We start from the raw sequence: 121,896 nt of genomic DNA, 5'->3' as shown, positions 1-121,896 counted from the left end.
CTGCCTGTACTGCATGGACATTATACATGCCATAGCAAAGAGTAGGAGTTTGCCATTTTTACAGGTTAAAGTGGAGGGGACATCAACCAGGTCAGAAGTGGGGAAGCATGTGTCCCCTTGTTCTTGCCTATGGGCCATGGTTGGAATTTCACGTTGGAATTTCACATCCATCCTCCACTGCAGGATGCTGATTGCCACATGTGCAGTGCGCTGGTGCCTAGGCCTAAGCAGTGATTGCCCTGCCTGGTGGGAAGGTGGGGGATGTTTCCAATTTATCCTCCTGCCCATGGTAGTAGGGTAGGAATAGGGAAGAGGCACCACCCAGGGAGCTGATGGGGAGGCACAGGAGAAGCTGGAAAGAGGGGGCATTTCTGGGGGGTGGAGGAGGAGGAGAGATGGGAGTGGAGTTTATTGGGGGGTAGGAGCTGGCACTAAGGGACTTTGTATGAGGGTCTGTGGGAACTAGGAGATTGGGCTCCCATTACCAGGGAGAACCTTGTGGGAGATTCTCTGCCTCCAAATTCCCCCCTCCCCAGTCGCTCTCGCAATGAGACAGGAAGAGAACCACTCTCCTAACGTCTGTTAATTACGGGTTGATGGGTCAGCTGGTTGTCGTGCACGCCCGCCCGCCCCTTTTTCCCCCTCTCCCCATTGGGTAAGCGAAACAACTCGGCACAGGGACTCTATAGAAACCGCGGCTTAGGGGCCCCTTGAGGAGCCAATCGGAACCCTTGCACAGGGAGCCAATCAGAGAGGCTGTGACATCCAGTGCAGGATGAGGCGAGAGCGTCCCTAATTGGGAAGCTGCCCCAGGAGGTTACTGCTTCTGTGGTGCGTCCCGCTCCTTCAGCTCTAGCGCCTCTCCTGCTGCGGCAGGGGTCCCTGCAGGACATGGAGCCGGCCCAGGTTGTGGTGATTGGCAGGTAAACTCCAATGGTCTTGATTGCCGGCAGGGGGGCCCGACTCCAGACTTCCTGCTTAGCGGTGCTGAGCCACCAGGGGCTCTAGCCACAAACGCCTCGGGGAAGTGCAAAGGGGTTGGGCGTTTCACTTCAGCCCTGGACTTCGAGCTGTTGGAATTGATTCCTGATGGAGCCAGTGCGCTGCCAATGAGGGCAGGCACAAAATGTTGCATTAGTTTTTGCTGATTTAACAGCAGCCAGATACCACAGCAAGATGTTAACTGAGTGTATATTATATAATCACACAGAGTAACATACTGTGTATATATATATATTATATAGCAGTGAAAATTACAATTAGTACAGGTGGCGTCAACTTTGTAATGATTTTCCTGTGCTTTGATGCGTTTGGTTTACTCTTCATTCATGTGTCATTCTGTTGCTGATAAATTTGAATCCTTCTGAAAACTTCGTTCTGCAGCTAGAGTCCCTTTTGCTATGTCTTTTTATAGCTTTGTGAGCATGTGCACATTTTCTCCATAGTCATTTATTGTTGAAGCTCAACCCTCCATGTACTGTCTGCATTATGTGTGGGTGAATAGAGTTGCGTTCAGGTTTATGTAAGGGTCATAAAGTGTGTACAGAAATTAGATATACGATACAATGATACTTATTTGCAGCAAGACATGATGTATAACATTGTGGGACTAAAGCATTAATACAAGTCACATTTCAATTTGTTTTTCAGGTAAAACTGAATAGCTTTTTAGTTTAAAAATAGCTTTTTCCAGCTATTTCAGATTTATCCATGGCTCTGAGTAAGAACTGTAACTGGGCACCTTCTACTGACTGGCTGTGTACTCTGCCACATTTTAGGCCTGAGTTTTATTTTCAGGCACATGACTTTATGGTGTCACATGACAGCGACCAGACTAATAGTAGTCACACTTAGTTACTAACATTTGCCATAGTTGTGCTGAAGATCAGAAGGCTTGTCCTGTCTGTATGTAACTTATAGCACAACCATACAATTCAGCTGAACCAAGACAAAGTGTGGGAATGTTGTGAGAGATGGCACACCATGCCTACTGGAATCTAAGGGCATCCTGTACCTGTGTTGTGTTGACATTTAACAAGAGCCATGCTCTCTGAGTGTGTTAGTCAAAGAATGGAATGAAGATTTTAAAAAGTTTTCCAAAACTTGGCCCTTACTTGGGATCAGGACTTCACAATATATGAATTTCTCTTTTACACTAAAACTGCAAAATAGTAAGAAGTTTATAACAGTTTAAAAAGCACTTGACAAATACCTAATTTGAAAATAAAATAATAACCATGATTTGAGGTGGCCACAGTGGCTAACAAGTTTTAGTGCCATATCTGCATAGATAAACCACTTAAAAATTGATGAAAGTGGGTTTATTTAACTTTTTTTTAATGGAATCATGTTCCCTTTTTCAGGGAAAGAGGAGAGAACAGTTTTGTACCAGTTAACCAACATTTAACATGAAGTTAAAATCTGGTTTTGCTCCAATTATTTCAGTTGAGTCCTTTTGTTTCCTTGAAAAATTTCCTGTTTTGTTTTTAACTGAAGTCTGGAGCAATGCTTTCCTGGTTTTCTTTTATCTTCATCCTCTCCTTTGCCCTTGGATTATTGCTGGTTCTATTGTTCATGTCCTTCTTCATTGTTGGTCATGTGGTATTATAGAATGAAACTTTCTAAGTCTGTGGCATTCATGCAGTACAAAGGAAAATACAAGAGCAATTTCTGTCTTAGCAACAAATGAGGAAGTATGGTGAAATAGTTAACAAAAATAAAAAGACCTGAAATAAGGAGATCTGGTTTCTATTCGTGGCTTTGTTACAGATTTGCTGTGTGACATTGGTCAAATCATTTAACCACTCTGTATATTAGTGTCCCTATTTGTAAAAGAGGGATAATGGGTATTGTGAAGCTTAATTTATTTATACAGTACTTGTGAATCACTTTGTGATCCTGGGAGGGTAGATACTATGGAAATATGAATTCTCATTGTGCTCTTCTCCATTCATCTTTACTATGCATGCTGCAAACAATGACATGATGTGTGCAAAGGCTGATGACTTGAGTTTTTTGGCATAAATGCCACCTTGTTGTTGCATCTCAGTGTGACATTCAGTCTGTAGACACTCCTAATTCAAGTTTAGGGGTGTATCAGGAATTTACAGAATGCAAAGATACCTTAAAGCCACATTTATCCCTTTTTCATACTCTGTTGTACCTCCTGAACTGCCCTGTCCAGGAAGTGTAGCTCAGAACAGAGTAGAGATGTAAAAATCCATTTAATTGGTTAACTGGTTAAACATATTGGTTAACTAACTAAAGATGGGGTTGGTGAGGGGGCCACTCTAGCCAGGTTAGAGTAACTGACCAAGCACTGGCAGGGGCTGCACCAGCTAACCTCACCTGTTTGGAGTGAGACTTAATGGTTAACCAGTTAAACATTCACATCCCTAGAACAGAGTGCAGTAAAACCTGTGTTATCCGGCATGCTCAGGGATTAAGGTGTTCTGGTTATCTGAGGCTCCCATCATCCTAGGAAAAACCAATGGACAATAATAGTAAAACTCAAGTTTTTAATATTGATAGTTTTGTAGTGTGAGGGAGTTAGTCCCACATTTCTATTTTGAGTTAAAGATGATTAGTACTTCTTAAATAAAAAAATGTTAAGCCAAGCATGGTAAACCAAGCCAGGCCTGTGTGCCTGAAGATGTGACAGTATTCTGGCTGGGGGCAATGCCAGTTAATAAAGTTTTCTGGTTAACAGAGTGCTGGATAACAAAGGTTTCACTGTACTAGGTTTTCAGTGATTTGTTTATCATTGAGCGCTTATTTTAACAGTTTAAATAAAAAATATTAGTAATAATTATTTGTGCTCCCTCTTTGTCCTCCCCTCTTTTATTTTTCTTTCTTCTTTTCTAGTCCCACCTCTACATTTGCCCCCCAGAAATCCTATGCTGGCTGTGCAGCAGCAGTTGGTTATTTGTATACTTATAATGGTGTTCAGACAAATCAAAGCTATGTTGTAGTGTACTTCATTCAGTACACATTTTCCCCAGATAGCAAAAGTCAATACTCATTTAATGCAATCCTTTCAGTGGTGCAGAAGTGAACTATGTAGTTATATACATAAACATTTATTTATGTTCTCTTTAGCGGAATCATTGGTCGCAGCTGGGCTATGGTGTTTGCTGGTGGCGGCCTCAGAGTGAAACTTTATGATGTTGTACAACCACAGATAACAAGCGCTCTGGAGTACATTAGGTAGGTCACCTGATTTCTTCTGCTGAGACAAATGTGCTTTGCAACATAAAATCTCTATTCCACTCTAATATTTACAATTTTGAAAATATTCTGACCACAATCCTTAACCAAAACCAAAAAATCCCCACAGTAGCTAAAGTTAGCTTGTTGGGTGGTAATTTCCAAGTGCCTAAGTGACCTAGGAACACGAGTACCATTGAATTCAGTGGAGTTCTGCTCTAAAAACACCTAGGCTATGTCTACACTCGCGGCTTCTTGCACGAGTAATATGCAAATGAGGCTAAACGTGGAATATTGCTGTCTCATTTGCATACCTAATGAGCCACCATTTTTTTCAGAAGAGGCTCTTGCGCAAGAAGGAGCGTCTACACTGCCCCTTCTTGCGCAAGAAAAACCCTCTTGCGCAATGCCGTTACACCTATTACTTTTCAGGAAGAACGGCATTGCGCAAGAGGATTTTTCTTGCGCAAGAAGGGGCGGTATAGATGCTCCTTCTTGTGCAAGAGCCTCTTCTGAAAAAAATGGTGGCTCATTAGGTATGCAAATGAGGCTCAGCGATATTCCACGCTTAGCCTCATTTGCATATTGCGCTAGAAGCCGTGAGTGTAGACATAGCTCTAGGGCTATGCCGGCAGAGGGACACAGATTAGGCTGGGCGAAATTGCTAATGAAGTGGGGATTTAAATATCCTGTATACCTTGTTTTACGAGGCATAAGGGATCTATTGGAAAAGGCTTTCTTTAGCGATAGATCAGCCTCCAGACTGCCACTTTTCTCCGACAAAGCTCCGTGCTGGAAAAAAGTGGCAGCCATTTTTATGCTAATGAAACAGAGGGATATTTAAATCCCTGCTTCATTAGCAATTTCGCCCAGCCTAATCTGCATCCCTCTGCCGGCATAGGGGTGCAGTCTAGACATACCCTTAGGGGCTTTGAAAATTCTTGCCTAAAATGGATATGGATTTTAACTTCCTATTTTTGAAAATGTTGTCCTACAGGATCTTGGTGTTTAGTCACTCACCAGTTGTAAACTTGATTTCATAATTAAGAAATGTTGAGAAGATCTGGTATCATTCTATAATAGTAATCTGAAAACCTACACACAGAGACTTTTGAATGAAAAGAAAGCAGAGTCTAAATACAGTTCCAGTTTTCATCATGTAAAGTTGTCAATAGTTGTGTTCCTAAGTGATTGCTACTGGCTTCAGTATTCTATATCTACAGCATCCTGTCAGTGACCAGTGAGTTAGCAAGTTTTACACATGACTCAGTTATTAATTAAAATGAGGGAATGCTCTAAAAAACTATTAGCCACCTTAGGGCTAAGTCTATACTGTAGGCTTTTTGCGCAAGAACGGCCATTCTTGCGCAAAAACTTGCACAGCGTCTACACTGCACACGCGTTCTTGTGCAAGTAAATTTACAGTACAGTGTCAGAACAGAGGGCTTGTGCAAGAGCTCTGACGCTCCGTATGAGGAAGAAGCCTTCTTGCACATGTGGGCAGTGTGGACAGGCAGCAGGGAGTTTTTGCACAAAAACTGACCTCCCAGGAAAAAATGCAGATGGCTGTTTGGACGCTCTGTAACCGGATTCACAGCTCACTACTTCCTGCTTGTCGGACCCCACCCCTCCCTTAAAGGCACAGGCACCGTGCAGATACTGCATAGCAGCAGCAGCAGCAGCATAGCTGGCAGCTCTCCACCTCATGGCTCTGCCTGCTGCACCCAGGAGGCCCAGATGTCCACTCCAGAGCCATCCCGTGAGCCACCCCGTGAGCCTGCACCCTCCTCCCAGCAGCCACCCCAGGGCTTCCAGCAGGCTTGGAGGGGCAGCAATTGGTGAGCCCCATGATGGTCTGGGACTGAGGTGGAGACCCTTCTGGACCTTTGGGCGCAGGAGGAAGCTCTCCATGACCCCTGGTCCCGGCGACGCAACGCCAGCATCTTCGGCCGCATGGCCCAGGTGCTTACGGACCAGGGACATCCGGCCCAGACCTTTGAAAGGTCCGGGACAAGGTCAAGGAGTTGCGCCTGGGCTATGTCAGGGCTATTGAGGGCGGGGGGGGGAGGAGCCGACACCTGCCCCCACTATGACCAATTGCATGCCATTGTTGGGGAGACGGCAGTCCAAGGACCCTTGCCAGTGGTTGACACCGGACTGCGCATCTCGGTGGTCAGGCTGCCTGACCTGGAGGCGGAGGGTGACCTGACAATTGCATCGGAGGACAAGGGAGAAGACCGCACCATCACCCTCCACCTCGAGTCAGTGCCCAGCAGCCGGGACGTCTCCCGGGCCTCGTCCGAGGCTGGTGACGGATCCTTTGGTGAGTGTTGTGGTTCTCACTTGCAAGGGCGGGGGAGCCAGGTGCCCCGGGGTGGGAAGGAAGCATCACGCAGGCAGTTTGAGCTGCACACTGTGCAGCAGTACGCAGCACGTGCAGCCTGACTGTGTGGCACTTGGATGCGGTAGGCAGCTCTAGGGCATGCATTGGACCCTGCTGCTCACACACGTCCTGCCCGGGGGAGGGAGGGAAGATGGTGGCTGGAAGCAGCCACACTCCAATGGCGCAGGCCACACTCCATACATCCTGAAGGATGCTGCACAAAGACAGCACTTAGCCATGCCTGCTTGTGTGACACACAGCTGCTCCTGGGAAAAGTGCAGCGAGCCAGCCCTATGACTGTGGCCCCCATGGAGACCCTAGGCTGCTCCCGACCCCTCTGCTGCCCCCGTGGGAATCACCCCCGCTGTAGCCACACACTTCCCTGGGCTAGTTGTCCGAGGGCTGAGGGAGAGGGAGCGGGAGTGCGGGCAGCCCGGGCTTGTGGCCCACTGAGACTTGCTGCAGGGACGGTACACTCCCAGTAGCCCTGGCTCCATCTCCGAGGAAATCAGTGACAGTAGTATGAGAACCCAGACCTTATCTGCCACACTTGCTCCCATGCATTGTGGGGATGTGCATGCAAACATGACTACAGCATCAATGGTGTATGCTCTCAGATAGTGACAAGAGTAGAAGCCATGTGCTCTACTGTGGGGAGGGAATGTAGACAGTGCTATGCAGACAGACAGACACAGCATGCCAACTGGCTACGACACAGACAAGGGGTCTTCATTCATAGTGATGTCTCCCAAGTGTTATAATCCATGGAGGATCACTTCGCTCCCAGGATTTTGAGCTAGTCCTTTATGTGAACACACACACACAGGGGATCGATTGGGCCCAAGCCACAGTTGTGTGGTGTCACGTGAGGCTCAGGGAAGAGGGCTCAGGGACACTATGGGCAGGGCTGAGTGACCGCCTTGCCTTTTTCTGTGTTCTCTGCAGCAGGACCACCTGGGAGCGAGGGACCCTGCAGCAGCGGCACCTACCACCCAGGCACCAGTCCGATGGGCCAGGCAGCATGAACAGCTCCTTCAGCATCACGTTCAGGCCGTGGAGGGGATGGAGGAGGCGATCAGCACCAAACTGCGGACTGACCGGGAGTGGTGGCAGCAGGTGTGGGGCCAGTTCCTCCACTGCTGCGACGGCGTGTGCGACAGCATTGCTGTGCTGATGTCGCACATTGGCCATGCCGTGCACTATGGCATGGCGTGCCCCACTCTGCTACCCTCCCTGCCGTGGCCATGGCCCCTCCTGCTGCCCCTCCTGCCATGCCCAGGCCCCCTCCTGCTGCACCCCGTCCTGCCCACCTTTCCGTGCTGCCTGCCCCAACCAGGGCTGAAGGGCGCAGAGGCCTCCGCATCCGCGAATGCTCTGGGAGGAGCCACACCTCCCAGCAATAACTTCCCCCTCCCAGTTCAGAGCCCCTTCCTCCTCCCCCTCCCACTGCCCACTCTTTGTCCCTATGTAAATAATGAAGTTTCTTGTTTGTTAACCAAAACCAGTTGTGTTTATTGTGAGGTGAGGGAAGGCTGGAGGGAAGAGTTGGGGATGGGAGGGAGATGTGGACGCCAGACGGAAGTGACCCTAGTGTGGGGCCTGGGAGAACATCTCCTTGACGGCCTCTCGGATGCGCACCCCATCATAGTGCTCCTGCCGGATGGCGGCTATACAGGGCTCCTTGAATGCCCGGCCCTTGCCTACCATCCACCCCGGGAGGTAGGCCTCCCCCTCTGGTCCATCACGCATCACGCAACATGCTGTGACAATCATTTCGAGACTGGTGAGCAGACAACGGAATCTTGCTTTCAGCCATCTAAAGGCGCACTCCACCTAGTTGTGGGCCCAGTTCAGGCTCTGGTTCAATGTTTCCCTTCTGGGGTCCATGTGTCTAATGTACGGCTGCATCAGCCAGGGCATGAGGGGGTAGGCTGCGTCCCCCATGATGCACAGGGGCATGCGAACATCCCCAACTGTCAATTCCTGCTGGGGGAAGGAAGTGCCTGCCTTCATCCTGAAAAACAGGCTGTAGTTTCGGAGGATGTGGGCATCATGTGCCTTTCCTGGCCACCCCATCTATATGTCCAGGAAGCAGCCTCAGTGGTCCACAAGAGCCAGGAGCACTATCGAAGTACTTCTTCCGATTTATGAAGTGGGCCGCTTGATGCTCTGGTGCCTGGATGGGGATGTGGGTCCCATCCATGGCTCCCCTGCAGTTAAGGAATTCCAGGGCGGCAAAGCCAGCCATGGTTGCGTCCATGTCCTGCAGGCAGATGACTCTCTTCTGCAGGTTGTCCAAGCCATCCACTACATCCTGCTCAAGGGCACACAGGGAACACACAGAATGAGACCGGGCAGGTACATGAGCCCTTGGAGGGTGCCTGGCCCCCTGTGAGGCCTTCCTCCCCCCCCCCAACACACTTGGGCCTCCTCACCCCAGACCCCTCCTCCCCCACCAGCAGGGCCATGTGTGGGAGGGAAAGCACCAACCCCAGGTGACAGGGCTTCTCCCACCCCACCCCCCTCCTCCCTCAGCCTGGAGTTTTCCCTTCCCCCTGGACAGGGACTGCAGCCCCCCCGCCCAGAGTTTTACCTGCATCAAGACAGCACCCACTGTGGACCTGCCCACCCTGAACTGGTGTGCCACTGAGCAGTAGCTGTCCGGGGTGGCCACCAGGTGATGGTGACCCTCTTGTTGACAGGGATGGCAAGCTGCAGGTGGGTGTTGTGTCTGAGGAGTGCAGGGACAAGCCAGCCATACAGCTCCAGGAACGTCTGTGTCTGCATCTGAAAGTTCGGGAGCCACTGCTGGTCGTCCCATTGCTCCAGGACCAGCCAGTCCCACCAGTCAGAACTAGTATCCAGTCTCCAGTATCACCTCTCCACGGAGGGGTAGGGATGCCACAGCGAAGCTGCTGCATCCAGGGAGAGGGACTCCAGATTGAGCTTGGCATCAAGCTCATGCAGGAGTAGCGAGGCAATGTAGAGCAGCAGCTGCACGTACTCCAAAATGGCCATGTGGGACCAGAGCAGGTATGGAGCCATCCCTGGCTCCATGGCACAGCAAGCAGAAGTTACAAGTCCCCAAAGGCACTAGGGCACAAGCTATGGTGTCCAAAGAGGCTCAGGGCAACCACAACAGGCACTGCTACAGCTTTCAGTCCCTACCAGAGGTCCCAAAGCATGCAGCAGCAGAGAAATGGCTGTCCAGGGAGAATCCTTTAAGCATGTCTCAAAGGGGCTCCAGCCCCTTTCCCCAGAAGGTACGGGTACCCTTTTGCCCTGTCCAAAGTGGTTCCAGGGGGGAGGTCTTTGCACAAGAGCGTCCTGCCAGTGTGGATGCGCTCTTGCGCAAGAAGCCTAGTCACACACTAGCTGTTATGTCATCATAACAGTAAGAGTTATGTTATGTAAGCTGTTATGTCATCATACCATCATAACAGTTATTCCTACTGCATTTTGTCTGCAAAGTTAAACCTATGTTGAAATTACCTCCAAGTGCTGTGGGAAGACAGAGGCTAAGAACCAGATACAGTGAAACCTTTGTTATCCAGTACTCTGTCAACCAGAAAACTTTAACTGGCATTGCCCTCAGCCACAATACTGTCACATCTTCAGGCGCACAGGCCTGGCTTGGTTTACCATGATTGACTTAACATTTTTTTAAGAAGTACTAATCATCTTTAACTCAAAATAGAAATGTGAGCCCAACAGCCTCACAGAGGGGAAGGATAGTTCAGTGGTTTGAGTGTTGGCTTGCTAAGCTCAGGCTTGAGAGTTCATTTCTTGAGGTGACCATTTAGGGATCTGGGGCAAATCTGTCAGGGTTGGTCCTACTGTGAAGGCAGGGGACTGAACTCAATGACCTTTCAAGGTCTCTTCCAGTTCTATGAGATTATTATATTTACACTACAAAACTACTAATATTAAAAACTTGAGTTTTTCTATTTTTGTCCATTGGTTTTTCCTAAGTTGATAGGACCCTCAGATGACTGGAATTTTTAGATAACCGGAATGCCCTAATCCCCAAGCATGCCGGATCACATAGGTTTTATTGTACTATATTCCATCTTGCAGAATGGTGATGTGTAGGTTGAGCCATGATTCTGGTGGGTGGAACTGGGGCTGGCTGGCTGGAAAGAGTAATATAAACCAAAAAGGGTTGTTGCAGATTACAAGCCTGTGAGCCTCTACAGGGTGTGCAGGATAGGACAACATCTTGTGTGGCTGCTAGGGATGCAATGCAGCTAAACATTGTCTTACTCAGAGTTGTGCTAAAATGCACTGTGTAGCCCTAAACTATATGAATCCACTTACTGTAGGCATGCTATTTTGTTGTTGCTTTGTTATATTTGTTGTTACATTAACTTCTTTATATTGTGGTGACACTATAACTCAATGTAAATTCCTTTATGCCACAATTATTTTGTGACTCCCTGCAACTCTATTTGATGCTTTGCATGGGAGTGGGGCAATTTCTCTGTTCCCTTTCATCTCTGCCTCATTCTTTGTTACCCCTCTAACTACCTCCTCTGTTTCTTTGCCTCTCCATTGGCTTCCTGGAGGCCTTAGGAGCCTTCAAGCCTTATACCTGATGTTTTCTGTGCTGCCATGTTATCTGCTATCTCTTTAATTCAAGCTCCTCCTCTCTACATGGTGATTGTGCATAATAAGTGGTATGTTCACAAATTACTCTCTGTGGTCTGAGGATTACAGATTGAATCTTTCTGAATTAGAGACATACATGGTGGCTGTGAGGGATTTAGAGTATCTACAGGAAAGTAAAGGCTGGACTAACCTGATTGCGTCAAGTGGTATAGCTACCTCTCTTTGAAAAATTCATACACTTTAAGATGTATCTCTACTGACCTAACCCCCAGTATAGATAGTGCTGAAAGGGGACGACAGAAGAATTATTGTCAATTTAGCTAAAGCCTCTTGGAGAGAGGAATTAATTGCAGAAGTTGGAGAACCCCTCCCATTGCTATAGCATGTGTCTATACTACATTTAACTGCTAGAGTGGCGCAGCTGCATTATTTTTGAATGTAGATGTATCCTTAGAAAAGATTAGATGTGAAAAGCTGGCAAAACTCCCATTGACTTTAGTGAAGTCAGTATTTCACTATTAGCTCAGAAGAGAGAAGCATAAAAGGAGATAGACTAGTTAGATGCTCCAAATAGTCTCTTCCTTCATGCATAATTCACAAGGCACTCTGAAGTAAAAACCAATACCTATTTGCCTTCTATGACAAGGTAACTGGCTCTACGGATATGGGAATGTGGGGGATGTGATATAGCTTGACTTTAGCAAAGCTTTTGATACGGTCTCCCACAGTGTTCTTGCCAGCAAGTTAAAGAAGCATGGATTGGGTAAATTAGATAGACAGCAGCTAGATTGTCGGGCTCAATGTTTGGTTCACAGTCAGTACCAAGTGGAATGCCCAAACGATTGGTTCTGGGGTTCGTTTTGTTTAACATCTTTATTAATGACCTGAATGAGGGGATGGATTGCACCTTCATCAAATTCGCAGATGACACTAAACGAGGGGGAGAGATAGATATGCTGGAGGGTAGGGATAAGGTCCAGAGTGACCTCCTAGACAAATTGGAGGTTTGAGCCAAAAGAAATCTGATGAGGTTCAACAAGGACAAGTGAAGAGACCTGCACTTGGGACAGAAGAATCCCAAGCACTGCTACAGGCTAGAGACAACCTGGCTAAGCATCAGTTCTGCAGTAAAGGAATTTGGGATTACAGTGAATGAGAAGCTGGATATCAGTCAAGAGTGTACTCATGGAGCCAAGAACACTAACGATATATTGGGGTGCATCATTAGGAGCATTGCCAGCAGATCTAGGGAAGCGATTATTCCCCTTGGCTCAGTTCTGGTTAGGCAACATCTAGATTGTTGCATCTAATATGGGGCCTCCCATGACAGAAAGAATATGGATGCACTGGAGAGAATCCAGCAAATGGCAACCAAAAATTATTAGGGGGCTGAAGCACATGACTTATGAGGAGAGGCCGAAGGATTTGGGCTTATTTAGTCTACAGAAGAGAAGAATGCTCCTATCGAATCCCTCCTCAACCAACTACCTAAATGGGAGTTAAAAAGATGATGGAGCAAGGCTATTCTCAGTGGTGACGGGTGACAGAATGAGGCGTGATGGTCTTAAGTTGAAATGAGAGAGGTCTAGGTTGGATATTAAGACAAACTATTTCACTGGGAGGGTGGTGAAGCACTGGAATGGGTTAGCTTAGGAAGTGGTGGAATCTAGCCAGGTTTTTAAGTCCTGGCTTGACAAAGTTCTGTCTGGGATGATTTAGTTGGCATTGGTACTTCTTTTAGCAGGAGGTTGGACTCGATGACTTCTGGAGGTTTCTTCCAATCCTGTGATTCTATTATTCTGATACATGTCAAGACAACTGTATTGTGTGAAAGCAGACTTAATCTGTGAAACTCACTGACATAGCATCTTTTAATAAAGTAGATTGCTTAATGATTTTCTGAAACTCATTCAATATTTGAATAAAAACAGATTGTGCAGTTATATTAGCTGATGTATTGATGATAAAATTATATAGATAGTTAAAACTCACATTAGCATGAAAACTCTTAACATGCTGATTTTATAGCAAACTGCTATAATTCATTCTGAACTACTACTATGATACTGGGTTCTGCTACAGTAGCTGAAATATTTAATTACAGTGGAAGCTAAGTAAAAACAATTATTTTACATGGTGTTCTTGAAGGCAAGTACTACTGTGTCTTCTACTAAACAAGTTAAGAGCTACTCCTTTGCGAATTTGGTATTATTGGTTTTCCTTAATTTTGACTCCTTTAAAAGAAAATTGGCAAGAGGTCAGTATATCTAGCACATTACATATACACTTTTGGAACTGACGAAATTTTGTTCCACTATAATTAGCGTTTATATCAAATATCTACTGTTTTATGGTTCATAGACCCTGGATTTATTGTATGCAACTATTTAAAACCATAAGAAATTTGAGGATGCCAAAAAAAATTCAGATCACCCATTTTAGAAAGAGACAAAGTGTTTTAAAAATAATGACTGCAGATGCTAAATTACTTGTGCAAAGAAATGGAATAAAACTTGGGTATTATATATTTTAGGACGTAAACCTTGTTTATAAAAGGAAAACCCCGGGAAATTGGTTGCAAACCATATTTTAAGCAAGTGTTTCAGGTTTCTTGCAAATCTTACACAATAGATATTAATTATCCTGTATGCATCTGTAAAACAGATTGAATTGTTTCCATCATACATAGCTCTGTGACTGGAGGGGCAATTCAAGTGGAACTAGAATATAAATAATTCTACCTGCATAATAGTGTCAGTTCAGAAAATGTAAAGCATGCTCTGTGGCAGGTGTGTTGAATAATAAATTAGTTATATGCTAGGAAATAATAAATGAAGTAATGACATTTGGGAGCATTGTGGCAAGACTGGAAATATGGAGGTATATGAATAGGAAGCACAACTATGATACACCAGCATAAGGTAAAGAATCAGGAATGTATAAGGCATAAATGAGACAGATTTCCTGCTTAGTTTATTGTTATCAGACACACAGCAGTTAGAGCCCTGACAGAGGAAATGGGAGGAAAAAGGGAAGGTCATGCTCTAAAAGTGACATGCGTCCAGCTAGAACTAACAGTAGTAACATTCTTAACAAGAATTCACTGTATTAGGGCAGCTTATTCTTGCTTAGTCGAATGGGCAAGTTAATGAAGAATTTCACACCACACTGATAGCTAAACTCCCATGATCACTGTTCAGTAACAGTGCAGCTTGTTGAGTAAAGTGTGCCTTTTTACCAGTCATCAAACTCCTTTCCCTGCAAGTAGCAGTCCCTTCTGTTTGAGTACAGTGTTCTTTGAGGGCAGTGTGCTAAAGTTGAAAGGTAGTGTGTTAGAAGAATAAGTAAGTTTCTGTTTCTGAGACTAAACACAGAACTCACAAATATTTTATTTGCTTATGAAAAAGCACAAAGGCTGCTGTATACCAGATGGCCAAACTTATTTGCCCATGAAACTGCATATGACAATCTTCAGCATTGCACCTGCTGAAATCCTGAGCCGTGGCAGGTGAGCATTGCAGGACTGAAGTCCCAACCATCCTCCACACTGGACAGAAGCTCCTACCCCAGCACCCCACAGCTAGGCAGAGGTCCCAAACTCCCCAACCCCCATCTGGTAAGCAGAGAATAGGGGGAAGAAGGCTGTGTGGGCCACACTTTCACAGTAAAAGAGATAGATGTGACTCGCAAGTCACAGTTTGGCTACCCCGTCTATCTACCATAATGGGAAGTTATTATGAGACTTAAAGAGGAAATGTACCACTAAATTATAAGTATTTTTCTTAAGGTCACTGATTCATGCTTTATGGAGCAATTTTTCTTCCACGTCAACATTAAACTTATGAGGTTTTGGAACAAATTGATAAACTAACAGTAACAAGTCTTCAGGACCAGATATCAGAGGGGTAGCCGTGTTAGTCTGGATCTGCAAAATTGACAAGGAGTCCTGTGGCACCTTATAGACTAACAGATGTATTGGAACATAAGCTTTCGTGGGCAAAGACCCACTTCATCAGATGCATGTAGTGGAAATTTCAGGAGGCAGGTATAAATATGCAGGCCGGAATAAGGCTAGAGATAATGAGGTTAATTCAGTCAGGGAGGGTGAGGCACACTTCTAGCAGCTGATCTGGAGGAATGAACACCAATAGAGGAGAAACTGCTTTTGTAGTTGGCTAGCCATTCACAGTCTTTGTTTAATCCTAAACTGATGGAGTGAAACGAGGAGTAACGGTAGTTCGGAATAGGAAGCCTAGTCCGAATACCTAGTCCATGCCGCGTGTAGCCACGTGGCACGGAGTCCGCACTAGCGGACATTTAAAAATGGCGGCGCCCGGCGAGATGCAAATGAAGCCCGGGAAATTCAAATCCCGGGCTTCATTTGCAACTCTGGTTGCCTACATTACCACCCTAGTTCGAACTAGGGTGGTAGTGTAGACATACCCTTAGTCTGTAAGGTGCCACAGGACTCCTTGTCACTTTTGCAGGACCAGATGGCATTCACCCATCTGTGCAATCATGGAACTACTAGCTGTGGTTTGTAATCTAGCCTTTAAAACATTTTCTGTACTGTATGACTGGAAGATAGCTAATATGATGCCAATCTTTAAAAAGGGCTCTAGAGGTGATTCTGGAAATTACAGATCAGAAAGGCTATCATTAGTACTGGGAAAATTAGTTGAAACTATAGGAAAGAATAGAATTGTCAGACACTTAGGCTGTGTCCAGACTCCATGCCTCCGTCGACGGAGGCATGTAGATTAGCCAGCTCGGAAGAGGGAAATGAAGCCGCGATTAAAATAATCGCGGCTTCATTTAAATTTAAATGGCTGCCCCGATCTGCCGATCAGCTGTTTGTCGGCAGATCGGGAGAGTCTGGACGCGATGCCCCGACAAAGAAGCCTTTCTTCATCGACACAGGTAAACCTGGTTTCACGAGGCTTACCTGTGTCGATGAAGAAAGGCTTCTTTGTCGGGGCATCGCGTCCAGACTCTCCCGATCTGCCGACAAACAGCTGATCGGCAGATCGGGGCAGCCATTTAAATTTAAATGAAGCCGCGATTATTTTAATCGCGGCTTCATTTCCCTCTTCCGAGCTGGCTAATCTACATGCCTCCGTCGACGGAGGCATGGAGTCTGGACACAGCCATAGATGAACATAATTTGTTGGGGTAAAAGTCAACATAGTTTCTGTAAAGGGAAATCATGCCTTACTAATATGCTTGAGTTCTTTGAGGACGTTAACAACCATTTGGACAAGGGGGAATCCAGTGGGTATAGAGTATTTAGATTTCCAGAAAGCCTTTGACAAGGTCCTCCACCAAAGGCTCTTAAGTAAAGTAAGTTATCATGGGATAAGAGGGAAGGTCCTCTCATGGATTGATAAGTGGTTCAAACAAAGGGTAAGAATGGATGATCAATTTTCAGAGTGGAGAGAGGTAACTAGTGGTGTTCTGCAGGGATCCATCCTGGGACCAGTCCTATTCAACATATTTATAAATGATCTGGAAAATGGTGTAAACAGTAAGCTGGCAAAATATGCAGATGAAGCTAAACTGTTCAAGATAGTTAAGACCAAAGCAGACTGTGAAGAGCTTCAAAAGGACCTCACTAAGCTAGGAGACATGGCAAATGATAATATTTGATTTAATATTGATAAATACAAAGTAATGCATGTTGGAAAACATAATCCCAACTATATGTACAGAATGATGGGGACTACATTAGCTATTACTACTCAGAGAGATCTTTGAGTCATTATGGCTAGTTCTCTGAAAACATCCACTCAATGTGTAGCAGCTGTCAAAAAGCAAACAGAATGTTAGGGATAGAGAATCAGACAGAATATTTTATTGCCACTGTATAAATCCATGGTACATCCACATCTTGAAGTGACCACATCTGTATGCAGTATTCATCTCAAAAAAATCTTAGCATTGAATAAAGTTCAGAAAAGGGTAACAAAAATTATTACGGGTTTGTAATGGCTGCTATATGAAGAGAGATTAAAAGACTTGGGCTTTTCAGCTTAGAAAAGAGACTAAGGGGGCACAGTTCCCTTTAGGGTGTGCACCTCCGTGAGAGTGCAGAAAGAATTTGTCCCACCCACCTTATTAGCAGAGCTGCACAGCAGTGGGTAAACTGGTGGTGGTGGGCTTGGTGGAGGAGTGGGGACTGCGTAAAAAAAAGCCTCAGTAAAGCTGGGCAGCTCTCTGCTCTCCCCAGAGCTAGAGCTGAGGCCAGGGCTGTGTGGTGCCCAGGACTGGCTCTAGGTTTTGCCACCCCAAGCAAAAAAATGTGTGGTCGCTCCCCCCTCCCCTTTTTTTGTCCAGGGAGGGTGCACGTGCAAATGCAGCTTGCACGGCTTCCTGGGGTGTGGGATGTGTGCTTCAGGGGGAGCCCAAACCCTGGGGCATTTTCATCTCCTAGGAGAGCACCAGGGACTCCCCACGTTAGAACAATGGGAGGGCAGGTTCATCCACAGCAAGTCAGTTAAAGACTTCCAAAGCATGCAGCTGTTCACATCACCTAGTGTGGGAGTCCCGGTCCTACTCCTCACTCTGCAAAGGGATTTTTTTATTAGAAGCCTTATAATCACTCAGACACCAACCCCAACACATGAGCTGTCCAACTCTTGGTGTCCATGGACAAGAATCAGCCTCACTATACAATGAAACAGTTCAAAGGGGTTAAGAGAACTTTTGTTTCAACTCCCCAGTTCAAGTGTCCAGAACAAGACAGGCACCAGACAACAAAACCCTGCTAGCCTAGGACCTATTCCATGAGCGCAGCCCTGTGCTTTCTTCTTCAGGGACGGACCAAACAGCCTCTGAAGCAGGGTGGATTGATTTAAATAGCTTTGATTTAAATCTCTAATTTTAATCATGATTTAAACCGGCAAGCAGAAAACCTAGGTTTAAATGAGCAATTAATCATTTAAATTATACTTTTAAAAATTTTCCTAATGGATAGTTGCATCTTATTGACTAGCAACCTTTAAAACATGTCGATTTACAACTAAATATAACCTTTATGCCAAATTTGGTGCTTCTATTTACTAACCAGGAGAATATACTTAGTACAGCTACCAACTAAATAAATGCCCAAATAATTGTGTAACTTACATGTAATCAGATTCTTAATTTTTACATTTTTATTCTATTACAAAATGGTGTGTAAGAGGAACACTTCAGAGACAGGTTTTACCCTATTTATTATTTGCTAAGTAGTGGCTACTTTTTTTAAAACATATGGTTTGCATCTACTTCTGTCTGGATGGAAATTCTATTTAAAATAAACAAAACCAGCTTAATTTTTGTATGAAATAAAGCTACCTTAAATGTGAAGGACACATAACAAAAAAAATCCAAACACATCTTGCATCTAAAATTCATTTATTAAACAAAGGAAATATCCATAGTGAATTTAACAGATCGAATCTAGTCATCATGGTCTTCAAATATTAGAATGTTCTCATAACCAGTTTTTTACTGAGAGAAGAGGAAAACAAGTTTTTCTGGTTTGTCAACTCTTGGTTTTGCAATGGTGAATGAACTAATCATTGAATTGAACTAGCTGAAAAATAAACCAAAGTGATAAAAACATTCTCTCTTCACCTGCAGAAGAAGCTACTGCTAATGTAAACATTGGTTCTGGGTACTTATACTAGTGAACTGGTAGAATTTCTTTAAAAGTTGACAGGAGACATGTTCTATTTAATTTTTAAATTTAATTCATAAGTTATTTAAATAGGATGATAAATTTAGGCCATGACAATTTTTAATTTAATTTTAAAGGTATATTATTTAAAACAAAGCCTATTTAAATGGGATCACAGTTCCATTTTTAATAAAGCTCTCCTGCCCCAAACAGGAAGGGACTTGGGGACACTGGTACCGCGAACACCAGAGTTCCCCTTCCTCAGACAGAGGGAGAGGGAGAATCACCTGGGTCGCAGGCAGGGGTGCGGTTGTCAGGACACAGCGCCAGGGGGCTGGGTTCCTGGGCAGGTGTGTGTGTGGGGTGAAGTGGGGGGAGGGCACAGAGAGTAGGGGGAGGGTGGATTGTTTAGAGAGCCAGAAAGGAGACGGGGATCCAGGCGGGAGGCGGGATCCCAGCAGGGTTGCAGTGGGCCAGGAGGTAGGGTTTCTGGGCAGAGGCCGAGCCGGGGTAGGAGAAGAGAGGGGGCAGATAGCGGGGGGCGGGGGAAGGGTTCACGGGACAATGGGCAGGGGCACACAGGCCAGGGAGGGACAGCTGGGCAAGGGGGGTTCACAGGCAGGGGAGTTGCGGGGAAGAGAACACAGAGAGCGGGGGAGGGGGAGTTGCAGGGAGGCACGGGGCTCCCAGCTTGGGGCGGCCTCCGCAGGGATCTCCGCCACCCTGCTCCTCCTGCAAGCTGGAATGCCGCCCCTGGTGATATGCCACCTCAAGCACCTGCTTGTTTTGCTGGTGCCTAGAGCTGGCCCTGTGGTGGCTGCCTGGCTGCTCCTGGGGCAGGGCTGCATGGCAGGCAGCTGTTCCATGTGCTGGAACTGCAGTGAGTCTGATCCTGGAGCAGGTTTTGTATTCGCTGTCCTTTTAAAATCCTTATTATTTTTTTTACCACCAGTAGATGTCTCCCTTTCCTGTAAGAACCTACAGACCCACTCTGTTTCTTACTGTGTGTAACATCTCAGCAATCTAGTAGCCATGGTGTGGAGTCCAATTTAGGATGGAAAAAGTCCACACCCAAAGTAGCATTTAATTGCCTACTTTTGATTTTGCTGCAACCTAATTGTCCAAGAGCTTCTGGGTAGCCTACTTAATACATTTCATGGTTCCTCCTACATGCATATGGCCATAATTTCTTTACTGTGAGGTATGTGGCAATCTGGGGCAAATGAGTATTTCTGGTTTATTTTCTGCCTACTATAGTAAGCAGTGTGGATGGTATGGTATTAGTCATATTTAACAGACATTTTGGATACTTTTTAAAAACGAGTTGCCTGCTCTCTAGCAGCAGTTAGAAGTGCAAGTGCACATTCCCTAGAAAATCCTGTATTTCTGTGTTTGCTTATCACTAACTTAAATCATGCTTGATGCTTTTCAGTTACAAATCAGACTCAATAAAAAAATCCAATCCACAAATGCAGTAACAGGAAGGGGTTTTTTAAAAAAAACCCTGGATGGGTGTATGAAGTTGATTGAGCATGACATTCTCTGTTTAATAATCATATAGGAATTGTTTTTTAGCTTTAGGGTATCATTTCAGCTGTTAAACACAACTTTACCAGGCTATATTCTAGTCAGGGAGCTCAAAGTCCACATTTACAATTGGCCTATGGCACTGATTACCAGAAATCAGTGGGAGCAATTAAAAAGAAAATGCATCTATTTTACAGAGATGCACTGGGGGTTTCAAATCTCTTTCTTCATGGAATTTGATGAAATGGCATTTTAGTACTGAAAACAAACAATTAATTTTTGAATTGTAAAAACTCCTTTTTCTCAGAATGGACTGAATTTGGTTCTGAATTTAGTTAACCATTCCCCAAACAGAAATCTATCTGGTGAATGAGTTCCACAGATGTGATCACCTCTTAACCCATGCAATGGTGCAGAAGTTTCAAAAAGAAATAGTAATCAGACAGCCAACACTGGATAAGGGATCCTCTGAAGGTAGGGTATTGGGGTTGGTTCTGGAATGGCCTTGGGGCTAGGGTACTCACCTGGGCAGTATAGGGTGGAGAGTTCAAGTCTTGTCTGCTATGGGAGTAGCAGGACAGCCAATACAGGCATTCACCTGAGGAGCACAGGGTGGTGGGTTCATGTCCTGCCCCATCCCACCCTAGGAGTGGCTGGACAGTGAACACAGGTTGCCCCAGGGGTAGAGCTTGCTTCTGCATTTGGAAGGTAGGATAAGGGACCCTCTGGTGGTGGGGTGGGTTCTGAAGCAGAATAGAGATCCTTTCCAAAAGAGAGCCAGAAACCAATTAAACTAAGGTGAGGTCTACTCAGGTAAATTGGAATTAAGATATGCAACACCAGCAACATTAAATATGTCGCTGGAGCTGACATACCTTAATTTGAACTTTGGCACTGTCCTCTTACTCTTCAAGAAGAGTAGGCGCACCAGCATTGTGCCTATTCTATTTAGCAGGTCCTTATTGGAGTCACTAAATCAAACACCAGAAGATTGACCTCTAGAGCTTTGATTGGTGGGTAAGTATAGATGGGGTCTAAGCAAATAATGGATTTTTGGTTTGGGGTGCACTGGTCTCTTAAATAAAGAAAATAAAACATTTCCCAAGTCACAACAACAAAAGAGACTATCAATACACTTTTGCATATAGAAAGGTGCTAACTTTTTTTTCATGTGTCAAGCCAAGAGACATAATTATTCATTTCAAGCATAAACTGTAACAACTATTTCTTTTCATGTGTTAATACTAATTGTTGGGATATGTAAAAAAATTAATAAGGGTCTGAAATTGCTCTATATTAGTGGTTCAGGAGTCAGCCGCAGCATTGCCCTTTAAATATGCTTTTTCCTTCTGAATTTTTGTAGTTTGGGAAGCTAGATTAAGAGTCTTGTCAAAACCATGATTATTCTTTCTGATGTATAAACATGTTCTTTCTCTTCATTCTTGTAGCCTAAGAAACCAGATAAGTGTGGAGTTGCTTTATTTTGTTATGTCTTTTGCTTATCCTCATTGGCGCTGTATAAAATATCTTCAGGGTTAACTTTCTTGCAATCTCTATAACCTGCTGATTTAGAAAGTTTATAGTGTACAAAGTGATTTAATTAGAAATTCTGTAAATAGTAATTAGGGGCAGGTATAATTGTATTAATCACCTATTTATTAATATTCATTTTATGAGAGTTAACATTACTAAATAAGGTTGTAGGAAAAGTAGTGATAGACATGTGAATTAACATACTAAAGTAGATAAAAGGGTTGTTGCCACTTGGACGTTGTGTTGAATGAATGTCCGAGGTAAACGTGCCTGGGCAATACAGTGGTTCCATTTACTCCATCTGCTTCTGGATTGCCTGTTTCTTCTCTAGCACTACTGATAAAATATTTTGTTTGCCTTGTCAAGAAAATGAACAATTTTGTTTTATGCCTCAAAGGAACAGATACATGTAAGATATCAACTAGCTATTGAACATTTTGAAGTATTAATTTTCTTTTTATTTGATTTCATATTTAATAAATATTTAAAGTCATGCACTTTGTTAATTATCCATTGTTTTAGTATTCTTTCTTCAATCACATTTTAAATATATGTGATATTTGTTAGTAATTGGTGCATGCCAAAGTAGCACACATCCGAGCAAGCACACATTACCTCAAAATTGGGGCACAAGACAAAACTTACTCCATTCATGGATGGAAAATCTTAGTGGGAACACTGAAGGGGGGATATGATAGAAGTATATAAAATCACATCTGATGTGGAGAAAGTGAATAAGGAAAAGTTATGTACTTTTCCCCATAACATAAGAACTAGGGGGTCACCAAATGAAATTAAAAGTTACTCTAGCAGGTTTTAAAACAAACAAAAGGAAGTACTTCATGCAATGCACAGTCAATTCTTTACCTCCTCTCCCTCCCCTCTGTTTTGGATCCCATCTCAGGAACTGGAAAGGTGTCGATCTTCATTGCCCTTGGTTCGGAGCATGAGTAGTACAACTGCTCATGCACGGACCAACAGACATTACTTTCGCAAATTTTCAGTCTCAGCTGTGTGGAGCACATACTGCTTGTGGAATATAGAAAGGAACAACAAATCTTGAAAAATCTCCAATTACAGGTTAGTAATTTCTGCTCTCTGTCATACTTACACTGAACTCTGAATATTGTAGATGCATTTGTAATCAAAACAGGCAAGAATTTATGAAGAGAATAAAAGTCTCAGCAGAAGGTTTAAAATGTGCATATACTAATTAAGGATGTAAAATCCTGTTTAATTGGTTAACCAGTTCAACATAGTGTTAAACACAACCGGTTAAACATAAATCAATTAAAGGAGGAGCCGGGGGCAGGAGCGGCCCTCCCGCAGCTGGCAGGTGCTGCTCCAGCCCAGCCAAAGCAGCCCCTAGCTGTGGTGGGGGGCTTCTCCAGCCCGGGTGGGGTAAGGTGGGGGGCTCTACTGGCTCTGCGCAGGGCTGCTGACTGCTGGCCCCATGTGGGAGCCTGGTGAGGGACTCGTCCCACGTACCAGTTAACTGTTACTTGGTAAGCATCTCCCATTAAGGGTGATGCTTACTGGGTAAGTGATTAACCGGTTACCAGTTGAGATCTGTACTACTAATATGTAAATTCTAATGCTGATTATGGATTTAAGCAACTGCAAGGCATTGCAAGCCAAATTAAGCCCAGACCTTTTGTTTTCATTTCAGACTTCTGATTTCATTTCCCTAACAAAGACTAAACTATGGGATTTTTTTTTTCAGTACAGATGCTCAAGAGAGAATAGGAATGCAATATCACTGGTTGTTCACCAGGCTTGCACTTCTAAAACTGGAAGTTAAAGATCATTGTCGCTGATCCATTTTCTTTTTGTTTCTGTTGGCATTGTCAATTTCACAGTACAATAAACTTACTCAGTGTTAGTTTAAAATATTATTTAAAGTTAAAGAAAAGGAGCATAGGAAAAAAATTATTTTAAAAATGATGAGCAGCATACATGCAGACATTGTGCATGTTTCAAACATTGACTAGCTTTAACCTTCCACCTTCTTTATAATCTATTGATATGTTGAGTTAAAGACCACAACTAGTGTTTCTTTGGGGTTTATTAACTTCATTTTTCCAATATTTATTTTTAGCAATTTGTGTTCTTGGTAGATGAACAAAAATCAGGCATTTTGAGAGATTTCTCTTTGATATTGTAATGGGAAGACTTTCTCTTTTTAGCTCGTTCTAATGGTTAATCACCCTTACTGTTAAAAATGTAACTTTCTGTTTGAATTTGTCTGATTTCAGCTTCCAGTCATTGGCTCTTTCTTCACCAGAATAAGGAACCTTATAAAACCCTGACTCTGTCCAAGGATCACATTAGCCCTACTTCCCACTTTGGCATGCTGGCATTTCATGTTTTGTTGTTTGTCCACTATGACCCTTAAAATCTTTTTTGTGTCATTGTCTTCCAGAACAGAGCCCCCAGATGTATTAATTTGCAGTTTACCACAACATTATAATCATGGCTCAACAATCTATGTAATCTACTCACCGTGGCAAGTAGATTACATCCCGGAAGAGCTGGGTTTGGGTGATCTGCCGCATGCGCAGAACGATTTGCACATGCGCAGAACGCCGGACAGCGCGGCTGGCGAGTGGGGCTCGACGTGGCTTGGCAAGCCCTGATTATAATAGCAATTAATCATAGGATTGGAAGTGATCTCAGGAGGTCATTGAGTCCAACCCTCTGCCCAAAGCAGGACTAATCCCAACTAATCATCTCAGCCAGAGCTTTGTCAAGTCAACACTGAAAAACCTCTATGGATGGAGATTCTACCACCTCCCTAGGTAACCCATTCCAGTGCTTCACCACCCTCCTAATAAAATAGTTTTTGCTAATATCCAACCTAAACTTCCTCCAAATCTTTTCAACCTTTAAAAGAGATTTGAAGGAAGACAGAATAATTGATTTAGAGAAAGTACGTAAGGGACAACACAGAAAAGTATCCCACAAAATAGTACTTTAAAAATAAAATATTTATAAGTTATACTAGTGTAGAAGATTTCTCTAACAATAGTATTTTCCCTATTGAAAAAAAAGGAAAAATAGAAAATGCCCTATTTTCAGGTTATGACCGTGTTCTTAGTCCTAAAATAAACCATAGCTAGCTTCATGTTACAAAAACATGAAATAGCAGGTATAATACAGAGTAGACTTCCATTTTCATAAAATAGCGCTTAATACTCTTGTTGCATTAATGAACTATTGACTATGTTCCCTCTTTCTATAGAAATTGATCTGTCCTAAAATACAGACACTTTGTGTATTGTCATCTAGCATTCCTGCACAGAACTTGATGATAATAGGCCCATTCAGGATGGATCATTTATTGAGTCTCTCTTTTACCACCAGCGCAACTACAGTAAAGGCATAATTATCTTTACTTCATTGGAAATAGCAAAACTCTCATTGATTTCAGTGGTGCAGGATCACAATGTTTGCTTATTAAAAAGTTTGAGGGACCCAAGCATGACCTTAAAGCCACATTGAGGAGGACATAAGTAGGATACTAAAGAGCCGTGTCTAGAGATCACGTACTTTTCACCACTTCCTCCCCAGTGATTTTGCTTCTTTTCTCCTTATCTCTTTTCTCTCCTTCATCTGGGAAGCATTAACTGTTAAGTGTGTGACTTACGCTTATGAAATATTGTAAAATAACAAAAATATGGTTAGAATTTTGAAGAAATGTCTTCAATTTTCAAAGTATGGCTAAAAGTGGCTGCCAACTGATAAAAAGAGCATGTGATGTAATAGATTTATAGGTGTATTCTGTGTGCTTTCACTAGCAAAGAAATGAAGGAGCTGGAAAAGTCTGGAATGCTGAAAGGAACTCTCAGTGCAGAGAAGCAATTGTCTCTTATTAGTGGCTGTATGGACCTAAAGACAGCAATAGAGGGGGCAGTTTTCATTCAGGTGAGTTGAGACTTTCCTGTTTCTAGGAAAGATTATGTACCTGCAATATTTTGTGGTTCTCATTTGGGAGAAAACTGTTGAATGCATACTGAGGCAGTAAACCATATATATATATATATATATTTCTTCATTTATCTTCTTAACTCCATTTTATTTGAAGAAAAAATTGTCATGCGGGTAATACGAGACTTAAAATCCTCACTCTTTGTCATCCGGCCTCATATTAATATTTGCTGGCTATGCTCTGGTATAACCCATTAGCAAAGTTTGATCTTTTAGAATCAAATGTTACCTCATAGTATTGGCTAAACATGAAAAACTATTTGAATTCATCTTATTCACTTTCTGCTTGAATGTAAGAATCTCTGCACCATTTTATTCCTGTTGTCTTGTTTGTGAGGCTGCACCCTTCACTGCACACAACTTTGTAAAAAGTGGCCAAACTAAGTTCTTTGTGTCTCATTCACCACACTTCAGTTATTGGAATTTAAAAACAGGAATAAGGGGCAAACCACTATAATTGCATATTCAGAGGGTCTTCACTAAGAATGAGTAATTTTTTTATGTAGAGTGCAGTGTAAGAGGCTGCAGTGCAGGAAAAGCTGTCTCTAGGAGGCTGCAATGTAAAAACAAGTTATATACCCCAATATATTTTAACATCTGGAAAGGCAGTCAGTGGACACAACTGCGTCTCTGATGTGGTGGTTAAGAAGCTCATGAAAGTGTTCTCTCCATCTACTCAGACGTTCTGCCCTGGGGTTCAGTATGTTACTGCGTCTGTCTTTGACAAGCAAGGCTTTGTTTCGTGGACTGGCTTTTAAGTTTTGCAGTTCTTTATAGACAGTGTCGTAGTTGTTTCCTGCAGATGCAGCTTCAATCAGATGAGCCTTCTTTGCCTAAAATGTCTTACTGTCCTGTTTTAAAGCTGTAGTCTGCAAGGTATTGAAGAGCTGTTCTTGGTTGGTCCTCCTTAAGCAAGTTGTACCTCATTATTTATATTTATCCAGGATCTGTTGACTGAGCCATTGATGTTGGGGGCTGTGATGGCTTTTCTCCAGCATTTTGTTGGTGACATCCATAACCAAAGACGGAAAACAGTTCTACAAATTGTTCATTTGCTTGTGTTCAATGCTTTCGTCTGGAAGGGCTAGGTCATCAAACTGTTTTGCAGGTTTGAGCCTGGTATTACATTGTAACAGCGGCCTCGGCATTTTAGGAGCTTTGAGTTGTGGAACTGCATCATTCTCCTCTCTTCTAGGGTTTCCAAAGTAAATAAATATAACATAAAATTCTCTAAAGGATTTCCTTGCATAAGATCATGATGGATATCTGTCCATTATATAATTTAGTGATGTTGTAACTGTGTTAGTCCCAGGAGACTAGAGGCTTGAAAGCCCAGAAGTTGTTCCAATAAAAGATATTGCTTAACCCACCTTGTTTCTGTTATCTCTCTCTATATATAAAAAAAACTTTTCCTGCAGGATGACAGAGTTATGTCATGTGGCATTCTGCATCCCACAGCCCCTCCCTCTACCTTCAGTTGTGTGGCCTCCCCTTTCTCCTGTGCTCTGGGGAGCCATGAGCTATGCGGCCTCCACACTCAACCCTCCCCTGTGCTTGAGATGGTGGGGGCGGAAGGAGCCGCACGGCCTTGGGCCAAGATCCTGGGAAGAGCTGAGCCTGGCACAGCTTGGACCTAGCCCTGGGGAAAGCCACGCCTCGTGCATCTTTGCCCCTCTCCCCCACCAGCGGCTGCGGGGGGGGGGGGGGGAATGCAAAGAGCCGGGGCTGGAGTGGGGCCCAAGAGCCAGGGTGGCCTTGGAGCTGGGCCCTCCCCAGCGATTGAGGGAGGGGAAAAGGGCCAGGGCAGCCTCAGACCTTCCCTGGCAGCAGGGGAGGGGAGGAGAAAAACCTCAGCCTGACCCCTCCTGGTGGCTGGGGGGAAAGTCAGGCCTGGTGTGGCTTTGGCCCAGCCTCTCCTGGTGACTGGAAGGGGGCAAATTTGGGGCTTGTGGGGGACCCAGGAGCTGGGGCTGGCTGGGGTGGCCTCAGAGATGGGCACTCCCCGGCGGCCAGAGGCAGCGGGGAAGAGAACTGGGCCAGGGCAGCCTTGTACCCTCTCCAGCGGTGGGGGAGGTGAGAGAAGAGCCAGGGTCGGGTGGCGTTGGCCCAGGGCCCTCCCTGGCCAAGAAGGGGTTAGCGAGCAGGGAGTGCAGCCCCCTCGTACACGTATAAAATACTTTAGCTAATTAATACACTACATTAACGGATACAATTCTGTAGTGGAAGAGGGGAGAAAGTAGTTAAGTAATGTAGTTCTGAAAATTAGAGTCCATGCGCCCTATCTTACATTTCATATTGAGTAAAGTTGAACAGACACACTTGCAAGGCTGATACTTGTGCTGAACAACATGCAGTATATATTACAAGTACCATAATCTAAAATTGAAGGAACGAGAACACTGAAACCTTATTTTGTTTTCTGAACTGTAGAAAAGCTCAGAATGTGTCTTTCATGATTCTGGATGTCACCTTCCTGAATTAGTGATTATCTGTGCAATATCATATGGGCAGAGATTTTTCCTGTTATTTTAAGAGCTCACGTATTTAGCAAGCATCAAATTTCGGCTAGTATGAGCTAAAGCATTTGGGATATCTGAGTAGTTGTTTTTTTGCTTCTTTAGTTTTGAGCAGAATTGCAGCAGCTGAATTAGGAGTTAGTCATTATATTAAAAATCAGCTAGATTGACCAACACTCTAATGGATGCTTTATAATACCTATATAATAAAAGTAACCAAATAGATGGGTCTGTGGCAGTGAGCTAAGATCATATCACTGCTTCCCTTCTGAACATCATTTTCATCAGTCTTTTCAAAATATCATCATATAGGCTGATTATAGGCGTTTCTTCCAGGGCTATAATTAGCCAAAGATTTAGAGCCTTGTTCAGGATGGTTAAAGAGTTAGCAGTTTCATAGAGGTAGCCGTGTTAGTCTGCGACTTTAAAAAAACCAAGTAGTTCTGTGATACCTTAGAGACTAATAAATATATAGTATCATGAGCTTTTGAGAGCAAAACCTACTTCCCATGATTCTGCTCATCTGAGGAAGTGAGTTTTGCCCACGAAAGCTCATGATTATATATTTATAATATATAATTTGTTAGTCTGTAAGGGTACATCTACACGGCAACATTATTTGGAAATAACTTAGTCCGTGTCTATTTTGAAGTAACTGCCTGCTGTGTAATGTGGAAGTACTGTCAAGCTGGTGGACTTCTTACTCTGACTCCTGTAACCCTCATTGAATGAGGAGTAAGGGAAGTTGGACGGAGAGAGCTCTATTTCAAAATGAGTGCTGTGTAAATGCTTCCAATTTGGAAATAAGCTATTGACATATCTCATTTTGTGTAGCTTATTTCGAGTTGAGCCCTGCTGTGTAGTCACACCCTAAGGTGCTACAGAACTACTCGGGTTTTTTTAAAAGTTAGCAGTTGTCTTTCCTGGGCTTCTGTTATTTCACTTATGTAAGAACACCCAGAAAGTATCTTGGTTTCAGACTTAATTCTGTTTTTTTTCCTGGGTGCTCAGTGCCTGGGAGTGTTGTAGCTCCAGCTCATCAGCTTGTTTCAAAGATGTGGCATAAGTACCTCATGTTGCTTTTTTATTTGCAGCAGATGACTTGGGAATGGCATCAGTGAGCCCCATCTAATCTATCTCAACTTACTGTGCAATTGGTAAAAAACCCTTGCCTTTCCCATGCATTCAGATGCTGAACTACATTTTCTGCATCTTCACCTACTTTAGATGGAGATGGGAGCTTCCTTTCTTATTAATTGTTCTTTAGTCATTCTGCCTCTTTTATGCAGCTCTAGCTCATTTTTCATCCTTGATTGTTGTTTTTGCATGTGCATCCCTGATGTCAGATACACACTATGGGAAAGACCTGTCTAGTCCTTTGCCTTGAATGGAGAGCCCTTTTGGATTTAGATACCAGGATCCTCTGTTTTTGTTTTCTTTTTTGCTTTTCTCTCTTAGGATATATCTGCATGGATATGCCCCAAACAGTGAAAGACTGTGATGATCTTCTAAGCAGTAATTTTATTAGGGTACGTCTACACTAGCCCCCTAGATCGATCTAGGGAGGCTAATGAGGGCGACCAGAATTGCAAATCAAGCCCAGGATTTAAATATCCCGCGCTTGATTTGCATGTTCCTGGCCGGTCGCCATTTTAGAAATTGACTAGCCCGAAGTAACTACACTCGGCAGTGAAACGGGATTCCGGAATAAAGCCCCTAAATAGAATTAGGTGGTAAACCTCATTCCACGAGGAATACCAGCTAATTTGAGTTAAAGATTTAAATTGGAATCCTGTTTCACTGCCGCGTGTAGACGCGGGCAGTTACTTTGGGCTAGTCAATTTCTAAATAGCGACTGGCCTGGAACATGCAAATCAAGCATGGGATATTTAAATCCCGGGCTTGATTTGCAATTCCGGTTGCCCTCATTAGCCTCCCTAGATCGATCTAGAGGGCTAGTGTAGATGTACCCTTAGAGAAGAAGAAGAAATAACTTTTTAGCATAAAATAGCATGCACAGACACCTCAGTCTCAAGTTACCTAGCTTTCCCCATATAGGCCCCAAATTATTGGCGTTACAAAGCATAGCTCACAAATTGTCAGTGATCTTAGTCCTTTCTCTAGGTTATTTATTGTGAGTCTCTGCTGACAAACCCAGTTCCTAAGGTAACGTTCTTGCTCAAGAGAGCTGGCTGCTGATTATAGTAGTTCCATCTTGTTGAATATGCAAGTATGTATTAATACGTTTTCTATTGCGTTCCCTATTTCTCTCTGCATAGGGAAAAACAAATATTTGCATGAGGGTCTTGTCTTCACACTGTTCCTTCAATACAACACACTTTGTACATTTTACTTGTATTCAATATTTTATTGATCTTGTCATTTGGCTCCTGTCCTTTCAGGTGTTTGAATTTAAGGAGATGTGACTTAATCATGTCTTTCCTTTCTTACCCCTGCCTGAGTCAGACTGATTTGTGTAGCAGTCCTGCCCCACAATTGTAATACCCATCCTTTCCTCCCCCACAGTCTGGGATGAAATTCTTTTTAGCTGTATTAGATTTCCGTTAGCCTGGTTCATGGAGTTAACCAAATTATACTCATGCACTCTCGAGCATCAAATATTGGAGAACCTTATTCATCATTTCTAATCTATCACTAGATACAAGTGATAAATTTGTGGACAAATTCAGGGTGCAAGCTCTGGGAAGGAGTTTGGGTGCAGGGGGACTCATATCTGGGGCAGGAGGTTGGGGGTAGGAGGAGATTCAGGGCAGGGACGGGTTCAGGAAGCAGGCTTTGGCTGGGCATCACATAACTGAGACTGCGGCTGGGTGGTGGAGCAGTGGGGTTAAGGCAGGCTTACTCCTGCCCTGGCCTTGCACAACTCCTGAAAGCAGTTGGCATGTACAGCAGTGGCTCCATGGTGTCATGTGCTGCCCCTCAACTAAAGGCACTGACCCACAGCTTCTGTTGAGTACGGTTCCCCATTACTGATCAACGGAAGCTGCAGGAGTGGGTTTTGCAGGCAAGGACAGCATGTGAAAACCCCCTGCTCAGCCTTTCTCAGGGGCTGCAGGGTCATGCCAGCCACTTCTAGGAGCAGCAATTACTATAGGGATAATTACTCCAGCCACGACAGGTTAGGCATTTTAGAACTCACTGCTCAAAGAATTAAATGTAAACATAAAAGAGAAATGAAACTTATGAAATGCTCAGACCAGTAAAAACCAAAAATAACACACTTTGCAAACACTTTTTTGTTGTTAAAAGAGGTAACAACAACAGCAACCCATGTATGTGTTGGGTCAGGAGATGAGAGTGAAGGATAGTGTGTGTTTGTGAGAATGACAGACACACACAGTGTGTGTGAGTGAGAGATTTGCATTGCCAGGCTCCCTCCAACCCCTTCTCTCTGTGTGGAGATGGGGTATGGGAGTGGGGGAGGAGGGACATTCTGATATTAGCGCCCCTACCTCTTCTCCCTCCCACACACTGCACAGCAAGCAGGAGGCTCCCAGGGGAGCAGCACCAAGACAGAGAGCAGCAGCTGCATGACAGTGGATGAAGGCGGCAACTGTAGTGCCAGCATTTGATAGCTTCCCAGCCAGACTGGTCAGGATCACTTGTCAGAGGCTCCAAGATCTACTGGTAGATCCCGATCTATTGGTTGGTGACCACTGCCTTAGACTTAGGACGTAAAGTATGGCTACAGAAAAAAATTCTCACTGGCAGAATCATCAAAGACCAATTAATGTGCAACTAATTAGTGTGCTTTAGAAATCGTATCCACATTAGATACATTACCCAATTATATAGACAAGCCCGTACTGAAAACTGTTCTTAGGATTACTTTAGCCACAATCCTTCAATGAGATCTATAGGGTCAATCCCCTTCGCCTATACTAGTGTTTTTAACTGGCCATGTTGGTTTGTTTACTTACCTAAGCTGTCCCCTACAGAAGCCCCTAGTTTGGGAGAATGTCCCGATCGCTCTGTCTTACAAAGAATTGAGCTAGTATCAGATGTTGACAATAATAGGTACTAATAATGAATAAATACCTCTAGCTGTTTTTGAGTATCATACATTGACCTTTTAGAGGTTGGTGCAGGCTTTTAAAAAGTTTTATTGAATGCATAATCTAACAAAGTTGTGTTAGAGCATTCAGCCTACATTCCAGTCTTTGGGTTTGTCCACACTATGCTTTCTGGTTTCAAGTTAATTGATTGCCAATTAGCTGGAGGTTGCTAAGTTTTTAGAGGCCTTTTGTTCTGGGTTACAGACTTTGTCCTTTACCTAAGGTTAAGGCATAGCAGTACATTAACTTGATGTACAAAATTCTAGTGTACAGCTTCATCTTTTAGAATTGCCACGTCTCTCAAGATCAGGCTCTAAATTGGCAAGGTGGAGTCAGTGCTTTCAGACTGAATGTGCATTTACACTGAAGTGTTTTAATTTATACTTTAGATCCATTGAGAGTTGAACTTTAAAAGGTACCTCACAAACTTCTGTACAGTGCAGCCTCTCCAGGGTATTGTTGAAAGCCAACAAATTGGCAGATTCTAGTCAGGCTGTTACAAAATATGTTTATGGTGAGGTTTAATTAAATTGAAAGTTGGGTTATAGTAATCTCATTTAGGCATTAGAGCCTTGGAATAAGGGTGTAGTGTTTGCTGCAAATGAGAAGTGTGATAATCTCAAAAACAGAGGGGGGAGCACAGATATATAGTGTCACTTAAAATGCATTCAGAAGGACTCTAACCTTATTGCACTGACTATTACAGAGAGCATATGATAGGCTTAGTACTCTATTTTATCTACCTATTATTTGATCTCTCTTTTCTCAGGGTAAACAGAATAGCTGTAGACTTCTCCAAGTTCTGTAATTGACAGCAAGTGAAGTTCCTGATTAATAGTTTGTTTAGGGCTTAGCTTTCTCTTTGTCCTTCAAGGAGTCAGTATCCCTGACTGAGAAAATAATTCCATGCTTCACAAGGACAGAAACTTTATTCCACCTGTCCAACAAATCGAATACAATTGTGTCCCTATACAAGAAACTTCAAGCAAATGTTCCATTCAGAAACCTTACATAATCATAGCTGGTTTGAGTTTCCTGCAGTTTTGAGCTTTCCCCTTTTGATTATCATATGATCTGAAAGAAGGCATAGTGTTTCAGGCAGAGAGTCTCACAATAAGTTCTCACAATAAAGCAATTCAGTGCAACTCTTTTATTAGTTTGAACAGTGTCTGCAGAATTCTCTTCATCTGTGTCTGCTAAAAGAAACTACTTAAATGTAACCAACTTGCTATCTTAACTGATCCAGGAATTGCAAACCGAGTATCATTTTGTTTTGATAATGGAATTTATTACAGTGGGTTCTATCTATTCTTAAATGACCTCACTTATCCTTTCTGAATCATTGTCGCTTTGTGACTTAGAGCTTAGTAAAATTCCACACAAACTGATTTTTTTAAAGTTTTTTTTAACCTATTTGTGTTCAGTCTGGTGGAATTCCGTACCCCAAAACAGCCACACAGAGTCCATCTGAAGTTATATAAACCAAATGTAAGCCTACTCCCCCGTCTCTTCTCCTAATGTAACAAAGGGGAGCAATGCTGATGATTGGGTATGGGATCTGATCCTAGGAAATGGTGGAAATGTTATCTGCTTTTATTGAGGGGATAGTCCTGCCTTTTGTTACAGAAATTCACATTTGAATTTGGATCCTATTTGAACATTGCCTGGTTTTGGGTGTACAGAGAGCAACCATAGCCTCTGGGAAAGAATAGTGTGTGCATTTTGGTTTTTATGTTTTACCATCTTCACTTGGCAAAGAGGTTGCAACTTTTGCTCTTGGAGATGGACTGCACTACAGTCATCTTTTGTGCCTTTGTTACTTCTAGACTGGCTTACTGCAGCATGCTCTGCATGTGGTTGCACTTGGATACCATTTAAGAACTTCAGTCAGAGAAGAACATGGCTGTCCACCCACTTTGTAGAGTTTTATACAAGTGCTTCAAAGACTGTATTAACTTCCAGCTGGGAATATTATTGGGAATATTTTGACACACAGTGCTCTTCTCTCTTTGACAATTAGAATCATCTGGGGCAATTGAGATGAGACCAGTGAAGTATCCTGATCTCTGAAACTTGCTTCATCCCCCACTTGGTCCTACATATCCTGAGTTTGCCTACATTTTAAGGCACACTGCAATGTGTATCTGTTCATTTATGGCAGGGGTGGGGAATCATTTTTTCGTCAGAGGCCATTGACCCACAGAAAAATCAGTTAGGGGCCATACACAAATTAAAAGCAACAAAATAAAACAAAAGCACCTCGCTCACCTGCTCCCCACCTCATTCATACTCAGCTCAGGGCTCCAGGGCTTGCCATGCTCCAGCCAGCTGGCACTTGTGCTCCAGCCCTGCAGGGATGGCTGAGGCTCAAGGCTTCTGGCTCAGAGTATGAAGACTTGCCATGGGCTGAATCCGACCCATGGGCCAGAATTTCCCCACACCTGACTTATGACTTGCCTACGTAGGAAGATTGACTGGCATTGTTACTGCAGAATTATGCTGAAGAATAGTAATTGTTCTGAAATGAAGTCTCTTTTATTCCAGGGTAGAGCACCCACGTAGGGGAATTGTATTGGCCTGTCCATAGGAAAAAAATTGTCAGTATAGCTATGCTTCTCAGTTTCCTCATGTAAGCCTGCCCTAAGGGGATGAGTTGATCTAACAAGAGTATTATGGCCGGCAGGTACATCTAAATCTGCATACATATTTTAGATTGTTGTTTGCCTAGATGCCTTGATCTTTTTGGATGTTCAGTATATATGTTGGAAAAAATAAATGAATGTATTGATAACTAGTATTAACTGGAGGATTTCTAATGCTTTTTATTATGGCTTTTTATTCCAGGAATGCATACCAGAGAAACTGGAATTAAAAAAGGAGATTTTTGGTCAGTTAGATCTTATTGTCAATAATGATGTTATCCTAAGCAGCTCTACTTCTACTCTTTTGCCTACTAAGTTGTTTACTGGCCTTAAACATGTGAAGCAATGCATTGTGGCACATCCTGTAAGTACTCCAATGGACTCTGTTTATGTTTAATCCCAGATATTTAATCTGAGTGTTAATGTCAGGGTGGTATCCTGCAGGCTGCTCAGTGCTCCTGAAAGAAGCCCAGTGCCCAAGGGCTAATGCTGAGCACTCAGGACTTGACTTTCAGAAGGCTTACAACTCCAGCTGAAGTCACCAGGGGATTCAGGTGTCTAAAAATCAGATCCCCTATTTTCTTAGAAGTTATATAGAAAGGCTTCTGCATAACAAGAAGGATGGTCTATCAGTCAGGCCACTAGTCTAGCATATGAGAGACCTGTGTTCAAGTCTGTGCTTGGTTACAGTCTTTCTGAGTGATCTTAGGCAGGTCACTTGGTCTCTCTATGCTTCATTTTGCCCTCTGTAAAATGGTGATCATTGTACTTTCTTAAATGTTGGAGCATGAGGTGGTAATGAGAGCTGTAGATAATGAGAGAGAGATAATCTGGAAAATGGTGCACATTGCTTGCCAAAGTCTGCACTGAGATAAGCACAGCTGAGGAAAAGTTAATGTGATTGTAATTGTAGTAGGGGGGTGGCAGCATTGATGTTTTAATACAATCCAGTGCAAGCAAATGCTACGAATAGTAGCATTTTGGGTACTCTTGCCAGACAATGCTAGTGTGCACGAGAGCTGTGCTTACAAGAACTTGAGAGCAGGGCATGAGGACCAGCCACTGATAGAAATGTGTGTATGTCCATGCAGTCCTTGAACTGAAACTCACAAGGGTACCAGTTGTCTTGTGGCTCCATGGACTGCTGGAAAGGACTTTCTTTCAGAATTCCAGAACATTAATGACCTGTTTAATTATTCCATAATTTTTACATAATAAAGTTCTTGACTGTGGCGAGAAATGCTGTTTGGGATTGGGATATGGCTGGAAGAGGTCTCTTTTTAGTTAAATGAATGGGTATAGCTTTGGAAGGCACTGTCTTGTAGCTTTCTTGGAATAGTGTTTTATGTGATATTCACTAAGGGCTCGTCTACACTGGCCCCTTTTCCGAAAGGGGCATGTTAATTTCACAGGTCGTAATAGGGAAATCCGCGGGGGATTTAAATATCCCCTGCGGCATTTAAATAAAAATGTCCGCCGCTTTTTTCCGGCTTTTAGAAAAGCAGCTTTGAAGTAGGAATAAGATCCTCCGGAAAAGGGCTTTTTTTCCGGATGATCGGGGCCAGTGTAGATGCTCTTTTCCGGCTTTTCTAAAAGCCGGAAAAAAGCGGCGGGCATTTTTATTTAAATGCCGCGGGGGATATTTAAATCCCCTGCGGATTTCCCTATTACGACCTGTGAAATTAACATGCCCCTTCCGGGAAAGGGGCCAGTGTAGACGTAGCCTAAGGGTATGTCTACACACAATTTTTATTTTGGGAGAAGGATGCAAGTACCGCAGCGCATTTGCATGCATCCTCTGCTTTTTTTCGGAAGAGGTTCTTCTGGTATTTACCTGCGTCTACAAGCCGCTGAATTTCAAAATAAACCCTTATTTCAAAAGACCCCTGTAAACCTCACTGTAGGAGGAATAAGGGTTCTTTTGAAAAAATAAAGTATGCATCCTTCTTCCGAAATAAAAATTGTATGTAGACATACCCTAACATACCCAGAGTGTATTAGAGGAGCAGGTCAATATAAATTAGTAAGTAAAAAAAAAATGAATCTTGAAAAGAAGTTGTGTAGGCTGCTTGGACAATGTTAATAGTAACATTATTACAGAAAATCTTTCTTTTGAGATGCTCCCTTGAAAAGAGGTATGTTATTTATAATCAGCATCTGAATAACAAATAGTTTTGAAAGTTAAGAATAAGTCAATGATTTTAATTGATTTGACATAGAGTGCACTGATAATATTGGAGTGAACTCAAGTGTGGTGTAACTCCGCTGACTTTAGAAGAATTACAGCTGTGGTGGTTTTGGCTTCCTGGACCTGATTTTCTGATATGTTGAGTTCATGCCATTTTTGTTGTCAACTGACTTTGTGAATGCCCTGTACTTCTGAAAATCAGGACCTTCTTGCTTATGGAAAAGGCCCATTCTATTGTCAAAAAGTACAGAAAGAGGCTTTACATTTAAATGGTTCAATGTAACAATGTTAATTAATACAATGTTTTTTGTTGGTCTACTTCAAGGTAAATCCGCCCTATTACGTGCCGCTGGTTGAACTGGTTCCACATCCAGAAACAGAGCCATCTACAATGGATAAAACTCATGCTCTGATGAAGAAGGTTGGACAGTCACCCATCAGATTAACCAAAGAGATAGATGGGTTTGCTCTGAACCGTCTCCAGTATGCAGTTATTAGTGAGGCATGGAGGCTTGTAGGTGTACGTGTAACTTAATTTTCTTTGCCTGCACTACTGGTTTTATAGACACAACAAACAAGCAATACTGTAGTGTTTAAATTTCCTTAAGCTTTTTGTCTTCATACTAAACACCCAGCCACTTAGATTATATGAAAATAAAGACAGATATGTACATTTTACAAAAATTAGAGATTTTGATGCTTTCAAATACTGAAGACTGAGAAAGAAAAGCTAAGTAATAGGAAAACGAGAAACACTAGAGCTGTTCCAAAATTCTGTAATTTTTAACACAAACAGAAGAGTAAAGTTAAAAGGTCAAAAACGACAAGACTGATTTTCAGGTTGTTTCTTTTTTTCTCCATTCTGAAAGAATGTTTGTTAGCTTTTTTTTTATTTTTTTTCCCTCAGTGAAAGGGTAATTAAAATAATATTTTAAATAGAAACTCATTTACCTTTCAGGAATTCCTCTCTCAGGGAGCTATTTGATACTAGTATTTAAAGACAGATTTCTCCACCTCCTGCCCGTTCAGGCCTTTAGCTCATAATCATTTGTTTGTGACATTGAAGCTTTTCCCACAGCTACATGTTCTGTGCAACTAAGTATGACCTTTCAGCAGGAGAGGACTAGTGTGCCCACTATTACTGAGGGAAATTAAATTGTATTTTGGACAGGGCCAGTTTTTTTTCTCTTGAAAAATGTTCTGATTTCTCAAGTTGTTTAAAAATTGCAAAGCACAGGAATATTAAATTCATAAGTTATCATAATTAGAGTAACAATAACCAGATGTTTGTTCACCATACATCTTGAAGGATCCCAAAGCACTTCACACATTTTATATTTATATTTCATTTCACCCATAACTGATGCTCAGCCTCTGTTCAAATTCCTACAGGAATAGTATCTAACAGTTTACATCAGAAAGTGAATGAGAAGGCTGCATCCAGTTTACACCATGTTATGGCGTATTGACAGACCTTCAATGTATAATGGGAATTGCTTATTATAACCAATTCTGACAAACATGTTCAAATAGTGAACAGAATGGTGCTTGAAGTTCTGAAATATAGGATATTTAAAATTTGTAGCTGAAGAAGAAAGTGTAACAATGCTGTGGTTCTAATTGCCATATTACGGCATGGGTTCCCCTCGGATGCCCTAGTTTAAGTTGTCTTTTATTTGTAATAAGTGAGACAGAAAGAGAATCCTCTGAACTGTCATTCATGCTTAAATTCGACACTTTACACCTAAGCTTAAACAAAGACATTAATTATCTTACCCATTACAAAGATAGCTTCCCCAGTTATCACCTCTAATATCATTAACTCACAGACATTTACCTTCCCCCCCCCCTAGCCCTGTTCTGTTCTGAAATTTGATTTGTCCTATTCATATGTGTTCATTTTTTTAAATTGTATCCTTTGGTATATATGGTTGTGACAATTTTCTTCCCCTATGTGATCTGAGGAAGTGGGTCTGGCCCACGAAAGCTCATCACCTAATAAACCATCTTGTTAGTCTTTAAAGTGCTACGTAGTCCTGCTTTTTGTTTGAGATAAGACAATTACTTTATTAAAAAGAGTGTAATGCAGTGAAGTGTTCTAATCCTTGATAGTTTAACCTCTGAGAACTGAACACTCATCCACAAATGTTAGGTTGCCCTAGTAGTTCTAAGTTCTTAGGGCCCTTTTAGAATCTTTGGTTCATGATTTTGACGGGGGTTTTCCCCATCTGTCTCATAAGTGAGTGTATATTGCCTTCAGCTTTGCAATCCTCTCCAATGGATCATTTTCTCAAGTGAAACTGAGGTTTAGAAAGTTGAGGACCTTATTCCTGGCATTTGTTAATCATGCTTGGTTTTTTTTCTACTCTCAGCATCTAGTCTCACTTTTGCCTGCCATTTATGCTTGCCATAATTTTCGCACTTCAGTCAGACCTTACGGACTTCTTTGTATAATTTTATAGGCCGTCTTTATATAGAAATGCTTGTATTACTGGTGTTCACACACTTAGTGAACAATGTAGATTAATAAGTGCTTGGATACCGTGGTGATATGTGCCTTTCCATGCCTAAGGAACAGATAAAGCCTCTCCCACCAAAACCTAAATACCTGCAAGGCCTTGATCTGTCTCATTCTCCAGCATTTTTATGTTCAGGGCAGGTGTACTGTGGACTTTTAAATAGATATTGAAGAGTCCTTAGTCTGTCATATTGTCCTCTGTGTGGTTAGTGGATAAGTCAGTTTTATGTATATTTGTCAGATCCCTTCCAACAGTCCATTCAGAGGTGAGCTTTGAAGAGGAGTTTGAATGAAGGAGATCGAGGATATTACAAGTGGAGAGAAATTGGAAATATCACAGAGGTTCTAGAGGATGCAAAGAGGACATGAAGCAGAACTAGTGCAACATAAATCCTGAATGGCAGAGTGGTGCAAGAGGAAAATGTAGGAAAAGCAGTGGCATATAGAGCCTTGAAGATGAGGGATTGGAATTTGAGGGATTGCTGTGAAAGGAGATGTAGAGCCTCAGGAGGAAGAGGATGTGCTCAGAGGGGCAAGAGAGCATCTGGCTCCCTCAGGGATTGTGCTTTCCTCTATACTTTTGATCAAAATGTAGAGTTCTGAGCTATTGTTATTCCTGGTGCTTTCAAGAGATCTTGAAAAGCTAATGTATTACAAAAAATGCCAAGAACACCAGTCCCTTTGAATTCACTGTAAATTCTGGGTGTCCATATGGAAAATCAGACATCTGACTTTGTGCTTAATATGTTTTTAGGTGTCTAACTCTGAAAGTTTTGGTAACACATGATAAAATGCTGACAGTGAAGTGTTAAGAACTTGAAAGTTCCTAGTTGATTGTTAAAATGTTGACTTGCAGTTTTGCATTCTCTAGGTGTTTTTTTTTTTAATTAGGGTTGCACTTTGACTACTGGCTGGAGCTGAGAAAGAACCATGAAATTTGCTTATTTAGGTTTCATCCAAACCTCCTTTTTATACCACTACCCCAGTCCCTGCAGTTCTCTTTTATAATGAAACTGTGTTTCAAACAATTATGGTTATAATATTGAACCACTTAATCAGGGGTCTCAGAGTCCCAGCCTATGGACCATCCCTGGCCAGAGCAGTTGCACAATTCAGCCCAGAAGTCCCAGCAGACCAGGAGGGGAGGCTGCCCCTTCCCGCCCCCGAGGACGGAGCTTCAGGATTATTGAGGAGCGGGGCCTGGCACAGGGCTGCAGCAGTGATCAGGATCCGCCTGCACTCCCTGTGGCTCAAGCAGAGCACACTTGTCAGGCACACTTGTTCTGCTTCCCCATGGCTCCTGCCACCATGGAGATTGCTGGGGGGGCACAACCACTGATGCCGCCCCATGTCAGGCCTCCCCAGTAATAGCCAAAATCACATCATTGGAATAAGGGGTGCCCTATGGGAGGGTGGTGGTGAACAGTTAGCATGTCTCAAAGACTTTTCGCTATTGTAATTCTTGACCTTGCACCTTATTTCCATTATCATTCTTGCTGTATTATATCTAATTTAGATTAGTGATATTAAAATGTGTTTATTTTTGTAAACGTGTAACCGCTGAATTTTTTTAGCATTTACACGTATATGTGGGGGGTGGATGTGGGAGCTAACGTTTGCGGGGAGCCAGCTTAAAAGCTGGTTCTCTGCAAGCACTGGCTCCCATTTCCCAGCCCTCTGCCCCTGCTGTGCTGCTGCCTTTCTGAGAGGCCTGGCTTAAACAACTCCCCGGATGTACTGGCTCTCACCTGCCCCCCTGTGCTGCTGCCTCTAATACAAAGGCAGTAGCGCAGGGGGAGGGGCAGTCAGCTTGGTGGGAGCTGGTACATGCAGGGAGCCGGCTTGAAAGCCGGCACCCTGCATGTACGAGCTCCCACCTACTCTCTCCCCCGACTGCTAGAGTGCATGGAGGGGAGGAGAGGCTGCGTGTGACCATGAGGGTTAAGCAATGAGCTCAGGCTCATCAGTTAATTTATGTACCTGGGTACACGTTCACATTCCTAATTTAGATGGTAAGATCCTTGTTACCATCAATATTATTTGTCTGCTAAGCACTGTGCACAACGGTAGCATTGTATAAATAACAGTGGAATCCATTTGTACTGCACCTTTGTAGCATAGGACTATATTGCAAAATTAGACAGCTGATATCTTATTCAAAAGATACTCGTAAAGTTATGGGTAACACTTCCTGCTATTCAGAGTCATTTATCACAATAGTAGCTTTGAGATAGTTTGGTCTTATTTTGAAAATTGAGGACTGTCTTCCTTTTGTTGACTGATGATCCAGACCATATTATAAATGCCAGGCTGGTGTTTGGCGTGGTTCATATTACAAAGCTGTGGAAATTGTGAAGAGTAACAAGATAGTTTTTTCAGGAGGTAATGATCTGCTCACACTAAGAATCTTGACAGCAGAATGAGACTTGAGCTCTGAGTTAAAAAAAAAAAATTCCCCAAGGGAACTTGGGTGTACATTTTAAGATTGTTTAATTTGTCTCTCTGTGAGCCCCAGTGACCGTGTGAGCCCCAGTAACAGTGTCAATTTATTTTCTGTTTAAAAGTAAGTTGCTTGTGGCTTGTCTAGTCTTAAGGAGCAATCTCTGTAATTTGGGCCTTTCCAGCCTCTTGCAAAAACAAAATACTTTTTGTGATTGTGTGTCCAGTTAGTTTTCGTAGCAACCAGGTGCACTGGCTTCACTCCCTAACCTGTGTACCTCTCTTCTCAGCTGAATAGCTTTGGCATGTCCTGAATGTTGACAGAGATCTTTATTTCTATAATCATTATCTGTTGTGTTATTTGTATTACAGTGTTACCTGGGGGACCTCTGAGAGAGAACAAGGAGGACAAGAATGGCTTCACTGGCTAATTTGGGAAGGGTGTTCTATGCATGAAAAATGGTTTGGAATGTCAGTGGGAAAAGTGGATAAATTGTTGGCTGAGTCTGGGAAATGGGGTGGACTAAGGGGCAATGGAGTAAGGTTCATGAGCAGAAGTTAGGAGGATCAGAGATGTGCAGGGCCAGAAAGGTAAAAATAATAAGCTTGACTGTAGCTAAATAGAAAATGGGGGTTGTTGGAGGGATTGAGGAGTGACATAGAATGACCAGGCAGGATGGTGATCTTAGCAGCTGTGTTTTGAAGGTGACATAGGTATCAGTGAGGCCAGAGGAAGAAGCGACAATAGTCAGTCTGGAAATGAGGGCCTCGATGAAAGTCTTAGTGATGGTGGAAGAGAAATGGCTGAATCTTGAACATGTTGTGGAGGAAGAAGCAGTACACTTAAACGAGGGGGAGAAGAAAGATGACTGAGTCTCAGGTATGGGCCAGAGGATTGTGATGCTGTCAACACAGAAAGAGGCTGCTGGGCAGGATTTGAGAGAAAAGGCAACATTCAGTTTTGGCCATGCAAAAGGAAAGGTGCTGGTATGCCATTGTCAGAGTGATGGGCCAACATGTGGGACTGGATGAAGAGATGGGGTAAAGGTAGACTTGTGAGTTACAGGCTTATGGATGGTGGTTAAAGCCATGCAGTGAATAAGCTCAACTAGAGAAGTGATGCAGCGAGAGCAGTTTAAGACCATAGGTGGATCCCTGTGAGACCCCCCCTGCCCAATAGAGAAAAGAATCCTTCCATAGTAAGAGCACTGCAGGGACAAGACAGATCAGAGGAGAGCTGGGGTGAGGACCATATTGCAGCAGCATAGGAAGAATAAAATTTTAAGGAGGATGTGAAAACATCATAAGAAGCTTAAAGTTCAAGGATGGAGCAAAGGCCTTGCAGTATAACCAGGAAGAGGTCATTAACATGTGTGTGAAAGTGGACTCTAACTAAGATGCTAACCCTATTGCCCATAAAGTCAATGACATTGCATGACAGAGTTACCACCGTCTTCTGGTGAGCAAGACTTTCACTCTAGTTCAGCTTCCTCTTGTTGTTTGCATAAGTGCTCAGCTGCCAGACTGGTCACTTGCTACTTGGGAGACAGTCAGAAGGGGAGTATGCCTTCAGGAAGGTAGGGTTCCACACCCAAGTGGATTGGGAATCTTTGTCATTTACTTTCTTCACGTGGGCACCAGCCCTTGAGGAAAGTACCTTGCTGGCTGTAGCTTTTTTCTTTAGATGAATCATTCTATCAGCTACCACTCTCTTTTGCTTTAAATGGGAGCCAGAACATTCTCAAGGGAATTAGTTTAGTGGTTTTCTTGTTTGATTGTCTTTAATCTCTGAAGAAGTGATAAAGTTAAGACAACAAAGGGTTTTAGTTTTATGGAGCTCTGGTTGGCAGCAGAGAAGCAAAATTTTTCTTTTAACAGAACCCACTTCACTAAGGTAATGTGAAACCTCAGCTGAAGGAATCTGTCATGCTTCCAACAGGAAGGCCATCTACTCCTGTTACTAACATTTTCACTGGACGATATAGCATCTTCAGGTTCAGTAAGCCACAAGGTTTGTGGAAAATATGGACTAGAGCAGAGTTATGATTTTGAGTGTATTGCTCTTAATACATTAGCATTGTGAAACTGGTGTCTCTACAATAGCAGAGACTAATTTATTTCTAATTTGAAAATGATCTTACCATGATTCAGAGTAATTGTGAGAATACTGCCTGATGCTGGAGTGAAATTTTATAATATATTTACAGTTTTTCATTTAAATGAAACATTAATCAAAGCTCCGTATTTTGTTAGAATGTTGTCATTTGTTATGTTTACATCCAAAGTCTGCTTCCATTTGCAAACAGTTTTGAGTGATTAACATGGCTGCAGGCTCTCTCAGAGAATGACAGAGGCTTGAACCACTTTGAGTTTCGATGCCCCAGCCCTCCAACATAACTAACTTCTCATCCACAGGATCACACTAAAACCAAAAGAATATATGAAAATGAACACTTGAGACATTTGTTTATTAACAATGAAGTATACCAGGGCTGGGCAAAATACGGCCTGCCAACCCACTGGATCTGGCTCGTGGACCATCCTGCCAGGCACTCAGCTGCGCGGTTTAAAGCACAGTCCATGTGGCTCTCTGCTCTGTAGGATGGGGGAAGATTCATGCAATCTCCCCACACCCAGCTCAATCCTCAGCTTCTATTGGTCAGAAACAACTGGCCAAAAGGAACTGACCCCAGCCAATCTCTCAGCTCCTATAGGCTAGAAACAACCAGCCAATAGGAGCTGAGCGATTGGCCTCGGGGATGGAAGCAGTGCAAATCTCTTCCCCTCTTGGAGCTGAGAGCCATGTGGAGGGAGCAGCCTGCAGGCTCAAGCAGGGCTGCAGCAAGCGGGTAGCCCAGCCTGCCTTGGGTTGCTGGCTTAGGTAAGCGCCTCCCAGCCAGAGCCTGCCTCTGGCACCACTGCCCCTCCTGCATCCCAACTCCGTCCCCCAGGTCACCATCTAAACCCTCTGCACCCCCTTTCCCCAGGTCACAAATCTCTCCCAGACTCAGTACCCCCTCCTACGCCCCTCCCCAGGCCAGAATCCTCTCTTGCACTCAAACACCTTCCCACACCCTGCACTCCAATCCCCTGCCCCAAGTCACCACCCACACCCTCTGCAGTCTGCATACCCTTTCCCCCTTCTCTCAGGTCCTAGCTCCCTCTCAGACTTTGCACCTCCTCCTAGTGCCCCTACCCCAGGCCAACATCCTCTCCTGCACTCATACCCCCTCCCTGACCCTACACCCCAAATCCCTGACCCAGGTCACAACCTCCTCCTTTGCCCAAACTCCCTCTCAGACCTCACACCATCTCCTGCACCCCAGTCCCTTACCCTGCGCACCCTTCTGCACCTAACCTGTATCCTAAACCCTGTAATCTCTCCATGGAAAAGTGCAGTCCTTGACCACTTTCCAAAGTCTTGGAGTGGCTCGCCACCAAAAATTGTTGCCCACCCCTGCATTATACCAATAGCGTGTATTAAAAATGTAACTTTAATTTTGAGTTTTCACTTCAAGCAAAACTCTTCATGTTAGGAATGCTTTTCAGGTTTTGTTGTGCAGACTCATTTATAATTGAAGAAAAATCTAATTTACATGCAACATCACTGTTAATGTTAAGCATTGCGAACCCATTCAAATGCTCTTGTCCCATTGTAGAATGATGATATCTCTTTCCTTGTTTTAACACGTTGAATGTGCATTCACCTGAAGGCACTGATGCAGGGAGAGTGCCAAAAATATATAATGCAATTGTGATACAGGCAGTCCCCGACTTACACGGATCCGACTTTCCGCACTTACGAATGGGGCTTTTCTCGCCCCGGAGCTCACGGGCGGTGGGTCGCCACCCGTGTCCTCCGGGGCGAGAAAAGCTTCTCCCGGTCTCCCTGGTCTGCTGGGGGGGTCCAGCGGCTTTGCTGGACCCCCCCCAGCAGACCAGGGGGACAGGAGCAAAGCCGCCCAGGCGGCGGCTTTGCTCTGATGTCCCTGGTCTGCTGGGGGGGGGGGGGGTTCAGCGGCTTTGCTGGACCCCCCCAGCAGACCAGGGGGACAGGAGTAAAGCCTTGGAGCACGCCCGCAGGGGGACAGCTCAAGCGCGCCTGGGCTGTCCCGCTGCGGGCGTGCTCCAAGGCTTTGCTCCCCGTCTCCCTGGTCTGCAGGGAGATGGGGAGCAAAGCCTTGGAGCACGCCCGCAGCGGGACAGCCCGGGCGCGCTTGGGCTGTCCCGCTGCGGGTGTGCTCCGCGGCTTTGCTCCCCGTCTCCCAGGTCAGTAGACCAGGGAGACGGAGCAAAGCCGTGGAGGACTTGGGCTGTCCCGCCACCCCCGTCTCCCTGGTCTGCTGGGGGGGTGCAGCTAGTGCCCCCTCCCCCCAGCAGACCAGGCTTTTCTTGCCTACCCTTGGGGTAGAGCAGCTGGGGGCTGCCAGGTTGGTCCCGCAGCGCTGCTCCAGACCAACCCGGCAGCACCCCAGCTGCTCTGCCCCAGGCGTCCTGATTCAGCCGCTGCTGGTCAGTTTCAGCAGCGGCTGAATCAGGACGCCTGGGGCAGAGCAGCTGGGGTGCTGCTGGGTTGCTCCAGTAGCACCAAGGAGCCGCGCTACTGGAGCAACCCAGCAGCACCCCAGCTGCTCTGCCCCAAGCATCCCCAAGTCAGCCGCTGCTGAAACTGACCAGCGGCTGACTACAGGAAGCCCGAGGCAGAGTTGCTCTTCCCCAGGCTTCCTGGAATCAGCCGCTCATCAATTTCAGCAGCAGCTGACTTGGGGACACCTGGGTTTCTTAAGTTGAATCTGTATGTAAGTCAGAACTGGCATCCAGATTCAGCCGCGGTTGAAACTGATCAGTTTCAGCAGTGGCTGACGCCAGTTCCGACTTACATACAGATTCAACTTAAGAACAAACCTACAGTCCCTATCTTGTACGTAACCCGGGGACTGCCTGTATTAGGAAATACAATCAACAGGCCAAGATCAAATATTTCTTGAAGCATTTATTTTGGCTTGCAGTCCAGTTTAAAGTTGGTGCAATGTATACATTTTAGGAAGACAATCTTGTCACGGAGATCTCTTGAAATTTTGTTGTTGTACCTTTGTTGAAATTGTTTAGCTGCGGAATATAGATCTTCATCACTTAGTTCTCTGAATTCTCAAATGAATCCAATAAGGGTACAAATTTGTCGCAGTGACTCAAATCGACGCATAAGACCAGATTTGATGGAGTCAGTTACAAAAACAAACAAAAAAAATTGCCTTGATTCTGCTTTTCTTCATCAGATTGAGATGTTAGGCTGTGATTGGTGGAAAACTCAGATGCAATGTCAATACAGCCGGTCCCTGACTTACGAATGAGTTACGTACCAAACACTAGGTCGTAACTTGATCTGTTCATAAGTTGGATTATATTCACTGATGTATGGCTGCGCTGTTCGTAAGTGTGGATTTCGTTCATAACTTGGGTTCCAGCTGTATAGGAGGTTGGTCATAAATGCAAATGGTCATAAGTCGATGCGTCTGTAACTTGGGCACCAGCTGTACTCTGTGCTACTGATTTGGACTCGGAAAAGATTGGGTTCCATTGATCATGAATCTTTTGAATATCTTTAAGAAATCATTCATTGTTATTCCTCTTAACATCTAGTTGTAGCATTGCATGCTTCAATTACAAGATTAGTTTTGTGAATCATTTTTATCAGCTTCATCCACATGTACGACGTTAAAATGCATTCAGATTTGGATGTAAATTTCTGAATTGACTTAAGCTCAGTATGAGCCTGCGCTGTGATAGTAAGAGATTTAAGTTCCCTTAAAGTCTTTCTCACAGAGTCCAAAGGCTGTGCAACTAGTTTAACACTATCAATTCGTGCTGACCATCTCATTGACATGCCGTGAAGGGAAACAGGCAGATGCTGCTTCAGAATTTCCCACTTTAGAGGACTGCTTCTGAAGATGTTGTACAATTATTGGATTGTTCCAGAGTATGTGATTGCTTCCTTGCATGATTCAGCTCAATCAGTGCTGACAAGATTTAATTTCTGGTTGCCACAACTGGAGAAAATTCCATTTGGATTTTGCTCAGGAAGGACTGCTTGTACTCCATTGTACTTCCCAGCCATATTGAATCCATTGTCATAGGCATGGTCCATGCAGACTTGAAAATTTATATATGAGCAGCAATTTCTTTTCCAGTTTTTTTTGTAAAATTATCAAACAAAATGATTCTGTTCTTCAGTCAAAACCTTTGAACTTCCTGCAATTTTAACATATCAAATAACCAATGTCATCTGCTCTTATGGGAACAGTTTGGAGTTGCATCAGTAATAATTGAAAAGTACTTCACATGTTGTGTATGTTCAAGAATTGTTGTTTGCACAAATGTCTCTCACAGCTCAATAAACTGATGTTGTATTCTGGTAGACAGATAATGGACTTGCATGCATTTTCTGCTCTCTTGTGATTCATGAAAATGCTTATCATAGGCTGATAAAAGTAGGTTATACTTGCTAAGAAGCTCAAGTATATCAAGGAAGTTTCTCTTTGTAGGGTTACTGATACATTGACTGGAACCAAATAAAGTTAATCCCTGTTCAGAAAGAAAAGGAATGACATTCAATATGTACTCAAGGAGTTTTTTTCCAGTTATCAGTTTCTGTGTTCATTTCACTCAGGAGTAAGTTTTCAATTGAACTGTCAACTAGTGCTGCTCTGCTAGCTGATTTCCATGTAACATAGTTATCGTTATGTCATACTGAAGTTTCATGTGCAGGTATTCAGTCTTTCAACTTCCTCCAACCTCTACTAATGCTCTAATTGGATGGATCAGACAGTACTAATGTATTTGAAGTATTACTGTTAAAAATGAAATAAGATACACAGTACAGAGCGTGCTTTTTCATATTCTAGCAGAGCTAGTCTCTTTTGTGTAGATCTCTTCATTTGGGAGAGTTTTATTTGTCAACAGATGAGTGGAAAAAGCATGATTTTTCAACATCTTTCAGTATATTACTTGGAATCTGAAAACAACTAACTTTGAGAAACGACTGGATTTCAGCAACATTGTTCTTATCAAGAAGTCCAATATCAGGTTCTGATGCCACTGTTGTTACACTGCGTTCTGTGCTAGTTATAAGTTCTTGCTCTTGCTGTGCAGCATCTCTTGAGGTCCTCGTTTTCTGCCTGCACAGTTTCTAAAATGAGCATAGATTCTGCATTTGTTGCTACTGTTGGCAAAACAGTAGCCAAAGCAAGACCAATCGCAAAAAATCATCTCAACCAGGGCTTTGTCAAGCTGAGACTTAAAAACCTCTAAGGAGGTAGATTCCACCAACTCCCTAAGTAACCCATTCTAGTACTACACCACCCTCCTAGTGAAATAGTTTTTCCTAATATCCAACCTAGACCTCCCCCACTGTAACTTGAGACATTGCTCCTTTTTCTGCCATTCGTCACAATGAGAATAGCCTCTCTCCATCCTTTTGGAACCGCCCTTCAGGAAGTTGAAGGCTGCTATCAAATCCCCCTCACTCTTCTACAGACTAAATAAGCCCCAAAACCTCAGCCTCTCCTCGTAGGTCATGTGCTCCAGTCCCCTAATCATTTTGGTTGCCATCTGCTGGACCCTCTCTAATGGATCCACATTCTTTCTGTAGCAGGGGACCCAGAAATGCATGCAGTACTCCAGATATGGCCTCACCAGTGCTGAATAAAGAGGCATAATCACTTCTCTAGATCTGCTGGCAGTGCTTCTCCTAATGCACCATAATATGCCATTAGCCTTCTTGCCTTCAAGGGCACACTGTTGACTCCTGTCCAGCTTCTCATCTACTGGAACCCTCAGGTCCTTTTCTGCTGAACTGCTACCTTATCAGTCAGTCCCCAGCCTGTAACAATGCTTGGGATTCTGCAGGACTCTACACTTATCCTTGTTGAACCTCATCAGATTTATTTTGGCCCAATTCTCTAAATTGTCTAGGTCACTCTGGACCTTATCCCTGCCCTCCAGCATATCTCCCTCTCTCTCTAACTTAGTATCATCTGCTAACCTACTGAGGGTGCAATCCATCCCGTCATCCAGGTTATTAATAAAGATGTTGAACAAAACCCTAGAACCGATCCTTGGGGCACTCCGCTTGAAACTGACCGCCAACCTGACATTGAACTACAGTTCACTACCCATTGGGCCTGACAATCTAGCCAGCTTTCTATCCACTTTATAGTCCATTTAGCCAATCCATATTCCCTTAACTTGCTGGCAAGAATATTGTGGGAGACCGTATCAAAAGCTTTTCTAATATCAAGGTACATCATATCCCCCGTCTTCCCAATGTCCACACAGCCAGTTACCTCATACCTAATCAGACTGGTCAGGCATGACTTGCCCTTTGTGAATCCATGTTGACTATTCCTGATCACTTTCCCCTCTTCCAAGTGCTTCAAAATGGATGCTTTGAGTCTTCAGTCATGCAGATGAAAAGTCGTATGTGATCGAAAAATTGGCGAAGGCCCAAGGTCCCATGATGATTTAAATCAGTTTTTTGCAGGTGTGTATATATAGCTTCTTTTGTTGTTTCTGTTGTACTGCAAGATGTATAATAAATGGAAATGACTTGGTAGAAAAAAGTCAAAATTTGAGGCCCCTTTGTCTCCTGAGGCCCAGGGCCAAATGGGCCTCCTGCCTCCTCCCACCCTGATAGGGCTACACTGATCTGCCCCAGTTTGCAAATGCAAACATTTCTTACATAGTTGAGAGTGCTTCAAAAAGTTGTTTCAGTTTAAAGCTTCTCTAGAGATGAACGATGATATTGTGGTTGAAGCATGAGCTGAGGTCTGGAGACTTGTGTTCAGTTTGCAGCTCTGCCACAGCCTTTCTGTGTGACCTCGGGCAAATTACTTCATTGTGCCACAGTTTCCTGTCTCTAAAATGGTTCACTTCTTCCATCACTGTGTGTCCTGTCTACTGCAAGCTTTTCAGGGACTGTTCTTAGCTAGGGCCTCAGGCATTACTGTAAAACAAATAATTGTATGACCTTTTCCTTACAGGGTGATGCTGACAAGCCACCTGCAACAATGAATCAGCTGAGTGCTACCTTCACTAACAGAACAAGTGCTGCATAACATTTGACACTGAGACCTTTAAATGGCTCCTTTTAAGGCTGTGATGGTGAACTCTCCATTTTTTGTACTCTCTGCTCATCTAGTACATGGGCAACTTTAAGGCTTATGGTGTCATTCTGCTTTTCAGTGGTTGTATACTTATCCGGCCTTGTAGATGTGATAGGTAAAGCATGATGTTGTTATGCCTTTATGGGATTTACAATGAAGTTCTTGTTTCAGCATCTCAGTGACTGAATTATAGCATTCAGCAAAAGGACAGATGGATCCTCATGTTGGGCCTCATCCTAACACATGCTGAATGGACTTAATTCCCAATGGAAGCAGTGGGTGCCCTTAGGTTTTGGCTTTATCATCCAGGGAGAAGAGATAAGCAGATAGAGAGCCATCAGGAGAGGAGAATAATAGCATCCCTTTCCCTTCAAACAGCAAGACGGGGGAGAAAAAGGTAGAAGAAGTCTAACAACTTGTCTACCTTTCTTGGAGGGAGGAGAACAATGGAGAGTCCATTGGGAAGAAGGAGGCTGGCTTGATGGAATGAGATAGGACATGGTTTTAGTTCAGTCTTCACTTTCTAATCCAAGAGAGGGCAAGAAACTTCCTTATAAAGTAAACATTATTCTTAGGAAAAGCTTTGAGGCAATACATTGTAACCTGTAGTAAAGAAAAGATGATGTGCCTGTCCCAACTGGTTATGAGGGTGTGATGACTTCTTTATAAGTGTACCCAATGGGTGTGTCTGCTGTGCCTAGCTTTCTGCAAGAAGGTTCTCCATCTCACAGGCTTGGTGTTCTGCCAGATCTGAGTCTTGAGGTGGACAATGAACTTAAGAACTCAGTCAGATTGAGGTTTCCAGCTTCTAGTTAAAAGGGTGGCAGTTGCATTGTCTCTCCTTAATCATCGTTTTTCCAGCTAATTCCTTGGAGCAGCTTCAGAGATAATGAGAAACCTGCCTCCTCTCTCAAAATGATTTTTTTGCAGTAAGAGCCACCAACAAGTGTGTGTGTTGGGGAAGATAAATGTGAAGGTACATCTACACTGCATCCCTAGTTTGGACTAGAGATGCAAATGAAGACGACTGAAGTAGTTAATGAAGCGGGGATTTAAATATCCCGTGCTACATTAACATGATCTCACCGGCGCGCTAGTTCGAATCACAGCTGATTTGAACCAGGAAGTGTGTGCCGGGATGTGTTAGTTCGGACTAAAGTCCTTAGTCCGAACTAACGTTATTCCTCATTTTTTGAGGAGTAACATTAGTTTGGACTAAGGGCTTTAGTCCGAACTAAAGTGTCCCGGCACGCACTTCCTGGTTCGAATCAGCTGTCATTCGAACTAGCACGCCGGTGAGATCATGTTAATGAAGCGCGGGATATTTAAATCCCCACTTCATTAACTACTTCAGTCGTCTCCATTTGCATCCCTAGTCCGAACTAGGGATGCAGTGTAGATGTACCCCTAGAGAATAAAAGAAGAGCATGAACTTCCTGAACCATTAACTCACAAACATCCCACTCTCCCTACCTCTAATATCATCAATTCACAGACACTTACCTTCCTTCCTCCCCCCCCCTGCATCCCACTCCTGTTCTGCAATGTGATTTGTCCTTTTCATATTTGTTCATTTTTTTTAATTGTATCCTTTGGTATATATGGTTGTGACTACTTTCTTCCACTATTTGATCTGAGGAAGTGGGTCTGGCCCACGAAAGCTCATCATCTAATAAACCATCTTGTTAGTCTTTAAAGTGCTACATTGTCCTGCATTTTGCTTCAGCTACCCCAGACTAACACGGCTACATCTCTATCACTGTATCAAAAGTTGTGCTGCAGTGTATGAATTTTGCTATAATAATCTCATGATCAATTTCTTCCAATGATATCATGCTCAGCATGCTGCTTCTGGAATGGGAGTGGGCCCATCCCCTCCCACTGTGAGAAATAGTGGGTTCAGCATGTTAATATTCTGATTAGGGCTGTAAGTGAGTAGTCAAGTACTCGACTACCTGATAAGAGTAAGCTTATTGGGCACTCGAGTGGAGTACTCGGCTACTTGCTTCTCCTCTCCCCTGGCTGCCTCTGTATGAGAGGCAGCGGGGAGAGGTGGAGGGAAGGTGCAGGAACTGGTGCTGAGGGGAGCCAGCTTAAATGCTTGTTCCCCCCCAGTACCATCTCTGTGGTGCTGCCTGTCTTATTAGAGGCAGTGGGGGGAAGGGGATGGTAGGGATATGGTAGGGGCAGTCTCTGCCCGCAGTGGGCTGAGGCTCACCGTGGGCAGAGGCTGCTCCTGCATCAGCCCCTGTCTGCGGGGGGGTTGAGTGGGGAGCTTCCCTCCCCCACCATGGACAGAGGTTGCTGCCGCGAAGCAGCCCCTGTTCATGGCGGCTCGGGCTGACTATGGACAGGGGCTGCTGCCAGAGCAGACTCTGCCTGCAGCCAGCCAGAGCTGCTGGACCCAGTGCAAGCTGGGACTGAGCAGTCCTGGCTTACACCAGCTCCAGGAGCCACCCATGCTGCTGCTCTGCAATTTAAATATAGTAAGAGCCCAGTGTCTCTTAATACATTTAAAATGAAGAAGCGCAGCGGTCTGGAGCCAGTGCAAGCTGGCACTGCTCAGTCCCATCTTGTGCCAGCTCCAGGAGATAACCCTGGTGCAGCTCTGCAGAGCAGCTCCCCTTATCAACTAATTGTGTAGTTGATACAAATTGTATTGACTACACAATTAGCAAAATAACCATTCTTTAACATCCTTAGCTCTGATTGTAAAATGTCCCCTACAGTATTGGCTATCATTCCAGTCACTCCAATGCAAATGTAATCTGTGTGGCATTACCAGCAGCTTAAGCATCTCTTCAAGGACATATTTGGTCCTGATGTGCTGGGAGCACCAGAGACTTCAGAATTGTTGATGTGGCGAGAACTCCATAGGTTCAGCTGACCAGCTGTAGCCTGTTGCAACTTCTTGGTCCACAAAAACCTCTCTAATTTAGATTGTCTGTCTTGTTCCAGGCCTGCTACAAATATTTGTGTTTATCTTAAACCCTAGCCAATGGGGAGCTGCCTTGCAATACATTAACGGCTCTACTTTAGATCTGCGATGAAGGTTGATCCAACAGAAGAATATAGTTTTGTTTACATCAATCCTTACATAGGGTATAATACCTGGATTTTGTGAGAACATATTGCTGCTGGAGAGATAGGTCTCCCAGAGCCACACTGGCTCACATGTTTTGGAACTGCCCCAGGATACATTCCCTTTGGCTAGAAGTAGGCAGAAGGATTAAAAGATAATGGATAGCTCCTTAAAAATTATTTCCCAGAACTGTGTTTTGGGATTTGTCCCATCAGGTTGGAATCTCTCCCAACTCATAGAAAGCTTGGTTCTTTAGAGCACTGCTTGTAACCAAATAACTCATGTTGCTTAGGTGGAAGAGCAGACTGCCTCCAGCAATAGACGCATGGCTCAGCGACTTGGCTGCCCTGACAGCTAAAAGAGTGGGTAATACTTGGAGAAGAGGAACTGTAGATAAATTTGAAAAGATTTGGTCTGACTTTTTTGAAATATTTTATTAATCCCTCGTGGATGGAAACTGAGATGTCGCTCTCTTCCCATTCCTGCCTCCTTTCTTCTTTTCCTTTTCCACCCCTTTACTTCTTGTGTATTTTGGATCTTCCCTTATTTTTGTTTTGGGGAGAAGGAATAAAGTAAAATATTAATATACTAAAACAGAACTTCCATGCAATTTCATATCTCTTCCTGGTTATGCCTCTTCAAAAATAAATACTAAGCAGACCATGGGATCACTGTCTCATCTGTTCAGATTTACAAATAATATAATTTAGTGCTAAAACAAGCCAATCATATATTCTAAAAACCCACCTCTTAAATGATCTCATTAATATAAGTACTAAACAACAACAAGGCCTGTCATAAGAGAGATGTGTCTGGGAATCTATTTTTCTATTTACAAATGATTCACTTTCTCTAATGGTAGTACTAGGTGTTTTGCTATAACAGGTTATATTCTAAATAAACTAAATGAAACTATAAAATTCTTTGTACTGAGATTTTTCTGTTCCCCTTTTGCCACTTAGGAAGGAGTAGTATCTCCTGCTGATCTAGACCTTGTGATGTCTGATGGATTGGGAATGCGGTATGCATTTATAGGACCGTTTGAAACGATGCATCTCAATGCAGAAGGTATGAAGTTTTTTTCCTTAAGCATTAAATTAGGGGCCAGTGCCTCTTACTTGCTACACTCGCCAAACCCCCTCTCCGGGGATAGGCAGCCCCAGCTCTTCCCCTGGCTGCTGGGGAGTGCCATGTCGAGGCATAGCAGTCCTGGCCTGGTCCAGCTCTCCCCCCCCCTCTCGCCACCAAGGTGTGGATGGGTGGGGGTGGGTCAGACCGAGGCCATGACTGACCCTGCTCTCTCCCTCCGGCTGCTGGGGGAGGGGGCACAAATTGGGGGTGGGCCAGATCTCTCCCCTCTGGCTGCTTGGGAGCTGGGATGGGCTGAGGCTGCAGCTGACCCGGCCCTCTCCCTCTGGTGGGCAGCAGGAGGGGGAAAGGGGCGTGATGCCTGGCCCTCTCCCTCTGGAGGCCACACAGCTATGGCTATGAGGAGGGAAAGGCCATGCCGCTATGGCTCCCCGCTGGTGAGGGGTAAGGCCACGTGGCTCTGGTGCGCCCCTCCCCCCTGGACCACCAGCCATGCCACACATGTCCTGTGTGCTCCTTTCCCCTCATGTGAGCCCCTGCAAAGCTTTGTGGCTCCTGTGCGTTCCCCCACCCCAGTCCCTGTGGGGCTGCGAGGCTCCCACGCGCCTCCTCCAACCAAGCCTCCACTCGCCTCTCCTCCCCCACCATGGACAGCAGAGAAGCCGCACAGTTCAATTTAAATTCCAACAGCTGCCCACCCATGTTGCGGCTGCTGGAGGGACACTTAGGGGCCAGTGGTGTGTGGGGAAGAGATGTGCAGGGTGGAGGTAGTACCTCTTTGAGAGATTCCAACTGTCTGATTTGCTTTCATTGCTACCTGTTGTTTAGTTCCTGGATGAGCTGTGGTGCCCTTCTCCCTGGAGTAGAACACAATCATCCATTTAAAACAATGGACTTCAGAAATCTGTCTCCTTTCCCTTCTTTCTCCTCCCTGAGGTTACATTCAATCCTGACTGATATTATATACATGATATAAGCTTTCAAGGATATTTCAGATTGCCATATCCGTCACAGAAGGGGTGGACATGGAGCAATTCTTTATCTGAGTTCGGATTATGATTTTTAGGATGAATTACTAATTTTTGTCCCAATCCCTTGGACACATTCTCATTTGTGTAATTCAGCCCACTTTTAGGTCTAGTAGCAGTAGAAATAAGACAGAATGGTTCACCAGAGGATGAGTGCAAATATAAGATCATTTTCTTCAGGTGGGTACAGGGGTTCTAGGTTAATTCATATTGATACCAATTTGGCAAAATGTATGTCGGTGCTGTGAGTGCAATAAGTGGTATGTGTAATGCCCTAAGTCACTTCAGTTGATCAGTTAACAATACCATTAGATGTTTCTCAAAGGTTTCTAAGATACTGTATTAGTCTGAGTCATATATATTAATAGAGCTCTGCAAATTTGCAGATATCCACTTTACATCTATGGGTATCCGCATCTGCAGATATCCACAGCTCATTTTTGTATCCATAAAGGGCTCTAGATATGAAACCCAGAAAGGGCCCATCAGATCATGTAGCCTGACCTTCTATATGTCACAGGCCATCAACACCACCCATCCATTTGCATACTAAACCCAACAACCAATAAACCCAACAACCAAAATTAGGCCAAAGTATTACAGCCCACAGGAGACTAAACATACTGCAGGCAGACAACAAGAGGGACTCAGGTGTACCAATGCCCGAAGCCCCTTCATTGGAAAGGAAATGATTAAGTGAGATATACCCAGATAACCTTATTGAATAATCCTCATTCACATGCTTCAGAGGAAGGAGAAAACCGCTAAGGTCACTACCAATCTGACCTGAGAGAAAATTTCTTCCTCCCCCAAATGTGGCGATCTCTTAGATCCTGACCATGTGAGTAAGAACCAGCCAACCATGCACCTGAAAGAGAGAATGGCCTGGCCCGATCCCACTCTGTGTCCTATCTGCATCCAGGACCATCCTTGATGCTTAAGAGAAAATTTAAAAAAATAAATCTTCTAGAATGCTTTGTGGGAATCCATACTGAACACTGTGAGTGGATTGCTAAAGCCCTGAAGCACGAGCTTGCTTAGCCAAAATACAGATTTACAGATAATATAATGGCACAGTAATAATTTTATCCTAAGTCTATACCTTCAGTTATTCACACAATGGAAACTTGGCTTGCATCTCTACTCTTTGAATAGGCAATTTTGGTACCAGTATGTAATTATGGCTCCTCAATATAGCTCCTTCAATGTGCCAATCCAGTTGCAAACACCACTTAAATTGTGTGCTGTCGCTTGCTTTTGTGAAGCTGCATCTTCACTCCGGAGAGCAAGGTCCATTCTAGATTATTTTTTTCATTTTTGATCTGCTGGTTTCTTACAATTTTTCCATCCTCCTTTTTGGAGGTTTATAACTAAGCTTATAATCACCTAGACATTTTCTTTTAGCTTGGTTCAGAGGACAGATAGTGAAATGGCAAGGCACAGAAGCTGTGTGTATCTTTATTCATTACATCTCTGTTATTTTTTTCCTTTCAGTCATGCAATGAAGATCCCTTGCGCTTATTTCTCTCACCTTGGTTTATGTTTCAAATTGACAAGTGTCTGTTCAGTTGGGTAGGAGCCTGGTGATTAAGGATTCTGTCCCAAAAAAACTCTTTACAGGAGTATAGTCTTCTTATTACCAGAAGATTTTAAGCTAATCTCAGACTCCAAACTATACCTGGACGCCCATAAAATTGTATTCTTAATATTAAAAAAGTAATTCATTATAGACTATCATTCTCACACTGCATATTCCTTCAATGCAGTTTAACTCATAATAAACATTAAGAAAAGGAAAAGGTACAGAGCACATAGGGTAGCATCTACATTTCCCCTTTTGCCTGTTCATAACTCATGTTTGTTTCTTCTCTTCTGCAAGAAACACGAGAGTTGTGAGGTTTTCCTTTTTCAAACTAGCTCTAGTTAATCACTTGTACTATGGAGTGATTTGTTTGTTTGTTTTATCTGAAGATCCTGGCAATGTAAAAGCAGAGTATATCCCACTAACAAATTAATACTAAAATTGCTTTATATCTGCTAGTGATATAGATCAGGTGAGGGAAAAATTTTGTAACAGAAAAGGATTACTCTGCAGTCTCGTAGCCCATGTACAAAAGATGCTACAATAGATGTGCAGTAACATTTGACAAATACAATATTTTAACATTATTGAGCAAAATTAAAATGGAGTGCATTGTGGGTAGATAATCTATTGTTTATAATTCCCCTGTAAAAAATACAATCACGTACTCAGTACAGTCCTTGACCGAGTCACTAGACAACAGGGCATTTGCCTGGTTACTCAGTTCCTTTCATCATATGGAGTGTTGATCCACTCCCAGTACTGCTGATACAGGCTGGGAGTGGGAAGCATCTGCTTGCATAACATCCAACAATCAGACTCAGGCTGTCACTGACTGCACTCATAAGAGAAAGGTTAACAGTGTCATTTGCTGGATGCCATTCCACAGTGCAACCAATGGGCACCAGCTGCAATTCTGTGCCAGTTTTCTCCTTGCTTTCCGACACTGCTTTAAATAATGTAAGAACTAGCAGTGATAAGTTCCTCTTCCTTCCCTAGGACAGATCTCCAACACTGATATAACCTTCCAGTTTGCAACAAATAGGGGAAGGGACTTGTGAACTCTTCTGTTCTCTTACCAATCTGCCTAGCCCAGCAGATCCCACCAACCTAACAGCAGCTGTCTGCAGCCAGCCTGCATCTTTCGTCATCCAGAAATCCACCCCAGCAGCTCCTTTAGCTCCTAGTCTTGCTTCAGCTCAGTAAGCAAAGAGGGAGTTAACATAGGATTTGGAAGGTGAGATGCTGAGGTGAGATACAGGAGGATTTAATGTGGATAAAAATGGAATTCCTGGGGGAGGAGATGAAGGAAGAAATTTTGGGTGTGGGGAGATGGATTTCTGTTAGAAGAGAAGGGAGTGATGTTCTTCTCTTTTGGGAAAGGAGAATGAGATGCATAAGGATACTCCTAGAGGACAGTGTTCGCTTCTTTTGTTTGGTCATTTGTGGGAAGGATATCCCCAAGATTTTCCTACAAACCATCCACCTGCAAATGCCACAGTACTTCAGCCCCTTTACTCTGTCTCTTATTACTTCCAGGTTTGCAAATTTACTGACCAAAGGATATTGCATATGGCACTTTGCCCTATTAGTCAATCAAGAGTACAGTACTGTGCCAATAGCCTTGAATACAGAACATATGCCAATCTCAAATCACTAAAGGCAATGAGACAGAAACTTGAGAACTGAATGGGAATAGACAGAATGGAAACCCATGAAAACAAGGGAAGTACTATAAGGACATTTAGCATGATGAGGGTTTAAGTTGCTTTCAGCTCCAATAAGTTCCTTACCACTGAGTTGGTTATTTTAAGATTTGGCATGGTACCACCACACTGCAATGCCATCAGCCCTTTGCTTGGAAATCAACATCAATATAGTACTTCAGAGTCTTTTTCTCATTTATCTATCACAGTGTTATTTTAATACACACAGTACCTCCTTGTATACACAGTGAGCTATCTGTTAATCTGTTGAGATTTGTCCAGACTCTGTAAGATTATATGTTTGTTTTGAAGCTTCAAGAGTTACTTTAATCTCTGTGAAAAAGCAGCTGTAAAACAAGAAAGTAAACAGTCATGAATATAATTTTTGCCTGTTTAAATCTGAAAAGGAGCGTGCGGGAATATAGGCTCTTCTGATCTCAGTCAGTGTTGTTACTCTACATTTATAGAAGTGAAACCAAAACCAGAACCTGGCCATAACATTGCTAACTCTAGCACAGTGGTTTCCAAAATGTTTATTAGAACATTGTCTGGAAAAATTGGAGAAGGTCCAGAGAAGAGCAACAAAAATTAAAGGCCTAGAAAACATGAGTTATGAGGGAATACTGAAAGAATTGGGCTTGTTTAGTTTAGAAAAGAGAAGACTGAGAGAGGACAAGATAGCAGTTTTCAAGTATCTAAGGGTATGGCTACACAGCAAAGTTATTTCGAAATAATAGCAGTTATTTCGAAATAACTTTCCTAGCGTCTACACAGCCATTCCGTTATTTCAAAATTAATTCGAAATAGCGGGGGGCTTATTTCGAAATTGGTTAACCTCATTCCACGAGGAATAGTGCCAATTTCGAAATTGCTATTTTGAAATAAGCGCTGTGTAGACGCTTATTTCGAAATAGGGGGCCTCCAGGCCTCTGCCCTGGCCACAAGGCAACTTCTGACCTGATGCCCTGCCAGAACTGGTTCCAATCAGCCTTAAATGCAATTCAACATCCACTCAGTGTGGATATGCTATTTCGAAATAGAAAAATGCTATTGAGAAATGCATTTTGTGTGTAGATGCGTTATTTTGAAATAAGCTATTTCAAATTAACTATTTCGAAATAGCTTATTTCGAAATAACATTGTAGTGTAGACATACCCTAAAAGAGTGTTACAAGAGTTGTAGCAAGGGATGTTTAGTTTGGACATTAGGAAAAACTTCCCAACTGTCAGGGTGTTTAAACACTGGAATAAATTACCTAGGGAGGTTGTGGAATCTCCATCACTGATGATATTTAAGAGCAGGTTGGATAGACATCTATCAGGGATGATCTTGGTACTTAGTCCTGCCATGAGGGCAGGGAACTGGACTTGATGATCTCTCGAGGTCCCTTCCAATTCTAGTATTCTGTGATTGGGAAGCAGAGCTCTAGCACTTGTGCTGAATATTGAGATTGAGGGACTTCTAGCTAGTGTGAGGGTAAAAATAATAATATGCTGGTTTAGGGTAATATCCTGTCCACCATCCACTATGGGGATTTCCATTGATGTCAGCATAAATTTCATGGAGATTAACAGCAGCACATGGATCTCTACTTTATGGTGAAACTTATTTTTCTACCACTATTGGGCATCCTTGGTCATTTTAGAAATCTCTCAAGATGGGTAGGGTTGTGGTGAATAGAGTGTGGAATGTAAAAAGCACTAAATATCAAAATCAACCACAAACAATAATTCAGAGTCACTTTCTTTTCTGGGCTTCATAAAATACAGCTGGGTGTGGCTTTTGTATACTCAATTATAATTGAAATGCAGGCTTGTACTATATATTTCACTCAGCTGTATAGATGTTTTTGTGTTGTTTTGCACACTGGTTCAGTGATTAAGTGCTTTGTGCTACCATATAGGGAACTAATTTTAATCAAGTTCTAGACTTTTGCTCTATGGGTAAACAAGCAAAATGTGAGAACTTCCCAAACTTACTATGATCTACTCTAGGGTGAGGAAGAACTTTGATTTGAGTACTAGTGTTACGTGATCAAGCCATGAAATATCCTCCCTTTGATCTATCATTTATTTCTCACTCTATTAGGATAATAAAACAAAAGAATTCTGTTTAGGCTCTCCTGAAGTGGAATTTTTCTTAAAATCCCTTTCTGCAAAAAGTTTAATGCTTTTAATGTTTTATCTCTTTTTGGGAGTAAACTTTTACTTAAAAACATGAAAAGTGTTGTGGAAATGGGTTCCTCTTTTTGGCCAGCTGTATTTGTAACACTCACTTCTTGTGCTGTGTTGATTATGAAGTCCATGCTTCTTGAGGAAGGCACCAGGTTTACATATATTTTTGTGAAATGTCTCATTTTTGCTTCTGTCAGCTTTCCTTACTCCTTGCAGGAGCAGGAATACCGGCCACCGAAGGGGGCACTTTCTGAGTTCGATTTAGCGGGTCTCTCTAAATCAAGGTTGGGGAACCTTTTTTAGTTCTGGGGTTGCTGACCCACAGAAAAATCAGTCAGAGGCCGTACACAAAGGAGAAGAAAAAAACCAAACAAGCAAACCCTCACTGACGTGGCCCCTAAGCCTAAAGGGCCAGATCCAGGCAATCCAGCGGCCACACCCAGCCCCTGGGCCTGAAGTTCCCCACCCCTGCTCTAAATCAAACTCTGGAAGATCTGTCGTAGAGTGTAGACAGGGCTTCATGATTCATTCCCAGAATACTGTCTCTCCTGTACACTGAATGAGTCAGGGACCCTTTGGGGGGGGAAAAATGGAAAAACGCATAAGTGGTGTGAAATAAGTTGCACAGACAACCCTAAATCTGACATTTCCTGACTTTCGAGAGCATGACTTTGCAAATTTCAAGTGTTTTTATTTTTAACATAGGGGTGTGTGCATGTATCTAAACTACTAGTGCTGAAAGCACGCTATTTAGGACAGTCCTTAAGCACATGGTTATACTTTTTAAACAAACTGTAGGAATTTCTGTTCTGAAACAGACCAACTCCTTTTTTTCCACTTCTGTTTTAGGAATGACAAATTATTGTGAGAAATACCGGGAAGGAATGATACATGTTCTGAAAACCTTTGGACCAGTACCAGATTTTTCAGGTGAAACAGAGCAGAAAATCAGCCAGGTAAGTGTACAAATCTGAATTGATGTGATATCCCATTGCATCAGACACATCTAATACAGCCTTTTTTCATTACTTCAAAATAACAAATACTGGCTTTAATTTTGTTATAGTGATCACTTGTTTGAGTGGCCTCTGATCTATATTTCTCAGCAAGAGTATGCACTTGGACTAAATGAAAATGCTGAAATAGAATTTACATTATAACATAAATCCCTTTGTAAAGCGCTTTGATATCTATGGATGAAAAATCATAGAAGTGTAGGACTAGAAGGAGTGTAGCTAGATCATCTAGTCTAGCCTCTGCTCCAAGTGTGGACTAAGTATTGCCACTAGACTGTCCCTCAGAGGTGTTTGGCTAATATATTCTTTAAAATCTCCAATAATAGAGATTCTACAATCTCTCGTGATAATTTGTTCTAGTACTTAATTACCCCAGTGTGCTTATCCTTAAATCTTATCTAAGGGTACGTCTAGACTACATGCCTCTGTCGCCAGAGGCATGTAGATTAAGCTACCAGACATAGGAAAATGAAGCGGCGCTTTAAATAATCGCCGCTTCATTTAAATTTACATGGCTGCCGCGCTGAGCCGACAAACAGCTGATCAGCCGTTTGTCGGCTCAGCGCGATAGTCTGGACGCGCAGGTGCCGACATCAAAGGTATTTGTCGACCACCCAGGTATGCCTCCTGGGATGAGGTTTACCTGGGTGGTCGACAAATACCTTTAATGTCGACACCTGCGCGTCCAGACTATCGCACTGAGCCGACAAACAGCTGATCAGCTGTTTGTCGGCTCAGCGCGGCAGCCATGTAAATTTAAATGAAGCGGCGATTATTTAAATTGCCGCTTCATTTTCCTATGTATGGTAGCCTAATCTACATGCCTCTGGCGACAGAGGCATGTAGTCTAGACGTACCCTAAGAGTTTTGTAGCATTATCATAAGCTTTTCTTTATGCCTTGGTAGAATTCTGAGCATTAGTGTTGATGCATCTCACAATGTTCATAGACAATTGGTGGTTGTACACAACAGTACGAGATATGCTTTCTGCATGTTTTGTTCATGTCTGTCTGTGCTGATGAACAGAACTTAGAAATCTGATTGTTGGCATACCTATTTGACATGTTATGAATAATATTTGATAACAGTTTCTTGTTCTTCTTTGAGCTCACATCAATTCCATTTTAGATGTGTGCATGCCCTTGTGTATAGTTGTCAGAGAATCCTGCCATAGCAGTATCCATAGGGCTGGCTGTGGCCCTTCTGAAGTGCTGTGCTCATGTGGTAATATCTCAGGTGCCACAGGCCCTGTGCACTCGCAGTTCCTCCTTACTTCCTGTGATGGTCAGTTAGAGCACCTTGTCTTGCGTTGCATGAGCATTAATGGATCTTCACTGTTCAGATTGTTCTTCTTTGTTGTGTAGTTAAGTAATTAGTTATCTGGTAAGTGTTTTAGTAGTAGTTTAGTAGTCAGAGCTGGGACTTTATCCTGGAGAAGGGCATGCCCCATTACCCAGGCTTCAAGCCATGTTCTAAGTGCAACTATCCAATGCCCATCAGTAACCCTCATGATAGCTATTTAAAATGTTTGGGGCAATCCCATAGAAAAGTTACAAAAAGACCTACAAAAAGTTTTATCCCTGGACTCATGGAGGCCACTCTGTGGATGGTATCAGATCTCTTACGCTCAGCATCTCCACCTGACACTGTGGCTTCAGTATACAGTGCAGCACCAGCTCCAGAATTCTCCTGGCACCATCCCCCCTCATCAGTACCAAAGAAGCAGTATAAATCAAGTGGGCCGCCAGCACCATGCAAGAAAGGAATTTCAGGCAAAGGACCTCCTGCCCACTACAGAGGTGGTTCTTTGAGTTCTGTCCCCGTGGGTGCTCCACTGTAGGCCCATCCCAGCGCTGCAGATTAGAGACTTTCAATAGCCATAGTTGGCCGGACTGCATATGCGTGGTGAGCGTCTTGCACTGTTCGCACCTTTTGCCTCATGCACGCGGTCCAGCTCCCACCAGTTCCTCTCAACCACCCTCGGTCACAGACGGAGCTCTCTCTCTCTCATATCTGTCTAGTCAGAAAGGAAAAATTTGTAGGTTTTAGTTACTAGTTGTAGTTAAGGTTACCTGTTTATTGTTAATAGTCATAGTTATAGTTTTAGTCTTAAAAAACCAAAACCCTCAGCTGTTCTTCGTTTCTCTGGCCTTCAGACCACAGCAAAAGAGAAAAACCTCAAAAAATGTCATCTCTGCCAGGAGCCTTTGCCGGCCTCATATGGCCATTCGTCCTGCATCTGCTGTCTGGGCGAGGCTCATGTGACACAGAAATGTGCCCATTGTTCAAAATTGACAGCCAGGTCTCGGTGCGACAGAAAAATGTGCCTTCGAATGATTTTATTTGACAAAATGCAGGACAATGTAGCACTTTAAAGACTAACAAGATGGTTTATTAGATGATGAGCTTTCGTGGGCCAGACCCACTTCCTCAGATCAAGTAGTGGAAGAAAGTAGTCACAGCCATATATACCAAAGGATACAATTAAAAAAAGGGAATCCCTGAACTGTCATTCATGTTAAAATTCGACACTTTCCAAAAAGGACTCAACAAACATTTGAACTATCTCACCCATTACCAAGATAGTTTCCCCAATTATCACCTCTAATACCATTAACTCACAAACATCCCACTCTCCCTACCTCTAATATCATCAATTCACAGACACTTACCTTCCTTCCTCCCCCCCCCCCCCCGCATCCTCCTCCTGTTCTGAAATGTGATTTGTCCTTTTCATATTTGTTCATTTTTTTTAATTGTATCCTTTGGTATATATGGTTGTGACTTTCTTCCACTATTTGATCTGAGGAAGTGGGTCTGGCTCATGAAAGCTCATCATCTAATAAACCATCTTGTTAGTCTTTAAAGTGCTACATTGTCCTGCATTTTGCTTCAGCTGCCCCAGACTAACACGGCTACATCTCTATCACTTTATTTGACAAGGCACTCCAGCCATCGGACGCCTTGTCTACGTCTGTCTCAGACCCTGCTGTGGCACAAAAACATAGGGCATCATCTCCGAGGGTAGCCCCAACAAAAAGAAAGCGGGTTTCACTGGTGCGTTCTCTGCCGCCGGCCCTGCTGATCAGGGTAAGCATGGGGGACAAACCTGGAACATCTGGCACCGCCTCTTCCTATGCAAAGGCGGGTTCAGCCGTGAGATCTAAGAAAACACCAGCTGTGGTACCAACGGCACCAAGGTCAACAACGGCACCAATGACCTCATCAGCTAGGGCACTGGCACCCAGCCTGGCTCCAATGGCACCACTGGCACTGATATTTATGACCGCCTCAGTGGTACCACCTGCACACGCGACTAGAGCGCCGGTGCTGCAGTCTAAGCCAGCGCTGGAAAGGTCGGACATTTCCCCAGCACTAAGGAAAGTGCCTGCGAAGACCAATTTGCATAGGAGTCCTACTCCTATTTCAGTCTCCCTTACAGTTTCACCGGCGCTGTCACCCTCTCCACTGGCACAGAGATCACCGGTGCTGCACAGTTATCACATGAAATGAGAGGAACCAGCATACTCCCTGCATGTCAGGTCTCCATCCCCATACCACGCAGAGATTCCCGATACCATGCCAGACACCTCTCTCTTTTTTCACCCCCCTCCTCCAGGGTCTCTGTAGTTTTTCCCTGCTCTCACCTGTACGGTCTCCGCATGCAACATATAGAAGGGACTACAGGCATACCTGCTCCTCTAGGCAGTCATCACCGGGTCGGTCTCACCATAGTCATTGGGAGCACTCACCTCATTATTCCTTCCACCACTGTCATCATTCCAGGAGATGGTCCCCCTGCTACTGTAGATCTCCTAGGTATACACCTTCCTTGGTAACTCCGTGAGATCGACATCCTTCCCCATCACCACACTGAAGCCTGCTATCTCAAGTGCACCACTCAGAACCAGAGGAGGGACCATTGTCAGCGGTTGAAGAACAACAACCTGACACTTTGCCTACGGACCAATCATCATCCTCTCCTGACAAAGCTGTGATTCCGAGTGACACATCCGCCTCCCCCCGCCACCTACTGATGATCTTAAGCAGTTCCAGGACTTAAGAGAGTTGTATCAAGTCAGGAAGTTCAATTGGCTGAGGTGCAGGAAAAGCAGTACTACCTCCTTAAAAATCTCCAGCCCACACAGCGGGCCAAAATAGCATTCCCGGTCAATGAGACGATCATGGAGGCTGCAGAGGAGTTTTGGCAAACACCTGCCTCTGCTCTGCCAACAATTAAGAGGACGGATAAGAAATACTTTGTGCCATCAAAGGGGCTGGAATTCTTATTCAACCACCCTCAGCCGAATTTGCTTGTAGTAGACACCGTCCAACACAGGTCTAAGGCCCCTCAATATAGGAACATGATAACAGAAAAAGACAGCAAAAGATTACACCTTTTCAGTAGAAAGGTATACTCCTCTGCTACTCTACTACTGCACATCGCGAATTATGCAGCACTCTTGTCGAATCACAATTTCAACAAGTATACCAAACTTACTACACTGATAGAGCATCTCCCAGATGCCAAACAACCAATTTTAAAATCTATAGTACAGGAGGATTATGCCTCAGCCAGAACAAGCCTTCAGATCGACATGGATGTCATGGACACTGCTGCCCATTCTACAGCTACCGCAGTTGCAATGAGGAGGTCTTCATGGCTACAGTTGATGGGAGTTCCGAAGGAGTTGCAGAGCAAAGTGGAGGACCTCCCCTTCGACAAACAAAAGCTTTTCATGGAGAAGACAGACAAAGTCCTCCACTCTGGAAAAGATTCTCATAATATCCTTCGGATGCGGGATATGTACACGTCTCAGAATCGCAGGAAACGATACATGCCATACCAGAGATGCCATGATTACCTGTACAACCAGCAACAACAGCAATATGGCTTTGACCAGTTGCGATCAAGGCAGCATCCCCAAAGAAGGCACAATCAAACCATCCATACCTCTAATCAACAGGCAAGTAAGCAGCAGATTTGACTCTTTGGTTGAGGGCTTCCAACCAGACCCAGTTGTCATCCCGGAGCATCACGCCTCAGGTCTTTTCCACTATTGCCTGAAGCTGTTTTATCACAAATGGACCACCATAACCTCCAGTTGTTGAGTTCTGGAGATCGTGTTGTCTTGTTTCACCAACCCATTCCTTTCTCTGCCTCCAGCCCACCCTGTCCCTCTTCAGGGACCCTACTCATGAGAACTTGTTGAAACAGGAGGTCCATCATCTCCTATCCATTGGAGCCATAGAGAAGGTATCGGACATGTTCAGAGGAAAAGGGTTCTATTCTTGCTATTTCCTCACACAGAAGAAAACAGGAGACTGGACACCCATTCTCGATCTCTTGAACAACGGTTCAAAATGGTGACCCTCACATTTCTACTACCAGCCCTAGACAGCGGGGATTGGTTTGCAGCCCTCAACCTCCAGGATGCTTACTTCCACATTACCATCCATTCGGCACACAGGCAATTTCTACATTTTACAGTAGGCAGGGAACATTTCCAGTATCGAGTGCTTCCCTTTGCCCTTTCATCAGTCCCCAGGGTATTCTCAAAAACTTTAGCAGTGGTGGCAGCGTACTTGCTTCGAAAAAGCATTATAATCTTCCCCTACCTCGATGACTGTGTAATAAAAGCCCTCACTTGGGTGGAAACACAACCTATGGTGGCAATGGCCAGACAGACTTTAGACTCTCTAGGCCTAATTGTCAACGAACAAAAGTCCACAATTACCCCTTTTCAGACCCTGGACTTTATAGGTGCTCGACTCGACTCCATAGCAGCCTGATCCTAATTACCCATCCAAAGGTTCCAGTCGATCCAGGATCTAATTTCTATACTGATTACCAGCCCAAAGGTCTCAGTTCTCACTTGCCTACAACTAATGGGCCATATGGCTGCAACAACTTACGTAGAGCCTCACGCCAGACTACATTTCCACTGCCTTCAGCATTTGCTGGCATCGGTGTACACTCTTACAAGACATACACAAAATGGTTTCTCCTTCTGCCAAAGTGTGCACTTCCCTTGAATGGTGGACTGATCCACACAACCTCTTGGTGGGCTTTCCATTTCACTGATCTCAGCCTTCAGCACAACTTACTACAGACGCTTCCCTTGTCAGCTGGGGAGCCCATATAAATGACATATCCATGCAGGGCAGGTGGTCACCATCAGAGACAACCCTCCATATAAATCACCTCAAGCTGAGAGCGGTTTTCAGTGTTTGCAGACATTTCGAGGAATACATCCGTGCAACAACTATCAGCATACTCGCCAACAACATTGCCACAGTGTATTACATAAATCACCAAGGTGGAGCACACTCTTGATCCCTCTGCGCAGAGACGGTCTGTCTCTGGAATTGGTGTTTTCGCAACAAGACCACTTTAATAGCATCCTACTTACCTGGCGCCAACAATGTTGTGGCAGACTCGCTGAGCAGACATTTCACACCTGACCATGAGTGGGAGATCCACACCGACATACTCCAGCATATCTTTCATCATGGGGTTTCCCTCTGATAGACCTCTTCGCCACTTGCAAGAATGCAAAATGCCAATATTACTGCTCTAGGGCAGGCATAGTTGGGGATGCCTTCTTTTTCCATTGGGGGGACTCCCTTCTATATGCTTTTCCTTCTATCATGCTCGTGCCCAGGATTCTGGACAAGGTCAACACGGACACAGCCAAGCTGATTCTCATAGCCACCGCCTGGGCACATCAAACATGGTTTTCAGTCCTTCACCGAATGTCTCTGTAGCCACCATATACCCTTCCCAGCCTCCTGGACTTGCTGTCCCTGGACTGCAGCTCCCTCTTGCACCTGCAGCCCCACACTCTGCATCTAACCGCTTGGCTCCTAGCAGTCTCTGTTTGGACCAAATCAAAGATATCCTGATGCAAAGCAGGAGAAGCACCACTCAAGCTACTTACCTGTCCAAATGGCGAAGGTTTGCTTCGTGGTGCTCTGTGAATGGAATCAATCCACATGCCCCACTTATACACCAGATCCTCGACTATGTTCTTTACCTGAAACGAACGGGTCTGTCGATTGCTTCCTTGAGGGTACACCTTGCAGCGATTACAGCCTTTCGCCATTTGATAGACAGAACTTTGGTGTTTGCACACCCAACTATGAAGAGGTTCCTGAAAGGATTGACAAACCTTAATCCGCCTCGTAGACCCCCACGCCCATCCTGAAACCTAGACCTAGTGCTGGACACTCTTACTCAGCCCCCCTTTGAGCCCCTGGCCACTTCATCACTTCGGATGTTGACGCTCAAGTTAGTCTTCCTGCTTGCTATAACATCAGCCCGTAGGGTCAGTGAGCTTGCGGCACTGATGTCAGGACCGCCATATACAACAATTCAACACTATCAATAAAGGCAATTTCCCTTCTCTGGATATTCACATCTCCACACCAAATGTTGTGAATGGCCCACTTCTACCCTGACTTGATTAGCTTCATTAACGCAAGAAACTTCTTCCTCATATATACTCCCGCTTCTGTAACTTCCACTCTAATTCATGTCATGAACTGGGTTTTACCCACAAAATCTTATGCCCTAATAAATCTGTTATTCAAGGTGCCACAGGGTTCCTCCTCATTTCTACTACCAGCTGTTCCTCTTCCTTCAGTTATCTATTTAACATATAGATATTTAAAGCTTTAATCCTTACACTTAACCACTACCATCAACTTTCCTGCACATCGTTTTGAGTATTGTTTTTGCCTCTAGTTGCAGCTTGCTGCCTTGTCATGGTTTCTAGCAGTTGGAGCCTGTTTAATAACTTAAGCTTGCTCCTGACCCTACCCTTGCAGGAAGTGATCGCTTCATTTCTTAGATGTGTGTCACCTCATAATTTTACCTCTGTTAGACTGCACTCCCCAAAAATGACACTGTCATGAACATAATTTGAGAGGAGTATATATAGAAAAAAGTCAAATCTTCAAACTCCCACATATGTACTTGAATTAGAGCATGTATCTTGCTGCCAAAAAGGCCAAGGCCAGATCTCCTCCTTTCTATTTAATAAAGGGATTCTGTCAGAAGGGCTTGACAGCTGCCTTGTGGGCAAACCAAGCAGACAGGTGAATGCTGAGTTGCTGCTTATAAGCTTATATGGCTGGTCTACAACTAGGATGTTAGGCTGAATTAGCTGTATTGCTCAGGGATGTGAGAGAGTCAGATTCCTGAGAGATTGAGGTACAGCTGTTCCACGGTAGCATTTCTAGTATGGACATACCCCCAGGTTTCACTACCAGTGCTACTCTACTGTAGTGAAGGATGAGAGCTCCCACCTCCAAGAACAGGTTCTCCACTATAGAGATTAACTAACCACCAACTAGTGCATCAGACAGCCTGAAAATAAACTAAAGTATGAATTAACAGTATTCTCTTTTCCATGGAAAAGAGGCATGTTGGCCTTAAACAGGCAAGGATTTAAACAGGCAACTAGTGGCCCTTGTGACCCTATTGTATGTTATCATCAGAATCAGAACCGATGTGACAGTTACCAGCATGACTGTTACTCTGAAGAGGGGAAAAAAGACAAAAACAATCTTGGGAAGAAATTCCAACATAAGGTTTAATCTTCTATTTTCTTTATTATAGGCCATGAGTGAAAAAACTCCAGCTGATCCAGAACACCTCAAGGCCAGGAGAGCATGGAGAGATGAATGTCTTATGGGCCTTGCCAAGTTGAAGAAACAAATGAAATCCAACTGAGTTGCATTTTCTATAATACACAGGGGCAAATTATTTGTAGGTCTCCACAAAAGTGGGTGCTTCTGTTTCCATAGGCAAAAATCTGTATTTGCTGGTACAGAGCAGGTGACTCAATATGCATGCAGTGAATTTTGCCAAATGTGATCCAAACGGCCATTACATTATTAATTAGTGACAAGAAACTAATTCATAAAAACTTTGCATCTGATTATTCTAAATGCTTTAATACTAGCTTCTGCAGATTTGTGGCCCTGCCAGTCCCAAGATATTAGAGAGACAAGGTGAGTTAGTGAGATAATATACTTTATTGGACCAACTTCTCTTGGTGAGAGAGAGCAGAAGCTGATCCAGTAAAAGTATAACCTCACCCACCTGGTCTCTATAATACTAGCTAGGATCAGCATTATTAATACTGTATACTAGACAGGCACACGATTTTTAAAATGATGCATTTTATAATCTTGCTTGGTGATATGTAGCCTCAGCCGTGCTTGGGGTCCAGGGACAGGCAGTCATTAGCTGTTTATCATTATGGAACAAATTCTGCTCCCCATAATCGTCTGTTGATATGGTGAGCTCTGTCTAATTCCACTGCATTGGGGTGAAAAGAGAATTTGTGGAATGCATATAGGGAACAGAAAAGGATCCACAGAATAGGAGCATAAAATAGCTTCTGGGGTTGGTGCAACCCGGCTCAGTAGCAATTCCACAAGCTTGGTGAGAAAATAACTTTCCCGTCCCTCCTCCTTCCCTTAGGCACTTAGATACCATGGTGATAGAGAAGGCGTAAGTACCTGAATAGAACAGAGAAGAACCTCTCCCTGCCCCCCAGCTTCTATAGAACTCATCAGGGCCCCACCTGGTTTTTCAGGCTGAGTACTTGACAGCCCATGACTGCCCTGAACAAAGTCAGCCATTTTTTATGCCACCAGTTGTTTATTGCTACCTAGAAATTCAGAATAAGTATGTCCCATTTAGGTCTCTCTAGAAGTGATAAAAAGGTGATTAGTGTTATTTTTAAATTGAGTTAGCTACCTGAAGAGGTGAGAGGGTGTAGTGAACATTGAGCTGAGCTCTGCAGTCTCTTCCCAGCTCTGCCACTGACATGTGTGACCTTGGGTGACTCACTTCTTCCTCTGCCTCTGTTTTGTCTCTAGCCTTTTGTTTGTGTACCAGTTAGCTCTTTGGGGAAGGAACGGTCTCTGTGTCAGTGCCTACCATGGTGAAGCTTTGATTTTGGTTTGAACCTTTGAGCACTAAAGTAATATAAATAATACATAGAACTCTGCAAATCTGCAGCTACCCACTTTATATCCACAGAACGTAGACGGTGTAAAACAGTGGCTATGTTGTATGGTGTTTCAAACCCTGGCAGCTAATATCATTTTAAAAATGCATTTCTCCCTGTTCTAGAGGAGGTCAGAGAAGGTTTTAATAACTCTTTTTAAACAAGATTATTTCCTTTTTGCTATGTTCAAGTCTCATGACATTTTAGCTGATATATTGCTTTGCTTTGCTTTAGCTTGTTTTGACATCATTGTAAATTTATCTCATCATCAAAAATCTGCCTCCATTTCTCTCTTTGCTTATGAATAAAAGGTTCCAATGAAATATACTGACTTTCACAAAGGCCCTGTGTGATATTTTACTGGTTACACTCAGGGCCCTAACCTGCATGGGGCAAATGGATTTACCACCTAGGGCACAGAGTCATGGACAGGTGACACAAGTCACCATGGAGCTCAGTGGGGCCAGTTGTGCAAGGCAAGGCTTGGGGAGGGAGTGCCATCTCCACCCCTACTCACCTTTGTGGACCAGCCATCTTGTCTGGGGCGGGGGGGGGGGGAGGCACATGATCCTGCATGCCCCAGTGTGTTAGGGATAAGTTTGCTGATTAAAAATGTTTCTGAGGTCAGTTTGGAATCAAATCAGCAAGAAATAATGTACAATGTCACAGAAATAGATCCTGAGTACTGAGTATGCACTATTGTCACCTAGTGCAAGTGCCAGACATTTAAGAGAAGAGAGGGGGTTCCTGTCAAATTGCCTCATAGAAAGCCTTGAAAGGGGACACAGTGCAGAACAGTGGCCAAAAAGGGAGATCCTATGTGGTAGGATAGAGCTCTCATAAGTGACAGAATCCATGTGATTCCAATGCCTTCCCTTCCACTCTGAAAATACCATTGTAAGCTTCACTGGAACCACCAATATGAACAAAAGACTTGGACCTGGTATACACTGCTAAGTTATATCTTCATAGCCACAGCCTATCTGTATCAAGAAACTCTCGAAGATGGACACAGCTGTGTTGATGGAAGAGGGCTTTCCAATCCCATGCCACCTCATTAACCCTCCAAGACACCGCTACACACTCAATTCTGTGTTCCTTCACCCTTCCCTCCTCCCAGTGTTTGCCCGTACAGCCAATAAAAAGTAGTGAGACCATGGCCTCCCCGTTCCAGAGCCCCTGGGCAAAGTTACACTGATATAGTTATACTGGTACGGTCTCAGGCCTGGTATACACTTAAAAATTAGAGCAACCTAACCAAATCCCTCAGGGCTGTTACAAAATTCACATTTTGTGCCACATACTTATGTTGACCTAACCACCAGTTTATCTGGGTCTGGGCTGATGGAAGAACTCTTCCATTGACCTTGCTATTGCCACTTAGAGAGGTGTATTATCTACATTAACGGAAAAACCCATTCTGTCAGTGTAGGAAGCATCCACATTACAGTGGCACAGCAGCAGCACTGTAGCTGTGCTGCGGTAGTGCGTGTTATGTAAACATGGTCTTAGTAGTATAGACATATCATTATGTTACCAGTCAGTGGTCTGATGGCCCTGGGGTGAGGGCACAGTTTTACTGGTGATGCTCAGTGGTACAACCAACCATTTCTTGACCTCCATTTTGGTTACTGTAGACAGAAACTGTTTGTCTTTTCTGTTCTCATCTGCAGACAAGGTATTTAAATACACAAGAATTTCAGGGAGGATGGAGGAATATGCAAGGACATGCTTGCAAAACAAAGTTGGTACATCTTATTTAGGGTCTCACAGCACCTTTTAGTAAACCTGAAATTAATGAAATTTGCCTCAGACGGTAATGTTTCATTGCTTTAACTACATCAACTGTGAAGCATTGATGTACATATACTTTACACCATGTTATTCCTTGCTTTTACTAATTTTGCTTAATTTTGCAAGTTATCAATGCAAGACAAATGGATTTTAGGACATTTTAAAATTGAGCGATCCTGTAGCACTTTGGAGACTAACAAAGTATAGATAGTATAATGAAGTGGGTACAACCCACTTCTTCAGATGAATGGAGCAAGGAGTAGAGATATACAAATTTAAAGCAGAAAAAGAGGTGAGGAGCAGATTTTAAGAAAGGAGATACTGGGTTAAAAGCATTTACTAACTAGATTTTGAATTGAATTAGTTAATTTCTTTAAATTTTTCTCAATAAGAAAGCCCTTGTAGTAAGTGCCCCTCCATCATGGTAATTCCTTGAGGATGCAATGGTGGATAAGTGATAAATCGTCATTCCCATTGGGATTAGCATCTCCCCTTTCTCTTCTCTTCCCTTCCCCTATCAGCTAAAGCACTGAGTGTATATCTACACTTGCAGCCTAGTTCGAACTAGGGCTGCAAATGTAGGCATTTGGAATTGCAAATCAAGCCCGGGATTTAAATATCCCGCACTTGATTTGCATCTTCTCGGCCGGGCGCCATTTTTGGAAATTTACAAGCCTGAAGTAACTGCCTGTGTCTCCACCTATTAAACCTCATTGCAGGAGGAATAACAGATAGTTTGATCTAGGGCTTTATTTCGAACACCCGTTTCACTGCCATGTGTAGACGCGGGCAGTTACATCGGGCTTGTAAATTTCAAAAATGGTGCATGGCCAGGAAGATGAAAATCAAGCATGGGATATTTAAATCCCAGGCTTGATTTGTAATTCTGAATGCCTACATTTACAGCCCTAGTTCAAATTAGGCTGCAAGTATAGACATACCCTCAGAGAATGTCAGAGGACAGAGAAGAGATATCATATTGTCAGTATGGGATTCAAAGATACATCTTTCCAGAGACATTTGAAGACTACTGTGGAGAAGAAAGGTTCTTTTATGAGGCAGGACCTTTCTGCTTCCACGGAAACTGTTTAAAGGAGGTTTTTGTGTGGAAATAAATATGCAAACTAGCAACCATTGGTAGAGCAGGGTTACTTTCCTTTCAGAGATTTGTAACCATGGGGCTATGTTCCATAAGTAGCCAAAAGTAGAAAACATTCTGAAAGAGGTTCAGGCTCCATTTATTTTCTTACCTTAAATCAAATTCTGCCAATTCCCAGTGTTTTCATTGGCTTTTCAGAGTTCTGGCTGTTGAACTCCTTCCTTCCTCACCCAGGAAACATTCTTCTCTGATTTTTCTCTTGACCGTTTTCTCTCTTTTTCTTTTTTCCTATTCTTTTCCTTCTTCCCCATTCTCTCCACCACCAAGTGCTTCCAAAGCTAAGTGTTGATAGAACTTGTAGTATCTAACAGTAGTAACACTAATAGGAATGTCCTGCTGGGACAGCTCACCAGCATGTGCCAGCTGGAAGAAAGGGAAGTGGTCAGGCCTGGATAATGTATCGGGGGTTAAAATCCTGGCTCTGAAATTGACCCTGGTTTAGGGAATCAATTTCATTAAAATAATTCTAATCTTATTACTGCCCTTCCTTTCTTCCCATGTGTGTGCATGTAGGTTCTTAAGGTAATACAGAAATGTGTTTATAAATTATACTTGATCTGTGCTTTGATCTATGTAATCCAGATGCATATATAACAGTTTAACAACTGAATATGGCTATGTAATATTACTGGGTATTATGTAAAAGATAACAATTGTCTCAGTCCTTTGCAATCTACTACCCCAAACCAAAATGATACTCCCAGGTTTTATTTTCTGAACAATCATAACAAACAAACAAACAACTCTAACTATTATAAATGTCCCACTTGCCACTATACATCTTTCTTGATAAAGAGCAAGAAATGAAGTGAGTGATTCTTATCCGGTTTGGTGTAGTGCTATTTAATAAAATATCAAACACTTTTGAGACACTTCTTTGCAATGAATTATTAGATCGTCTTGAAGGAAAATATAGCTGAGTTCTTTCTATATAATCACACATTTTAAAGTCTTGTATCACGTTTTTGTGCAGTTTAGGCCTAAGTAACCACTGTAATTCTACATCATTAATCCACTTCTTCATTGCATTACATTCAAACTGGTAAAACTAAGAAAAATATTTTGTTTTAATCCATATTCAATTTATAGCTTCAGTATATTACATAACCTATTAGAATTGTTCCCTGCTTTATGTTGAAAGGGTAGAATCACACTCAAACCTTTATTTTAGTTTAGACTGGATAACGTCTAATTGGAAATTAAATTCCATAGGTGGTATAAACTGGGAACAAAATGGTAAATAAAAACAATTTTAATCTGCTTTTATAAAGAAAATTCAATGTTTCTCTCAGGCACCCCTTTGAATCTTCAAGGAAGTGGCTTAAATAGAGAATATTTAATCCATGAACATTCAATGACATCAGGTTTTCTTTGAAGAATTAAAGTAATACTGTTTTTATTTGCCCTTTTGTCCTCACTGTACAGTCTGAGGAGTTAAACTGTCAAATAGCAGTTATGAAATCTACAGCAAAGGTTTGACTGTAAATATATGCAAATAGAACCCGACTTGTAAATTTGTGTAATTAGTGTTGCGTCACATTGGTGCTTGGACAGTAACATTGTGAGTGCGTGGTGGTGGTGATATATTTGGCTATCCTAATGTTATTAAATGACGTGTTACCCTATGTACCTCTTCTTGTAGGCCAGGGAACAGTGAATCTGATGTCCTGTATACATTAGAAATCAGAACCCTAGTTATGCTTTATAAAACTTTTTAAAAAAATAATTTGAGTCAAAACAAAATAAGCCTAAGGTTCAGATTTTCAGCAGATAGGAGCCCTGGTCAACCTTAGTTCCATGGCTATTGTACATTTCAAAAGCAGGGAGCATAGAGCCAGCGGGGGATTGCTTGAATCCCCCGCTCACTCCCTGCTCCGGTGGCACTTCTGCTTTTGAAATGGAGCAAGAGTCCTGCTGGTTCCCCCCATCACCAAATCCTGTTCCCCCTTTGCTGCCTCTCTCTGAGAGAGGCAGCAAGAGGGGGGAGGAAGCGACTAGTTGAGCGACTATCCAATAAACATATGCTTGTCAGATAGTTGACTAGTTGCTTACATCCCTAGTCCCAATCCAAAGTCTATTGAAAACAATGGAAAGACATACATTGGAATCAATGAGAAGACTCTTATTGACTTCAGTGGGTTTTGGATCAAGCCATTTGATAAGGATTTCTTTCAGTTTTCTTCAGTACCTTCAAAGGTAAGGGAAAAAATCCTCCCTGCTTCAAGAGGCTACTCAGTAAGACCTGGACAATTGTACAACCTGTTAGGCTGCCATTTAAAGCCAGTTTTAGCTTGATCCATGTTTCTTGTCCTGAAAATCCTTGATACAATTTTGTTGCCTTCCAAGAAAGAGGTTTTCTTTTATGTGTCTCTGATTTAGAAAACTGATGCTTTAGTAGACAGCTCATTTTAGATGTGAAGATCAAATGGGAGGAGTTTGTATTGATCCTTATAACTGATGCTCCGTGTATAGGAGAGAGGAACAATTTGAACTCAAGCGTGTGCACTTAAAATGTAGATAATCAGAGTGCATAAAAGCAAAACTCCAGAGACAAGATTTAGCTGGCTATTCTAATATTAGCGGGGAGTGAAATGTTACCTACAGCATCCTACTGGGAAGGATGTGATACACTTCCTTGTCCCTTGTATTTTACAATGCTATCACATCAGAAGAGTAGATACACCGTGCACATAGTGCAAAGTAATGGAGACTGAGACTCCAAATATCTTGTATAAACTGGAGAACAGAAAATAATCTGCATATTACATTTAAAAAAGGACAATACTGGTAGTTTGACAAAAAGTTAGGAAAGAAATGCCAGTGTCCTACATCAGAACACATTAGAAGCAAAACAAGGTGACTTTGAATAAGCTGAAGTCAATAACTTGTTTTTGTACTCATGATGTACACACTCTCTGATATGTTATCTTGAGCTACTCTTAACAGTTTCTGGCCCTGATCTGATTGTGGGTGACTGGAGGGCAGCTGCAGGTGAAGTCTTGTCCAATGCAGGTGGGTTGACAGATCTGTGCATACTGCACAACCAGAACTGGCTGGTTACACTTTTGTATAGTGTGGGAAAGGCATGTCTCATTCTGCACATTCTCAGCGCCTGCCCCACTGCAAGTAAAGTGGCATCTCCATAATCCAGTGGTTTGTTTTGCAAATGTATCAGACAATTTAATTTGTGGGGATCTTAATACATGGGGCTGTTCACCTCTCTGAAGCATTTTCTTAATATGCCTTTAAATTCAGAAAATTGCTCACCAATGTTGCAGCCTTCTGAGTTGTCTTTCTTCCATATTGCTGTGGCATCACCGAAGAGCACGTTCTGGTGGGATCAGTCCCTGAAAGCCCTCTCTTCTGCAGTCATGGCAACATACCATGCTTCAGAAGAGATGTAATGATGGGCCTTTACAATAAAGTTAAAAAAAGCAGGAAAAATTGTGGGGGTAATGTGCCCCTTTGGCAAGACTGCATTGTAAGCAGTGGCAATCACTCAGACCAGGGCTGCAGTGCAAATTTTTGTTGACACTCCTGTGTCCGTTGGGGATAAGAAAAAGCCACACCCTTAGCTGACATAGCTGAGATAGTAAAACCTCAAGGTGGGCCCACTTATGCCAGTACAATAGGACTTCTACGGGCATAACTTTTGTTATTTAGGGAGGTGACGTTATTTTACTGGCAGCGTTCCTTCTCCTGTTGACATGCGCTGGGTCTACATTAAAGAGCGCTGTCCTCATCTAGTTATATCAGCAGAGCCTGTGCTGTGTAGGCAAGGCCTTACTATTGCTCCCTCACTCAGTACTGCTCTGATTAGTGGGGACACCAGGATTCTATTCCCATCTCTTCAGCTAGTTTCTTGGTGACCAGGGGCAAGTCACTGGGGACCAAGATTTCAAAAGTGGCCTCTGATTGTGGGTGCTTCGGTTTTGAGTATTGATCTATAGATACCTAGAGCATGATTTTACAGAGGTCTTGTGTATCTCCCACACCTTCACCTTCTGATGCTCATTGGAGGTGGGGAGCTTAATCATGATGATGGGAGAGCTCTCTCCCTTCGGCTTAGAGTGGCTACACAAGCGCTTTTACAGTGGTGCAGCTGCATCGCTACAGTTGTGCCACTGTAAACTCGTTAGTGCAGACATAGCTTTAGTAATTCCTCTTGTGAAAATCCTGTTTTGTGTCATGGGATCTGTTGAAATTTCCATATTAGATTTTGCTTGCCTTCTGGCAAAGCTATAACTATAAATCATTTCCATAAGGGACCATGCCATCTTATCTCCCCGGAAAGCACCAACACATTGCAAGTGCTGCTGTAAAGAGTAAATAGTTATGTAGGTCACACTTCTCTCCCAGCCCAGTGATATGATGATCAGAGAGTCACTCTGGGAGTAGCCCAACTCCAGCTAAATCTTTGCCACATGTCATGTATTACTCATGAGGACTTTTTGTCTCATTAAATGGGACTGACCTTTTGTGAGGAGTTCCAGGGAAATGGGTCGAGATTAGGAGTTGTTATAAAAAAAGAACAAATCCACTTCAACTTTCCCAAGAACTGTTTATTCTTGAAATGCTTCCACTGAAGAAAATGTGTGATAGCATCCTTGGGCATTTTCACATGGAACTTGTTGTCTTATGAAAGCAGAGGCTGTGAGTTGCATATAAATACTAAGTGGGGGAAATGGCATAGCAAAGCTGCAACCCAACTTCCATTATAACCTCCTCTTGTCACTTTTTCTTAAATATCTCCTTTTGAACTGAAACTTTATATGACACTGTGTCCCCATATTTTTAGGGAAGTGTGTATGCACAACTCAGATATGCTTTCTGCAAAATGGGGTGGATAATCTGTAACTTATATGTGAAGGTAGAAATATAAAATGTAAACCTGTGTGTTAATCTAGCTTTTCTAGTGAAAGCCATTAGTGGTACTGAAGAAATGTAATAGCCTGGTGCTCAAGACAAGGATCTATGAATAGTCTTATTATTTTTCTGTAAATCTTATCTGTGGCTGGTCCTACAGATATGTGGCCATGCTACCTGGTGCTGGAAGCCATTGTGAATTTGGTATTTTTCCATAGGAGTGGGGAGGGGAATGGGACAAAGACTTTCCACACTAGGGAAATTCTATTTAAGGAACAGGAAGCAAAGAGTGATGGTCTTCAGCTGGCTTCACAGACTGTTCCCAACCCTGAGAGGATATATGAAAGCATCTGAAAACAAATGTACTCTGATGACTGGAGTGAAGTTGAGCTGCTGGTCCCAGGTCACATCTGAAAAGACTTTACCTGAAATGCGAACTAGGGTGAGAAACTATTATTAGTTACAACTTCTATTAGTGTATTAGACTTAGTTGGCATGTTTTGTTTTATTCTAGCTTAGTGACTTACTTTAATCTATTTATCACGTGCAGCCACTTGAATCCTACTGTTTATACCTTTTAAAATCATTTTTGTTTATGATCGGAACCAGTGTAAATAATGTTTCCAGGAGAGGCAAGGGGGGGGGGGTAGAGAGGACAACAACTGTGCATATTTCTCTTTCACTGTCAAGCAGAGCAAACTTTATGAGTTTTCTGTGTGTAAATATACAGGGTAAGATGGATTTATTTGACATTTTGGTCCTATTGGGGCTATGCTCCTGGGTGCCATCAAGTCCCTATAACTGAGCCCTCCCAAAGTGGAGCTGTTATCAGTGTCTGTTTTACTCTGCTGGGAGACTGGTACACTGACTCTGTGCCTTTGCTTGGGTAGACCAGAGCTTTTGGCTTATCAAGACCAGGTGGTGGGGCACCTCAGAGGGCAGGTAGGTGGTCACAGTGGCATGATCGGCCCATCACCCGATTGTCTTAAGGGGATTTCTGTGATCCAACTTGTCACACTTTATATACCTCATCCCCAATAAAAAGTGATTTGTTTGTCAGAAGTTGGGTCTGTTCGGCTGTTTTTGAACTAGACAAACAGAAGGAATACTTTCCTTGTATTTCATGAGTTTTAAGATAGATAATTCAGATGGCCGAGTTTTTAAATGTCATGTGGATAATGCTCCTTGAGTAATAGGTAGGTAGTTAGTTGTTCAATTGGAAATAAAATATTCTAAAGTGATAATTAAAAACATTAATTTTGAACATGTTACATTTGCTAAATTACAATAATGTAGTTTTCCATTACTACTTTTGCAAAATATAGCTATTAAAGGCAAGGAAATTAATAGTTAAAAACATTATAAATGGTACAATGCCCAGATAAACTCATTATTCTTATCGACTACAAGAAAAGTAAGCATAACCTTCCTTTTAACCCCTGGATTATTTTTACTACTTTATGTTAAGGGGAAAGTAATCCATTAATATATTTATTAACTGATAATATTTTTAGTTCTTTTAATTGTTGTTAATTATCATTATAGTTATTCATGTTGAAGTAGTACACGAGTCCTCAGGATTGAGGTACCATTTTGGTAGGCACTGTACAGATACCCATATAAACACTCTTTCTTGAAGAGTTCCCAGTATGCAACAGATAATTTGATTTAAAAAAATGTCTAGGGAATGGAGAGTGACATAGCACAATTAGGCTTTGATCCAGTAACGAATGTTAGATTAGTAAAGGACTTGATGCCAATATTTAAAAAAGGCTCTAGAAGTGATCCTGGAAATTACAGACCAGTAAGTCTAACATCAGTACTGGGCAAATTAGCTGAAACTATGGTAAAGGATAAAATTGTCAGACACGTGGATGAACATAATTTGTTGAGGGAAAGTCAAAATGGTTTCTGTAAAGGGAAATCATGCCTTACTAATGTACTAGAGTTCTTTGAGGGGGACAAGGGGGATCCAGTGGATATAGTATACTTAGATTTCCAGAAAGCCTTTAACAAGGTCCCTCACCAAAGGCTCTTAAGTAAGTTGTCATTGGATGAGAGGGAAGGCCCTTTCATGGATTGATAACTGGTTAAAAGACAGGAAACAATGGGTAGGAATAAATTTCTAAACAGTGAGGTGGCAAAATTTGCAGATGATACCAAACTGCTCAAGATGGTTAAGGCCAAAGCAGACTGTGAAGAGCTTCAAAAAGATCTCACCAAACTAAATGATTGGGGAACAAACTGGCAAATGAAATGTAATGTTGATAAATGTAAAGTAAATGAACATTGGAAAAAATAATCCCAACTATACATACAATATGATGTGGACTAATTTAGCTACAGCTACTAAAGAGAGAGATTTTGGAGTCATTGTGGATAGTTCTCTGAAAACATCCACTCAGTGTGCAGCAGCAGTCAAAAAAGCAAATAGAATATTAGGAATCATTAACAAAGGGATAGAGTATAAGACAAAGAATATCTTATTGCTTCTATATAAAACCATGGTACCCCACATCTTGAATAATGCGTACAGATGTGGTTGCCTCATCTCAAAAAAGATACATTGGCATTAGAAAAGGTTCAGAAAAGGGCAACAAAAATTATTAGGGGTTTGGAAAAGGTCCCATATGAAGACAGGTTCAAAAGACTTGGACTTTTCATCTTAGAAAAGAAGAGACTATGAGGGAACATGATAGAGGGCTATTAAATCATAACTGGTATGGAAAAAGTGAATAAGGAAAAGTTATTTACTTATTCCCACAATATAAAATCTAGGGGTCACCAAATGAAATTAATAGGCTGCAGGTTTAAATCATACAAAAGGAAATTTGTCTTTACTCAGTGCACAGTCAACTTGTGGAACTCCTCGCCAGAGGATGTTGTTAAGACTAGGACTTTAATACGGTTCGAAAAAGAGTTAGATAGATTCATGGAGGTTAAGTCCATCAATGGCTATTAGCCAGGATGGGTAGGAATTGTGTCCCTAGCCCCTGTTCGTCTGGAAATGGATGACAGGGGAGGGATCATGTGATGGTTACCTGTTGTATTACCTCCCTCTGGGGCATCTGGTATTGGCCACTGTCAGCATACAGGATACTGGGCTAGATGAATCTTTGGTATGACCCAATGTGGCTGTTCTTATGTTCATTTGCTTAACTTTTAAGTACATGAGCAATCGTACTGATATGAGTAGGATTGGGTTATGAACAGGATAATTCAAGTTCAGCCTGTGCTTTTCTGTACTGAAGGCTTATGTAGATTATACAACCCGATGGTTTTAAATGACACTTTTTTTAACAATGAATAAATAAAATCATGTAACCCTAACAGTCACACAACCTAATTATAATTGTAGTTTTCTGAGAATACTGTTGTGTATCTAGGATACAACGCTATCTGTTACTGGGTTTGAGGTGTACAAACCAGAGCAGTGTGTGTTTGTGTCCCCACCTGCCCTGGAACCTGGTGTGCCTCACAGTGCTCTTTTGCCATCGTTTCCAAACTGGGTTGCTCACAACCAGCCTACAAGCATGCAAGTCACACCCTGAGTGTTTGTGTATGAGGTTGCCCTGGTTCAGTAGCTCTAATCTAGAAATCTGCCTACAGCTCCTCAGCCCCAATCTGTCTTTCACCAGTTTGGGTTATTTGCGGGAGGGTAACCCCCAACACAGTTCTAGTCCTGAAATTCCCCAAAACCATGTGCTCTGTAATGTCCAGCCCTCTCTTGGATAGTTCAGAGAAATAAGTTTAATTTGTTTCCCCTAAAGATACAAACACACATGAAATCTTATTAACTTAACTGGGTTAAATTCATGCCAGCACTGGGTTGGTTTTTAGTATAAAAAAACCAAACAAATCTATTAACAACAGGTCATCGGTTAAGTGATGCCAACTAAAATGAGTAACATTAGAAAGGGTTACAAGCCAATAAAAGTGAAAACACACATCTGAAAATATAAAATGTAATCTAGCAAGTTACAGGGTTTGCTCCAGATGTTTTTTTGCCGATATCCAATTTCTAGAGACTCCTGTAGAGACCTCTCTCAATTTTCCAGACCTCTGTTTCCCTGTGTCTATCTAGTGATGGCTCCTGTCTCTGCTTATATCTTCCAGTGTACAGTGGCTTTGTTTCAAGAGATAGGATGACCTCATGCCACTTCCTGTGGGCTTTCATCATGTAAATTATGTAAATCAAGTTAATTGATTTGATTATATTATGTTTAGTTTACGTAAGAGACAGGTAAATAACTCCCTTCTCTCCTGTCTGAGAGGGAGCCTGTTTCTCCCCAAGTGGTCACACACTTTAAAACATAATATGATTAAGTATTCATATTTCTTCATATAATATTAGTGCATACATTTCACCATGATATTAATCATTAGTGTGTCATCAGCTTCCAGGAAAGACCTCACTCACTTCCCATTTATGATGCAGTAATACTGTATGCAATCAATTGATTCAACTGTGTTTCACTTTAGTTTCAGTTCCTCTGTCGTCTTAGACTAGTAAACCTTTGAAATGACTCCTTCTGAGGGCTGCTTCTCAATGTAAATCTTATTCAAGCTGTGAGGAAGGCAACATTGAGTTTGGTGGTAAAGAAAGTTCCATACTCTCTCTTCCCCCCACTTGTTTGCTTCATAGCTTTGTTTACCTAATATGTAAAATAAGACCTTAATAGTCTTTGCTGGAAAGTTGGGCTGGTCAGAGAATCAAACATACATTCCTTTGTCTTAGACAGACCTGTTTAACATAACCTACCTGGTTTTAACACACTTTATTTCTAATTCCAGCATATGAACATAATTAATGATCAGTGAATTACTAGTTTGCCAATGATCTGTTACATGACACTTTTTACATTCAGATTATCACCATAATGAGTTGGGGTACATTGAATTTGGTCAGGACAGTTGGAACTCAGTACCTGATACCATCAATAAGCCCTTTCTCAAGCATTGAGATGCTGTTAGGATCACAGAGGTTCAGGAGAGTTAGCCACGCACAGGCAGCTGGTCAGAGCCCTTTTTCCTAGACAGGGAATCGTCCACCATATTTTCTTTTCCTTTCATATAGAGGAAACCTGTTTTGTCGCCTTTGTCTGTTTCCAGTCTGCAGGACATAATTTCAGAGAGTATTAAACATTTCACTTACCAAGTTGTTGCAAACATTGCACAGTGAATTTAATGATCAATGTGGTGTTAGATTCAAGTATTATATTATATATCACCATTTAAATAAATGCGATGTCACTCAGGTGTGAGATGTTATGAGTAGGTCAGATGTGATGAGTTGCTGACCCAGAGGAGTGAAAAACAAATGGGCTTCTGCATCACACTGTTTTATCAGGAAAAGTGAATAACATTGTCAATGTATGCTAAAATTATAGTACGTATGCATGTGGACTTGTACTTGAGGCTCATCTCTCTGTGTGCCCATATTCAATTGTTATGTTCCTTTTGTACAAATGGATTATATGGTACATTTTGTCAAGGGTAAGGCTTTGTGTGATGAAACATGCATTTTGTTGAACCTGATAATAATAAAGTGCATGTATCCTATGTGGGCAATATTATGTCTTATTATGTCCTTAAGCAGTCAATTCCTTTCTTTTAAGCCGTTGGGTTTTATCTTCACTTAGCAACACCAGTTGGTTTTTGAAACAAACATTTCATAAGAAAGACAGAGAAAAGATATTGAAATATTGTTGTATTTGATACTCTATACACACTTGTTCCAATAGCTTAATCCAGATACATTATAAATTGCATTTATAATATTTGAATTTATTCACATAGTTTAGAAAATAAAGTGTTTAGTTAATGTTCAACATTTGCTGACTGCAATAATCCTGGCTTTATTTCTTTTTATATCTTAACAAATGTTTGTGCAAGCAAAAGTGTGATTTCCCCTTTACCCCACTGTATAGTGTGTTATGAATCACAGTGTGTGTTGTAATGCATTCTTGCTAAACAGCACTTCACTACTTACCCTATAATTCACACACAAAGCATGGGATTCTCTCCACTTACATAACAGAGTCTTCTACTGTGATCTCAAAATACCAAGTGCTGATTCTAGCATACTGTGAAGCAATAGCCTAGACATAGGCTCCTCCAGGAATGGAGCTGGCTCCGGCATTAAGAAGGCAGGATAAGGAACACGCTGAATATAGGGAGGTGGGGTGGGTCCTGGAGTGGGGCAGAGGTTAGGGCATTTGCTTAACTAAATTTGCCTAAATGAGCCAAGTGTATGATGTGATAGACTGTTAGGCCTGGTCTTTACTAGACAAGGTAGGTCAGCTTAGGATAGCAACTCCAGCTATGCATAGCTGGAGTTGGCTTAATTTTAGCCATGCCATGGTGGCTTCCCTTACTCCTCACAGAAGGAGGTGTACCACATGCCAATGGAGACTGCCCTCAGTGTTCGATTTAAGAATTTATACTAGACCCACTAAATTGAACACTAGAAGATCATCCTCCCAAACATTGATCTTCTCTTAAGTGTACACATGCCCTTAGAGTTTAAGGACCTTCATGCACATTGCAGGCCACAGAACTTCACCCACCCATTTCTGAAGTAGGCCCATAACTTCTGGCTAAGTTACTGGAGCCCTCAAATCTTAATTTAAAGGCTTCAAGTTGTAGAGAATCTGTCATTTATTCTAGTTCAAACCATCAAGTAACCTGTGCCCTATGCTGCAGAGGAAAAACCACAAAGGTCCTCTTACAATTGACCTGGTGGAAAATTATTTTTGATCCCAAATATGGCATTCAGTTGAATATCACATGTGGGCCAATCCTACTACCCAGACATCTGGGAAAGAATTCTCTTTAGTAACCAATAGCCCTCTACCACTAATGTCCCATCTTGGGGAGTTAGAGACATTTGGCACTAAAGGTTACAGATGGGCCATATGTCATCATAGGCAATCTAATCATACTATCCCCTTCATAAACGTATTATTAAGTTCAATCTTAAAACAAGTTAGTTTTTTCCCCTCCACCACTACTCTTGAGTGTTCCAAACTTCACACCTCTGATTGTTAGAAATCTTTGTCTGATTTTAGGTCTAAACTTATTTATGGCTAGTTCATATCCATTTGTTCTTGGCCCTTATTTTAGTAACCCAGTGTTAATCCCTCTGCTGTATTTATAGAGATCAAGTATATCTCCTCTCAGCCTTTCTTTTTTCAGACTAAGTAAGCCAAGATGCCTCTTCTCTTGTTAGAAAGGTTCTTCAACCTTCTGATCATCTTTGTACCCTTTCTCTGCATCTGTTCCAGATTGAATTAATCTATTTTAAATATGGGAGACCAGAACTGCATATAGTATTCTAGATGAGGTCTCTCCAGGGTCTTTGTATAATGCTAACATTTCTCTGTTTCTACTGAAAATACCTCACTTTATGCATCCTAGGATTGCAATAGCCTTTTTCATGGCAGCATCACATTGGCACCTCATAGTTATCCAGTGATTGGCCAGTACCCTTAGTCTTTTCCTTCTTTGTCACTTCCAGCTGATATCCTCTAGCTTATACCAAAATTCCTTGTTGTTTGTCCCTAAAGGCATGACCTTTGTACTAATAAATTTAATTCCATTTCTACTGTTTTCAGGCCTGCCTACAGCGGTGAGGGCACAAATGGGGCATTTGCCTTGGGGCCTGGGGCTCCATCCACCACCAGTGCCATTATGGCAGTGCCCAGAGTCACGTGCCCTTTAAATCACTGCTGGAGCCCTATGCAGCATGCTCCCATTGGCCATAAGAGTTGGGGGAGGGGCAGCGTCAAGGAGGCGCTGAGGGTTGGCTACCCTCGCCCCGTGCCTTCCTCCTGAGGCCCCGCCCCTTTCAGAAGCTTGGAGCTGGCCCCTCCTCTTGCCCAGGGGCCTGGCATGGCTGTTGGCTCTGCTGGCTACTCTAATTTTCAGAGTCGTTCAGATCTTCTTTTACAATATTCCATTATTTCTCTGCATTGCTAATATCTCTTAACTTTGTGTCATTTGAAGATTTTATTAGCACTCTCCCACTAGCCTCATTCATTAATAAAAAATGTAAATAAGACCAATTCTTGAGGAACTTCACTAGTAACCCAACTAGGGGTGGGGATGCAGCGTGAAGGGTGCAGGCTCCAGCTGGTGCTGCTTATCTCAGACAGCTCCCAGGAGGCGGCACAGAGGGACTAAGACAGGTCACTTTCAGCCCTGATCACGTGCCACTCCTGGAAGCTTCCTGTGTGTGGCCTGCCCCTGCAGCTCCCATCAGCCATGGTTCCTGGCCAATGGGAGCTGTGGAGACAAGGCAGTATGCGTGCTCTTGAAGATTTCCTTGTTCCTTCCCTGATTTTCCATCAGAATCCCGTTGCCTAGGGGCCACAGGGAGCAACCCTGGGCACCCCACAGCAGGGCGAGCTGAAGCTTGCAATTCCAGCCCTGCTGGAATGTGGGGGGTGGGGGGAACACCCATGCTCAGAGCTTCCTGCCTATGGCAAGTCTGCACACCGTGGGCTAGATCACATTAAGCACAGGGCCAGACCCACCCACTCCTGTCATGCATCGTTTTGTGGCATCTGAGTTTCATCATCAGCTGTTACTCTGAAAATGTAGTGAGTCAGGAGCAGCAGCATCAGGCAAGGAGATTCCCCAAAGGAACATTGGTGAGGTCCACGAAGCAGCATAGGTGCCTAAATTCCACAGTTGGGTGTCGGTCCCTATGCAGAGCACCACTGTGATCCACAAAACTCCCTCTTGCTGATGCCCTAACTCACCTGGCTCTCTGCAGCAAAAGTTCCCTACCTGCCTAAGTTTAACCCCTGGAGCATGCACCCTACTGTTCTTCTCTAGGTATTCAGAAGCCAATTTCTCATCTATACCACAAAGCAGCTCACAGTCTAGGGGGAAATAGGCATTCAGCCACCTAGGTTGTATGGGGACCCCAATCCAGTAGGTGCCTCTAAGCAAAGCTACTGGATTGGGTCCCATTTGAAACAGGGCGTGTCTCGACTACACGGCTCTGTTGATGGAGCCATGTAAATTAGTTTATTCGGCATAGTCAAAGAAGGGGGGATTTAAATAATCCCTGCTTCATTAAAATAAACATGGCCGCCACGCTGTGCTGGATCAGCTGATCGTCACAAGCAGAGAAGGCAGTGCTGCCATCCACATTATAAATTGTAGCCCAGTGATCAGAGCTCTCACCTCAGTACGGGAGACCCAGTTTCAATTTCCCTTCTCTGAAGAAGGGGGAGAAAGGATTTGAACACAACTGAATAATGAGAGTCATTGGATAAGAGGGCCTGGCCCCATGGTCTCTGATCTACCAGGTAACTGTCCTAACATTTGTCCTATGCAGTCACTTCTAACCCAGTGATTATGTAAGTATCCACAAAGCAACAGCCTGCAAAGTAAAGAGTGAAGGAATGACTCAATTGTTGGGACAGCCACTTTTGACAGAGGGGGGAGATCATTGGGCCAGTCCTGCTCCAATGACTCTTTCCTTAGCTAGTCACAGTAGAAGAGCTTCAAGAACAGTGATTGAGGAATCCCCTACCTCAGAATGGCCCATAGCTCAGCAGAACTCTCCTGGAATGGGGGGAGACCCAATTGAAAAGTTTTCTCCCCCTTTTGGTAGAGAAATGGGTTCACTAACCACTAGGCTACAAGTTATAAGCAGGGGATGACACCACCTGCTCCCCCAAGTTCTGGGTGTGGCGCAGGCACCTACCTCATTCCCACAGAGAAGTGGCTTATGCCACCTGACTTCAGGCACTGGTCATAGATATCAAGCAGAGACAGGTGCCTCCCTGCAGCCTAGAATAAGGTGTCCATCTATGCCCCATGAGGGGGCAGGGCTCAACACACTCTTTTTGTCAGAATCTCCCTCTACATAGTGTCAGTGGCTCCTTACCCTGCATGCTGGCTTTTGTGGGTCCATTTTCAGGTGCCTCTCACTCCTCATCCACTCTATAGGGAGTCTAGGCACCTAACTCGCTTTGTGGATCCCAGTGTTTTGGCGGATTTTCTAGATGCCTAAAAGTCAGGCACGGTGATGGTCATCATTGTAATGCCTAAGTCCTTTGGTGGATGCCACCCCAAGTACTTCTCTCAAAGCATTATCAGGGAACTGTGGCTGGAGGCAGGGTAAAGCACAACGGTAGGATCCCATGGATTCCTCAGCATTAACTTCTTCCCAGACCAATGTTTTTCAATTTTATTTGGCCCCAGAACCCTTTTAAACTCAAAAGAATTTTGTGAAACTCCTAATAACAGTCTAATATATGAAGCTAAAAAAGTAGACCACAAATAAGTAAGGATAATAATAAAAAAGGGCATGAGATCAACATTTAGTTTAATTGCACATATTTTAAAACAAAAATCACATCATATTAATTATTTTTTTTAATAATAAAATGTTATTGTAATGGAATTTTCTTGCAGAACCCTTATTTTTACTTTGTGGAACCCCATTTGGGAAACACTGTCCCAGACTATCAACCCTTGAAGGACTGCAGCCTCGTAGTATAGCTGTAATTTACCAAACCTACTCAGTGTGAAGCAGCATTTGCCATCGGAATTATAGGACATAATGCTCCCCAAGCAGAGAGTTCCCTTTCCTCTGATGCTGTCTCCCCTCTACAGAAGGCCCTGCAAAAATAATAGCCAGACAAAAAATGCACCAGACAATGGGGGCTGTGAAGACAAGGAGGCCTCCAGCCATCCCTTGCTGCATGACGGCTTTGGACTAGACAGTCCCACCTGACTGTCCTCTTTCCTACTGCAGCACATACAAAATACTCGGCTGTGTCTACACTGACACCTTTTTCCGGAAATGCTTAAAACGGAAACACATCCGTGGCCAATGTAGACGCGCTTTTCCGAAAAAAGCCCCGATCGTCATTTTCGCGATCGGGGCTTTTTTGCGGAAAAGACTACTGGGCTGTCTACACTGGCCCTTTTCCGGAACAGTTTTCCGGAAAAAGGACTTATACCCGAGCGGGAGCAGCATAGTTTTTCCGGAAAAGCAGCTGATTTCTTACAGTAAATCGTCACTGCTTTTCCGGAAATTCAAGGGGCCAGTGTAGACACAGCCCTCATGTTTTATGTAAATGGGAGCTGATGAGAATATTGAGGCCCGTATTATAGAAAACGAAGGAGCCATTCCAGCCAGCTGTATTGGAGCCTTTGCATTCACTGTGGTTGCAGGTGTTACATGGACTTGCAAAAATTTAATCATTATTATTCCATGAATGGAAGCATGTATGAAAAAAATACAGTAATATTAATTACGGCTGTCTGAGGCCATTACTCATCAGCTGTTTCCTTGTTTTGTAACTATGCTCTGAAGAGATATGTTTGACTCACCTTATTTAAAACATCTCTGAAGGGTTGACTGGTGCTTGTATGCAGCTCCCAGACCCCCTTCTTGCCTGATGCCATGGCAATGTCATTGGAAAAGAGTAAGCCTTGGGTGATTTTTGAAGCGTGATTCCAGTGTAGAACAGTATTTTAACAGGTCCTTTTGGGTGTGACAAATGCCAAGTAAAGGGAGATAACAATGACTTTAAACTTCAATGTATTTTAACAGGGAGGGGAAGGGATAGCTCAGTGGTTTGAGCATTGGCCTGCTAAACCCATGGTTGTGAGTTCAGTCCTTGTGGAGGCCATTTAGAGATTTGGGGCAAAAATTTGTCAGGATGGTACTTGGTCCTGCTGTGAAGGAAGCAGACTGGACTTCATGACCTTTCACAGTCTCTTCTAGTTCTAGCAGATAGGTACTCCCCTTTGGGGAAAAAAAAAGCATGTGCTCAGAGAGAAATCTCTAACCACAGCATTTCTATTTATAAATTGGCTCATGCTCAATAATGAGATTGTCACATGACATTTCAATTTCACTCCCCATTTCAATTCAATTTTACTAATATGAAGTCTTACAGGTTGGTTTTTGAGACTGTGCAGGATCCTAGTTTGCTCTGAGACAACAGCAGGCTAACTCACAGTAAAACAAAAAAGCAAGTTCCTATCCCGAACATACAGGTCAGATTACTCAGGCCATAGAGCTCGTAAACAACAAGGATTTAATGCACACCCTCATGGCATGTTCATTTCAATATCAGTCAATAATCTTTCATCATCAATTAGCCCAAGCCTGCATGATCAGATACGGTTAGCTGAGCAACAGATGAGAGAAATGAGTCACTATAAAAAAATAGAAACCTACTTATTTGAAACATCCTGGCTTGTAAATAAAAGTTCATTCTAACATTGCATTGATGTTCATCAGAAAAGAAATTGTATTTCCTTAACTATACTGGCTGGCTTATAGAGAATAAGATCATGACAGCAATGTGCTCTGGGATGTTGCACATTAGAATCAGACTTTACTGAACTATTTGTTTTGAATGATGTTGCCTATTTCCTGTTTCTTTCTTTTCATGCTTGTGCAGCTGCCATGCATGTTAAAAGACGTGGCTTATGCACACTTTGAGAAGATAATCGAGAATTGTGTGTACAAGAAGTGCTGGGCATGAGGATTGAGTTTAAGCTGGCAGGTCTCCTATTCATGGCATTATGTTAACCTGCACTACACATTTCCTAGGGTTATCTCTTACAGGATCCGTACAAGGGAATGGCTGAAACTTGGATCTGAGTTGTGGTATTCGGATGATACTTGTCAACATGGTTTCCATACGTCTTTACATTTTTATCCACAGAATATTTTTGGGTGACAATAACACGTGACTCTAATCACTGCTGCTAAACTGTTTAGATAAAACTTCTAGTTCACATTACCGGAATCATACACGTAAATCAGAGATATGCTTTGTAGATAATTCGTCTTCTAGAAAATCACTTCTGGCACTGTGCAATAATGGTTTACAATTAAACGCCCCTGAAGTCTCTTCCTTAGCACAAGAATGAAGTGATCCCTGGCCCTTGGTATGGAGCCTTCAAACCACACACACCCATGAGTGGGCAGGGATTTAGCAATGTGGGAAAGCCATGCCCTTTGATGTTGTTCTACTGCATTTGAAATAGCAAGAAGAGTCGGAAATGTGCTTTATTGGCCCACAGGGAATTTTCCCCAACTTTTTCTGTTCCCTTGCATGCATCTCTGTGTAGCAATCTAGTCCTTCCAGAAGGTAGAACATCAGGATTGCCAAACAGATCCAGGTTACGGGAAGATTGACACTTATTCTCTCGTAATGCATAGATAATCCTCAAATCCATGTCCTTGTGGCACTCTGGAATTTATTGCATCTCCAGATCAAATATGCTCAGTTAACAAGGAAATGTATGGTTATTCTCACGTTCAGCCCTGTGATGTCATTCTGGTGTCTGAGAGCTTTCCAGTTTGTGCAGCATCATTAAAACAGTAATAAATGTTCTGCAGGCCAGGCTATTCTGTCCATTTCATAGATTCCAAAGCCAGAAAGGCCTGAACATCTGGTCTGACCTCCTGTGTAACGCAAGCCATCGGACTTCCCCCAAATAATTTTTAGAACAGATCTTTTAGAAAACCATCCAATCTTGATTTAAAAGTTGACAGTGATGGAAAATCTCTCGCAACCAGTGTTCTCTGTAAAATGAGATTTGGGTGGCCACCCAGGAGAGATTCAGGTGCCACCCACCAGATTAGCAGAGCACCAGATTAGCATTGCTGTGGCAGGTGAGACACATCCACACATGCCTCAGTGCACATAACAAAATTTATTGACCTAAAAAATGAAAGGGAACATTGCTCACCACCCTTGGTAAATTCTTCTATTATTTCCTAGGAATGCCTGCACTAGAAATTTTTCCATAAACCTGAATAACATAGGTAGGTCAGTGTAATTTTAAGGGTGAATCAGGCCTTATTTTGTTAGTTTGCTGATTCCTAAGGAAAGGGGTGTATTGGGGTGTATTCTTTAAGGCTTTGACATGCCCTTTATCTTATTTAATTAAATAAATGTTGCAAGTGATATTGCTGATAATGAAACTTCCAAAGTTTATATTAATGCTATGTGTAAGTTTGTTCAAAGATGTAAATTATCTGAAAGAATTGATTCAGTATTATCGGCTCAGTTTGAGAAGTGTTGTTATTGGAGGAAAGTGCTGAGATGTGTTGTTGCCATTGTGAAACTGCTGTCTTCTTGGGGACCACCTTTAAGACAGTGGTCTCCAATATTCCTAAGCTCAAGGTCATTTTTTGAATTTAAGTGCAATCCAGGATCTACCTCAAACCCAAATACCCTTGCCCACCTCCTTTGTGCCCATTATCTGAGGCCCTGCCCTTGCTCACTCCATCCTCCCTCGGTCCCTCCCCCATTCCTCCTCCTTTTCACAACACAGGGGCAGAGGGTTGGGACACAGGCTCTGGTCTTGAGCTAAGGGATTTGGAGTGTGAGAGGGGCTCTGAACTGAGCTTGGGGCAGGGACTTGGGGTGCTGGTGGGGGTTCATGACTGGGGCAGGGGATTGGAGCTGGTTCCAGCTGTATATTGCTTACCTCAGGTGGCTCTTGGGTGGTGGTGCAGTGGGGCTAAGGCAGACTCACCTCTGCCCTGGCCCTGCACCACTCTCAAAAGCAGCCAGCAAACAATTTCTATCCCAAGTGCTATTGTGCCCTCCCCATTCTGTGGAGATAGACTACTGGGTGGGAGAGAGGCACCTTGACATCAGTGCCCACTCCTCTCCCTTCCTGTTCTGCACAGCAAACAGGGGGCTCCCGGGCAGGGAGGGGCAGCTCCAAGGCAAAGGGCAGGAGTTGCATAGCAGTGTGGGGAGGAGCAGCTGAAGTGCTGGCACTTGATAGCCTCTTGGCCAGACCAGTCAGAATCAATTGTCAGAGGCTCTAAGATCTACCAGTAGATCCTGATCTACTGGTTGGTGACCACTGCTGTAAGAGCACATGATGAATCATCTGTCAAATCAAAAAGGTAATTTTTTTACCTTCCTTAAATAGGATAGTGAATTTGACAATTTTCTCAATGAACATTTGAGAAATTATCAGTATTGTGGCTCTGGAAAGACCAACTTTTTAATGCACCAAACCTACAATGAATTCATTACTATAATGGCAGAGCAGCTCAGAAATCAATTCACTCATGAAGTAAAGGATGCCAAGTATGAGTCCATAATAGTCAATTCAACACCAGTTGTGAGTCATGTAGACCAATTAACATTAATTTTAAGTGATGTGACCAGCAATGGTGAAGTTGTAGATTAGAGTATTTTATTTGTTTTGTCCCACTAAAATCCCACACTTCTGAATGTCTAGAGACAATGGTTTTGGAAATCATTGCAAATTTAGGTTTGGACATCAAAAATTGTCATTGGCAGAACTTTGATAATACTGCAAATATGGCAGGAAAATATTCAGGTCTATAGGCAAGACTGAACAATGCAAATAAAAAGGGAAATAAGAACAACCCCGGAAACTACAGACCAGTTAGTTTAACTTCTGTGACAGGGAAGATAATGGAGCAAGTAATTAAGGAAATCATCTGTAAACACTAGGAAGGTGGCAAGGTGATAGGGAACAGCCAGCATGGATTTGTAAAGAACAAATAATGTCAAACCAATCTGATAGCTTTCTTTGATAGGATAATGAGTCTTGTGGATAAGGGAGAAGGGGTGGATGTCATATACCTAGACTTTAGTAAGGCATTTGATACAGTCTCGCATGATATTCTTATCAATAAACTAGGCAAATATAACTTAGATGGGGCTTCTATAAGGTGGGTGCATAATTGGCTGGATAACCATACTCAGAGAGTAGTTATTAATGGTTCACAATCCTGATGGAAAGGTATAACAAGTGGGGTTCCGCAGGGGTCTGTTTTGGGACGGCTCGGTTCAATATCTTCATCAACAATTTAGATATTGGCATAGAAAGTACGCTTATTAAGTTTGCAGATGATACCAAGTTAGGAGGGGTTGTGACAGCTCTGGAGGATAGGGTCAAAATTCAAAATGATCTGGACAAATTGGAGAAATGGTCTGAGGTAAACAGGATGAAGTTTAATAAAGACAAATGCAAAGTGCTCCACTTAGGAAGGAACAATCAGTTTCACACATTCAGAATGAGAAGCTATTGTCTAGGAAGAAGTATGGCAGAGAGGGCTCTAGAGGTTATAGTGGACCACAGGCTGAATATGAGTCAGCAGTGTGATGCTGTTGCAAAAAAAGCAAACATGATTCTGGGATGCATTAACAGGTGTGTTGTGAACAAGACACGAGAAGTCATTCTTCCGCTCTACTCTGCGCTGGTTAGGCCTCAGTTGGAGTATTGTGTCCAGTTCTGGGCACTGCATTTCAAGAAAGATGTGGAGAAATTGGAGAGGGTCCAGAGAAGAGCAACATGAATGATTAAAGGTCTAGAGAACATGACCTATGAAGGAAGGCTGAAGGAATTGGGTTTGTTTAGTTTAGAAAAGAGAAGATTGAGGCGGGACATGATAGCCGTTTTCAGGTATCTAAAAGGGTGTCATAAGGAGGAGGGAGAAAACTTGTTCATCTTGGCCTCTGAGGATAGAACAAGAAGCAATGAGCTTAAACTGCAGCAAGGTAGGTTTAGGTTGGACATTAGGAAAAAGTTCCTAACTGTCAGGGTAGTCAAACACTGGAATAAATTGCCCAGGGATGTTGTGGAATCCCCATCTCTGGAGATATTTAAGAGTAGGTTAGTTAAATGTCTATCAGGAATGGTCTAGACAGTATTTGGTCCTGCCATGAGGGCAGGGGACTAGACTCGATGACCTCTTGAGGTCCCTTCCAGTCCTAGTATTCTATGATTCTGTGATTCTATGATTCTATGAAATCCCTGTGCTTTATTCATACCATGGTTTCAGCCATTTCTTAATTTTAATCTGCAATGATGCAGCCGCATCTTGTGAGGGAACTAGACATTTTTTTTACTAGGTTCAAAACATTTATGCTTTTTTTTTTTTTTTGGTTTCCACACATCAATGTTACAATTGTGCTTGGAGCAGGCAAATGGAAAACTTTTGACAGTTAAAAGAATTTGTGACACCAGGCAGTCTGCTCATGCAGATGCTGTTTTGGCTTTGAAAATGAGCTATAATGTTATAAAGATAACCTTATTAGACATAGCCACATCAAATTCAGCAAAAACCACATGTAAAAACTGAAGCAAAATCCTTAGCAGAAAATTTTGAAAAGTATGATATTGTTGTTTTTATTATTTTGTGGAACTGTTTACTTCAAAGAATTAATGCCATTAGCAAATCACTGCAAATAGTTGATACAAATATATTGAATGCTGCACAATTGTGAGCCTCAGTTATAAATTTTGAAATAGAGGTTCAAAATGACTTTATGTCCATGGAAGCAGAAGCACTAACATTAACAGCAAATATAGGTTCCTCTGATATATATGATGAGAAGCATTAAAAAACCCAGGAAATTATTTTTCAATGAAACTAGAAACAATAAAATAAATTTAAACGGGAAAGAGAAGATCATTGTTGAGACTGTCAGTGTTATTCATAACACATAATACAGGCAGTCCCCGGGTTACGTACAAGATAGGGACTGTAGGTTTGTTCTTAAGTTGAATCTGTATGTAAGTCGGAACTGGCATCAGCCACTGCTGAAACTGATCAGTTTCAACAGCCGCTGAATCTGGAAACCAGTTCCACTTACATACAGATTCAAGGTAAGAACACCAGGCGTCCCCAAGTCAGCTGCTGCTGAAACTGATCAGCAGCTGATTCCAGGAAGCCCAGGGCAGAGCAACTCTGCCTCGGGCTTCCTGTAGTCAGCCGCTGGTCAGTTTCAGCAGCGGCTGACTTTGGGACGCCTGGGGCAGAGCAGCTCGGGTGCTGCTGGCTTGGTCCAGTAGCGCGGCCGCTCCTCGGAGCTACTGGACCAACCCAGCAGCACCCCAGCTGCTTTGCCCCAGGCATCCTGATTCAGCCACTGCTGAAACTGATCAGCAGCTGAATCAGGACGCCTGGGGCAGAGCAGCTGGGGTGCTGCCGGGTTGATCCAGTAGCGCCAAGGAACGGTGCTGCGGGACCAACCGGCAGTGTCCCACCTGCTCTACCACAGGCTCCCAGCTTTGCTCCACGTCTCCCTGGTCTGCTGTGGGGGGCACTAGCTGCGTTCCCTCCCCCCCCCCAGCAGACCAGGGAGACGTGGAGCAAAGCTGCGGAGGACCCGGGCGGACCCGCGGCTTCCAGATCAGCTGAAAGCGCTGCGGGTCCGGCCCGGGTCCTCCGCCGCTCTGCTCAGCGTCTCCCTGGTCTGCAGACCAGGGAGACGCTGAACAGAGCGGCGGAGCACCTGGCCGGACCCGCGCCGCTTCCAGCTGATCTGGAAGCGGCCGCGGGTCCGGCCCCCGGTGCTCCGCCGCTTTGCTCCCGTCTCCCTGGTCTGCTGGCTCCGCCTGCAGACCAGGGAGATGGGGAGCAGCTTTTCTCGCCCCGGAGAAGGCGGGCGGTGGGACCAGGCGTCCCACTGCTCTAGTTTTCAGGGGGCGAGAAATCCCCGTTCGTAACTGCGGATCCGACATAAGTCGGATCCGCGTAACTCGGGGACTGCCTGTAGTGCAATTGCAGAGTAGAGGTGAATTTCTAAAGAAAACTGTTTAATTTATTTTGCAAGTTTTTTGACAGAAGTAGGGATGAGGATGATAAAAGCCACTACAGTAAAAAAATAAGTGAATTCTACTGAGAGGACATGGACACAAATCTTTTTTAAGATGAAAGAAAACATTTTATATGACGGTTTGCAGGCAAACTTTCCAAATGCAGAAACCATTCTGAAAATATTTTTAACAATACCTGTTGCAAATGCTTCTGGGGAAAGTTCTTTTTCTGTATGGAAACAAGTTAAAATTATTTGCTAAATACAATGAGTCAGGAACATTTTACAAATTCAGCAATATTGACAATTGAAAGTTCCTCTTTACAAAATATTACTTATGATGACTTACTTGACAACTTAGTAAAAAAAAAGGGGGAGAAAGAAAGCTATCTGAATAAGTATTTTTTTCACATTGAATAAGTTTCTTCAGAGGAACTTAACTTTATTTTTCCATTGATGCATCATCTATACATTTTATTTTTACACATTTTTCACGTTAGCTTAATGCAAACACAAGCTTTTATCCAGAAGTTCTCAAATTGTGCTCTGAGAACTCCATTTATGTGGACTGAGGAATTTTTTTTTTTAAATAAAGCACTCTTATCCAAAATACTTTGCAATAGTTAGCTCATGGTACAAACAATATTTGGAAAGATCATTAGGTGGTCCACCGAGAGCCTCAGCAGTTTTCAAGTGGTCTGTGAAAAAAAAGTTAGACTACAAAAATAATTAAGGTGTATCACTTTATTTTCATTTGCTTCTAATTACTTATAATATAGGAGGAGGATGAAGAAAAAGAATGAAAAATGGGAGCGGCAGGAAGAGTGAATTTTCTTTTTTTGGCTGGGTCCCCAGGGGGACCCCAAAAATTAAGCTGAGCACACGGCCCTACTAACTCTAAATCTTCCACTGGGTTAAGGATTCCACGAGAAGAGGGCTCCAGGCTAGTGGAAGGTGCTAGGGGGTGGGGGAGTGAGGACTGTGGCTGGGTGTGTAGGCTCTGGAGTGGAGTCAGTGATAAGTGATTTGAGGTACGGGAAGGGACTCAGGACTAGGACAGGAGGCTGGAGTATGGGGGTATAGGTTGTGGGCTCTGGAAGAGAGTTTGAGTGTGGGAGGGGACTTCAGGCTGGGGCAAAGGGCTTGGGGTCTAGAAAGGGATTCAGGGTATGGGGTCACAGTGCCATGGATCCTGAGAAGTGACCACTTGGAAGTGGCTACCATGCCCATGAGGTTCCTAACTGCGAGGAGGATCCATTCACTATCCTCGCACATGCAAGCACTGCCTTCCCAGCTGCCATTGGCCAGAAACTATGACCAGTATGACGTACTGTAGAAGCACAAATCATAAAGAAAATTCCTACTTGAGGGCTCACAGTTGCAATTCCTGGCCTGTGGGAGCTATGTAGCAGGAACAATGCATGGAGCCTCCCTACGCCTAGGAGCTTCAGTGTTGTGCTTAAACATCAGGGACCTGGAAGCCACTTCTGGGAGCTGCATGGATCCAGGGCAGGTAGGGAGCCTGACTTAGCAACGAGCTCCCACTGCACTTCCAACCAGACTTTTAATGGCCTAATCAGCAGTGCTGACTGGAGTCACCAGGGCCCATTTTTGACCTGACATTCTGGCCAAAAACTGGATGCCCGGCAACCCTCTTTAAATGCAATCCTATGTATTCAAGGCTGCACTGAAATCTTTTTACATCTTTTTTTCCCCACTGATATAGGTTCCAGTCTTGCAAATTTAACCTTAATCTCATGAGCAATCCCACTGAGTCATTAGGGCTACTCACGTTTGAAGTTAGCCACAGTACGTGTAGTATTAGTATATTATTTGAGGGTGCATCTAGACTGGCAAGATTTTGCGCAAAAGCAGCTGCTTTTGCGCAAAAACTTGCCAGCTGTCTACACTGGCCTCTTGAAATTGCGCAAGACACTGACTTTGTAATGTACAAAATCATTGCTTCTTGCACAAATACTTTCGCACTCCCGCTCAGGAAAAAGCCCTCTTGCGCAAGAATACTTGTGCAAGAGGGCCAGTGTAAACAGGGAAGAACTGTTTTATGCAAAAAAGCCCTGGTGGCTAAAATGGCGATCGGGGCTTTCTTGCACAAAATCGCGTCTAGACTGGCCACCGATGCTTTTGCGCAAAAGCATCCGTGCCAATCTAGATGCGCTTTTGCGGAAATACTTTTAACGGAAAAACTTTTTTGTTAAAGTATTTCCGCAAAATCATGCCAGTCTAGATGCAGACTAAGAGCTGGAAAATATAGCTAGTGTTTTGGCTCAGTTTTGTGTTTTGTGACTGAGTTCAACTCTGCCAACTTGAGAAAAATGTGCTTATGGTAGTTGAACCTGGAAAATGGATCTGTACTTTTCAGAGTTATTTTAAAAAATAAATTAGTAATAAGATCACTATATGCTTAAAGAGTGCAATATTTTTTCTTTTTACATATGTTTTCTATACTGTGCTTTGCATACAAAAGTGCTTCCCCACCAACCCTATTAAAGTTTCCATGATGCACCTGTGAATAGGAACTGTCAATTAATCACAGTTAACTAACATGATTAACTAAAAAATTAATTGTAATAAAAAAATTAATCATGATTAATTACACTGTTAAACAATCGAATACCAGTTGAAATGTATTGAATATTTTGGATGTTTTCCAAATTTTCAAATATGTAGATTACTATTACCACACAGAATACAAAGTGTACAGTGCTCACTTAATATTTTTATTACAAATATTTGCACTGTAAAAATGATAGAAAAAAGAAATAGTATCTTTCATTTCACTTGATAAAAGTACTGTAGTGCAAACTCTTTATCATGAAAGTGTAACTTACAAATGTAGAATTTTTTGTTACATAACTTCACTCAGAAACCAATCCCCTTCCCAAAAAGTAAAACTTTAGAGCCTACCCATCCAGGTTTTCAGAAGTCTTAAAAGAGCAACACTCCAAAGCGAAAACTACAGAATTGAACCACCAAAAAAGACAATCAGTCTGCTGCTGCTGGCATCTGATCCAGATGATGAAAATAAACATGTGTCGGTCTGCACTGCTTTGGATTGTTATTGAGCAGAACCCATTATCAGCATGGACACATGTCTTCTGGAATGGTGAGTAAATCATGCGGGAACATATGAATCTTTAGTACATCTGGCACAAAAATATCTTGTGATGCCAGCTACAACAGTGCCATGTGAACACCTCTTCTCACTTTCAAGTGACATTGTGAACAAGAAGCAGGCACTGGCAGTATTATTTCCTGAAAATGTAAACAAACTCATTTGTCTGAGCAATTGGCTGAACAAGAAGTAGAACTGTGTGGACCTGTAGGCACTAAAGTTTTACATTATTTTATTTTTGAATGCAGTATTTTTACATAATTCTTCATTTTCAAATTCAACTTTAATGATAAAATTGCACTATAGTACTTGTACTAGGTGAATTGAAAGATACTATTTCTTTTTTTTACAGTGCAAGTATTTGTAATAAAAATATAAATTGAGCACTGTTAACTTTGTTCTAATTGAAATCAATATTTTGAAAACATAGAAAACATCCAAATATTTAAACAAATGGTATTCTATTGTTTCACCATGCAATTAATTGTGCAGCTAGTCATGAGATTAATCATATTTAATTTTTAAATTGTAAGATTAATCATAATTTTAACCACTTTACAGCCCTACTATGAGTAGAAGTTGAATGTGTATATGCTGGAAACAGCTTGTGATAAAAATCTGCACATTACAAAGTCTTGCAGTTGATTTGAACCTGGAGAATCAAAAAATCTAGTGTTATAATATGTGGTAACTAATTTTAACAAATGCTTCACAAAAGCAAATAAAAATATAGTCCTTGAAGAGAGCTGTCTAGATTTGACAGGACACACCAAGGGGAATAAACAGACATGGGTGATGTGGAGAAGGGAGAGGAAGGGCAACGGTGACAGTAATTAGACTATTTGGTAGCTCAGGCATGTACACATCTTCAAGGTTCTGTTCATTGTTTACTTTGGGGGTTGTTATTGTTCCCTCCGATTAGATGCCAAAATTGAGATTAATGTGTAATTTTTGTTCCTTGAAAAATAGATAGTAAACTTTTGCAACATACTGGAATCCTGACAGTCCGTAAGCTAGAATTAGACCACCAAACTCAAACTGAACATTGTGGTAAAGCTGGGAACCGATATGGGGCAGTTTCTTTGCTCTTTATCCTGAAAAAAATAAGAGTAAGCAACAAGTTAAACACTTGTAAATATTTACTTTAGTTAATGAGAAAAAAAATGGAATCTCAGCTAGATTTTCTATTCCTGACCATGAGAGCCACTTTCTGACCGGGAGATTACTGGCTCCTCTGTCTTGTGTGCTCACTTAGTCAAAGATATTATTGGAGATTTCATATACTAGTACAGTTGTCACTTCGGTTAATGCAGCATGAAATCATCATGATTCGGGATAAGTAGCATTGCATAGTTAGGGCTCAATTCTGCAAACACTTCCATATGTGAATATTTACTTACACAGTCTTGGTGGCTGCTCACATAAGTCTACATGTTTTGCAGGACCAGGTATTAAGGGGAAGATATGCAGCTGGTGTAGGTGGCACCAGAGGTCCATTTGAAGTCAAACAAGATATGACAATTGATGCTAGCTGAGGATCTGTCCTTTAATCTTTTGTTTTATCTATATTTGTCCTTCAGGACATTAGGAAAGTTAGAAGTAATCATTTACAGAGTTAGTCCCCAACCTACTTACTCCCGATAATAGTTAGGGTTATTTTGTTGGGAATAATTATACTTTCAGCAGTTTCAGAGGGGTAGTCATGTTAATCTGTAATTGAAAAAAATAAATAAAAAACAATGAATAGTCCTGCAGCACCTTAGAGACTAACAAAAATGTAGAATCATCAATTGAGTTGTGCCCACAAAAGCTCTTGATACCATTTACAATTTTTAAAGTCTCTACGGTGCTGCAGGACTAGTCATTGTTTTTTAAGTTTATACTTTTAGCAGTGAACATGTATTCTGTGTTCTAATTGAAATCAATATATTTGAAAGTGTATACAACATCCAAAATACTTAAACAAATGGTATTCTATTATTGTTTTGCAGTGTGATTAATTGTGCAATTATTTCTATGATTAATCAGAATAAATTTTTTTAATCGTGAGATTAACAAATGATGTGGGGGAAGTCAGAGACCAATGAAAATATTCAATAAATCTCACCATAATCCTCTATTTCTGACCAAGTCAAGGATCTTCTCTCATGACTATAATATACAGCCTGTCTCAGGTCAGGACAACTGCACCTATATTCTCCTTCCAGATTCCATTGAAGACACCAACTCCAGACTACTAGCTCCTTAGCCATTGCCCTTCTTGGGCAAACCTGTGTCTTTCTCCCCGCTGACCAGGGTCTTTCCAGGTTGTACGGTTCCCTGTCTACACTGCAAGCCAGACTGCCTCTCAACAAACCAACATCTGGGCTTTGCTTTCTTTCCCAAGAATACTAACAGCATAATTGCCTGCTGTTAACACACAACTCTTTCTAAGCAAGCACATTTATTCTTAAGGAGAAAGTGTTACAGAGAAACACATTAAAACAGTAAAAGAACCTACATATATGCTAAAAAGCTTACCAGAGATCACCCGATTCCAACCTCAGGCTCTTCTAGGTGCTAGTCCTTTAAAACTAACAGCTGCATTTTCACTGTGGTTACAAGTTCATAACTCTCAAGTTCAGAGCCAGAATCTCCAATGTTTAGCTCAGTCTTTCCTTTATACAGTTTGACCTTTGATCTTGATCTCTTCTAATAAGTGATCACAGAGAATGGCCCAGCAGAGCATGTACCACCAAAAGGCTGGGTTTTTGTATAACCAGAGGTAGGGAATTTGCATTCACTCCGCCTAGATATTCCCCAGGAAAATCACTTAACACTTTACATTCAAAAGTTCATTCTTGTCTGGCACATTATTCAGTGCAGTCCTTTGAAACCCCCCTCCCTTAGGGTACGTCTAGACTACCGCGTTTTGTCGATGGAAGTTTTGTCGACAGATACTGTCGACAAAACTTCCGTCGACAAAGAGCGTCCAGACACATGGAGTTCTGTCGACAAAGCAAGCCGCTTTGTCGACAGAACTCCGTAGTCTGGACGCAGTGTTACAGGCAATAACACCTTCTGTCGACAGAACTCTGTCGACAGAAGGTGTTTTGCCTCGTAAAATGAGGTATACCAGCGTCGACAAAACCGCGGAGTTCTGTCGACGTTATGTCGACAGAACTCCGCGGTAGTGTAGACGCTGGTATTGTTTTGTCGACAAAAGTCCACTTTTGTCGACAAAACTAGGTAGTCTAGACACACCCTTAGTCTCTCATCTGTACTTCTCCCTCCACTTATAGGTTACCTACCATAATACTTAAACCATTCATTTCATGTAATGGACAACAAAGATACTTAAATGAAATTCAAGAAGGTCTCCCAATGATATAATAGGAAATTGCCATATCTGTCAGGTCTGGTCATAGCTTGTCTGATGAAAAACCTTTCATATATTAAAAAAATGGACAAATTAGATGAAGAGCAGCGGGCTGTAGAACAATGTGATATCTAAAAATAGCCATAAAAGAAGGGAGAAAACAGTTTATGAAGCTAAGGCTCAGCTCCTCAAAGATTTAGCTGCCATTCCCACTGAAACAATAAGAGCCAGATACATTTGAGGACTTGGGCCTACATTACATAAACACATATAGGACTAATCTGGATCCCACTCTCCTGAGTTTCATTAATCCATTCACAAATTACAAGTCTAGGACTTGATCCAGCAACCCTTAAAGAGTTAACCATCAATCCCTATTTTGTATAGTATCTGACTTTCAGTTATAGCTCATGAGCACAGGGATGAGCAGAGGACAAAAAATGAAAATTAGTAGGTGTTGGAGAAAAATATAATGTAGCAGTTAGGTTGGAGCTCTGAATGGCTGGAATTAAGATGCGGCAACTGTTCTGTTAAACTTGACCACTGAAAATGGCTCTCATACCCAACGCGGCTTTTGTTTCACATCTTAAGATAGTTTCATTTTTTACTAAATTTTCTTTTTTTTTAACATATAATCAAGTCTAAAGCAATCGTTTTTCTTCCTCCACAGAATGGAGCCTATTCACAGTAAAACAACCAGCATGTTCTAAGTTAAGATATAAGTAGTTTCACTAGCTCACAAAGCTAAGCATTCACTTCAGTTTTGAAAAAGCTGTTGTTAACTGCACCTAATGGAACCAATGAAGATCGCTACCTGTATAGGAAGTGTCTGTCCTTGATCAAACTCCTTCACCATGGCTGTCTAATTTTTAGCAGATAGAAATGTTTAAAGTTCTTGGCCAAATTCTGCTCTAGTTTACAGCAGGATAAATGTAATGTAATTACATGACTATGGAGTTATTCCAGGTTTAACCCACTGTAAGTGAGAGGAGTAGTTAGCCCTTTGATTCTGTATATGCATGTGTATACTGTACAATTTTTATCCCACAACCCTTATTTACATGTCAGAACTGTGCATATGTGGAAGAGTTGTACAATCAGCAGGGGAACTGACATTCCTGCTGGGTCACTGGGCAAGGGGCAGGGCAGTTCCATGCTCAGGAGGAAAGGGGCCAGGGACAGCCAGCGCTCAAAACTGCCTGAACTGTGGCATCTCTCGCACAACCCTTAGTGCTGCTGGAGCATGTTATGCGGTGCTCCAGCAGTGATTTAAAGGGCCTCGGGCAGCTGCTGGGAGCCCCAGGCCCTTTTCAATCTCTGGGCCCTGGGATAATTGCCCCCTTTGTCTCCTTCCCCCTGTTGGCAAGCCTGACACTCTGAGGGCCCCTTGATCTCAACAATAAACTACCTTTAAGGTGGACAATGAAGCAATCATACTTAAACTAATATTTAACCCAGAAGGCTTTAACTGCCAATGAGGAAAACCCTCCCATGTCAATAGAGTACAGGAATGTATTCCAAATGGGTAGGGGTGGGAGGCACTGAACCACTCCTGGCTAGAGTCAGAGTGTGTATTTCCCAGCACCAACCTGGAAATGTTTCTGATAATAAATGTTTAACCAGTTAATCAATTAAAGGGGATTTTACATCCCTAATGTTGACCTCTTTATACCTCTCCGCCATGGCTGCCACCCGGGGATAAAGGGGGGCAAGGGAAAAGACAGTGGCTCCAAAGCCCAATGATTTAAAAGGGCCTTGAACTCCGGGACCTTTTAAATCACCACCAGAGCCCCTTGTGGCACGGTCCAGGTAGCACTGAGGGCTGGATCCTCTTTAGCCCCGCCTCTTCTACCTGAGGCCCCACCTCTTCTGGGGGCCCTAGAACAAAGCCCCTCACACACGCGCACACACATTGCCCAGGGTCTGGCAAAATCTGTTGCCAGCCCTGGTCAGCACTAAAATGTAGCTCCCACAATTCCACTTCCATGAGAGGCACAGCACTTAAGCAGAGGTAGTTAGGTTGATGCAGCATCAGTGTAGTTTTTATAGGGGCAATTCCAGTATTTGAGGCTTTGTCTTATATAGGAGCCTATTATCCCCCACTTCCATCCTAATTTTCCACACTTGCTACCCAGTCACCCTACTTACATCAACTTTGCTGCCTTTCAGAAACCATCACACAATACTCCACACTGGCAGTTAAATTGGTTCAAGCGCTCTGGTGAGGACACACACACCACCAACACAAGGTCGCAGTGTGGACATGTAAATCTAATTCATTTGCTGTGATGGCTGTATGATGATATAACTTATGGAAACTTACTTTTATAGACTTACCCATAGTATAGACTTGTTCATTGTTCACAGTATTGTTGACCTTTAAATAAAATGAGTTGATGGAGCAGGCATGTAGTGAACTGATGTAAATTTCTGTGATTTGTTAATGAGAGTAGGATGTGATTTGTTCAATGATCAATACTCTTAGGACATGTCTTCACTATGGGAAGGATCAATCCAGTGGGGGCTGATTTATTGCATCCCGCCAACTGCTCTCCCATTGACTCTAGTACTCTATCAGAGCAAGAAGAGTAATGGGAGTTGATGGAAGATTTATTCTGACAACCCAGTACAGTGTAGCCCTCATGGAAAGTAGATCTAAGCTACATTGATTTGAGTTATGCTACTAACATAACGCAAATTAGATGGCTTAGATTGACCTATCTCCATAGTGTAGACCAACCCTCAACATAGAAAGTCCCAGATTTCATTTTAAACCAGAAGTTCATGGCTGTAAATAACCCAAACCTTTTGTGACATATCTTTCTTGAGTTTTATGGGACTGACCCTGCAGGCACTCCATGCACATAGATCTTCCAATGAAGTCAATGATTTTAGGAGAAGGATCAGAGCCAAGTATTTACTTCTTTCTAGTTCAGACTGCTGTCACAAAACAGTGGTTATGATCTTGACCCAACTGGAATGAATGGCAAAATCTCTATTGATGTCAACTGATGACAATTTAGAATGATCCCAGTATACGGTTAAATTGCTTATGCTAGGCATTCCCATATCTATTTGCTTGAAGGACTGATATTGGTGATCATTTATTTACTACTAGAACATTTCTGTGAGATTATTTGTTATTTTTGTAAGTGAAAGGCAGAAGAATTTAGCTAGATGCTGTTGATCATCTGCACCCTTGTGCTGGTATTCCTAGCAAGTACAAACACATGTCCAACTTTCATCCAAAGCTGGAGGGAACTGTGCTAGCCAATTGTACATTTTATTTGGAAGGGGAAAGGGTTTAAAATCATTGCTTGAAGCATATGGGTGTGACAAAGTTCTAAAAGTACAAAGATAGGGAATTTTGTTTCTTCTAGATATGAAAAATAAGGTGTTTCTTCAGCCATGAGAAGGGAACTGAAAACTGAGTGAACCATAGCCTTGCTTTGATGTTTCTATAATTGCTATAACATTTCGGTCTCCTTCACAGTAAACTTCAAATTCCCAATACATTTCCCACCTAAAACAGCTAAGGCTTTGTCTACGTTGGCAAGTTTTGTTGAGCAAAAGTGTGTTTTGGTGACAAAACTTTGTATGTGTGTAAATGCTGCAACATGGCTTCTGTTGGGAAAACTGGCCATTGGCATTTTTTGCTCAGCAAAAGGGACCCAGGTTTTCTCCCAATGAAGTCAAGAAGATTTTGCCACTGGCAAATGGGAGTTGGGCTCAGTACCTGGTTTGTGAGGGTTTAAGGTGTGTCTGCACTATCAAGTTTTGTCAAGGCAACTAATATCGACACACAGAAATTGTTAATGGCAAAGTCACCAATGCATGTGTACACTTGGCCCCTCTGTTGACAGATCATGTTCACATTGGACGCTATCCTGCGGACAGTGGAAGAACTCCCATTAACTATAGTGAGGATTACTAAGGACTTGAGGACTGAGTTATTTACCTTCACTTCTTCCTGCCTTTTGTATTTGAGGGTTTTTTTGAACATCCTCAGTTCAGCATCCCTGACCTTGAATAAAAAACAGGACTATGTAGCACTTTAAAGACTAACAAGATGGTTTATTAGGTGATGAGCTTTTGTGGGCCAGACCCACTTCCTCAGATCAAATAGTGGAAGAAAATTGTCACAACCAAAAGATACAATTGAAAAAATGAACACATATGAAGAGGACAAATCAAATTTCAGAACAGAACGGGGATAGAGAGGGAAGGTACATGTCTGTGAGCTAATGATATTAGAGGTGATAATTGGGGAAGCTATCTTTGTAATGGGTAAGATAATTAATGTCTTTGTTTAAACTTAGGCGTAAAGTGTCAAATTTAAGCATGAGAGGATTCTCTTTCAAGTGTGGTCTTAAAAGGTCTTCAAGCAGGATGCAGGTAATCGAGTCGTTGAGACAATGTCCTTCTGGTTGAAATGGCAAGAAACTTTTTTTTCTTTGTGATCCTGTCTAATATCTGTTTTGTGGGCACTGATTCTTTGGCGAAGTGTCTGAGACATTTGTCCAATGTACATAGCAGACGGACACTTTCGGCACATGATAGCATAAATTATATTTCTGGATGCGCAGGAATATGTGTTCTTGATCTTATAACTCACTTGGTTAGGTCCAATAATGGTATCAGCAGAGTGAATATGTGGACAAAGCTGGCAATGGGTTTTGTTGCAAGGGAAGGTACCAGGGTTGGTATTACTGTGGTATGTCCTGTGGTTGTTGGTAAGAATCATCTTGAGGTTAGGTGGTTGTCTATAGGAGACTGTGGGTCTGTCTCCCAGAGCCTCTTGGAGTATGGTATCCTGTTCCAATATAGGCTGTAGTTTATTGATAATGTGTTGGACAGGTTTAAGTTGGGGGCTGTAGGTGATGACAAGTGGTGTTCTATTGTTGGTTTTCTTGGGTCTGTCTTTAAGTAGATGGTTTCTAGGTATTCGTCTGGCTCTTTCAATTTGTTTTTTTATTTCTCCAGGTGGGTAATTGAGGTTTATAAATGCTTGGTAGAGTTCCTGAAGTTTCTGGTCTCTGTCTGTGGGATTAGAGCAGATGCAGGTGTATCGAAGGGCTTGGCTATAGACGATGGATTGTATGGTGTGTTCTGAATGGGAGCTGGAGGCATGTAGGTAACTGTATGAGTCGGTGGGTTTTCTGTAGAGAGTGGTGTCTAATTTTCCATTGGTGATTTGTACTGTGTAGTCCAGGAAATGGATCTCTAGTGTAGAATGGTCCAGGCTGAGATAGATGGTGGGGTGTAAGTTGTTAAAATCTCTGTGGAATGTCTCCAGTGTTTCTTAGCCATGCGTCCAGATCATAAAGATGTCATCGATGTAGCGTAAGTAAAGAAGGGGTAAAAGGGGACCGGAGTTGAGGAAAAGTTGTTCTAAGTCAGCCATAAAGATATTAGCATACTGTGGGGCCATGCGTGTACCCATGGCTGTGCCGCTGATCTGGAGGTATAAGTTGTTCTTGAATAGTTTGACAAAGGTTGTCTTATTCCAGACTGCATGGCCTGGCTGGAAGGGAGCTCTGCAGACTGTGGTCACTGCTTCCTCTATGGTGAAAGGCCCAAATGGCCCAAGCCCCTCTCTTCCTGAGGCAGGGAGTTAGGCTCTCTGGGGGTAAAGGGAAGTGGCTATATGAAACCTGCTCAATGGGGAGGGATAGAATTAACTTGAAAAATAACCCGATCCTGACTCCTAGGCAGGGCAGGACATTCCCGACTTTAGCCCCCGTCATGCTCCCTGAGTCTCGTCGGACATCCCCACTCCCACTGAAACCAATGGGCCAAAGCAGCGGGGGAGGGCTGTGTCTTCACCGTGAAGTGCTTTTGCCTCGGCTGGTGTGGTCAGCAGGTCCAGCGGCTTTGGGCTGGCTGTGGCGAGGCGGTGGGAGGGGGTAAGGAGACAGTAGGGGGCAGCCCCTTGGGCACTGGGGAGTGTCCGGCTGCCAGGCGGAGACCACTGCCCGCGTGTGGCCGGGCTGGGAGAAGGGCTGGCGGAGCAAGGGGCGGGACAGCCCGGCTCGCACCGGGGCTCGGGGCTGCCCTAGCGCGCAGGGGAGGAGACGCAGCGTTCAGGGGCGGGTTAAAAGCCGCTGCCGGCCGGGAACCCGGCAAGTCCTTGAAGGCTCCGCGGGAGGCACCGAAACGCGCAACTGCCCGGAGGGGACCGCGCAGAGCGGGGCTGAGCCGGCTGCTCCTGCCCATGGTGCCCGGCGCCCCGGCGCCCCTCATCGCTGCGCGGGGCTGAGACAGGTGAGCTCGGCGCCCTCCCCTGCCGGGCGGGGCTCTGCCTGGGCGCCCTGCCACGCTGCAGCCGGGCCGGGGCCGCTCTCCCGTGGCCGCGGGGGGCTGAGTGCGCCTGGACACGCTCGGATCTTCTCACACCCTTTACTGGCGGGACCCGGGTGGGGGCAGGCGCGGACTAAGCCTCGGGAGCGAGGAGTTAGGGCCCGATCCTGTCGGTCCTTCCTCAGAGGGTAGGAAAAGCGGGGGAGGGGTGACAGGATCGGGCCCCGAGCCCGGAGAGACCCCTCATCTGTGGAAAACCTTGAGCTGCACCACTCCTGGAGTCTGTGCTTTGACAGCTCTGTGACTCCTGCATCTAACCCCGCAGGCTCCTCATCCCTGCCTACCCAGGTGCATGCTGCAGGGCCCCTTGTGTTAAGCGCCCTAAGTTTCCCCTCTCACTGCCTTGCTCCGCAAAGGGCTGCTTTGTCTGTGTCCATTATCTGTGTCCTTTCAGCTACCCTGACAGCTCAGCCAGGACTCTGTGACACTCAGGTTTCCTCTTTTTAGGTGGGTGGTCCAGGTATTTCTGTCTTCTTTTCTGGACAGTCTTGGAGATAAGGGGTTGTTGGACTCTAGGCTGTCTACACTTACACTTGACAAAACTTTTGTCGTTCAGGGGTATGTAACACTCCCCCACCCCTACCACTTGCTGGGGCAAGTGCACATGGGAACGCTGCTTTGAAAACCACTCATTGTTGAAAAACAAGTATTTTGTCTGCAAAAGTGCTGACAAACTGCATTCACACTGACTTTTAGCCTTGTTGCTAAAACCTGAGTAGTATAAACATCCTTAGGAATCTCAAGCATTCTTCTTCCAGTGATGGTCCTACATTGTATGCCATATGGGTTTGTGCATGCACCCTGTGCACCCAGAGTTGGATAATTTTTTAATATAAATTCTTTCTGTTTGTAACTTACATGATATTGAGCAGCTTTTAACTAGTTTAAAAGACTGCAGCCTTTGACAATATTATCTTACCTGCCCAGTGTGTTGAATGTATACAGGGTTTTAGTTAAATTGGATGATATTTGTAATGCAGGCAGCATCTGAAGGGAAGGGTAAAGAGGGTGAAGTGTCCGGCTGAGATTTGTAAAAAGACTGGTTTTTAATGTACTTGCATGACAGGTTTGGTAAACTGACTGTTCCAAAGGGCTGCTCTCCTGTAGTATCTATTTTTGGATGTTCCTCTTGCTCTTACCTGTCTTTCCCTTGTTGCTAACTTTGTCAGGGAAAATGAAATACTCCAGTACTGCCCTTGAAGGGACACCTTGTCTGTAAATTAACTGACTTTCCAAAGTTTCAGAGGGGTAGCTGTGTTAGTCTGAATCTGCATAAGCAACGAGAAGTCCTGTGGCACCTTGTAGACTTAACAGAGTTATTGGAGCATAAGCTTTCATGGGCAAAGACCCACTTCTTCAGACGAAGTGGGTCTTTGCCCATGAAAGTCTATGCTCCAAGAAATCTGTTAAGTCTACAAGGTGCCACTGGACTTCTCATTGCTTAAGATTTTCCCAAGATTACTTCAGACTTCTTCGGCAGAACCAGGATGCTGGTGTCTTGATTACCATTCCCAAACCCTAACCAAAAGGCTTTCCTTTCTCTCAGGAATTAATTTAACACTTAATCTTATCTGTAAAATGGGTAGAATAATTCTTCACAAGTGGACTGTGAGGCTAAATTTGTTACTGCTTATAAATTACCTTGACATTTTTGTACTCAAGACTCTCCAGAAATGCAAAGTGTATGTATAAAACATATGCATTCCCCTGTGGGTGGGAGGCCCAGACCTGACAAAGTGCTCTCTGGAGCTCAAAAGCTTGTCTCTTTCACAAATACAAGTTCCATCAGTATGAAATGTTACCTCACCCACCTTGTCACTCTGATATCCTGGGACTTACATGGCTATAGCAACACTGCAAATATTAAATATGAAAACATTTACATTATTTTTACATTCCTTTACGCAGCCTGGACAGTGTAACTAGATTAGTAAACTTAAATTTTGCCTCCCTTCTGGTTGTTTCTGATTCTCCTGCACCAATCTGAAGTTACTGTTTTGGGAATGAAGGAATTTAAGGGAAAGTTTAAATACAAAAATTTGCATTAATGTAACTTTTTTCATGAGACTTAATTTTTTTAAACACTTCTGTTGTTATTAGCTATCAACACTGAAAAATGTATCTGTAAGTTCGTAAGACAGATACGAGAATTAAAGCAACTTCAGAGAATTAAAGCAACAAGCAATATAAAAGCAACAGCAATTAAAGGTAATTTGTGGCATGCCTATGTGTTTTGTTTTTAAAGAGATTTCCATAAAGTAATCAGGCTTGCATCAGTCTAATGGACAGATCCTATCCACACCCTGTTATCCCAGTTCAGAGTAGACCACTCCTATAATTGAATTAGGAAATGAAAGGTGTGAATCAGGATAAATATTTCCTGTTCACTTTTGACTGGCTGAAGTCATGTTAAGGCCCAGTCCTAAATCCTTAGTTACGCAAAGATCTTATTAACAGAAGTCTTGCCTGAGAAAGGGTTACAGTACTGGTCCTGGACCCATGGTGTCCAACACACTAGTCACATGAGGCTATTTGGCCAGTTGAGTGTGGCTAGTTTGCTGTAGCTGTAGCCACTATAGTGGCTACTGCTTCAGAACTGGTTGGACACTACGGACATAGACGGTTGAAGAAGATGGTAGTTGAAAGTTTCCCTAGGGCATTCTGGACAGAATTACTTTGCTCCCATCAAGGTCTCTGGACAATCAGATCACAATACCAGGGTCTTTGTACTGCAGAATCTGGCTCTGTCCTATTTTCCTTTTTCATGAATAGAGCAGATTGTATCTATCCCTTTTTCTCATGTAACACAGGAATGTTCTCAGTGAAGGATGGTTCAAGGACTTGGGTAATGGGTTAGAGAGTCTTTCATTTTGAGAGTGCAAGTGTGGTTATCATGGGTAGGGCTCAAGAATGGAACATGGACTTTGTTCCTGATTCTGCTGCAGACTTTGTCTGATACTTAATATCTTTTTGCCTTTATTTACCCATCTGTAACCCAGGGATAATAATATTCCAAAGGAAAAATAACTTTGCAAAGTGCTGAGATACTATAGAGATGAATATGGGAGAAATGCCAATAAACATATCTCCCAGGCTATCACCCTTGTTCCTAGTTTCAGCTCAGAGAACCAGGTGGCAGCAGTACAAGCTTCTCCATACAGCCCTGTGAATGTATCACAAGCCTGTAGAGATGATTCTTCAAAGCAAGGCTAGCGACATGTTTGCAGGGCATCATGGGGAAGCTTGCTCTATCGGTGCTGTCCAAATTCTGTGATAAATAGAAGATGTCAGTCTCCAAGAGTCAGTCTGATACCCTTCAGACTAAATTCACATCCAAATTAAAAAAAAATACTTTTAATTTTCTCTGAGACTATTTACCATTGTTCCATGACCAGGCAAGTCTCCTAAAATTTCTGATTTTTGGCCCTCTGCTGACCAGCAATCGCACACACCTGATCTATACAATGAAAAATGTTGGAAGGGCTGATAAGCTGTACTAGAAAAGTAAGGCCTGGTATAAACTAGAAAATTAGGTCAGTTTAACTATGAACTTCAACATTAAGCTGACCTAAGTTCCTGAGTAGACAGCACTAGCTCAAGAGAAGAATGAATTATTTTATAACATGCTGTAGTATAGGAAATGCTAGTTAGGCTATTTTTTAAAGTACTAGAGTGCTATCCTTGGGAGGTCGGTATGTGTGTTTGCATGCATGCTCATTCAGAAGTTTTGGAAATACAGTACTGGTTTGGTCAGTGCTGGTAATTACACAGGGCCACAGAAGATTAAAGCAGCACAAAATCTTTTAATGAACATCTTAAATAGAATTATTCAGATTATAGTCTGATAGCTTGATATAGAGTAGGCTCCAGAAATCCAAATTCAGTGATCGAGCAGGCAGATATAATTCATTTGTTTCAGAGTCGCTGCATGCACTTACAATCAAAGTGAACATGTCTTGGGGAATTCAGAACTCTTGCAAGATGAATTTTGCAAGGAAAAAAAAACAGTTAGTGACTGAATTCAGACAAGGATTCTTTTGCCTTGTGTCCTACTTTGAATAATGAGAAGGGATCTTGTGGAAAAGTATTATGAATGTATCTCTCATCAAGCAATAATAGCTTAATCCACTGTTATAGAATCATAGAATACTAGGACTGGAAGGGACCTCGAGAGGTCATCGAGTCCAGTCCCCTGCCCTCATGGCAGGACCAAATACTGTCTAGACCATTCCTGATAGACATTTATCTAACCTACTCTTAAATATCTCCAGAGATGGGGATTCCTCAACTTCCCTGGGAAATTTATTCCAGTGTTTGACTACCTTGACAATTAGGAACTTTTTCCTAATGTCAAACCTAAACCTCCCTTGTTGCAGTTTAAGCCCATTGCTTCTTGTTCTATCCTCAGAGGCCAAGATGAACAAGTTTTCTCCCTCCTCCTTATGACACCCTTTTAGATACCTGAAAACAGCTATCATGTCCCGCCTCAATCTTCTATTTTCTAAACTAAACAAACCCAATTCTTTCAGCCTTCCTTCATAGGTCGTGTTCTCTAGACCTTTAATCATTCTTGTTTATAAGGAGAGTGAAACCAAGGAAGTTATTTCTAAAAACTACTAAAAGTTCTCTTTAAAAAATCCATATATTTTTAGACATATATCCACAGATCCTTGCCAAATCCATCCTTTGTGGTGCTGAGTCACTACGGGAGCTGAAGATACTTCATCTTACAGGATTGAGCCTTTAGTCAATAAATAATTATTTGACAAATGTATACTTGCTTGCCACATGCTTTGCAGTGTTACATTTTAATCCAGTAAGTAAAGGTCTAATTATCTCGGAGCCTTTTGCTTCTGAGTTAATTAGTACAGTGGCTCTGAATCTTTCCAGGTTACTGTAACCCTTTCAGGAGTCTGATTTGCTTTGCGTACCCCCAAGTTTCACCTCACTTAAACTATTTGCTTACAAAATCTGACATGAAATGCCAAAGTGTCACAGCACACTTTTACTGAAATATTGCTCACTCTCATTTTTTACCATATAATTATAAAATATTGCATTCACATTTCAATGTATAGTATATAGAACAGTAAAATGTCATAGTATGAAACCTTAATTTGAACTGATTGCTAGTGTTTTTTCACTAAATCAATTGATGTATCTGATATTTTTGTAGAGTCAAAAGGAAGTCATATCAGATATGATGTAGTCATATTTAATATCTAAAAGCATTATTATGAAGGCAACAATGGGGCATTCATGGGATGCCAAACATATGAAACCTGAGCCTGATAAGCCAGTAGAGGCACTATAGTCATCATCCATGTCCATATGCAAGTCTGGGGAAATGAGTAAATCAAGATCCTATTTATAGGTATAGGGCATGATCTTATTCTGAATTTGTACAGTGCCTAGTACAATAGGACAGCATTCATGACTGGCTTTCTTCAGGTCCTACTGTAATACAAACAGAGAATATTATATGAGCTTCTTTTTTAATCTTACTAGTAAGATATTTGCCTGATAATATTCTGTAGTGGGGAGTTCCACAATAGTTAGCTTTATGTGAAAAGAATGTAATTGTTTTATCTTTTTCACCATTTTATTAATACAAACCTAGCATGTCTGCATACACTGCAATGTCGAACATCTGGTTTGTTGAAGAGCTATTGTTAACTTCTAATTAAAGACCACCTGTTGTATCCAGCTTTTAACTGAGTGAGAAAGGCATCTGCTAAGAGGGAAGTGACTGTAATTGAATTACTGAGTCTTGATGATTCCAGCACTGAGACCTATTATCCTAGGGCTCCGCAATGCAAGCACAAAGTGCCTTCTCACTTTGCAATTGCAGCTCTCGACTCTAGTATCCTGATGTTATGTTAAGTAGGCGTGCAGTACCCCTCTGCTGCTAGTGATCACGTTGATATCCTGGCCCCCTGGGTATCCCAGCAGAATAACCAGTGCGGTAATGCTGCTGTGACTGGTGCTCAGATGTGCAATGGCTTCTTCCCCATTTCAAACCATTGTTGATATAGAAATGTTTGTAATTTTTAACATTTATTTAAGGGAGGAGTTTCTCCGCAGTGGAGACTGAAAGTTCAGTTACTCAGGACACATCTAGACTTAGCGTAAGATTGACACTCCAGAGGTTGATTTTTCTAATGTTCAATTTAGCGTGTGTAGTATAGACCCATAAATTGAATGCTGAGGGCAGCTCCCACTGGCGTCTGGCACTCCTTCTTTTGCAAGGAGTAAGGAAAGCCAACGAGAGCATTGGCGGCATCCATGCAGCAGGAGGCCAACGGGAGCCCAAGCTCAGCTTAAGGTAAGCTGACTCCAGCTTCGCATTTGCATAGTTGGAGTTGCGTACCTTAAGCCAACCTTCCTGGGTTCATAAGCTTTGTCTGCACAGCAGCGTTATTTTGGAATAACATCAGTGTGTGTCTACACAGCAAGCCCATTATTTCAAAATAAATTCAAAATAACGGGCTTCTTCCTCTGACCCCTGTAACCCTCATTGTATGAGGAGTAAGGGAAGTTGGAGGAAGAGTGCTCTATTTCGAAATCACAGCTGTATAGACAGTGCTAAAAGTTGAAATAAGCTATTTCAGCTTAAGCTAAGCAATTAGCGTAGCTCAAGTTGCATAGCTTATTTTGAGCTTAGCCCTTCTGTGTAGATGTGCCCATGTAGACCAGACCTTGGTGTCCTTGAGTTATGTGGCTCCGTCCCTGCACAGTAGTCTCCTCAGCTCCTTCCTTTTGACTCTACATTTTCCTGTATATCTTTGCTTCCCTTTTCTGCCTGAGATTTCCACAGAACCTCCTTCCTCGTCTACTGCTGCCTTTTGCAGGTGATAAGGGGGCACACTCCCAGGCCTTCATGTAGCAAAGAATTTAAGATAATGGGGCTATTTGTATGCTTTAAGTTATGCTCATGCTTAAATGTTTTCTGGATCAGGGACCCAATGTGTGTACAGTGGCCTGGCAGTTACAGAGCAGTGCTGGCTCTATGAAAGCATAGGCTGATCTGACTCTCTTTCCTTGCACAGACTGCCTTAATTTTTTCATTCTTTCAGCAGGATAGTTAATATTTTACTTACTTCATCAGTAAAAGGTTCTGAGAAACAAATATCTGGAATAAAGATGATCAATAATAGTGAGTCAGTAGAGTAGCTCATAATACTCAGAGGGAAGTGGAAGTAAATCAAAGGAACTGAACTTTCCCTGAACTCTTTCAGTTAGGATTACTAGACTATTTTGTTGTCATCTACCCTACATAATGTTATGACCAGTGTTTGATTTGGAGCTTCCTTAGAGTAGGGATAGCCAGTGTGACCTATTGGTGGAGTGATGGTACTAAGGGATTGGTCTCTCAGCCACTGATCTCATTTCCTCCCCACTCAGCCGCTGGGTGTCCTTCCTCCCTCCCTCCAGAGGATAGGGCAGGAACTGTGAGGCCTCCCCAATGCTTGGGGCAGCAGCCAAGTGGCCTCTGTGGTGTTCTGGAGGATGGGGCAGAAGCCGCACAGCTTCGCCAGTGCTTGGGTGGGAGGGGGGTGACAGCCACGTGACCTCCCTTGTCTCCCCGGTGCTCTGGGGGGACGGCAGCAGCCATGTGGCCTCCCAGGTGCTCCGGGGGATGGGGAATGGAGCCACACAGCCTTCCCATTCCCCTCTCCCTGGTGCTCGGGAGGATGGGAGAGGGGTTGGTGAGTGTAGCGAGCGCCCCCTAGTATTTTCTTAAATAGTAAAACCAACATCAGAAAAGTCTCTTGGTACAGAAATTTCAAAGCCAAGAGAAAACACAGAGTGGGAACTTCAAAGGATGATGCTTGACACTGCTGAAAGGGTGGAGGGAAGAAGACCAATAAGCCAGATTTGTGGAATGTGTTCTGGTTCATTTGTTTGTCTGCTTGATTTTTCTGGGGTTTTCCTCTTCCTGGAGATATTAAAATAATGAAAACAATCTGCCTACACTGAGCTAATGCTTTTTATCAGCCATTTCCTTCAGGACTGTGGAGAAAAATCTCTGGAGAAAATGGAGTGTACACCAAATTCAAAGCTTTCTCTCCAGCTCAATGATAATTTAATGCATGCTGGGTTTGATGCTAGCCACACTCCCCCAGCATTTACAGATCAAAATGTTTGATTCTTACTGACAGAACAGAATTCTTCAGTTTCTAACTAGTCTTTTTATCCTGTAAAAATAAGTGAGTTAATGGCTAGCCAGACTTAAAATGAAACTTCTGTAAATCAGTGAGGGGGAGTAATAGTAGTCAATATTCTATGTGAGGAGAACTCCATTCTGGTTATCGTTTGCTCTTGGTTCCCATAATCTATTGCGGCACTTTGGTATGGAGACAAACAGGGCATAATCCATACAACACTATCTCATTTATCTGAATGTTGCCTATTGGAAGTTTGCCATCTGAAGAGTTCCAACTTCAGTGTTGGTGATATTTGGTAATGGAATTGGTTGGCTTTCCTGGTGGCTGGCTCATGTGGCAAGATGTGAAGATGCTTATGGCTAAAAAGCTCTGTATCATAGAATGGCAAAAACACTATGGTTCAGAACTGTAGAGCTAGATGGTCTTTCTGAGGATACTAGCCAACAGGCCTTGAAGTCCCTCTTGAGGATTTCACACTTCAAATTTTGCTAAGACGACTTCCCTGATTATCTGAAACCCCAGTTCTTACTTTTTGTGTCTCCTGAGACCTTGGTTGATTGAAGATTATAGCACAAGATCATAACTTTTTATATGGTACTTTGGATGATCCTATGAGAGAAAGTTCTGGGCAAATTCTATGTGGTACACTTAAACACACACTGTGCAAAGGGCTGCCCACTTGGCTGCCAGAGGGGATGGAAAAATTTGACCCAGGCCACCAGGTTAAACCCTTGCTCTTAAATAGATAAGTTACATTATTTAAAAAAAGATCTTTATGTCTATGTAGAGCAGACCAGAGGAATAATGTCTTTTTTGAGGTCTCCTCCAAAAGACTTCACACTATAACTTCATAGTGCTTCGTTCATCCTTTTCGGAAGGATGAAAAACTAGGGGGCGCAAATTGGATTACATCTATAAACTTAACTTGTTGTGTATTGCAGGCAGTGATTTGAGGTTTGGTGCATAACACAGCTACTGTTATCAGTTCTTTCTGCTTGAATCAGTAGGTTAGAATTCATGGATTAAACAAATCAGCCATTTTAGTTAAGAGTAAAAATGTGATCTCAGCATGGCTACTTGTAGTTACCATGTAAGACAATGATATGCCAACTAGCAGTGAAACTGTTACTGCAGCCCATAAATATTGTGTTGTTATACATCTTGTATCACAAATTTGTTGACATTGACTTCTTAATACATGATTTAGGATCATTTGATATATTCATTTTTTCTTGTTAGGTCAAAGGACTGAAACGCAACAATGGACTGGGGAACGCTGCAGACCATTTTAGGAGGTGTAAACAAACACTCCACAAGTATTGGG

The 121,896-nt window shown here is 42.8% G+C and overlaps 2 protein-coding genes and 1 long non-coding RNA gene across 7 annotated transcripts in view; 2 read left to right on the top strand and 1 right to left on the bottom strand.

The window, feature by feature from the left end:
- The first annotated feature begins 744 nt into the window (after positions 1-744).
- Positions 745-73,470, top strand: CRYL1 (crystallin lambda 1). 4 transcript variants are annotated; one of them, XM_089775581.1, is made up of 8 exons: positions 745-923; positions 4,099-4,206; positions 25,691-25,841; positions 35,341-35,502; positions 37,652-37,846; positions 55,489-55,594; positions 62,956-63,062; positions 71,746-73,470. In XM_089775581.1, exons 1-8 carry the CDS (start codon positions 892-894, stop codon positions 71,857-71,859), a joined length of 975 nt encoding a protein of 324 aa, XP_089631707.1. In that variant the 5' UTR covers positions 745-891; the 3' UTR covers positions 71,860-73,470. The 4 variants fall into 4 exon arrangements, with proteins under 4 accessions (XP_089631707.1, XP_089631709.1, XP_089631708.1 ...); XM_089775582.1 differs by having other exon boundaries at positions 748-923; positions 25,715-25,841; XM_089775583.1 differs by lacking the exon at positions 4,099-4,206 and having other exon boundaries at positions 747-923; positions 25,715-25,841.
- Positions 73,471-99,418: 25,948 nt separating this feature from the next.
- LOC149525845 (uncharacterized) lies at positions 99,419-105,491 on the bottom strand. The gene is made up of 3 exons (XR_016348547.1): positions 105,207-105,491; positions 103,678-103,780; positions 99,419-99,783 (listed from the first exon to the last, which is right to left on the bottom strand). It is a non-coding gene; the product is annotated as an uncharacterized LOC149525845 (long non-coding RNA).
- A 6,593-nt stretch (positions 105,492-112,084) lies between these two features.
- The window catches only part of LOC149525844 (gap junction beta-6 protein), a 12,673-nt gene continuing 2,861 nt past the window's right edge, over positions 112,085-121,896 (top strand). The window contains exons 1-3 of one of the 2 annotated variants that reach the window (XM_089775580.1): positions 112,085-112,308; positions 114,505-114,612; positions 121,812-121,896. The exon at positions 121,812-121,896 is cut by the window's right edge and continues 2,861 nt beyond it. In XM_089775580.1, coding sequence (XP_089631706.1) covers positions 121,834-121,896 — 63 coding nt within the window. In that variant the 5' untranslated portion in view covers positions 112,085-112,308; positions 114,505-114,612; positions 121,812-121,833. The remainder of the gene's footprint in view (positions 112,309-114,504; positions 114,613-121,811) is intronic. The other variant, XM_089775579.1, reaches the window with a different exon arrangement.

This window comes from Pelodiscus sinensis, chromosome 1 (genome assembly GCF_052426305.1).
Source record: "Pelodiscus sinensis isolate ZL-2025 chromosome 1, ASM5242630v1, whole genome shotgun sequence".
Taxonomy (NCBI): Eukaryota; Metazoa; Chordata; order Testudines; family Trionychidae; genus Pelodiscus; species Pelodiscus sinensis.
This window is presented reverse-complemented; position numbering and strand designations above follow the sequence as displayed.

Bases quoted from the DNA above. Each gene is read 5' to 3' on its own strand.
- CRYL1 (XM_089775581.1), top strand. From the start codon at position 892: ATGGAGCCGGCCCAGGTTGTGGTGATTGGCAG. The intron at 35,503-37,651 runs GTAAGTACTCCA...GTCTACTTCAAG, and splicing joins AATGCATTGTGGCACATCCT to GTAAATCCGCCCTATTACGT. The intron at 63,063-71,745 runs GTAAGTGTACAA...TCTTTATTATAG, and splicing joins CAGAGCAGAAAATCAGCCAG to GCCATGAGTGAAAAAACTCC.